At 37.4% G+C, this 144179-nt stretch overlaps 2 protein-coding genes across 3 annotated transcripts; both read right to left on the bottom strand.

The window, feature by feature from the left end:
- Positions 1-40612: 40612 nt before the first annotated feature.
- On the bottom strand, positions 40613-58576 carry LOC134636044 (solute carrier family 4 member 11-like). The gene is made up of 20 exons (XM_063485811.1): positions 58371-58576; positions 55339-55389; positions 54488-54580; positions 54090-54133; positions 53660-53879; positions 53469-53550; positions 53254-53377; positions 48805-49014; positions 47231-47315; positions 47023-47148; positions 46811-46924; positions 46041-46173; positions 45689-45762; positions 44903-45182; positions 43423-43529; positions 42951-43116; positions 42612-42785; positions 42085-42280; positions 41205-41374; positions 40613-40748 (listed from the first exon to the last, which is right to left on the bottom strand). The coding sequence occupies exons 1-20, from the start codon at positions 58405-58407 to the stop codon at positions 40682-40684; spliced, it is 2553 nt and encodes an 850-aa protein (XP_063341881.1). The 5' UTR covers positions 58408-58576; the 3' UTR covers positions 40613-40681.
- A 27806-nt stretch (positions 58577-86382) lies between these two features.
- On the bottom strand, positions 86383-142253 carry gfra4b (GDNF family receptor alpha 4b). Of its 2 annotated transcripts, XM_063485796.1 has the most exons (9): positions 141988-142253; positions 141821-141907; positions 104743-105018; positions 102396-102476; positions 98989-99334; positions 97670-97779; positions 96735-96869; positions 90616-90776; positions 86383-88470 (listed from the first exon to the last, which is right to left on the bottom strand). In XM_063485796.1, exons 2-9 carry the CDS (start codon positions 141861-141863, stop codon positions 88327-88329), a joined length of 1296 nt encoding a protein of 431 aa, XP_063341866.1. In that variant the 5' UTR covers positions 141864-141907; positions 141988-142253; the 3' UTR covers positions 86383-88326. The 2 variants fall into 2 exon arrangements, with proteins under 2 accessions (XP_063341866.1, XP_063341857.1); XM_063485787.1 differs by having other exon boundaries at positions 141821-142253.
- Between the last annotated feature and the right edge of the window lie 1926 nt (positions 142254-144179).

Raw genomic sequence — 144179 nt, 5'->3', positions numbered from 1 at the left:
TGTGTGGTAGACCAGGTGCTACAGGTATATGGCAGGACACTGTGATTAAATTTATTAGAGGAAATAACAGGGAACAGGAGAGGCTTTGTGGTCACAAAACAGTTGAATTGATTCAGGCAGCAGCTGGAAGGCTTAGATGCAGCTGGTGAAATAATTTTAACTTCAAGTATACTTTTGGACAGAAGTTTTTTGAATGTTCAGGGCAGTTTAATAACAACCAAGATATGCAATGATCAGGTTGTTTGCTCTCCGGGCTGGGCCGGTGTGCGGTGGGGTTCTCCTACAGAGACAATGCCATTTATATACACTCAACAGCCACAGGGAATGGGAGAAAAAAGGTAATTTAAGTGACTTTAAACATGGCAACGCTGTTGTTACAAGATGGACTGGTCTGTATATTTCTGAACCAGGGTTTTCTTGGAACCATCTCTACAGTTCACTCAGAACTGGCCTAAAAAGAGAAAATATCTAGCAGTTCTCCATATTGCTGATATCAGAGGTCAAAGGAGAATGGGCAGACTGCTTCAAGCTAATAGCAAGGCAACAATAACTCAATGAACCTTGTGTTAAAGCCCAAGCATGCAGAAGAGTATCTCTGAAAGTGCAACGTGTCACTTCTTGAACATTATACTTAAATGGCCTGCAGAGCCACTGGATTTAAAATTGAGCACCTTTGGGGTTGGGCAATTCGTATCATGGATGTGCAACAAATATATCTGCAGCAACTGTATAATACCGTCATGTCAAAATGTAAAAATTAATAACGCCTACCCACGCAATTCAGAGTTAAGACTGTATTAGAATTTCAAGTCTTTGTTTGTCAATGTAGTGAAAATCAGATTTGGGGCATTTATTAATATATTATCTGTGGAGTTGAGATCAAAATCTGTAAATTGGCTTTGTTCTGCTTTTAGTCAGACTAAGGTCAAAGTGAATTAAATCTTTTCAGGAAAGTTAATACAAAAAGTATAGAACAAGAATCCTATTGAAGTCAAAAGCCTATTTAGAGATAAAAGGCACTTTTGGCATTTTTTTCAAAAGGGATTGTGTTTCACTCCCTGCATGGGAACATATTTCTTAAAGACTCCCATACTCTACACTTGGCTCAGACATGTAAAAAGGAACAAAATGATTCTTTGTCTCAAGAGAGTTTCTTTATACTTCTCCTGTTTTCGAGATTAAAAAGAAATAATTGTGTAGTAGTGTTATGAAAAAATGTGATACCATTGCTTAATGCCTCTGATATTTAAAAAGCAAAACAAAACATGGCAACAGATAACAAATGAAGTTCCAGTACAAAGTCTGTAGACTTGAATTGACAGATGTTTCAGTTTTGTAGTCATTAATCAGAAGTTACTGAAAATGTCAACATTTCTGTTAAATCTTTGTGATGGGTCATTGTATGCTTTCCTATCATATAAATGTGAAGGTATTTTCCAAGCAGCAATCTTAAAGGAGAAGAACAACTGCCTGGGCTGCCAGCTGGACACCTACAGGAATGAAGTGGAGCGGCTCAAACAGGAACAAGATAATAATACCTAATCAGTCAGGAGTGGAGAGAAGAGCACTCACAACAGCTTAGCTTCCTACAGCTGACTCTGAACGGTATGCAGAAACATTATTTGTAGCACATGAATATCATACATCAGGCTGAATGTTTTGGAGGAGGAGGAAAGACATTACCTCAAACTGATGCATTTTATTATTTTTGTTTAGACAACAACATTAATGAGATGAGCTTACCTGTTAGTTAAGATAAACTATAAAGGAACAAACGAGAATAAGTTTTGTCAGTGTACTTTTTTTCATAGCAGCCAGTTTGACATGCCAGAGTAGGAGAACAGTTGTTGCTAATCAGATTAATTAAGGCTCATTAGCACCTAGGTTTACCTAAATCAATTCAAAATGTGCTGTGTGAAAAATAATTTAGCTTCCTACCAGAGTATTTATGCCATTACCTCTGCTCTACAGCTGCTACAGCAAGGGTGCCAAATGTACGGCACACGGGCCAAAACCAGCCCGCTAGCGGATTCAATCCGGCCCGATGGATGAATTTTCAAAGTAAAAAAAAAAAATCATAATTTATTTATTCACATTTATTCATTTATTCACATTCCCATTTATTCACAGAGATAAATGGGAAACCTGTGTGCTTGGTGTGTAATCAACAAGTGTCTGTGCTCAAGGAATATAATATTCAGCAGCATTACGAGACTAATCGTGGTGGAAAATACAACATTTTACAAGGACAACTGAGGAGAGAGAAGATAAATGAATTGGCGGTGGGTCTGAGGAAAGACCAGTCAATTTTCACCCGGAGCCAAGAGGTCAGTGAAGCAGCAGTAAAAGCCACCTACGTAATTGTTAACAAAATAGCATTAGAATCAAAGCCGTATACTGACAGTTAGTTCGTTAAAAGATGCATGATGAAAGCTGCAGAACTCATGTGTCCTGAGAAAAGACAAGCAATTGCCAACATTAGCCTGATGAGAAATACTATGGCAGAGGGATATCAGAACTATCGGCTGATTTAGACAGCCAGTTGAAACACAAAGTCAAGTCATTTCTTGTATTTTCTGTTGTAATTGATGATATATATTCGTGGAGTTGATGAGACATTGACCGTCACTGAAAAGTTCCTTGAGCTGGTGCTTATGACCGACACCAAAACAGCGGAGGACATTTTTGGCTCTGTGGCGCTGGATAAAGGCAGGGTGGGCTGGTCCCGTGCCCTCAGCCTGGTTACAGATGGTGTGCCATCAATGATCAGAAGAAAAGCAGGTGTTGTTACAAGTCGCTAATAACAGAGATAGTTTCTGGACATTTCACTGTGTTTTCCAGGCAGCACTATGTTGCAAGTCGTTAAAAATGGATCACGTCATGAAGGCGTTTGTCCGAGCTGTTAATTTGAATCATTGTCAGTTTGAGTGCCTTCTCAGTGACAATCACGTTACTAATACCCTGCCATACCACACTGAAGTAAGATGGTTAAGCAGAGGTGCTGTGCTGAGGCATTTCTTTGATCTATGTGAGGAAATCGGGCAATTCATGGAGAAAAAAAAAAAAAGGAAATCCACTAATGGAATTACAGTGTCAGGAATGGCTGCAGGATCTTGCATTTCTGGTGGATATTACAGAGCACTTGAATATTCTAAACAAAATGTTGCAAGGCCGCAAAAAAGTTGTCCCATAGTTTTATGACAGCATATGTGCATTCAAATTAAAGCTGACTTTATGGGAGACACAGCTGTCAAATGGTGACCCTGCATATTTTCCTTGCCTAAGAAAGCTATGTGCAACAGACATTAGAATAGAATAGAGAATAGAATAATCCTTTAATTGTCCCACAAGGGGAAATTTGGTTGTATTAATTACATCAAACAGTATAAAGACAATATTGCAGGATTGCTGTGTTAGTTTGAGAAACTGTTTCAGATCTTTGGTGAACTCGAGACAGAATTTGCAGTTTTTCGCTCACCCTTCACACTCAAAGCTTCTGATGTGCCCATCCACATCCAACTAGAGCTAATTGATTTGCAATGTGATACAGAAAGACAAGTTTGCCTCAGTAGGTTTGGACACATTTTACCAATATCTTTTGCCAGGGTACCCCAAATTAACAGCACTGGCTGCAAAAAATTTGTGCATGTTTGAGACAACCTACCTTTGTGAACAAGGTTTCTCAATAAAACAAAACTGCGCTCAAGGCTCACACATAAGCACTTACATGACATTCTGACACTGGCTGCTAGTCAGGACATGACACCTGATATTGATGCACTTGTGCAGACCAAAAGATGCCAAGTTTCAGAAGCAAAAACAAAGTATTCCAGAAATGACCAACTCCAACTTTAAATTGTTGCTTCAGACACAGATTACACTTAAAGAACACAGCTCTGTGAAAATGAATTCTTGCTGTATAAACAATTAAAAAATATTCAATTTAATGCAAGTCAACCGCTTTTCTACAAAAGAGTTTTGTTTGGTGGAATCCTATTACTCATACAATGCTATAAATTTTAAAGTACAATACTATATTTTTCAGTTTCAAATGCCTTTTACTTAAAGTTTTGTTTGTATTTGAGCAAACACTTGGCTTAATTTGAGGTTGTTATAAGTTTTGCAAAAATACATTTAATCAAATATGAAGATGTTCTAATGCATTTCTTTGCATGAAAACAAAGGGAAAAAACATGGACTTATTATTTATAGGTAATTATGCTATAATTGTACTGCTCCAGCCCACTTGATATCCAATTAGGCTGTATGTGGTCCCTCAGCCAAAATGAGTTTGACACCCCTGTGCTACAGTATTTTTTAGTAATCTGTATTTATTTTACTCTTTTTTAATATATAACTTCTTTATTTATATAGTTCATTTTATTTTTATCTTATGTGCAATTTGGGTTTTCTATGTGCACTATTGAGGGGGCTCTGAGCCTAAGAATTTCAGTGCCAGTAGTGATGTGCCATTGTTACCTATATATGACAAATAAAACTTAAACTTTATTGCAATTTAAGATAAGTCTTCAAATAATGCCCTTTCTTTCTGTCATGTTTTTCTTTTCTTTTCCTTTTTTTTTTTACTTTCTGGATAACAAGAAGATCAAAACATTAGCACCTTTCCAATGGTGCCAGTAGTCCTTTGCCCTCTTATGTTCAGCATTATTGCAACCTATGTGAGCTAAGGGCAAATTTCTTTAAAGCATTGCTTTCTTGCACTTCTGTTTGTAACCCCTTGGGCACTGAGTGGACTTTTTATGTATATCAGTGCAGGTTTAGTTCATCACAGTTGATAATAATCGGTGATTTAATCAAACATCAAATCAGCCTGTACTTCACTGATCCAAGAAATTACATATCTTCAGCTCTCTGGCATTGCAGAAAGCCTTGAATGTGCACAAGCCGATGCAAATCTTTTCAAAGAAATCGGTGTTTACAAACTGTGTCACATTGACAGTTTTCATGAGTGACTTTCTGGATGACACTGAGAAAAAGACAATTTCACTTTCAGGCTACTGGTGTTGTTCATGTTGGGTCACAGTGACTATCATGACTTAGTGCAGACCTTCCCAAAGTGTGGGGCCCGCCCCCTAGGGGGGGCGCAGAGCCATTGCAAGGGGGGCGCGGTATGAAAAGCGAAAAAAAAAAAAACCAAGGCTTGGACACTGCTAGCACGGGGCGCCCACACAAACGCAAAGCAGGAGATGAAGCATCGCTGAATATGTTTCCAAACCAACTTCATTCTAAGCCAAAGACTAGAAAATATGGTGAAGCATATCTGCCCTTTGGTTTCACCTGAACAAGTGCCAAGGTAAGTCTCCTTGGCAATAATTGGTTTTCCCTGCGTCGGGAGCACGCGCTTGGCTCTCCAAATCACGGATCAAATCCCGGACAAACAGTATCCCACCGTTGTTTATGTTTTTGAACCCATTTTGCACAGAGAGGCATTTTTTGAAAAATGTATTGATAGCAAAGTTGAATATTATTACACAAGAAAAAAACTACACATAAAATAATCACAGCGTGACGCCTCTGCCTTTCTAAATGGAGAGACAGTAACTGCCTGTGTGTATGTAAGCGTGTAAAACCTGAAGATAGTCAGATTAACAGTAACAGTATTTTGTCTCTATCTGCCATTCTGCAATTCATCTCATGTAAACAATAACGTGGCGCACAGCGTGACGTGAAAAAAGGCACATACCTTTGACGTTGCGTGACGAACTCTGTATTCCGCGTCCACACGTAAACGCAAAAAATGAGTTTTTTAAAAATTTCGGTGATTCGAAACACCGTTTACGTGTGGATGAAACAGCTGCGTTTTCAAAAATACCCGTGTAGGTGCGGACGTAGCATAAAAGAGTTGGTAGTTTATTTTATTACTACCTGTAATTTATTGCAGATTACTCGTATTTGCTTAATTGTTTACTAAATGTTTGAGGTGTGAAATAAACCGCAATGGAGCAAAATATGGGTGTGTGTGGTTGGAGGATGTGTTTGTGCGTGTGCGCGTGCACGCGCGAGAAGGCGGGGGGGGGGGGGGGGGGGGGGGGGGCGAACATTTTTCTTGTTAAACAAAGGGGGGCCCAGCAACAAAAGTTTGGGAACCACTGACTTAGTGGAACAATGGAAGAATGGCCCTACTGGTAGTTTTTTGCCAAAATGTTTGATTTAAAAAAAAAAAAAAAAAAAAAAAGCTATGAGATTTCAGAACTGTTCACTTCAGCATATTTACTCTACACTGTAAAATGTAATATTGTGTTTAATTAAAAATATTAAATAGGCTGAACTCAATTTTTATCAATTTGTTATCAGAACTCGATTTAAATACGTTACCAGTACTTTTTATGCAAAAACGCTGATAAACTCCATTTATTTGAGTTGTCTTAACTTAGAAAAACTAAGTAAGCTGGAAGTTTTGCTTCTCTTTGCGGAAGGATGAAAGATGTGTTTTGAAAATGCCACGTGACTACCGTCCTCCTCCCTCCCGGATCAGTCCGCATGTTCATGGCGCCAGCATTTGTTATGGAATATATTGAGCAAACCTGGAGATATTATTGTTGTCATTGCTGTGGATCTTTACTGACTTGGTGAGTAAATGTTTACTCTTATTCGAACTGATTTTGTGGCTTCTCTTAGTTTAGCACCAGGTTTATAATCTTGCTAGCTAGTTAGTGTTAGCCTAGCGTTGCTGCTGCTGCTGGGCTCATGTTACTTAAAAATTAACACCACAGCCTTAAAAACCTTACATAAAACTATGTCTGTGAAATTTTCTGTTGATTGTTTGAAATAAAAAAGTGAGATAAGAGTCCAGACAAAATTCTTCGGGAGGTGCAGCCGTTAGGGGTGGGGTGGGGTGTGGGGGGTATTTTCAATCCATAGCCATAACTAACTAACTAACTAAATATATATATCATGTTTAACCTGAGTAGTAAAAGACCGCAGGGGGGTTGAAAACAATATGCCAGGAGTTAGCTGTGCTCGCGGACTCTATCAAGCCTTGACCTCATAACAGAGCTCTCCGAAAACGTGGAAGCACTTCTGCAAATATGTGATATTTTGATAAATTAAGTAGATATTTGAGCATTACTCAGCTACATTCTCGCCTGAAAATATCTCAAAAGGTTATTTTGTGACCCAGAAAGGGTAGTCTGGGGAAAATGAGGATCGCATTTGTCGGCCACGGTTGTCGGAGCCTGTGCGTACTTGTAAGCGCGGCAATGGCGGAGGAGCGCCGCTGAAAAACTTATTACTTTTTCTGGGTCACAAAATAAACTTTTAAGATATTTTCAGGCGAGAATGTAGCTGTGTAAAGTTCAAATATCTGCTCGATTTATCAAGACATCACATATTTGCAAAAATGCTTCGACGTTTCCGGAGACGTCCATTTATTGTTCATGCTTTGTGGCAGCTTTTGAACATCTGTGGCATCTATTAATGTCACATCTAGCCGTTATTTAACAACATAAGCAAACTCTATGTTACAATGATTGCACAGCCATTAAGGATCAAATCAGTTTCTGAAAAATGTTCTGTTTTTTCTCCCTCTGCTTTCTTCTTACTGTCTTTGAGGCTCGGGACCAGCACTCCTGCTGCTGGACAGAAAGACATCAACTCAGTGGTAAGTATTTTGGTTTTCCAATATATTAGCAACTGTCAGTGACATATATATTAATCAGGCTGAACTTTAATCATACTTTAGATCAGCCTGTTTTACTTATTGTTTTATTTGTGCTTTGGTTTGGGGAAGTTGTTTCTTTACTGATCTTTTCCTGTCTTCTGTTATTAGACTTGAGATATGACTGCACTATGCTGTTGCTGGTGACTCCAGTTAATTCTACAAGACATGCTGTGTAAGTAAACAAACAACAACAGTTTGGTCTGCATTTCTTGAAAGATCACATCCCCCAAACTTAGTTTAGAGGGTCTACACTGTATATAGTGAAGTCTGCAAGTTTTCTAAAAGCAAAATGTGTTTTGTGCCCAAAATCATTTTGCACATCATTAGAATGAAAGTTATTGCCCATGTTTGCATAGCCCTTTTTAAAATGATGCTTTCATGACATTATTGTGTGTTGCGTGGTGGTCACGGCTATCCAGACTGACAAGTGGGACATTGAATGTCACCTCTCCGGTGGGGAGGGAGCCTGAGATTGTTTAAATTGGAGTCTGTTTTATACCAAAAGCAGAAAAAAATGTTTTAAGAAAGCAATTAAGTTCATGTTCCAAAAAATATGATTGTTTGCTTGCAGGACACCAGGAGAGATGAGTCCTCCGTCACAGATGGTGTGGTCAGTGAAGATGGTCGCCTGCAGGTTCAAGCTCATTGCATCTCCAACCCACATCCACTGCCACTGTGCTTAAGGGAAGTTAAAGACTTTCTTCTGCACTTACATTTGGATCACCTCGATCCATGACAGTCATTCAGGCAGTAATGCCTGGACTGGAAACAAGCATCCTTAAAATAATACAACATTCCAGCTCATGTGTTGGAATGAAAAACAAATGTGTTGTTTAAATTAGAGACTGCACTTGTGACAGAACAACAAATATTTTATTGTGATTATATAAGTAAGTACAAAACAAACTTGTGGTAGACCTAAACTTATTTTCAGAATAATTACATCTGAGACTTTGTTTCATTGTAAGATTATAACAGTGATGGCAATATAATTGTTTGTTGTTCAGCAGAACAGTGTCCAGTATGTTGGCTGTTGTACTTTGTTGTGTTTGAAAATAAAAGTTGGGCTCATTTTAACATCATTACAAAAAGTGTTGTTAATTATTTTTAATCATATTCAGGTTACCACAAATTGTTTTTTCATCTAGTTGAACTTGAAATGTTTGTCAGTAGGTAAACAATTAGTATTGTCAGAAAGTCAGAAATATCAAGTTATTCTTAATACTGCAGACTTGCAATGTATAAGTTGTCCTAACAGTCATCTTAAGTAAGCTTTACTTAGTTTTTTTGAGGCAACGAGTTTCCATAATTTTTTTGAGTTCTGGGAACTAACAAGGCTGTACAGTGTACTCAAAATGAGTAAGTTGCCCTAACTTGGTCATCTTACGTAAACTTGATCCAATTTTTTTGAGTTCTGGGAACAAATGAGCTTGTACAGAGTACTCAAAATAAATAAGTTGTCCTAACTTAGTCATTTTTAGCTAAGCTTTACTCAATTTTTTTGAGGCAAAGAGTTTCCATAATTTTTTTGAGTTCTGGGAACTAATTAGATTTTACAGTGTATAGTAGTGGCAGCAGTAATAAAGTTCACTTCTTAAATCTTTCTGTCTAGTTAAAGTTTAAATTCGATTGGAGTGGAATTTTCAAATTGGAGAGGAAAACACTGCCATAGGGTTAATGTCACATTAAGTCAGTGGTTCCCAAACTTTTTTTGCTGGGCCCCCCTTTGTTTTACAATAAAAATGTTCGCGCCCCCCCCTTCTCGCGCGTGCACGCGCACACGCACAAACACATCCTCCAACCGCACACACCCATATTTTGCTCCATTGCGGTTTATTTCACACCTCAAACATTTAGTAAACAATTAAGCAAATGCGAGTAATCTGCAATAAATTACAGGTAGTAATAAAATAAACTACTAACTCTTTTACGCTACGTCCGCACCTACACGGGTATTTTTGAAAACGCAGCTGTTTCATCCACACGTAAACGGCGTTTCGAATCACCGAAATTTTTAAAAAACTCATTTTTTGCGTTTACGTGTGGACGCGGAATACAGAGTTCGTCACGCAACGTCAAAGGTATGTGCCTTTTTTCACGTCACGCTGTGCGCCACGTTATTGTTTACATGAGATGAATTGCAGAATGGCAGATAGAGACAAAATACTGTTACTGTTAATCTGACTATCTTCAGGTTTTACACACTTACATACACACACGCAGTTACTGTCTCTCCATTTAGAAAGGCAGAGGCGTCACGCTGTGATTATTTTATGTGTAGTTGTTTTTTTCTTGTGTAATAATATTCAACTTTGCTATCAATACATTTTTCAAAAAATGCCTCTCTGTGCAAAATGGGTTCAAAAACATAAACAACGGTGGGATACTGTTTGCCCGGGATTTGAACCGGGGAACAAATTGTGGCAGGATCAGCCTGATATTATTTGTATCCCGCTGTAACTTTACTGTCTAAAGAGCTAACATCTCCAAAATGTCAGGAGTAGTTAGTCATTACAACAAGTGTTTGTGAACTAAAAATCAAGAATGTGGGATACTGTTTGTCCGTGATTTGGAGAGCCAAGCGCGTGCTCCCGACGCAGGGAAAACCAATTATTGCCAAGGAGACTTACCTTGGCACTTGTTCAGGTGAAACCAAAGGGCAGATATGCTTCACCATATTTTCTAGTCTTTGGCTTAGAATGAAGTTGGTTTGGAAACATATTAAGCGATGCTTCATCTCCTGCTTTGCGTTTGTGTGGGCGCCCCGTGCTAGCAGTGTCCAAGCCTTGGTTTTTTTTTGTTTTTTGTTTTTTTTGTTTTTTTTTTCGCTTTTCATACCGCGCCCCCCTTGCAATGGCTCTGCACCCCCCCTAGGGGGCGGGCCCCACACTTTGGGAAGGTCTGCATTAAGGTCACGATTTAAGCCACACAGTCTGTAAAAACAAAAGGCACCTGGAACATTTTGCTCAACAATAAGAAGAAGATTTCAGCGAACCTCTGCTTTGCTGGAATCCTTATTTTAGTGTCTCGGCGAAGTTAAGGCCTGGATGGCCTCAAATCTTCTTAATTTTAATGAGGAAAAAACTGAAGTGATCATCTTTGGACCAAGCTATAATTCTAGTACCCCAGATCTTGACCTGTGCAGTTTAGCACCTTTTGTTAAACCACATGCAAAAATTTGGGGGTTATACTGAATAGTAAGTTTACCTTTGAGAAACAAATTAACTCTGTTGTACAGCGGTCCTTTTTTTTTTTTTTTTTTTTAAATTGAGGCTCTTATCCAAAGTGAGATCCTTTTTATCTTTTAAAAACCTAGAATGGGCAATTCACGCTTTTATCTTATCTCAACTGGACTACTGCAATGTAGGTGTTAGCCAGTCTTGTCTAGCACGGCTCCAGCTGGTCCAGAATGCTGCAGCTCGTTTCCTGACACGTTCAAAGAGACACCAGCGTATTGCCCTGGTGCTCGCCTCACTTCACTGGCTCCCAGTCCACTTTAGAATTAAATACAAAATTTTGTTGATGACTTATAAACCGCTGAACGGTCAGGCTCCAGAATATCTGTCTGACTTACTGCAGCCATATATACCCCCTAGAGCTCTAAGATCAAGTGATCTCTTGGCCACTTCTAAATCCAGGCTGGTTCACAGTGGTGACCGGGCATTTGCGGTTGTGGTGCCGAAAATGTAATCTCCACATTAGAAAGGCCCCAACCATCAGTCTTTTCAAATCCCATCTTAAAACACATTTTTACTCATTGGCTTTCAACACCGCATGAGAATTACCTATCCTATCCTATCTATCCACTTAGTCATCTGTTACCAGTTATTTATTATTGAGGTTATTTGTTACTGTGTAATTTTTTTTTTTTTAATCTTTGTACAGCACTTTGGCCAACATTTTGTTGTTATTAAATGTGCTATATAAATAAAGTAAAGTAAAAGTAAAGAAGCTGGAAACAGAAAAACTCCCTCCACACATGTGCAGATATTTTGACTTATTTTTGTTCCTGCAAAAGTGTTTCCAAACTGTACAGATGGAACAAAGCTAACAAGGGAGTGAAGGAAATGTCCATCAAATCTGACCATGTCCACATAAGTACTTACAATATTTCAGCCAGATTGAAAGGGTGTCAGTGAGCAGGGCGTTTGAGTCTATTCACAATTGTTTAAAGCCGACTATTTTGTAAAATGAACATTCGTTGTATTTTTACTGAGTTGTATATAGCACTTGTATTCTATTTTTATCTTATTGCATATTTTATTCTATTTTATTCTACTGTATATAGTATTTTATTTTATTCTATTCTGTACAGTTGTGTACTGTATTTATTCTTATTTTATTTTATTCTAATTTTTGCTTCATAACTTTTGCACTGTCCACTTCCTGCTGTGACAAAACAAATTTCCCACATGTGGGACTAATAAAGGTTATCTTATCTTATCTTATCTTATTCTAACCTTTAGATGTTGATATTAAAAACCTTTGTTATTTAATCAACATTCAGAAAATGAACATGTATGTATGCGCATGTTTTAGAATTTCAGTTATTTTAATACAAAAAAATCTGTTCTTCCAATGGGAACATTTTCTGCTTTATGTTACTGACTCGCTTTTCTCTGCTGTTGTTTGTCTTTACCTCTCAATTATACATTTCAATACTACATACACACCTCTCATTGCATACATATCCATAACATATACTGTACACTCCATACTTTATTGCAAGCTGTCATAAGTAATTTTGCTTAAAGTGGTAAACACATTCAACAGTTTTCACCTGCTGACTGGATCTCTTTCTGCTTTAAAACACTGTGCTGTATTTAGCTGTTATGGTTGTGGTCAGTAGTTTACATACACTTATCATGGACACGACATCTTTAATAAGGCTGAGCTTGGGGCTTTGGGAAGTCTATTCCAGAAGCTTAATGTTAGCCTGCTTTATCCGTTTTAAACCTTTGAACTGAATTTGGGATCATTGTTTTGTTAGAGCAACAAACTGGGTCCAACTTTTAACTGTCTAGATGTTGATTTAAGGTGAAGCTGACAACGACTACTACTACTACTACTACTACTACTACTACTACAGCAACAACTGACAGCGAAAAATACACAGAATATGTTGCTACCATCACCATGCATGATGGTGGAGTTTTTTAGGTTTAAAAGAAAAACATATCCAAAAACATATCTTTTGTCATTCTAGTCGAATAACTCAATCTTTGCCTCGTCAAATGATAAAACTTTCCCCCAAAAAGTATTTGGCTTAAACATGTGGGTGGTGGTGAATTTCAGTTGAGCTTGAAGGTGTGAACAGTGTTCCAGCAGGTTTCAGTTCAGGTTACATCAAAAAGCAGGCTTTTTGATTTCTGGCCTATTTCTGAACAGCCTAATAAATTTCTTCTCATGTGAGGGTGACAGGTCTTCTTCCAGACCTCGGCAAAGTAGTGGCACATCAAGATAACATGTTGAACAGATGATCTTGAAATCTGCATTTCTCTAAAAATTGATCCAAGATAATGACCCAATGTAGGTAAATCTATAATTATCCATCTTCCTCTGCCTTTCCCATTGTATTGGTCAGTCTAATGAGTGCTGTCACAGAAATTCTTTCTGCACTAGCATAGAGAAATTACCAGTTGTAGTCATTTATGATCACTAATAAGTTAATATGGTTTGGCTCTGTCAGATTAACACATTGTAGAGTCTTCAGCACCACTTATTAGAAGATTTAAGGGAATCTAAGCAAATATTTGCATCTGTATACTTTTCATCCTGTGCTTGTGCATCCAATTCTTGTTTTTCGAAGTTATTAAAGATATATCCTGTATATCATTTTACCATGGAAAAAGAACAGTTCAAATAAATCATTAAAAACTCTAAATTGCTATGACATTCTTGCCCATATGTAAACTTCTGGCCACATTTGCAGTTGTTCTAATGTCAAGAATTTGAGCTCCTTGGAGCAAGTTATCAGTAGCTACCAGAGGAAATAAAAACACCATCACATTATAAAAGCCATAGCACATAAAGGCAACCAGTGTAAAAACCAACTGTATCTTTATTCTATAGCTACTACATTGTGATGTAACTGGAGATTGGACAATGGGGGGAAAATTGAAACACTTTTAGTTCAGTATCCTCCCCATACTCAGCTCTTAAGGTAGATTTTTCTACTATATTGCTTTAGCAAATCAGTCTTACTTTAACAAGCACACAATACTTAGCTATGCAGATTTGCAGAGAGGGAAGAATGAAACAATTTGTTGCGGTTGTTGTTTGATTGATTAACACCATTTGCCATTTCGACCAAATTTCTTTCTTTAAATGGTGAAAATGAAAAACAAAAAATCTTTGTGTCCTGAGAAGCATATTGAGAATCACATCTTAAGGGCATATTTAATAAAATATTACCTTTAGGAACATTTAATGAGCCACAGAAAACAGTTCCTCAGGCAGCAATCCACTTTTCATATCACCTGCTGTGTTGTCAAATAGCCCCAGCTTGCAGATACTTTTTCCAAAGTGAAGAGATGCCATGGAAAATATTGCTTGCAAGAAATAGGAGCTTTTCTCACTTTCCATCTAATTTGGCAAAGCGCTTTCTAATTATCTTTGTGAAATGTGTCAGCACCACATGAATGAAAACACGAGTTGACAATTCAAACCTTCTGCTTTTTTCCCAGTCAGAAATGCCGTTATTCTCTGGTTTTGAAAAGGCTGAAATATTCTGAGCAGATAAATATGTCCTGTCGGTCCCTTCATGATGCCACTCGAATGATGTGTAGGAGAGAATTGATGTTCACCTTGAAACCTAAAAGACATTTATACCGTGTTTATTTCAGCGTATTTCCAAGTACCTTTTGAGTGATACGTTGTAAAGGTAACTCTTATTTTCCAAAGGCTTTTTCACACATTGAGCAATGTGTACATCAGGCAACTGCCATATAATGATATTTTTTATCCTTCAGTTACAAAACCTTTGTCAGTTGGTACATTTAGCTAGTAAAAATCTCAAAAGTTAGAGTTTAAGATTATCTGAAAGATCTGGTGAGCATATTTGTCATTTTTCCTTGATGGTCATTTAGTAGTCATGGTAAAAAGCTAGCACACCCTATTATAATTCTGTGGTGCCCAAATGATCAGCCTACAACTGTTTTTGATAGGATATGAGCCGTTTATCTTTGGTTTTTGCCATATTTGGCGTTTGATCAAACATTTCCCCATTGTTCCTGATAATGTTCAGATGCAGTTTGGCAAAATGTGTGCTGCCGTGTTCATTTTTGGGGAAAAGAAAAAAAAAGAAAAACAAAAAAAAACCCTTTGTCCTGGCACCCCTTCTCAATAACACATACTTGTTCAGTCTTTTTATGATTGTACTGTCATGAACTTTAACATTTAGCATGCTAATTTAGGCATGATTTAGTCCAAGATAAAGTTCTTTGGTTCGACCTTGGTGAATTTGCAGGGATGTTCACTCCTGGGAATATTAACAGTCCTAAATGATTTCTAGTTGTAAATAATAATCTGTCTCACTTCAGACCTCAAATTAGTCAATAGCCTTATAACTCTTCCTTCCTCTAAAATCATTGCTCCTTCAAGCTTTTATAGAGGTGGTCATTTGCTGATGATCATTCAATTAAGTGCATCTGATTATCACCATCTGGCTGCTACTTACCCTCATAATTCCAATGAAGAAGTAATGGGTCCTTAAATTTTCACACAGTGCTTCTGCATTTTGGCCTAATTGTTGTTAAGGAAATAATGACACATTTTTTTGTTGTTCATTTAAGGATCCAGCCCCAAGTAAACACTAGAAGATGAATGGATGGACGGACAGGTTTAAGAATATCACATATTAGCTTCTGATTTTTAACTGTATGATCCAACTTAGAATTCAGGTCAGGACGCTATAAAATGAAAACAGAATTCGATATTCTGAAAATCAACCCAATACTTAATAAGAATATTGTGCAAAGACAACATGTTAAATATATATAATATATATAATCAAACTAATATCTATATTTGTTTTGTTGATCATTAATTTGTAATCACTAAATTAGCAGATTTATCAGCTTTTGATAAGGTAAAAGGGGGTTTATTTTTACCATAAAATGCAATATTATAAGGAAAAAAAATAAGAATATAACTGGATCTATAGGACAAGAAACACATTTTAATACTCTGTATGAATGAGGCCCTACACTTTCAGAGCAGCTGCCTTATTAAGCAGCACAATCACTCCTGGATGCTAGTGTACAGACCGGTACTCAATTTTCACCTCACTTGACACACTGCACAGCACTGTAGCTGATGAATTGGTCCGCATTGCAGTGAAAGAAGCTGATTAGAGGATCTTAGTTTGGATTTTTTTTTCCTTGATTCACCAGAGTTAAAATTGGACCCCCCCTCCCTTTTTTTTTAACCCTGCATGATATTAACTACTTCTCCCTTTCTTGCGAATGAAAGAAAATGTAAATATCACTGCTTATCTGCTCTTTTTCTTTATGTTTATCAATCAGAGAATAAGAGATGAGCTAAAGGAGAGCGAGGCAGAGAGAGAGAACAAGTGGCAACTAAGAAAAACTAATACATAACCTTAAGGCAGGACTACACACACTTAGGAAAAAAATTTGTTCGTGTTTGAGAGTGCTGAAATGGAAAAATCTCAAGAAAAAAATAAAAAACCTCATTTGTAGTCTAGTTATAAAGAAATTACTTCATAATGAGTTTCCCTGCATGATGAATATTGCATCTTGGGAAAATGATTCAACACACCACTGCCTACATTTTTGCGACGATTTTGGTGCATTTTAAGTAGTGTCTTTTAATTTGTCCCTGAATCAAGCCAGCACCATAAACGTGGGGATGGAAGTTTGCCCTACAGGCATGATACTGAATACTGATTAAGAGCTTTGGTATTGAATGTGACCTTACACACAGAAATTTGAAAATGACAGCAAGAATTTTAGATTCAAGCCAGATAATGATAAAGAAATCAGATTATAGTCCTGGTCAATTTGGGGACCTGTGTCATTGTTGTAGTCAGAGCCATTGTTAGTTATTTCTATGATTATGGAGCAGGTGCTTTTTCAGTATCTATTCTTAGCTCTACTACACAGTTATAGCCACCCCATGTTGCTGTTTGGAAGTCTTTACTATTAACGGCATGAAATATTTGGTTTGCCACAACAAATTAATTTATTAGAAGAGAATATAAATTACTGACCTGCTGCATTTACAGTAACCAGGTTATGATAGTGTATGTAAACACATTAAATCAAATAAAACTGCAAACAGTAATACTGATTACGTGCTTCATCCAACTGTGTAAATTTAAAAGCATTTGACTTTTGAGTGAGAGTAGCGGTAACCAATGAAAAAATTTTACTGCATGAAATGACCAATTCGAATAACAGTAAAATGTTAAAAGGGAATTACATTGTGTTATTGGAAGCAAAACTAAAGGTGGTTATATTTTGTACAGACTTATCTCTCTCAGTGTCAGACTAAAACCAAGAAACAGCCTGGAAATATTTCTGTTTGTGTGTGCGTGTGTGTGTGTGTTAGAAGGCACTTGAGGACACATAAAATCTACGAATAAACTTTTACCCCACAACGGAGATTTATTTTACAGATCTGAGGCAAAATATATTTGCATATCTTGGGAAAATGACCCCTTTGATATTGCTGTCATGCCTCCATTCACTTTTTGTAATGCTCTATTTTGATGTTACATCATAAAATAAGAGATGGAACAAAGTATTTCCTTCTCAGTTTTTGTACATCAACAGGAAGTTGGAGGGCTTTAGAAAAGCAAAAATCAGAAAAAAATGTTTTATTTCTAGGCCATGTTTGAAACTTGGTTGCAGTGTGAGTGAGTAACCATTAGAGTCATAGTGCATTTCATTCTATTGCTTTTAAATAGTTTTTGCATCAACCCTGCACAATAAAACCTCTTTTGGCATTGGTGCCATTTAAGCTCCATCCAGTCATTAGGCAACACGATCTCAGTGTTTTAATGGGTTCTCTTGTTTCCCAGTGTGCTTTGCACAGCTAAAGACTGCCATGACTGACAACTCCAAGACAGGTGCCACTGTGTCAACCAAGAACTGTTTACAGAGCTGAACTTTGAGCAATGTTTGGTTTCTGATTCTCTGTGTAGCTCTGATTCTACTGTGTAGAGTAAAGCTGTGTAGAATAAAGCCTTCATGTCAAACCTGAGGAAAGCCCTACGGTCTTTAGGGGACTCTTCAACCTTAAAACATTTATTAGAGACACCATTGAAAGGATTCAACTTAAAAAATTGGTTACGGATTATATTTTTAAACATGGAAACTAGTAATCTTAAAAGTATTTTTTTAAGTTTAACAATAGAAGTTAAGGTGGCACACAACTTTTAATGGGGCTGCTCAAGGCTGACAGGCAGAAACTTTGGTTTTAAAGAGAAAACCAAATATACATTTTTGGACAAATGTGAAGCACAGTTAATGTGTGCCATCCTAATAATTCTAAAGACATATTACTGCATTGACTAATACTAAAATTTTACCAAGATGTAATTTCACTGAAAACTACAGAAGTGAAGGTGTGAAGATGGTAACATCAAGGTAAGCTGGCACAAGAATGAGTTTGCAGTTCAATCAGCTATGTACCTGGCTAATTATAATACTAAAATAGTGCTGACAAATGTCTCCTGGTGGCCTACTTTTTCAGTTGCATGTCTTCTTCAGAGCTGCTAAATCTGTATAGTTGCTCTTCTTAGTACCCCTGAGTTGCCAAGGTTAAGAGCATGACTCCCACCCGCCACTATTCATAAGATGTTTCATTACCTTTTCTTCCAAGCTGTACACTCACCAGGGATTTTAGATACCTTGCATGTACCATGTTGGGCACCATTTTTGCATTCAGTACTGCATTAATTCTTTGTGGCACAGATTCAACAAGGGGCTAAAAAACACTTCTGAAATTATGGTAGTTGCTGTAGATTCTTTGGCTGTATACCCAGTCCCAATAACAAATTTTTCTTCAGTTACTTTTGTCTTACTATCACCTTGAAAGAGTGTAGCCATTCTCCTCTGACCTCTAGCATCAACAAGGAATATTTTTCCAGGGAACTGGGGCTTACTGGATATTTTCTCTTTCTCTAAAGCCTCTGTGAACCCTAGAGATGGTTATGTGGGAGAATCCCAGTAGATTATCAGTGTCTGAAACACATGCCAGCCTGTCTGGCACTAATCTTCAAAGTCACCTAAATGACCTTCCTTTCCCATTCTGATGTTTTGTTTGAACTTCAGCAGGCCATCTAGATGTGCAGATGCATAAATTCATTGAGTTTCTGGCCTATGATTGGCTGATTAGAAATTCGCATTAACAAGCATTTAAACAGGTGTACCTAACAAAGTGTCTGGTATATTATATTGTATAATGCTATATTTTATTAGTGCCTGACTGTTTTTTTCCTTTAGAGTTATTAGAATTCCATGTTTCTCTAGGTTAATATAAAAAAAATGCAAAATCTACTCAATAAATGTAATTAATTATTGTTACCATATTTAAACAGAAGCTGTTCTTGCTCATTTACTTTTAATCTGGCAATTCCCACCTCCCTTTTCCGAACATACTTCTCGCTCATCCATAAAAATGTCCACATAAGCAGCTAACATTGTTTTCTATATGTCATTTAGCCTGTTTATTTTGCAGCTAATTACACAGACATACTCAAAATGTCTCTTTTTGTGACACTGGGTCTCAGCACATAATAGATTTGTGTGTACTTTCTGCTTTTTGGTCTTCTGAACCAAGTCTATATAATAACTTCAGAAAAGCATTTCTCCAGTGTTGTTCTCAATGATTCCAAGCAGGTAACAGGCCTTAATGCCAGCTATTCCTAGACTCTTTCATGAAGCAGTCCAGCTGCAAGTTTTTAATGTTACTGGAGCAAATATCAGTGCAGTGTTTCTTCTTCTTTTATCATGCTTCACCAGGTCAGTGTTCTTCCTTGACTGACCTTTGTGAGCTTTGCCAGTAGATGTAAAAGAAACATGAAAAAAAAGTACATTCACCTGGTAATCATGATGGCAGGGTATAAAAATTGCATTCACTGAGCTAGTGCAAGCACAATGTTAATTTAAGCTATGAATAATTTGCACTCACTGCCCTGCATGTTTTAATTTTTAAATAATCCAGTGACATGTTGCTGCGACCTATTTTTCCCATGTTTTTTTCCCCCCACTGGAGACAAAACCTGCGAGATATATATGTTTAGGAGACGCTGTCAAAAAGGGGAAAAAAAAATATACCCTCTTGCTTTTCCATGACTACTTTTCCAGTGACTGACAAGTATCAACATGAACAGTGTCACCAGATATGTTGTGTTTCACATGGCACTTGTCAAGCCACAGCTTCATCACACTCTCCCAGCCCTCTTTGGTGCACTGGGAACACTGCCCTTGAGAAACACTCTAATACACATTTACAGCACAAACCCGTTACTGTGTTGCAGCAGTACCTGAGCATTCAACACAAGCATCACACTCCAATCAGCCTCCACCAGCAATTTTTCTCACAGCAAACAATCAATCATTTTCCCTTACTGTCCCCTTAAATATGTTTCAGCCACCACCTCTAAAAAGGTTAAAGTGCTTGTCATCCTCCTGATCTGTCTCAGCCATTGGAAATGTTACAGCTGCTCGAATGGGGATGATGACTTTGAAGAGCTGTCCCTACTTAACATATTTCAAGCAATTAAGCATATCCAACAGCCAGTGAACAGCATTTTTTAATAGAATTGCAAATAACCCCTCAAGCTGAGTTTCCATAATCATTAGTTAAAATGGTTACATTTACATTGTGTTCGAGTACTTGTAATCACAGGCTGAGTGAGAAATTGTCCAGGCCAATATTACTGCATATCATAAATGTACTACATATACAGTTGCTAGCCAGTAAGTGATGGAAATTTGTTGTACAGAAAATTACTTGTCAGCAAGACAATGGATCTTTACCTGCCTCTTCATCAGAACTCTGCCAAGAATAAAATCCAGGATTTTTTATTAAAAGTCTACATATTCCTCCGGCTGAATGCTGGATATTAATGTTACATACATATATAGTTGAACATTGAAGTTTTCTTACCCGCTTTTGAACATCACAAGTAAGGGTTTCTTGACTTTGCCTCAGGGAGATCACCACTTTTGCACTGGATAAATTTCAAACCATTAACTTGTTAAACTATTACTTCAAAGTTCCTGATCTCTATTTCTGCTGTCATGGCACTGGATCACAGTGGCTTAAGCAGCTTAACTTGATCAAACTTAATATATAACTTAGCAGAATATTCATTATTATAATGCTCCATTTCTATTTAGAAAAAACATTTAAATTGCAAAAACAAATGTATGAGAACGTAGCCAGTGACTGAAATTGAGCATGTGCTACTGAAATGGTAAAGATGATTTTCTGAATGAAATGTCCCCTTTATAAACCTATTAATTCATAAGGTTTGACAACTGAACTTTATTCAATTATTTCTTTTTTATTTTATTCTTGTGAAACATTGGATGCATAAAATACATTAAGGTTCATGCTAGCAGTGTCCATCAAATCAGCTCCCTTTATCAGAGTTGGCAAAAGCACACACATTCTGTACTTAAGCAGAAGTACAAATACTACAGTTAAAAAATACTCCAGTAAAAGTTGAAGTACTGATTCAACTTCTTTGCTCAAAGTTAAAAAAAAAAAAAAAAAAAAAAAAGTACCAGCTTTGAAATGTATTCAAAGTAAGAAAGTAAACGGTAGGTCTTTGCATGTTGTTTCTATTTTTGTGCAAAGCTAACTAGGGCTGCCACGATTAGTCGACTAGTCACGATTACGTCGACTATCAAAATCGTCGACGACTGATTTAATAGTCGACGCGTCGTTTGAAGCTTTGTAAGATCACAAAAGACGCAGGAATAAGTAGTAGGATTTAAGAGTGTAATAATGGACTGAAACAGAAGATGGCAGCACTGCATGTACAAGGATGCCAGCTGCCGTTAAACCCCGAAGAAGAAGTAGCTCTGTCCCAGAATTCATAGCGCAGCCCAGCTCAGTTTCCAACAATGGCGGCAGCTAGTTAGTTTTAATATTACTCTTATTATTCTTTCTGGGTCACAAAATAAACGTTTAACATGTTTTCAGGCGAGAATGTAACTGTGTAAACCTCAAATATCTGCTCAGTTTATCAAGACACCACATATTTTCAAAAGCGCTCCGACGTTTTCGGAGACGTCTGTTAACCACTAGCTCGATAGCTAGCCGGGGGAAAGGCTCACTAGAGCCCGTGAGAACAGCGGACTCCCGGCAAATGGTTTTCAAACCCACCGCCGTCTTTCGCTACTCAGGTTAAACATACATAAGTCACTTAGATAACTTAAAATGTTACTGTTTGGCTTTTTTTTTTAGTATTTTATTTGTTCCTGAGTAAATCGGTTTGCCTGAGATTAAAGTTATAGTTTTTACACAGCTGAATAAACGTCAAGCAGACAACTGGTTATCAGAAGTGTGAGATGCTCGAGAATATACTCCGGTGTGCCGTTATATTTTAGATAGCAAGGAGTTTATTAAACTGCACCGAAACAATCTGCAAATTTCATTAAAATTTAATAAACTATCATCTTGTCTTTATTTTTAGTTAGCACATACTTTAAACACTTAAAGCTGTAAGCTAATGATAGTTATATAAGAGCAGATGCATGCTGGTGCAATAAGCTGTACGTTTTACGTTCAATGGATGCATGACCTGATTAGTCGACTAATCGCAAAAATAATCGGTGACTAGTCGACTATCAAAATAATCGTTTGTGGCAGCCCTAAAGCTAACTGAACCTTCATCTTTAGCAGGCTTGATTACTGTAACAGCATCTTTACAGGTCTACCTAAAAAATCAGTCAGACAACTACAGCTCATTCAGAACTCTGCTGCTCGAGTCCTCACTAAGACCAAAAAAGTGGACCACATCAGTCCAGCTCTGAGGTCTTTACACTGGCTGCCTGTCCGTCAGAGGATAGACTTTAAAGTTCTGATGCTGGTCTATAAAGCTCTGAATGGTTTAGGACCAAAATATATCAGTGACCTCCTGACCCAGTATGAACCTTCCAGATCCCTCAGGTCATCTGGATCCGGATTTTTATCAGTTCCCAGAGTCAGAAGAAAACACAGAGAAGCTGCATTCAGCTTTTATGCTCCATATATCTGGAACAAACTCCCAGAGAGCCTCAGATCAGCTGAAACACTCAGTTTATTTAAATCCAGGTTGAAGACTCACCTATTCTCAGCTGCATTTGAATAAAACACCAAATCCACACTTTTAAGCTTAAATTTCTAAACTTAAATTTTAACTACTGATTTTATCTACTGTTCTGATTTTATCTACTGTTTTTTTAATCAATTCTAATCATGCTTTTTATTTGTTTTTGTTTTTAATGTCCCTGTAAAGCACTTTGAATCACCTTGTTGTTGAATTGTGCTATATAAATAAACTTGTCTTGCCTTGCCTTGCACAATATTAATATAATGATAAAGTAATATCAGTAGATTGAATACAAACTTTGGTCCAACTTGTTTTGATTATAATCAACTTGAATCTGAATTAAAAGAAGGAAAATTAAAAATATATATTTTGTTTTCTGTTGCCTACATTGTAGAGGGTGACTTTGTCTCTAAACAGGAACATGTGTAAAGTCGGGGATTAGCCATTTAAAACCAGAAATATGAAATGACTGCCAGAAATCTTTAATTTTTTGATAATGAAGTGTTTGTTTAACCTTGACAAAATATATAAAAATATATCAAATTTTAATTTGCATAGATTAGTTTTAATTTGTAACATATTTGCTACATAATCCATATTTTTGCAATTTAGTCATTAAAAAAAATGTGTCATGCAATTTATATCATTCTTTGAGGGTAAAAAAGTCACACGGATGATGTAGAAGTCTCAAAAACTCACAAAAACACATGTATCAAATACAATACACTTTGCTTTAAAGGGTTAAAATGGGATTCAGCAGGTGGGTGAACCCTAAAATTGGTTGTAATGACTCCGTGTGGGGTAAGGAATTACAAGTCACAATAATTTCTACTGAGAGCTTCAGTAGATTTTCTTAGTGTACAGGCTGTGATCAGCTGACATGCTGCTCTTTGTGGATGTACACAACTGAATTCAACCAGATGTCAGCAGATGTTTCATGAGTTGTCCTAACCGATCTCCATCCTCTACACCAGGGGTGTCAAACTCAATTGCACAGGGGGCCAAAACTCAAGGCACACTTTAGGTAGCGGGCCAAACAAGATAAACATTTATTGAACACACTAAAACAATGTTTTTTAAACATAAATATGAATAAAAACAGACAGGAATATCATTCCAGATTAAATAAACTTAAAAAAAATAAACTTTAACTTTAAATATTTTGCTCTTTATAAAACTATATCCTGTCAAAATTATGCAAGTTAGAAATATGAACATGCTGCCAAAAACCCCAGAAAAAAATAAATGAAAGCATACACAAGGTTCGAGCTGCTTCAGGAATGGAACTAATAAACTGTGCGGGCCATTCAGTGTCGTACTTTCCCTTCAGTGTATCATTACACTGCAGCTCCATCTGAATCTGCACAGGTGCAGTTCAGCAAAGTCCGCTGACTTGGTTCAACATTACTTGGCAACAGGGAAAGTGAGGCAGGTTGCACTGGTGCATTTGTGACAGCTTCACTTGAAATGCCTTCACCGCATCATGCATGCCATGTCCATGAACTGACAGATTTCCTTGCTGAGCTCAAAAACTCTATTGAGAATTTTTATCCCAACTCAGCCAACGGACCTCTGTATGATAAGGAATGTCGGCAAACTCTGAATCTATTTCCCACATAAAAGACTGAAATTGACGGTGATTTAAACTTTTAGCTCAGATAAAATTTACGGCTTGCGTTACGGTGATCATTACATGCTCCATTTTTAGGAATTTACCACAGCCTTTCCTGGTGTATGATGCAGTGATATGCTGTTAACTCACCGGTACAGTTCTCCTCCTGCATCTTTACTCGCATCCTGCTGACTAGTCCGCTTTTTTCACCGCACAACACCGGCCCTCCATCTGTTGTAAGTCCAACAAGTTTGTCCCAGGGCAGTTTCATGTCGGTTACACTTTGACATACGTTTTAAAAAATGTCTTTTCCTGTCGTTGTCCCGTGCATCGATTTAATGTTCAATATTTCCTCTCCATGGATGAAGATGGCCAGCTGTGCAATGTCCATCATGTCTATACTTTCATCCACAGCAAGAGAGTATGCAATAAAGTTTTTGCTTCTTTCACACAACTGTGTTCTTAAATCAGTGGCCATCTCACAAACCCGATCAGCAATCGTATTTCTCCTCAGGCTCACATTTGCCAAAATCTGCGTTTTGTCTGGACACAAGACGTTGCACAGCTTCATCATGCAGCTCTTCAGAGTGGTACCGGGCTGATTTGGCTATCTCCTCTGCTACAATAAAATTTGCTTTCACGACAGCTTCACTTTGTGATTTTGCTCTGGTGAAAAAAGTCTGCTAAAATGTCAGATTCTTCTTTAGACTTCTACTTTCTGTAGTTTCTGCTCTGCATTTAGGTTTTTCAGCTTACGTTTTGTCTCGTAGTGCCATCTTGAATTAAAATCCTTAATTACAGCCACATTAGCTCCACTAATAAGACACACGGGTTTACCGGTAATGTCTGTAAACATATATTCAGTCACCCACTGGCGCTGAAAGGCTCTGCTTTCAGAATCAACTTTTCTCTCCACCATTGTGAGCGACTAGCTTCGCAATAACAGAAGTTTGACTTGATTGATGCGGGAATGTTCCCAGTTAGCCTAGCGTTCAGCAAGGAGGCTGCAGCGCTGCATTATGGGATCTGTAGTTTGTTTATTATTAGCGCCTCACCTCACCGGGCCATGCATAACAATAATAATACATCTATATAAAATGATCTCGCGGGCCAGATATAAATGTACGCCGGGCCGGATGTGGCCCGCGGGCCTTGACTTTGACACATGTGCATTAGATGGTAAATTACACCTAAACTGGGAAAGTATTCATTCAGTGTGGGTATTTATACAGGACTGTACTGCATAGTTATTCTCTTACATACTACTTATCTGTTTATTGATGTAGTTACAATATCAGCCCCATCGTCTTCCATCATCTTTCATCTTACACCTGTCAGCTTTGTTGGCATGTTATCACCACTTTCAGCAATGAAAAATAATTTACTTTAATCATTTTAAACAGTGTCAGTGTTTCATCTTCCACATCAGATTTATCTTAAATGCATTTAGAAAGTATTCTTAGAGTGATTATGTTTTGTGTTGTAAATGAAAGTGGACTTTCCCCAGAAGAAGGTGGAGTGGAAGACCAATATAATAGCTAATTATTTTAGTGGCTATTCTGAGACATGCAGTCATATATTCACATTACTCACGAAACCATTTCACTTTTTATTTGATGACTTTGTGCCAGAACCTTGAAAAGAAAAGTCAATTTAAAACTGGACCTTGTACTTGCTGTTCTTGCTGCTGCTGAAACCACTTGTGTGTATGTGTGTATGCCAGTGTGACTCAGAGAGGGCTGGAGAGTAAGTTTTGGTGTGTCTGATTGCATTAGTGTGTGGCTTGTTTTTCATTGACGTTTCCTCTTATTTTTCTAATTTACCCTAGCTGGAGACGCTAAAGTGGGATGACAGAAAGAGTGAACAGAGTGCTAATCAAGTCAGGATAAGACGGGGTGAAAAAAAATAAAAAACCTACCCTGACAAAATGTTTGTTTTGCCCCTTTTTTCTACTTATTTCTCCTCTCCTTTCTTCTCCTCTCCTCCCTTTACTCCTCCACGGAAATGACATATCATTACAGGCCAATCTTCACAGGGACTGTACTTGTCACTGAATAAATCATCCAGACACAACTGGGTTAGAAAAGGAGGCCTGTGCCCCAGCATGAAAAGATGCATGTACAGTAAATGTGCACACTCAAATACATGCATGCAGAAACTGTCATGGTAGACGAGAACTTGAAGTCAAGACTACTGTGACCTGATTAGAGCAGATCTTGCAATCATTTTAGACAGTTCAATCAAAATATATGTCATTGTCAATCATGCAAGCAAACACCTTGATTTTCTTTCCTATCCTCGGTTCTTTATGCAAGGGTGTCAAAGGCTGATCAAGGCTTGATCTGTAGCGTTAGCACTTTGTGTTGTTTTGCTTTGCCCCTTTGTCACAACTCTAGATGGCGGCTTAATTCTTCTACTGCCTCATGTCTATTTCAGGAAGAATTCATTTGTTTTCTCAGTGGAAAAAAAACACGTTTTCATTGTGATGCAGCTGAACTTCAGCCTTAGTTGGGAGACTGTTAGTACCTGGTGCTTTGTCTACGCTGTATTTTTCAGTAGCATGAGTATTTAATTGAAGTGCTGAAATTTTAACGGCTTCATGCGAGCATCAGTGAGTCAGTCAGTGAATTCCACTACTGAAAAATGAATTCATGAATTGTTGAATACATCATATCTCCCAGACACTGCACCCGAATCACTTTACCTCCAGCCCCACCATCAAGTCAAAATTTCACCACTTTTTCCAGTTCTCACAGTGTCCATAGTCTACATGGTAATGAATATTTGAAAAAAAAAATGAAATAACGAAAGATAAACTCGAGGTATTTCTCTCAATGTCGCATTTATTCTTTAGTAGGATATGGCTGCAAGAATTAACAGTAGTACGTGGTATATGTTCACTTTAAAACCAATGGATCAGCACAATTACTTTAACTCCTTTCGACCTGGGCATAGTAAGTAAACTAGCTTTCAAAGGCAGAAAATATAAAATCTCAGAGATGGAAACTCCTTGTGAATCAGTTTTAGAACTACAGCTCTTTATACATTAACATCATTTTTTAAAACTGCTCCTTGGACATAATTGGGCCACTTTCTGTTGTTTTGTTGTTCAGCTTATGAATAAATCTACTTGCTGTACTTGACTTGTTCTCCATCTCCCCTGCAACATCCATGTTTTGCCTGCCACCGAGAAAAGAAAGCATCTAAAGATCTTCACAATCCACCTACTAGCTTAAGCCTGCTGTTCATTTCCACCACCTCAGTTTCTATAACCATCTTCACCATTTTATTCAGTAAATTACGTTTTGATTTGTTCTTTACTGTTTTGAATTTGTGATCAACTATTTTTATACCTCCATATAGTCTTTGACAACAACGCAAGTTGATTTTTTACCTTTTAAAACACATTGATGATTTATATTTAAATTAATTGTTTTCTTAACGATATTCATACAATGTTTACATCTCACACAACTGAAACCAAATTCCACAAACCTCTTTATCTGTTGGTACATTAATTACAGACAAATTAGATGGTAGCAGGACCTCAAATAAATGATTTCTTTGAAGATCTTATAATTACGATTCCCTATTACATAGTATAGACAGATTTGAATCAAATATAGGTCCTGTGCTTTACTTGTTTAATCCTAATTTCTATTTAAATGTATTACTGGTTCAAAACTAGCTGTTTCTGTTTTCAGTTTCATTTTGTGCATAAGACTAAAGTTGGAGTTAAGGGGCTCATATTTTACTGTTTACTCCATATATTTTCTACAGTTTATACATGTGAATGTCTAAATGTGTTATTTCCTTGTGAACTTAAGGGGTTTTGAACCTGAAGTTGTTTGGGGACACTAAAATGATAATATACATTTCTCTTATATTAGGTGATGGTGCAACCCTGTAGTTCATTGTCTGAAATAACATCTTTCAGCTCTAGTCTTTAAAGGCCACTTTCCTTTAAGACAATTTTCTTTTGAACCCAGCAACCAACAAAAACAGAAGATCAAATCTTGCTCTGTGCCTGAGATGATCATAATAAGAAAAAATCACTGACAAGTGGGGTCAAGAGGAGGAAAAACAGCCTCAAAAATTGTGGTTATAATTTATGGTTTAGATTAGATTTAAAAAATTTTACTTTTTTGGCATTACATCGTGCTCCCTTTGTCCATTCATCGCATAACAATTTCATGCACTAACAATACTACGTCTAACACGGATGGATTTTCCAGATTTGCTTAGGTCACTTTGAGCTAATGGCTACGCATAATTACAACAGTATTACACCAATATAAGAGAAAGATATGAAGAGAGAAAGAGGACCATTTAGTCATTAGATTACATAGCACAGTGTGACTTTATGATAATGGGGAATATGCCCATTTGTCTCCCGAGTGAATAATAAACCAAATTATTTATAGACGTAAACAAAGCCTTGTTCTATTTTGAGGTGTGTTTTCTGGTGTGCTCCATTTTCACATGTTAATTGTCAAGTACATCCACTGGCCCAGAGCATGAAACATAAAGCTTGCTGTGTCTTGTTGGGGAAGAAAAAGGAAATGCAAATTATGCTGGATTTCACTGAGTGTCGTATCTGTCTATTTGGAGCCAGATTTACTGCTCTTATGTGCATCCACTGTGTCATAGTAAAGTGACTGTGTGATTGGCTTACAGGTAGTTAGGTAGCCAATGGTGCTTGTCCTCTGTTCAAGCCCACTCTGGCTGTTTGCTGAGGCAGAGATGAGCCACAGTTAAAGATCCTGGCACTTTTCTATGTCAGATTCACTCTTCTTTACATCTTGTTTGGTAAAGTGAACACTGGAGGAAAACAGGATACTCAGCTCTGAGGGAAAATGTTTCATCAAAAAACAAAGGGTTGAATCTCTTTGCCTTTTCATACCCTTCACGCAGTGACTGTAGATGAACAACAGTTTCATAATCTTTGAACTGTTGCCTTCAAGAAAATGAGAAGCAAAAATATACAAGATGAAAGGGCTTTGTTTGAGTTGTTGAGTTGCAAAGGCCTTTTCAGGGCAAAACTGAGTTAAATTAAAATCATCTTTTAAGAGTGCCAAAGTGTTGAGCAGATGTGTAACTGTGTGATGTTAACGCTTCATCATGTCATCAAATCCCATACATTTTCAGGAATACGATTATTACTGAAAAGAAGCTTAACATGTCTGCAAATATGATTGTTGAGATACATATGTAGTGATTAAACAAACTGGAAGGTTGGTAAATATAATGCTTTGATTGTGCTCAGGTTTTGTTGTAAGAGTGTAGTTTTTACTTCAAGTTAATGTGTTTCAAACATAGATACTAGAACCAGAATGACCCTATATAAAAGACTAAATAAGACTTATGGCAGATAATATCTTATTATCCACCATTTTTGCAGTATTAGTTCTGAACTTGCTGCATTCTTTGTTAAGTTTTTTTTCTCAACAGTCTCTATCCGAACCCCCAACAATGCAATGCCCTGCAGACCAGACCACCAATAACCTTGTTGGCACAAAAGCAACCACAATTCACAAAATAATGTAAGGTACTCTCTGTCGCAAAAAATACTTATAAATTCAAATACAAAACTAGATCTTGGTTTATCTCCTGTCTCTGATCATCTCATGATTATGTTTAAATCCTTGTTGCCCTGTTCCACTTCCTCCCCATCCCAGCCTCACTCAGTGCATAAACCCAGGAAGACTTTTCTCAAACACATTCACACTCACTCACACCTCAGCTGCCCTTTCTTCCTGTACCGACACTCTTTAATGCCTCTTACTATGGCACTGGGGACTATGTAGCCCCCTTAAAATTAAAAAGACTTAAGAAAAGCACCTGGTTAAATGACTCCACCTGCTCCCTAAGACAAGCATACAGACGGGCTAAGTGGAAATGGAAGTAGGACAAAGTCCAAGTGTCAAGAGAGGTGACTGTGAAGAGGTGTGACGAAAGCCAAGGAAGATTATTAAATAATGAAATAATTAATTAATGTGGATGCCAACAGACCTAAAATAGTGTTCTTTGCTATAAACCTGCTTGAAGTGGATTTATTCAGTGCTGGGCCTGCTCTGTACATCTCTACTGAATCATGTGAGCATTTCCTGAACTTCTTCACCGACAAAATAGAAAATATAAGAGCTAGCATCTCTCTCCCTGGTTCTGGGTTTGTAGAGGTTCATCCTTCAACTTTCCATTACCATAAGCAGTTCCAGCCTATACCCATATGGAAAAGAAATAGAAAAAACTTATAAAAGACTTGCATCAGATTTGGCCTACTTCATATAGTGAATCATATAAGGCTTATATGATTTACTCATAAAAGTGGCCACTTTCATATATTGTTTTAGTAAGTATCCAAAACATACAAGTTTCATTTATATAATTTTTCAAGGGATCTTATATCTGTTTTCACTCTTGTATGCTTTTCATACAAGTTTCATACAAGACAGATACAAACTTCATAAGATTTATATATATCTTTTCCATATGGGTAACATCCTCACATATGAACCCTTCTTATTGACCCCTAGACATCTTTCCAGTGCAATGTTTGAAGGAAGCTTTTTCTGCTCTACTCTTGAATGCCTTTACAGAGAGCACAGAATCTGCTCTTGTAAGGGTGTGTAATGATATCCTTCTCAACCCAGTTCATATACAGTTTAGTCCTACTAGAACTCAGTGTGATTTTCAACACAACTGAATGTGACACCCTCATAAGAAACCAAGTGGATGAAACTGATCTTAAGAGCCCAGCGATGAAGTGCTTTAACTCTTATTTAAGAGAAAGAAGCTTTTCGCTCAAAGTATGAAATTGCTCATTTTCCCCTGTTCGCATTAAATGTGGCGTCCTCTGAGGCTCCACTTCAGGACATCTTCTGTTTTCATTATACATGCTTCCCCCAACTTAGTTTTTGAGAAATACACAGTAACATGTAATATTACTACTGTGCTGATTATGCAACACTTTTCATATTGTAGCTTCTTCTCATTTGCCAACCATTAATTTCAGAATTAATTTAGATTTTTCTGAGGACTTTTAAAGCCCGTTCTGGGTTTACATCAAAATATATCTCAGATCCTCTGACACCAGTTGTACATGAGGTCCTCAGCCAAGGGTTTTTTGGTCATCCCACAATCTCAGCTGAGGACTGGCGAGTGACTGGTATTGGTCCACTTTTAATAATTTCCCTGTGCCTAGACTTCAAGGTGCTTGCATGTTGTTTTTTATAATGTTTTATCATCGCTATGATTTTTCATCTCTCCGCCCAAAGGACAAGGCTAAAAACAAATATTGGATGCCCGTGATTTTAGGGGCCCTCGGGGATGGTTCTGGCAGTGAAATCACACCATGGACCCAGAAACACCTCTAGAAGTCACTGCCTGTGAACACAGTTCACAAATGCAGGTTAAAGCTATGTCATGAAAAGAACAGGCCATATGTGAACAGCATCTAGCCATCTTCTATGGCCAGAGCTCATTTAAAATGATGATGCTGTTTTCCTTGACGTGTACTTTTGGCTATATTACCCTGTTAATGCATCTATTCCTTAAATGTATTCTCCTTTTCCACTTTAACTACATTGACTGCACAGGGTCAGCTCCTGCTGTGTTTAAAAGTGCTATGCAAAAAGAGTTGCTTGAATTAAAAGAGTGACTTAAAATTTAAAAAAACATATTTTTAAGGAACTAAGCTTTAAGTTTCTCTTATATAACCTTTAGCTTCTCAGCTGTTTTGCTTCAGGAGTACAAGTTAGTGAACACATTGAGGTCAGATCATCATAAGCGTTAACATCAATATCTCAGCTGGGTGTTCGTGAGTTTCGTGTTTCTTCAGTCGGCATTTTCGGTGCTTTAACTTCTAGCAGTGGTGGAGGATTATCTCTCTCCAGGTCCCATCAGACTGCCAAGAACAGATGGTTTGGTTGAGCTTTTGGAGAGTTTCTGTAGCACACAGCTTTGATGAGTGACAACGGCATCAATGCTGTCATTGAAAACCGCCTCTAATCTGGAGTCTCAATACACAAGAGGCTCTTAACAGTGCCGGGAGTCAGAGAAAAAGCCACTCGATGCATCTTTGCATGTTTTTCACTCAGAGAAGAGGAGGAAGAATAATGCAAACTGATTTCCTGAATATTTCCAAATCGTCTCAACACATGTTTGATGGAAATTATAAGACTACCGGTTTTCCACTAGGTATGCTTTTGCATTTGACAGTTTAATTAACATGTTTGCATGACTAATTTGTTTATCTTTAGGGATCATTTCAACCTTCGTGCACCTCCACCTATTTTGGGTCCAGCATAGAATACATCTGTTCCTACCTGCAATGTTTGGACACCAAGGTAACACAGGCACATGTCCTAGACATAGTGACATAGATTAAATTTCCCTGCAGGGCTGACATATGGGCTTGCTGTATGCCAGGGTCCTGCTGTGCCATTTTAGACTCCTGGCACACAAACAAGCCTCAAGCACTGATAAAACCCATCATTTACTCTAACATTTTTACAGCCTTTATTTATCTGAGAAAACTGGCATTTTTATCAGTTCCTAATAAGCCAGTTTTTAAGCTTGCTACTGTGCAAGGCGTAGAATATGAACAGTTATTTCAATCACTGGATAATTTTCTGCATGGAACAGCTAGCAAAGTAACAAAGTCAAATAGTTCAAATGGCATTTAAATTATTTCCTCTTTTTCTGCACTTAAAAAACGATATTTGGGGAAATAAACTACTTTACTATGTTTAGTTAAGTTAATCCACAAGCTTCATACATGGTTTTTATTTATCTACTTTTTTTAGTGCTGATGCAACCTAAAGCAACGGTCAACATCCTGCTTCTCAACTTTCTAGGGGTTTTTTGCGTCAAGTATGACTCCAAATGTATTAATTAATCATTTTCTTTCCTTCAGTATTGCCTCTCTGTGTCAGTCATTTTCAGTTACCACCTTCTGATTTTATCACATATCCAACTCTCGCACAGTTTATTGATAAATATATTCATGCTCAGCGTCTGTCTGCTGCTGCCTGCTGCTTCCAGTTAAAGCTGTTAGTCAGCCTGATTTCTCTGAATAGTGTGACATGTTTGAGTTGATTTCTGGTTTATAACCAAAATGACAGGTTGTTTTTTTTTATATAATCGTCCTTCCAGGAAAGATGAAAGTCTAGCTCTCAAGCTTCATATTTTAAATTCAGACAAGAGAGTGATATTGATTTTGTCACCTCTCTAATGTGTTGTTTTAAAGTAGTAAACTATTGTTTTAATTATGAGTGACATGTGGGTTTTGTTTGTGTTTGCTGATGACTGTTTGCTTGTCTGAGTTTTTGGTACAGTCTGTTTGCCCATGTATATGTTGCTACAGCGATGACTCAGTGCATCAAGCTGCCGACTGCCTGGACTCCTTAACAACACGTCCAGTGCTCTCTACCAATCTACTAGCTCCACACACAGAAACACACAGAGTTCTACTGCCTGTAATGATACTCCAGCTCTAACTCCATGATGGACCTTAATGCATCCTGACATCTGCACCAGGCTTGAACAACCTAGTTATTAATGCAAGACACTATAAGGTTGTCTACAGCAGTTCATGCAGTGGATTTCTGTGTCTTCTGTCACCTCATCTGCTCTGATCCTCCCTGACCTACAGAGTGTAAATCCTGTCATGCAGCTCATATTGTTCTGATGCTTGCTGTGTTCACAACATTTAAGTGAAGGTGTGAGAAATGAGTGTGAGCGTAATGAAAATGAAGAGCAGAGGTGTGAAAAATGGAGGTGTGAGTATGTGTTAGAATGTCGCTGCTAATTTGCGTGTGAAAGTAGTTTTTGTGGCATCTTACTATTGGTGTTTTATTTTTCAGTAGCAGCCAATCAATAAGGTGCACAAATATGGCACACACACACCCTCAAAGCTTAACTCAGAGTCAACAGGCTAAATAAATAAATTATTAAAACCTATTTTCATCCTCTATTTTTGCTGGGATAATCCACACCCCACCTGTAGAGGATCTCCAACATTGGAGCTCACCTTGAAGCATTTCTTCAGGGTGATCGTATGGGAGAAGAATAATCTTTGGATGCTTGTGGAGTAACCTTTCATGTCATGATCACTGTTATTTCAGCTACTTTCCTGCCCTGTAATCATCAATTTTGAACATCTCTAATGGAGACACATATTTTACATATGATATGTTTATGTTAGAGCCAACCAAATGTGCCATTGTCTCAATGTTCAACTCAGAGACAATGCATAAAAAAGTTTTACAGTCTCACATAAACTAGGACGCCCTAGCTTCCTCTTGATCCTGTTTCCATCTAATGAGTTGAGTGAATGATTGTTTAGAAATAGACCTAACAGAAGGAAGCCTGTCTATTCTTAGAGGAACAAACATTTCAAACCATTTTGTTTTAGACAAGTGTGAAAGGATTAAACTAGAAGCATCACTGGAATATATTGCACTACTTTGAGTTTGCAGTTTATTCACCTTCCTTCTGTCTGCTTTTTTTTTTTCAACAGACTCTTAGGACACACTTATCCATTAAAACAATATTAGCCACTACCTTTATCTAAGTTCAACAGAAAATCCTGTTAGGATCCTATTATACACATCTGTAGTCTGCTTGGAGTCTGCTCAAAGGTGCTGGAGGTCACTTGGCGTCTATAGCCATTATATTTAACGTTATAGACAGAGCTTGAAATTTGATTTACATCAACACCAATGCAAAGTTAATCTGTTCTTTTTTTGTCTTTTTTTGTAAAAACCCTTCTTCTTGCAGATAGGATTGAAGAATTGTGCAGATATGAATAGTAACAGATGGCTTCATAACTGACTGACAATCAGATTCTCACAGATGCAGACTTCTTTTACTTTACATTTTGCCACAACTTTGGTTTTAACTCTGAAGCAGATAAGTGTTACTTGACAATCAGATTAAGATAATATTATTACATTTTATGGCATCTGTTTTGAAAGAAGCAAGTCTGGAAGTTACGTCTACTTCTTTCACTCTTTTGTCTCTCTCTTATAATGTTTCCGGTGTGATTTTCTCAATCTGTGGGACCAAGCTTCATAAGAATAATGATCATTGTGTTACTAGCACCCTTTTGTGCCTATAGCAGCATTTAGATGTTTCAAAGACACCCTGCATCTTGGTAATTAATAGCAAGATGCCACTGGTTATGTGCATGTGTGTACAGATTAACCCCAGGGAGGAAGAGGCTCTTCTTTCTCAGCTTCCCTGCCCTTTCAGCGAGAAGCTGCTTGGTGTCTGAGTCAGTCTGGTGAAACACTGGAATTTCTGAAGGTTTTGCCGCATCAAGAACAGGAGACAACAGGGAGACAATGCAGCACAGACACTTGGAGAATACTTGAAATATGAAGGAAAGTCAGACTTACCCTAGACAAGGGCACAAATTATTTAGTACAGCTCTCAAATAAGGGAGAACTGTCTTGCCCAGGCACAGTGGCACACCGACAAATCTACAGGTTTCTGTAATGGGGAAAGTTATTGGCAGCTTCTTTATGACGACCAAGCGGTGGATATTTCCCTCTCTCTCTTTTATTGTCCCTTTTATTTACTCATGAGAATCAAATCTCTTCAAAAAGCCAATCTTAGTCGAGCAGCATAATTGGATTTATTATTTTTTTTACTTACTTTTTTACTTTTTTTTGCTTACTGTATTGATCGACCTGGACTAAAGGACTATCCAAGAAGGTCATCAGGTTCCCCTTTCAACCTCTGTATTCTCCGGTTTCCATTGTCTTCATTTTGTACATTCATAAAAATAAAATTCTAACATTTCCTTCTAGTTTTTGTAAGCTTTTAAAAGGGAACATAAGATGAATGCCAATTTGTGTTATTTTTGACTCTCTCTTGAATTTCTTTCCTACAGTGTCACTTCCCAAATGGACAAATTGCAAAGAAGAATCATATTGGTGCTGCTCATATTAAACTCAAGCGGACAGGTGTCAACTGTCAGTTTGAATAGGATCAAACTATGAATTTTCTTATTGTTGAAACAAGGAATACGTATTATTTGAAAATTCACACATTTTCAAATCCTTCATATTTTGCTGTGGAAACAGGTGAGTGCAAATGGTTGCCTGTCTCTATGTTTTAGCCCCGCAACAGACTGGCAACCTGTCCAGGTTGTACCCTACCTCTCGCCCTATGGTAGCTGAGATAGGCTCCAGCCCCCCTGCAACTCTGATAAGGGTAAACCAAAGAGAATGGATGGATGGAATATAACTTAGAACATAGCTACAACCCTTATCTTTTCTGTTGCATCCATATTCATATTCTCAGCCCAAATTTAATAACTGTTTCCATAGCTTGCTGTTTGCTTGGTGTTTGCTGCTTTATTGCTGCACCATTTTAAAAGAGGCTTTTGGTTTATTTTGCTTTTTCCCTGCAAGCACATGTCCATTCATACCATTCAGTACACAGGGCTAATACAGAAAACAGGCATGATTAAGCAGTCAATGTCTTAACGGTGCAATAAACAGCATAAGCTGCAAAATGGGTCTAAAATTAGTAAAATAGTCTGTTTGCAGCCAAAGGTGGCTTCATGGGAAGCAAATGTAGCTAAAACCTGACAAAACATCTAAAGGTGGTGATTCTTCTGCTTATTCTTTATATCTGTCTATTCTTAAGTTTACCATCCACATTTATTTTACTGGTTGATAAATTTATTTTCTGTAACATACAGATGAGATACATCTACTATCTACAAGGCCTGAGCTTAAACCTTCCCAAAAGGCAAACCTCTACCGCCATCTGTTGGAGAAATTTATTATTCTTAGCTTTATAACTGTCAGTTCTCATCTCTCTGAAGGAAGGCACTGCACTCATGTGAAATAGCATTTGAGACTTTGGCTGTTTTGCTATGGCTGTTCTTGCATGCCTAGTTTTGCTTTAGGAGTATTAAACACGTGTGATATAATAAAAATGTTAACACCAACACTAAACACCAAATGCCTGTAAAATATCATGCAATACATGTTATAGATCTTTATGGAATTTAATAAAAAGCTCTTTTTCACATCTAAATGCTGGAGTGGTTCTTGTGAAATCTGGCTTCAGTGTTTTTGAACAGAAACTCACTAGTGTGAACTCACACCTTCACGGTTAGAATTTCTTTTTCACACAGGCTTGTCAGCTTACACAGAAGTTATCACATCCCTTATCATAGCATCAGCATCACATTTTAAACTGAAGCATGTCTTTTTTGCACAACTCTATACATAAATTCAAATGAAAGGATTAACAAAATATGAAATATTTTAATAAAAGACTATGGTTACTTGTTCACTTGACCTTCTGAACCCAAGTTTCAAAGCTGATGCTGGATTTTTGAGGCTTAATGGTAAACAGTTGGACTGATTCGGATGAAAGGATTACTAGACCATGATGGCATTCTACTGAGACTATCAAAGGCTTTCATTCTGAACTGCATCTAAACATCCTGATGACATTGTTTCTCAACTACCTCCTTCCTGTTGAGGGATGAGCTCTTGAGAAGACCACAATGGATGAAAATAATGAAAAGGAGTTTGTTTGACCTTTTCACAAGGACCCACTCTGTACATCCTAAGAGTAACATGCTACCTGCCATTGAAACAACAGCTCATAGGGCCATTCTCCAAGACCCAAAGTATATAGTGGATTACTCTCCATACCCATGGGATGTCTATAGCTAAAACTGTCAGAAAGGAAAGTGTGTTTGTCTCTTTGAGAGAGACTGGATTTTACACTGGATTTTAAAATATATGTAGTTGTTGAAAATATGTTACTATTTGTGCTGGCTACACCCCTCTTACACCCTTAGGAACACAGGTAGCTCATGTACAGATACTGTTACTGTGTTTTTCTGTTTGATTGTATTTCACACAAATAGTTTATTTGTTCTGCTTCAAATATGTATACTGTGATGACCTTCCAAGAGTGGTGAGTGGTGTCAAACTAACATTTGAATCAAACTACGGTTCAGTAGGTGCAAAGAAAACTGAATATTCAACTGCTAAAAAGGTTTCAGATAAATTCACCAACCAAGGTTAAATAATGCCTCTTTCTTACGGACATTAACCAAATATTATTGGGCATATAGAAAAAGGACTGTTCAAACAAATAATTAAAAGCCCCAAATTGCCATTGTAATTTGGGAAAATATACTAGTTGTCCACAACAATAAAAGTTCCCAGTATGATATGTTGGTCTGTTGATGGACTCATCCATAAGAATATTGTACAGTCTATATACAACTGGCTTTGGTCAATCGAAAAACACATTTCAATGACCTGATGGGGTATGTGTTCCAAACCTGTGCAGTGTCACTTGTGTCTGTAATGTCTGCAAATGAGAACTCAAGACACTGGCTGCAAAGAAAATCCCGCCAATATTCCGTTCTTTCATTGGCAATACTGGTTCCCTCCAAGTAACTATACAAAGTGTTGTTTTGGTCTGTGGGCACAAGTGTTGAAAGCCTCTAACATGGCAATTTTAGGTTCCCCTAGCACTTTATAATACGGCCTGCAACTAAGAGTGATTTTCCCTAGAATTAAATAGAATTTCCATGTATTTTACCTGGTAATACCATGTAATAAAACAAACATGTACATACAAGTGATACACTAAACTACTGGAAAGAAGAAAAAAAAAACTACACTGTAAGTAATTTTAAGTAGTGCATAAGTAATTTTTAGCAGCGTGTAACTAGGTATTTTACAGGGAAAAAAAATAAAATAATTATAAGTTGTGTTTAAGTAGTTTTAAGCAGTTCAAAAATAATCTTTAGTAGTATGTAATTAATTGTAAGTAGTGCATAACTGCCAGATAGTTTACAGAAAAGAGGCATAAATTATAATGTAATTAATTTTAATTAGTCTGCAATTTCCAGGTATTTTTGTGGAAATAACAGTTAAAATTTCTTCATTTTATATGGTAAATATGCGTTATCCTTAGTAGCATGGGCCACATTGTGTAGCTAACCTTGGTTTTTTTACACATTTATTGTGCACTATATTGGTTCGCATCTCAAATGTTGTAAGTTTCAATTGTTCTTTTATGTTAGACATAAAAATGTGATAAGGACTATTCTTTCTTTTCTACTTATAAGAGAAAATACACAGTAGCAAACACTGCAGGGCAAAGGTCCACCAAAGGTCCACAATCATGGAGCCAAGTCAAACTTTTTTTTTCCTTACACAAACATTTAAAAGGACTATAAGTAAAGTACAAAAAATGATCAATGTGAATGACCAGAGAGTCCAATAGAATTATGTGTTTTTTATTATTTATATGTAAACCCAAAATTGAACACAACAGAAGTAACAATAAACTATTCTTATAACCCGTGAATACTTTAATTTGTATGTTTTTATTTGTAGTTCAGTTCTTTGCTTTCTTTTTGTTCTTCTTGTCTTTGGCTTTTCTTCTTTGTTCTTTCTTTTCTTTTTTCCTTTTTTTCTGATGATTTTTCATTTGAGGAGGAGGTGGAAGCTTCTCTAGTCCTCCAGTCTGATACTTCTGCAATTTTTTGCTGTTCTGTTTTTGTTTTGTCTAATTAAAAGTAGTGAAAAGTACACTGCGGTTTTTCAACAATAAAAGTTGAGCAGTTTAACATTTTAAATCTATGGTTTCCTTTTCCACTAAAACACCCGGACATTATGCACTACTTAAAATTACCTATTGTATAATGATTCCTTCTTGTCTCTATAATTGTGAAATATTACCCCCTTAACAAAACTATTCTATATGATTTTATTCTATAATACCACTGTGATTTAAGATAAAAATTGAAAGTGAAATTCCACTTAATTCTAAAGGGATTACACTCATTGTCAAGGGCTACTCGAAACACTTATCTGTGCATGAAAACCTCTGTTAAAGTTAAAGTGTTACATACAACAAATATGCAGTGATTTTCCATAGTAAAGTCAGCTACATTTAAGTTACATTTGCAATGAACAATAAAAAAGCAAATGATGGTTATAAATGATAGTGAAATCTTGCAGTCCAAATAATTTTATTTCATCAGATAATTAATTCCTGGAGAAACTGAATCTTGTCATGAAATTGCTTTAAAGTTCTACATGTATTGTGAATCCAGGATGTCCAGATACTTGGCCTCAATCATTCTTGGAAGCAAGCTCGTCCTGAGAGAAAACACATTAAAAATGTGTGTATTATTTACAAGGAAACAACAAATCTTCAAGTATTTAGGGAAAGAACATCACCTCGTGTGTGTGTGTGTGTGTGTGTGGGGGGGGGGGGGGGGGGGGGGGGTTCAGTGGGAAGAGTGTCTTTCTACACGTAGAATGTATATAATAAAAATAACTGTAGACACAGCGGTCCCCTTTTTCTTTCTTTTTTTAATGTGAGAAAGTAAAGGCTTAATACTACTTTTTCCATATAAAACATTTAATTTTGTTTTGTTTTGTTTTTAAGAAGGTCGTGTTGTACTGAATTTGTTCTAACACTAACTGGTACTAATTGCAAAAATGGGACCATAAAATTGTGTTTCCTGAGGTCATTGCCAATGAGCTGCAGATAAGGATGCATGCAGATTTTCATGTTCCCACTCTGCCCCCTGTTGGCCTGGGTTATCTCACCTGACAGGGACCAGCAGGATCATCAGCAAGGGGAAAACCATCTTCATGTAGGGCAGAGGATACATCCCGAATGCACACAGAATGATCAGCTGGATTATCTGCAGCCCCGTGAAGTAGTGGACCTTCCTCTGAGGCACACGGCGAATGTAGTGAGTGGGAGGATAGGAGGTCTAGACAGAGACAGAATAAGATATGATTAACTATGTTTTAAGTGAGATTAACTATAATACCCCTCTCAAGCCAAGATTTGTATATAATAGCACACCTGTTGCTGCAGCATAAATTACCATTTGAGAAGAAAAGGTATGCTAAATACTCCTGTAAGCTCTGGAATTGTCGTGCAACATTTGCATTTTTTTCAGAAGTGCATTGCTTTGTATTTTACAGAAATGTTGTTATTTTAGTCAAACTCATTGCTATGCAAAAATGCGCCATGTTATTGTACTATATTTTGTCTATTTAAACCAGACCATGATAAACTCTTATGACAAAAATAACTTTGTTTTCCAAAAACTCATTAAAAACAAGTTGTTCTTGTTATGATAGGCCATGGTGTGTACCAACTTATCATATGAAAGTTCTGTGATATAACAAGAGTGGGACCAGTCATGTGATAACAAGAGATGTTTGTTTCACCTTTTTTTCTTCCAGAAGAGCGATGTTTTTTTTTCTGCTGGATTTTAGTTCACTCTTCTACTTTTTTATTTGTTAGTTAGTTATTCGTTTTGTTTTTTACACTACTACTGGTTATCATTTGTAAAGCTCAATCAATACGAAGGAAACAAAGAGACAATAAAATAGAATGAGGAACATGATTGGCACTTATTAGCAACCAGATCAGTAAATCAAACCACACTCTTCTTATCTGCTTCATATTCACCTGTTCCTTTAGCAGGAGGGTCATGCGGTCCACCATTTGATTTCCGTCAAGTGAAGTGGCTGCGATGTAAAGGAAGAGGCCATAGAGGACAGGCTTGGGAATCCACTGCAGAGGAATGGGCAGCATGAACACGGACAGGCCGATCAAGATGTTGGCCACCAGTGAGGTCAGACGTGTTTCCTTCACACTAACAATGCTATTAGGAGAAAAAGAGAGGAATGAGTTATTTGAGCAACCCAGAACAATCTTTATATCTTTTAATTCATAAGATCAGCTTTTGAATCCAACATGAAAGGATAGAAATTAAATGGATCACTGACGTATTAAACAATTTATGGGCAACTATGCACACTACATCTGCTGCAGACATAAGCCAGAGTTTCTTTAAACTACATAACCATTTTGTTATTTTGCTTAGTTTTGAACTGACACTCTGTTGCAAAGGTTTCAAACTGAGTGTTAAAAGCATTCATAAAAGCTGATGCTTTCCATGAGCTCAGAGCACACCTTGTTTTAACTTTACTCACGTCGTGTAGAGGTGTCCGTTCTCTACTTGCTGTTCTACTTTGGCAAGCTGACGGGCATGCAGAGAGGAATGTGGGAAAGCAGCGTGCATCCATGGCAACCCCAGACAGGACATGAGGATGTTAATAAAGCCAGTCAGCATTAAGTCCCAGTGGAATGCTGTGCCTTTTAGCAACCTGGTATAGATGTTCACACACATAAGCTTAAAGTGGTTTGTCAGTAAAGGCACAGCAGTTCACGCATCAATACCAAATACTGTAAAGGTAACATTTAAATCACAGGTTCTGCTGTGTGTCGTTCTTCTCATAGCTTAGAATTCAAACATAAAGTGGGGTTCGTACTTGTGTTCCGGCACATGTGTCAGTGAAATGACGATGTTCTGGTCAATAAAGATGAGCAAAGCAAGTAGAAACCCCAGACCAACTGCACTCAGTGCATTCATTCCTGACAGCTTTTCAAATGGAGGGAACTTGAAGATCGGACCATCGTGTACACTGAACACGGGAACTAATAGAAGCAAAGAATTTAGAGAAAACTTGTTACAAACATACAATGAAAACAAAAAATAAATAAATGCTTGAACACTAACCTTTCTGCTAGTAGCCTCTGTTTTAAAAGCAATGCTTAAATTCTGTGTCTATCTCTCACACACACAAAATCCCCAGACTGGGTTTAAAGTTCACTTGAAGCAAATGTTTTCCCCTTTCAACAGAGGATTTATGAACAGTGAAAAATGTTATGTGCCAGGGTTGTGACTTTAAGCCTCAAGAGTACTCTTCTATCATTTCTTTCATTTGAAAGATCCATACTCACGCTGTATGTCAATGAAAAGGTAGGAGCCAGTGAAGGAGAGTATCAGCACAGACACAGGCAAAGCACAGTCAGACACCACCTCTCTGATTTTGGCATTCAGATACGGGCTGTTGGGAAAATAGCGATAAATATTTCAGCGTTTTGCAACTCTGGTGTAATGACTTCTACAAGTAGTTTTACAGCACTATTTACTGCAGTTACTCTTTGTGTTTGGAAAATAATTCATGTCAAGTGCTGAAAGCTGCCACTGAGGAAAAAGAACAATGAAACCCCAGGAGTCAGATACAGAAATGCATGATAACAGAGTCACATATATCTAACTCACGCATTCCAGTAATATCACTGCAGGGTGAAATTCATTGCACATGATTTGTAACCTTGCAATCCAGTCTTGGGATGCACTTTTTGTCCTTGTTTTGTAGGTTATGTGAACCTATTTGCAGCTAGCATGAGGGGAAGTGGAAGTAACTATCACAAATCTTCTCATTTGCTTCAGCTTATTTGGGTGAAGGTCATGGGGGCAGCAGTCTAAGCAGAGATGCCCAAACCACTCCCCAGCAACCTCCTCAAGCTCTTCTAGGGACATCCTGGCTGGATGTCTCATAAATTACATGGCTTCTTTTGAATTGGATAAAGGTAACTAGCTATTTATCTACTACATTATACAACTGCAATATCCTTTGTTAATTTAAACCCAGGCTTAATAAAATCACTACTAGGTAAAAACAGCAAATAGTCTTGTTACACATAGTGGAGTAAAGCTCCTGATAACTTTAATATTTCATCTCAGTATTGCACACATAAGTGCTGCACATGAGTAAATGCATTTTCTGTCATCGCTTATAACAGAGTTTAAATTTGTTCTGCAGATTTTTAAAATTCTGAATATAAAATGGACGACAGTTAAAACACAGCTTTCATGTTATTAGTTAAAGAATAACATTGTTATACTGCAATACATCCTACTACTTTAAATACCAAGTGTTAAAAATGTGGCAGTGCTTTCCATTTTATGTCTCATACAGCATCTCTGGTTGTATCACATCATATATCTTTCACATTTGATTGTTCCATCTTTCTATTATTGCAGTTCAGCTGACTAAAATATTCAAGACATGACATTTTTATGGCTTCACTACTCCAGATGGAAAAGAGTCTGCTTTGGGCAGCATTTGAAACAGAGTATTTCCCCTGATGTATTTGGTATGTTTTGAAATATTGTTTTCTCTTGCGTGTAAAGTGTACTGAAGCACAGTTTGCTTTTCATACGCTCAAATTTCAATGTGGAACTTGTACTTTTAATGTGGTATTTGTACCTGATGACACTTTATTGCTCTTTTATAAAGATGACAGATGCGTTCCCAGGAGAAAAAAAACTAGAGTTGCGCCTCTGCTTACTACATATATTTTGATACGATAAAATAAGCTATAAAATGGTTCAGATATCCATAATGTGAAACAATAAGTGAACAAACATTACCTCCTCTTGATGAGGTAGAGTGTATAACCCAGCCACAATGTCCCCAACATGAGCAGGAGACAGAGGATGGGTCTTTCTCTTGTGCATAACACCAAAGACTCAGGCAGGAAGATTGACTCATGCCCCTCTGCATGTCCTGACATCATCCCGGTCTCATTGTGATGCTCCAGTGGGGTGTCTGTCTTGTTTTTTGCACTGTCTAGAATCTCATTAATCTGCTGAAGCACCAGTGTTTTGTTTGTGGTCGTGAGAATGGGCCCGTGGTAATAATGGTGAAAAACTAGAAAGTGGAGTAGAAAGATGGAAGAAGAAGAAGAAAAAAGGGATGTCACTAAGGACAAACTAGAACACAAGATATACCTGTATGTGATCTTAGTGGAAAACATCCCACAGTCACAGGAACTTATTATAAAGTCTGTAGCAGGAAATGTAACATAGAGCATACAGTTACAGTTAGTTTTTTACAAATGTAACAGATGGTTAACGTAATAACCTTTAAGTCATTCTCTGCATATTTACAGTTATTCAAGCATTGCTCAATTTGGAGTCGATTGGCAGAAAATTACAAGAGCCTGAGGCTCAGAAGAAAAAATCTTAAGAATCCAACAAATGTTTAGCCATTTTTTTTCCTGACTTGTTACAGAAACTTATGGAAAAAATTATTGTGAACTATTATTTTTGTGTTAATATTATATATGTCCTCATAGAATACTGTTCTGTTTCTACTATTTGCTTGTTTTTCCTAAAAAGATTTTATTGTGGTAGTCTGACATTAGTTGGACTCACTTTTGATTGTGCCTTTCACCGCATCTCCAACAAATGCAATTGAGATGAACAATGCAATCACTTCTTCTGTTGAGCTGGAAGAAAAGAGACGCAAAAGAAGTATGGTGCGATCATTCATGTTGTATCAAAAGTGTGTTTTTTTTTTCCAAACCACAGACAAAACATTAACTTCAGTGGAAAATTATGGCTAAAATGGCACGAGAGAATGAAAGAAAATTACCGATTAAAGCTGAAAACAACAAGTAATAACAGATTAGCTTTTATCGGTTCACTTCAGTGTTTAGATACAAGTAGTGGCCTTCTGTCTGTGATATTTAATAGTAACAAATATTGTTTGTGAGTGTGTATTTACCGTTTGAAGAGTTTCATCAGCAGGCTGACATTGAATAAGCCTCCGAGGATGAGGAACAAGCTGTTCCATAAACCGATGCAGGCGTAGAAAGCATCAAAGTCGAGGTCGTAGTCATCACAAATACCCCTGATGACTGCAAATTATACAATAACACACACACAAACTCATAAAAGTCAATTAATTTCAAGAGTGTTCCACTATTTAAGTGTCAACATATTGCTTAGCGAGTTGTTGTAATTAATACCTGCATTTTTAAGGGTCAATTCTCAGATCTGACTATTGTTTGTAGTATTAATTATATGCAAGGCAGGTGATGTATGAAGCAGATTATCAGGAGTCTTTTTTTATATAACAACAGCTGTCTGTGGTGACTGGAGATGGTGTTTAAAAAAACCAAATCATGAAATAAAAACCTAAAAATTTAATTCAAAAGAGATTCAAGAGGTCTGCAGAGATTAGTCAAGTCTCTGTGGGTGGATCCTTGCAAACCAACATTTAAGCCAAAAGATGTGATAATGAGTTACATGAAGTCATTTCAGACTGCCTTCGTTTCTTTATCGCTGTGGCCCAGTAATGACTTTATTTAATTGCTTTTGCTGCCTAATGTTAGCCATCAGGCTTGACTCTGACCTCATTTGCTGCACCTAATCTCACCATGTAAACTTCAAAGCAAACTAATTTTATGAGTTATTTGTTATTTAATAAATGTTACTTTTTCAAAAATCTTACCTCTATAGTCTGATATATAAATCGTAGCAAGCAATACATACCGCTTATGAAGATGGCCAGTGGTGCAGTAGTCAGCGGAATGACAAGCGGTGAGCCAGCAAACAAAGCATAGATCACTCCTCCAATGCTCTGGCCAACAATGGTCTTCTGAACATCTTTTATTGAATGAAACAGATACATATTTTTCATTAAAGCTGTTGAACATAGTGCTTCATACTGTGTGCCAAATTAAGAGTAAAGAAAAATCCCATACCTATTTCTCCTCTTGTGCTTTCGTCATTCAGTGAACCAAAGGCAATGGCAGGCAGTAGAATTGCAATGTAGAGGAAAATCGCAGTGGTGGTGTACTTCAAGAGAGAGCGGTCATTTCCAATTATACCTGTTTGAATTATACAAAATGTTACTAAAGTTATACCAGTAACAAATCCACAAAACAGAAATGTGAAAGAAATTGTTATTACCATCTGTGAAGTCTGAGGGGTACAAAGGCAGTCTGCGGCGGAAGTCATCATAAACACCCTTACCAAATCTGAAGAAATCTATGCACTGCGAAGACAGTAGAACATAGTCAGGCCCACTGAAGCTGTGACAATATAATATGACATAATATAATGCTATATATTACAATAGAATGCATAATGTATCAGAAATGTGACTGTGATATGCTTTTGAACTAAACCAGAAACATGCAGTCATTTACTGTACTGTACAAAAGTCTGAACTATGCTGGTACACTGTGGCCATGATTTATACATCATTAAAAGTACGGGCAGCATAAATGCCATAGACTTTGTTCACGCATGTTGCTTTAGGTATCAGTGAGAAGATAAACAAAGACACTGGAAAGCTATTTTGAGTAATGTATCTGTCAGTTTGAAGACTTATTAGAAGGGAAAAAACTACCCAGTGGACATAAAAATGTTTTTGCTATGACTTTATCATTACAACCACACGTACAGTAAATATTATAAATCCAAAAAATAATCTACCAGGAGTTTGCACTTATGTGTGAAATGTTTATTTGGCTAGAAGAGGGTTTGGCCTTCATGTAAAATGACCCTGGATCCTTTACTGTGTGGTGCAGTTGTTTCAACATTCGCGGATTATTAAAAATAATCTGAGGATACAAGTGTAGTGTCTCAAATCCAAAACACACACTTAAAAAACAAACAACAACAAGAGAAAAAGTGTATTAAACTAACTGTTGATAGCATTTGCTTCCATGAAGCCAGATTCTGAATTAGACACAGACATTTTGGAAGTAAAACTGGATTTCTTCTCTTCTTATATTCTTGGTGTTTTAGAAAAGACCCTTTTTACTCCTTTAAAAAAAACAATGACGTGAAAGCGATCACAAACATAAACTTCCATTACCAACTTCTGTCACAGAACACAAAAATGTATTTTAAAAAAATAATTACATTCACATTTGTGCTTTGAATTTATCTTTGTGACTTTTGTATTTAAAAATGATCCAAGTGGAGACATTTAGCTGATATACGATATAAAACTGAGGTGCTGGCATCCATAATGTTTATTTTCATATTGTACTATTCTAGGATTGCAGGTTAGGCTTAAAGATTGGCTTGGCAGCAGCAAGCCTATACTTAAATGCTGTTTTGAAAGCAGTCAGAACATCAGGTGTAACCACAACCTGTTGTAAACTTAAGTCTTTTACAACCTATTACATGTTTTTTCACTTAACAGTACTTCGGTGTTTCCTTTCTCCCACCTCGTGCTGAACAAACACATTTCATCTTAATTAGAAACTGGACTTAATGACATGCTTTATCATTACATGGACGTGCACACATTCAGCTGACATTTCCATCAAAGACTTGGCTGCTTTTTCAGTCTTTATTGGGCATTCTGGCTCAACTACTTTATATTACTGCAGCACATATGCCTGAATAACAGGGAAACGGGGTGGTCTCCACATCTGAAAACAACCTAACATTCAGTAGAGAAATTTGTTTATAAAAGTGACTAGTTAGCTAGATTTACACATATGTTTCTGTTGGTTACTTATTTTTACCTGGAGAGGTTTGCCCCTGCGTGGATCTGAGTCCTCCACTTCCTCTATGACCGGTTTATCACTGATTACAGAGAGCTGTTGTCGGTGGTTGACAAGCTCCTGTTTGAACTCCTCTTCGGTCTTTGTCTCCAGAAGCTTCTGTCTGAAGGAAATGTCAGAGAACATTGTTGCAAATGTTCTACCCACCTCAATGGCTGTCTTGGTGCTTTTCTAAAAAACACAACAACAAAGTTGATGTTATGTCATTCTCTGCATTCTCTGATTCACAGCAAAAAGCCTTCGACGGGATCGAATGGCCATTCTTATTTGAAGTTTTGAAAAAGTTTGGCATTGGAAACAGATTTTTTAAATGGATTCAATTGATATACTCCAACCCTCAAGCAGAGATTTTAACCAATGGCCTTTTTTTCCGCACCATTCAGATTATATCGTGGAACTAGACAAGGGTGCCCCTTGTCACCTCTTTTGTTCACCTTGGCAATTGAGCCTCTTGCAAAGGCAATTCGGAATCATAAAAACATATCAGGAATTAAAGTAGGCAATGTTGACCACCGTTTTGCCCTATATACAGATGATGTGATCCTGTTCTGCACTAATTTAAACAAATCAATACCATCCATATTAAGTCTCATTAATACATTTAGTACATTTTCGGGTTATAAAATAAATTTTGATAAATCCGAAATATTATTTTTGAATTAAAATGAACGACAAAATCCTCCAATCAATACTCCCTTTCTGCTATCTGAACATGGGTTTACTTATCTGGGTGTGAAATTAGCTCCCTCAATTGAAAATATTCTGGCATCCAATTATAATTCCTTAACAACGTCAGTTACTACACTTCTAAATAGATGCATGAAACTACCTATATCTTTAATTGGTCGTATTAATATACTAAAAATGTCAATTTTGCCAAAATATCTTTACCTTTTTCAATCAATACCTCTCTCTGCACCAAACTTTTTCTTTTTAGATTTGCAAAAACTATTCCGAAACTTTATTTGGAATAACAGAAGACCAAGACTCAGAATGTCATTACTATACCTTCCTTATGAAAGAGGGGGTTTGCAACTTCCAAATTTAAAGTGGCACTTCTGGGCTGCTCAAATCAGAGCGGCAATGTTTTATTTTGTTAATGAGCAGACTCCAGTGTGGGTTTCTATGGAGTCTACAGAAATCAAAATTCCCCCTAACTTATATCTTTACTCAGCCGACAGGAAGACACTAAATAAGCAAACTAAGAACCCCTAAAAAACACTATAATGATCTGGTTTGAAACACATAACTACTTGGGAGAAATGTTACAACTGTCTAGGTTTACTCCGATATTTGGAAATAACAGCTTTCCTCCTGGTAGGGCGGATGCAGGCTTTAAATTTTGGTTCGATCAAGGTATAAGAAAAGTGTTTGATATATTTAGGAATAATACTCTTATGTCTTTTGAACAACTTAGAAGTACCTTTTCTATTCCTGTCAAACATTTTTTTAATTTCTTCAATTAAGAAATTTTATCTTAACCACACAAGGTAACAGCTTAGAAATCCCCACCTCCTCTCTAGAGAATACAGTTATAAATCATCTAAATGTGAGAGGCCAAGTTTCTGCATTGTACAAATTATTTATGGAAAATTCCAAAGAATCAACACAGTCTATTTTAGAGGCATGGAGGAATGATTTGCAAATGGATATATCTGATGATGAGTGGTATAAATCATGCTCCTTGGCCCACAGTCAGACAATTAATGTGCAATCTAAACTACTTTAATATAAATGTTTAACAAGACAATATCTTACTCTGTCAAAAATGCATCATTTTAACTCAAACATCTCAGACACCTGTATTAAGTGTGGAGTGGACAGGGGCACTTTATTTCACTGTATATGGGAGTGTCCACATGTGAAAATCTTTTGGGAAAAGGTAATAAATCTGTTAAGTCAAATCATTGGTGATGTGATTCCACTTCATCCTAAAATGTGTATTTTAAATATATACCCAAATAATTTTGTACCTGCTGCAAACAATAGAGCTCTGTTAACGATTAGACTTTTGGAAGCCAAGTGCTGTATTGCTATGTGTTGGAAAAATCAAAAAATATGTGAACTATCTCAGTGGCTTAATGGACTGACATCTATACTATCTATGGAGAAAATAACTTATGCATTAAGAAATAAACTGGACAAGTTTGGGGCTATATGGTCAAAATTCTACAACTTTTTTGGAGAACTGCAACTGCACTGTGGACTTAACGGCCTGAAGCACTAACTTGATTTGTATATCTGCCCTTCCCTTCTGTTATGGTTTGCTTTGTTTTTGTTTCTATTACTATGTTGTTTTTGTTGTTGTTGTGGGCTTTTTGTTTTTATTTATTTATTTATTTATTTTGTTTTGTTTTTATTTTTTATGTCCATGGTGTATCATGTAAAACCGGTTAAAACCAATAAATAAATGTTAAAACAAAACAAAACAAAAACAACAAAGTTTGGCTTTGTTAGTTTCTGTCAATTTAAATGATAATTTAGGTGATGTTATTATGTTGTATTGTTATGTTAATTATCACATGTGATTTTTTTGTATTTAATAATATAGCAAAAACACTGAAATACTTAGTAGGGGTTCTTTTAAATTTGACTTGTGAGGATAATGTATTACACGTTTTTTAAATATTCAGTGTCATTTTTGTTTAGTGTTTCAGAAACAGTGGGATTAGGGGACAAATGATTTTGGTTGTTAGGGCCCCTCCCTGAGCCTGGTTCTGCTGGAGGTTTCTTACAGTTAACTGTTTGGATAAATTATGACAACCTCAATCAGGATTTTTATTCATCTTTATCATGGAAAAAAGCTCTTTGAACTTCATTTTTTAAAAACATGTACACAGTTTGTTACATGTCCACTTCGGTGGACAACATACATTTTGACTTATGAATTTGGTATGGAGTGCCACATCAGTGTCCAATATAGTGGTTTATGTGCAAGTACACCATCAACACTGACACAAATACAAGAAATACAAATACTTTGAATGGCTGTCCACTGTAGTGACCACTGTGCGTTAAAAGGGAGCTTTTCCTTCCAACTGTTGCCAAATCGCTTGCTCATACAGGGTCATATGATTGTTGGGGTTTTCTCTATTGTAGGGTCTACATTATAGTATAAAGCACTTTGGGTGACTATTGTTGTGATTTGGCGCTATCTAAATAAAATAGAATAGATCTTTATTGTCACTGTTACAAGAACAATGAAACACAGTTTGACATCTCTCCATTAGAAGCATGTAGATTTTTTTTTTTACATTAAAAGTCCTTTAAAATTGAATTGAATTGTGTTGTTTATTCACTTGACTCTTTTTTGGTTTGTAATAAGTCAGGAAAACTGAAGAGTTAAGTTAAACATCATGGAAAGCCAGTGAATACTGACCCAAAAAATAATCAATAAACAGACTGTCAAAATAGATAATCGATTATTATTATAAATGTGGACTTAGCTGATTTATGTCCAAGCCTGAATATTTAGTTAATACCAAACACAACATTCCTCAAATGGCCTTTTGAGGTTGGCAAAAAAGTTAAATGACCAGCTTTAAAGCAGAAACCAACATGTCTATGTGTAATTACTAATTAGTAAGAATGAAAATGATACAAGAGTCAATTTTATATTTGTTTTATTAGGGGTGCGGCCTCTTTGAGTGACAGGCAAATGTCCACAACTGTAACTGTCACTTCCTAGATGTTCTAGGCATAACATCAACTGATTCATGTTGATGAACTGGACCTCTCAAATTTGGCCTCCTAAGCTGTTTATTGGGCATAACTAGCACGCATCTGTGTCTGTGTGCTGCACTGATGGAGTGAAAGTATGGATGAACTTTACCAATCAAGCTTGCTGGGCAACATCTCTAGCCACGTGTTTAGGACGTTTTTGAATTTTGAAGCATTATCTACTGTATTACCGTAAAAACTTCATGTATAGGATCACAAGTCAAATCTAATAAATACCATTTACCAAAATCCCTCCTGAAATTATACTATGTTACAAATTCTCTTTTCAGTTTCATCTTAGAGTTGAGACATATAACTCATCCAAATATGGTATATTGTCTCTCTGTCTCTATGTGTTAACCCTGCGTCAGACTGCCAACCTATCCAGGGTGTACCCTGCCTCTCGCCTTATGGTAGCTGGGATAGGCTCCAGCTCCACTGCAACCCTGATAGGATAAGATAAGAGGATGGACAGAGGCCAAAACGACAAACTCAAGGCTTCCAAACAGCAGCCCGTAAGCCAATATGTGACGTAACAGTGGCTACATCAGGCTTTTACATGCAGTCTATGCAACTGAATATTATGGACAGTCATCAGCAAACAGTAATTGCTTGCAACAAGTAAGCTATCGACAAATTAAGAAAAAATTAAGATGATATTCAGAATATGAGTGGAGAATTTGACCTTACTGTTCTAGGTGGAGCGAGGATAAGGACGACGTAGCGAGCTTCACAACAGTTGACACCCCAGTTTTGTGGTCTCTCCAGGCGGGTGATGCAGACATGACGTCTCTGCAGATTCCTCACATTCGAGCTGAATTCAAAGAAACGTATTATTTGAAATCAGTTAACCAATAAGAGACATGAACTAAACCTCAGACAGCTTTAACTGGAGATGAACTCACAGAATACAAAGCCAGGACTGCTGGTAATGAATGCCAGTAGAAGTTGCCGTCACACCCTGAATGGTTTCTGACAGAAGATGAACTGTGGAAACATAATCCAATAAACAGCAAAATCAGACTAAATGCTCATTTTTTAGTTGTCTTTAATGTAATCAAGTGATTTAGACTTCTTTGGTAACATGCTCATTCACCATTGATCTCTTTCCTTCCTGCGTCTGTGAACAGTGAGTTCATGATCTCATCCACATCCCAACTCTCACGGCCTTCGACCACAACATAAGTTAACATTTGCCTTAGCACCTCATCCAGAGTGGCAGCTTTTTCATCCAGAAGGATGCTTGCCTGGGCCAGAAAGCCATCCAGGTCTCTGTGGGCGCGGACTTCCTCCTCGAAGTTCATGGGCTTAACATACTGGTGGGAAGCAAGAACAAAAGCTATTTAAATCATGGATGCAAGTGAATGAAATGAGGGTATCGTTTTCTGCCTGCTGTAAGTTGCTGATGCTCTCTCAGTTACATTAAAGAAAATATTTTAATTTGCTTTTGCTGCTGCAGTGTGGTTTAAATAAGAAAAAAGTAAGTAATGGTATAAAAAAAATTCATACAAAAAAGTAAATCTTACTTTTCTTGTTGTGTTTAAAAGCCCAAATCCAGGTCCTTCAGGATCTTCAGCAAAAGAAACACAAAACATTACTTTTATATGCAAAGACTGTCTTAGTATCACCAAACTGTTGCTCTAATACAGTCTTTTCTTTCATATTTCTAAAGGTTTCCTTCCTTCACTCCGGATTTTGAACAATGTTTCATTTGAATCAAAGCTGCCACACATGATTTGATAATGGTGGAGGCTGAAGTCAAATGTGATCTCAAATCCTAGACAAGTAAACAAGACAAGACTAAATAATTCCATCTGCTGTATTACTATAGTATCTTTACATTACAATGCAAAATGCTGTGATTTGGCGCTATGTAAATTAAATCGAATTGAACTGAATGAAGGCAAATTAAAGAAAGAAAGACCTGAAGGACTAATCTGGATCTCATTGTCATAAATGTGGTCCTTGTTGGTAGTAGGTGAATCCTCCACATAGTCCTGCTCCCCATCCCTCAGTTCTGTGAACAAATAATAAATGAGTGCAACAAAGTCCCAGAGTACATACATTACATATAACTGAGGAGTTATATCTCATAAACAGCATAATCCAATAATATTCAATAAATAAATTTTCACTTTACAATTGTTTGACTTGTAAAGGTCATCATACAACCCTGTTTATTAAGATAAATCACACTAAGATAAAACCTCTTCTTTGCATCAAGGTTAAGATGCTATGCTAGCCACATTAACAATGCCTCCAGTAAGGGAGAATTTATTTTGCCCTCCCACCACTCTACCATCTGTTGACAAGAGGGAGAGAGAGAGAGAGACTGCCAATAAAACCAGACATGCAGCAATATAACAACAGCAGCCTCTCGTAAATTCCTTCATTGTATAGAAGATAAATATGGCTTCTCAGTTGCTAGTTTTATGGGGGAAGAAAAAATGGCCTCAGAATTAGACAATTAACCCTTCACGGGCAAAGCTTTGAGCTATGATTATTCACTCTTCCCATCATTGACTCAGAGATCATCTGTCTTGTTATTTATTCATTAATTAACACACAGTGAACAGACTGGCTGTGCCCACCAGCATGTGAAATGGGTCATCAGTGAGCAGAGAGAAGAACAGACATCTGCATAAATAATAGTGATACAATAAATTTAGACGCGTACGATCCCCACCGTCCTGAGGGAAAAATAATCTTTGTTACTGTGCAGATCACTTGAACTTCATAAAAGAGCAAAAGTCTGCTGTAAAAAGCAATACGCACCCATCTCTTGGAAAAAGTAGCCATTCTTAGGCCTCTCTGTGGATGGAGCCGCTGTGGATTGAAGGAACAAATATGATGTTTACAAAATGTCCTGCTCAACTTCAAGCGCAGTCTTTTATATTAAAGATTTTCATCACTGTTTGTATTGTCTGTCATCCAGTTCTTTAAGTGCAGTATGGAAAAGTTAGAATCATATCACTATAAGGACAGAATAAACTATTTTGAATCACTAATATTTTTTCAGATAATGAAGTTTATGTAAGTGCACAATAACTGGAGTGTTAATATATAGTGTTAGTGTTAATATGTTTCTTTGTTACACATCAAGCACATTTTTCAGAAGCTGCTACTGGCTAACATAAATTGTTGTTAATAGAATCTCTAAGGATATCACTTTCATTTTAGGATGCATCTCAAGATTTCATCTTTTTTTCTCTGCACATGCTTATGCATTCTGCATACACATTTTACAAATTCCTATTAGAAAGCGAGCACACACGTCTAAGCACAGTTACTTCCAGATTTTCCAAAATAATGTGATGCTGTTATGAAAATTAAGGAGCTTATGTCAAGTTATGGTAATGCTGTGGAGAGAGAGGGAAAAAAAACCAAGAACCTGGCAATCTTAAAAGAGATCTGTGAAGTCTCGGTTACAGAACAAATCTAGTGCCAGCTGTGTCTGATGTTTGTATTGGCGGTCATGTATCTGTGAGACACTGCTGCAGCTGTACAGATGAGTTTTCATTGCCTGAAGCACTGTTTGGCTCTAGGGGCTTGCGAGCAAGGCTATATCTCAAAGCAGATTAGATAGAACATTCCCAGGCCTCCTCCTCTTCACAGGAGTCCACACAGACTACACAGCCGTCTGTGCCAGGACAGTGTGTGGATGTGACCTCTGAAACTGCCTCATGAAAACATGAATGTCAGGTTTATTGTAAATATGCTAAACTATTCCTTATCAATATTGTGAACAAAAGGAGTAATGGCATCACTTTCTGATTAGTCCCTACTGAAAGCTGAGGTGAGGACATAAATGACATTTGGGGAAGAAAAAATAAGGGAAAAAATGGCTGAATTGTCAGTGACAGAAATGCTTGTCTATTATTACTTCTTGCTTATCATCTATTATGGCTAGCGGCCCCCACAAAAAAATGACCATTATGCCTTATAAGCAGGATATCACTGCCATCAGCATAGTAGTATGCTGGTGTTGGCATTTGGCTCAAAATAAAATTGTGTTTAAGTACAATTAAGAGTGCTAATGCATCTTGTTTTGTATCCTTGTATCAATCGCTGGTTTATCTGAATTTTTTTCAGTATGTTTTTCTCACTATGTTTGAATCTAAAATTGTATTTTACAGTTTTTGAAGTCTGATGTGCCAAATCACCCCTCTGTTGTTGCACATTGTTTGCTATCTGTTATTGGTCTATCTCATGAACCAAATCTGTAAGTCTTAAAGCATAACATATGATTTATTCTTACAGACAGCCACACAGCCATCTGTAGACTGTAAGCAGGCTATGTCCTTGTGAAAAAGGAAACAGGAGAATCCTTGTTGGGTCTCTGGAAACAAGTATGCTGAGCTGCAAATCTGAGAACTCTGTGCTGAAATGCACAAGGTCAAACTATGAAAGCAGAAGGGCCATGGTGTTCACATGTAAGGACTTATAATAGCTTGTCTATCAAATAAGAAGGTCAGCTAATGATATACTCCTATGCACCATTCAATAAAATACACTGAAAATACCTGCTGCTAAAGCAAAATCTTATCGAGACTTTGACCATGGTGGGTGCATGGTCCTGTACCATGAACAGTGTGTACACTGTGGTTCACAATGCAGACATATGCTTTGTTATAATATAAATAACAGGAAGGAGGAACTACCGCTCATTCCACATCAACACCTCAAAGGGTACCGATAAGGATAACCTAATGTTTGTTTATCCAGCACAGTGAATGTGCTGCATAAACAAACATTAGAAACCAACAGTGCAGTTACAGTTACATAATTTATACCAACCTAAGTATCTGACTGAAAGGAGGTTTTGCTCACTTCAAAATAATTTTATTTATTGTGGTACTAATCTTAAAAGAGCAACTTGATGTTCATTACAAGGAGGTTCTGCTGAATTATAGAAAACCTGGAAGCCTTTAGGTAATAATCTAAAGTCAAGTATCAGGGGTGTTATTGAGGTTGACATTGAAATGATCACCAACGCCAACCACAGAACGAAGGGCTGAGAATGGAAAACCTTGAGATTTGCCAGATTAGAACATTAGACATTTTTCTACCGGATAATCTTCTTAATCCTTGACCTGAGAAAACTCAAGTAGGAATTAACATATTAATGGCAATGATGAAAGTAAGTTCCAGGTCACAATGAGAATTGTCCCATTTTAGATATTGGTACCTTTAATGTTAGACATATTTTGGCTTGTAATAAACACTTACTAATTAATAATAATTAATAATAATCACTAATAATCAGGTCAGCCAGTGGAATTGGGTTACCATTAACATGAGCCTATACAATTCAGTAGATTTCTTTTCAAATGTTGTTATATAGGACCCGTTTTCAACAATAGTCATCTTAGGGCACCTGATGATGTAAAGACTCTGCAAGATTAGAGAGAAAACCTATTTTGTAAAGAAAAGCCAAATTTCAGTAAGAAATAATATATAACTTGGATAATTTTCTTGAACTGTTCCTGGTGACACAACAAAGTTAAAACTGGTGCTGGAAATATTTTTGCAGGTCTGTTATTAAAGCACTGCATGGCAGATGAGTGTATCATTTATTGCCATACTGTAAATATTGACCCATATGCTTTGCTTTTCACTTTCTGGGCAATGAAAGCATCTTTCTCCTATTCTGTAGTTTTACTGTTAACAACAAGAAGACATTAAAAATGTAACCACAAGTGAAAAGAATAAGGAAAGAAACATTCACACATACGCTCTAAAAAGGCTTTGTCTGCATGTTTGACACATTTCACTTCCTCACCTCACTCCACTCCTGTAAAACTTACCAGAGGGCACAAAAGTAAGGACCTTTTTGTCTTCCATGTTTCTCCAGGGATTTTTTAAATTTTAGGTCATTTGTTTTCCAAAGGTCAACCCATAATCTTTTATCTTTGCTCTGCTCGTCAGCATTTACTAGTCATCCTCCACATCTTTTATACACACACCCATACATACATACTGAGGTAGTTACCTCCCTGCACCTCCTCCGAGAGCACACGAGTTTGGAAGAGGGAGAGGGAGGGCAGAAAGGGAAAGCATGAGGGTGAGAGAGGTGCTCGTTTCTGCTGGGTCCTTGTGCCTATGAAATGGACTATATTCCAAGTAATTTTTAAAAAGGCAATTTTAGGGTTTTGGTATGTTATTTTCATAGGTAACTCTATGAGCATCGTGTGTAAGCTCTAACGTTTTAGAGCTTACACACGATAAACAATAAACAATAAACAATTCAAAAGTTATCAAATATCATGTTTCTTTTTGTAAATGTCATATAAATACAAAAAAAACAATGGGTACATTTAGATTGTACACAAACTGGTTCTGACAGATCAGTCAAGGACAAAGTGAGCAAATGTTCACTATAACAGGCTGAAACATTTAAACAGACCAGTAAAATATAAATATCGCATTTGCAGTCGAGGTAATGAAATACATGTTCCGTACATCTGTTATTGAATGCCATAGTCTCAGAAGAAATTCAAATTGCCATTGTTTACCGACTGGACACTGTTTTATTCCTCACTGGCACACCGTATTTCTTTCCACAACACCTGCTCAAATTATTCCTTATAATTCAATGCACATCCAAGAACATCAAGACACTAAAAAAAATGACCAGTGTTAAAACTATTGATCCATAACATTAAAAAATATGCTCAAGATTCTTTAGTTACACTATAAGAATCACTTTAATTACTTTAAGGTAGATTCTGAGGGGAACTTTTACTTGTTTACACTTTATTGTGGATCTACATCTTTATTTACACATACTGCTGGGAAACCCTCTTAACTGCTACAAACAGACCTGGCAAAGCTGTGAAAAAGAGCCCGTTTTAAGGTTTAAGTAACAATATTATAAACTTACGATATAAAATAACAGTACAGTATATTATATATTATTACAGTATAAAATAACTCCACTTATGATCTTCATTCTCACAGATAGGTGTGACAGTTATTTAAGTGCATGTCTTACATGCTGGTTATGAAATAAAGATACTTGATGGGAAGTTTAGAAATAAAATCTAATGATGCAAAAGTAGTGTCTTGACACCAAAAGATATAATTCTGTAATTTACTTAATATTTGAAAATATAAAATAGAATAGAATACCTTAGTCTGACATTGTACAGGTGCAGAATTTGGAATAATAAGAGTGAATATTTAGTTAATATTTATATAAGTTGCATTTATAGTATGTATTTGCAATGAAAGTTTCCAAAATCATAAATAACTTTTGTATTGAGATGTATATTTTGTAATGAGCTGTATAGATTAGATGTTTTCTGAGAATAGAAATAACATACACAATAATCATGATGATGAAGTCAAAACAGCAATATTCAAAGCAAAAGCAGTAAAAATGGAAGACAGACAATGAGACTGTATATAATATTTGACCTGTTTTGTTTAACATTCATATAGGAGGTAAGGTTGACTAGCAGCAGCTTGTTCATTTGACTGAATGAAGCTGTACTGATGGAGGCACTCTGTGATGACTATCACTTGTTTGTTGTGTTCTTGCTTGAATTTGGCTTCAGTCTAATGTTCAGTTTAAGAAGAAGAAGTGATTCCCTCATTTGCCTTGAGATGGCAGCAGAGTCTGGTGTTAAAGCAGCATGGCAGCAGCAAGGCTGGGATTCTGTCGGGGATTTTATAATAGCAAACTGAATTTTGCATGTTGTAAAGGACTGAGACTCTCAGAAGTGGCTAAAAGAGGGTACTCCTCATTCATTCTCAAGTGTTAATGTCTAACCTGACCACTAAAGTCATACTGTTGTTTTTTACAAGCTAATTTGCAAATGGTTACAAACTACCTTTAATTAATTTGAATTTCTATGTGGAAATAAATGATTATTGTTTGCTTGTTTTTTTTTTTAAGCTCAAAGGCCAGAAACCTTGATCATAAGTAGATGTTTAATCTTTTATTGTGTTCTGCGCTGTTTTAACTTTGAACTGTGCTGTATTATGTTGTTAATTTGCAGCACCATGAATCTGCCGCTGTAGTGTGAGTATGAAACAACGGTTCTAAATAAAATTGCCTTGCCTTTATCAATCAGTTGTCAATTATCTCTATCAGCTATGCACTGAATAAAAATTTTCACACATGCCATATTTGCAAAATAAAATATGCAAAACAAAGTGATATTATTGAGATTTTATCAATTCAAATAAGCATCACCATCAGAACACAGAGAAAAAAATCCTTATTTCCAGTTCATAAGGTCTACTCAGAAGACTCTTTGCATCTTACCTAAATAACTGATCCTCAACACTTTACACTTCTGCTCAAGGAAGAAAGAGCTGCATAGCGGACCTTTCATCACCACATTAACAGTCACTAACAAAGCACCCAGGAAAGCTATGAAATACTGCATTAATAAACTAATGTTCTGTGGTCAAGGGGTTCATCGCAAGTAAACGAGTTTGGCTTACTCTAGTGTGAAACATTAATCAAACCCCACAAGCACCCTGAGGGATATAACTGTGGGGAAACATACAAATACAAACACATAAGCATTGTTCAATGAAAAACAGTGTTTATAACAGAAATAAGCACAATGCTTCATCATGATAAATATTTGAACAGCATATGCAGAAATGCCTGTTGTGAACAGTAGTTCCAGCAGTTTCATAATGCAGTACTGGATGACCTATGAGAGTTGATAATATTTTACTGACTTAAAGCTATAAATGTATAACTGAAGGCATGAAAAACCAGCAGCAATAGTCAAACATTAAATATAGACTCACATGTGGACACACATGTGGAGTGTGTTTATGCATATTGAACTGTCTTGGAAATTTTCCTTCGTGCTGATTCTGCAACACCTACCACACGTATGAAGCACTATTTGCAGTCTCTTGTTGTATTGTTCCTGTTGACCTTTAATCAATACTTATGGTTTTAAAGATAAAAATGTGTTATTATCACATGCTTATTATCACCATTGACATAACAAAGTCATACATACATTTACATATTTACAATAATGAGTGTCTGGGACCAAAAAACCTTTATCATTCCAAACAGGCAAAATGAATAAGTGGTGTTTCATCACATACTATGTTAGGTTGAAATAATATTTCTAAATAAGTGGATTCTGTTTAAAATGTTGGGTATGCTAATTTCAAAATTTCTCACTGATCAAATTATAATGACAGCCAGAATATAGTATCTGCTAAGGTTAAATTATTACACGTGAAAATAAGAAACTTTACCAAGTATGTCCTATCATCTGGTGCTCCAGAAGCAAAGAGTACTAGTACAAGTACTAAACACACATAAACTTTTTTTTTTAACTCTGATCCACATACAGTCTGATGATCATTACCTTCTGCAAACTGATTCACGATGACTCCTGACATCTCCCGTTCTTCCTTTTTGCTCTTCATTTAGTTCTTGTGATGCAGGAAAAGGTAATGATATTGCAAAGAAAAGTTAAGGAGAACTGGAAGATGTTGCTGTTTTTTAAGACCTGCAGCTTGAATGGTCTTGCAAGCAGGTCCACAGGTAGAAGGGAGTTGGGTCACTACAAATAACACCTTAATGCCCTCTCTGCCAATCAGAGAGGAGTTGGTTCTAAGTGCATGAGATAATGTGGAAGGCGGAATATTTAATGAAACTACTTTTAATGCAAACTGGGACTCTTTGCCATCTTAACATGACTGCTTTGTAAAAGTTTTACTGCTATGTTAAACAGTGACTTCAAACTATTCTTCCCCCAGTGAAGTGTTTATATATATGATTCACTACATCACAGGCATTCAAACCAAGGATTTCTAATTCTGCATTCATTAGCACTATTTAAAGGTTACTATTATTGTAGATATCGGCATGTGTAAATTCATGTTTTTCTATTCAGAATTTTAGTAATCCAAGAAAACAGTTATTGCATATGTTAAGTATACATATAAATTCCGTATAAATTATTTTGTGTCAAATGCTACTCACTGTTGTGAACTAATTAAAGCAGTTACTGGGGAGATAGTCTCTGTAGCCCATATTATCCAAATTCAGAGTAGTGTATATCTAGTCTAGTGCAAGTTTTCAGCAGTTCTCAGTGGCCACACTTTGGGAGCTGCTTAATCAAGCAGTGGAGACGGACAAGGCACAATAATCCAAAGTTGCAAACAAAAGGACCAAATGAGCAAATATCCTTGACTTCACCTCTTACAAGGAGCCCTTCTCCTAAACCAATGGAGCTAAATTTAGTGCAGTCATCTACCTTCATGTGTAATTTTTAACTTATTGTGTGAGCTTCTTCAAACAAACCTCATATCCATAAAACAGAGTGCTAACTACATTTTTTCCACATTATCTTAATTTTTCAAGTCTTTTTCTTACCTCCTCTGACCACTTTCAGTGTGGGGGGACAAAAGTTTAAGCGTATAAAGAGCACACAAAAAAATCTCTTCCAAAGTTGCTTGAACTTACTAACACTATTCAAATTGCTTCAGGAAAGCATTTTCACAGCAAGTTATCCAATTACTCGCCTGCTGCTCATGGCTGAGTCATTACAAATTATCCAGAATGATTTGATTGCAGTAGGATAGTGCTATTTATATCAAAACTGCCTGAATAAAACAACAACAACAACAAAAAAGTTCAAGGAAGTCTAAAGTGCATGTCTGCCAACATGCCTACATACATGTACATGTAAAACTATAAAATGAAAAAAATAACCTTTTCTTATGTAGAAATATTTTAGAATTGTAGTAGCAATACAGCCAGGTATCACAACTTAGTCAGAGTCTGACTGGTACTTATAGCACACATTCATACTGCACTGTTTTCTATGCTTTTAAGCATTTTCTAACTATCATGAAAACACAACTTTTTCATCATCTTTTATTCATCACTATCTTGCTCAAGGATACTCAGATATGTAGGCTGGATGAGCCAGGGTTCAAATCATCCACCTGCTTTACTAAGAGAGCAGAGTGTTTGAGCTATCTCTCATTAATTTGAAATAGGTATAATGATACATGGAAATACAAGAAATGAAGTATAAGTATAGGGCTAAAACTGAGACTGTACTATTCCAACAGGTATGTGTAGGTTCTCAATCATCCAGGTCATAGTAGTCTAAGGAGCTTCAAAAGAAAGCGACTGGACTTCTTTAAAATTCTTGAAGATGTTTTACCTCTCATTCAAGAAGTTTCTTCAGTTAAAAAAAAGGGAGTTGTCCCTTAAGAGGGTCAATGACCAACCATTGATCATGTGCCTCATCACATGAACCAAGGTGTGAAAAAGGGCGGGGTCCATTATCAGCAGAGGTTTCAAGTCGAACCATTGTGAGACCTTGTCTAAAACTTCAGTCTAATGAACCTGATGCAAGATGTGAGTAGGGGTTAAGGGCACCTGGGAAGGGGCCTCAAAACTGCATTCTGCGTGGCTGACAGTTGGTGTCTTAAGCCATGACCTCTGTTCAAAGATGGTCATTCACAGTGGGCATAAATGGCCTCTTTCACCCCTCGTTTTAACCATCTGTCTTCTCTGTCCAAAATGTGAACACTGGCATCTTTAAAAGAGTTACCTTTGTCCTTTAGATGCAGATGTACAGCTGAGTCTTGTCCTGCCAAGGTGGCTCTGCTATGTTGTGCCATGCTTTACGGAGTGGCTGTTTGGTTTCTCCAATGTACGGGTCTGAGCACTCCTCACTGCACTGTGTTTTGAAATTTTGTCCTTGGGCTTAAAGGCAAAGACAGAGTATTTCAAAATATATTTTGATGAAGTAATACATTTGTTTCTGTTATGAAGTTACTTGCACAGCTCGACTGTCATGACATGTCATCTTATGTATTATCAGCTGTCACCGGACAGAAAACGTTCCCTCTAAAGCCAGAAGAGAAAGAAAAGGAATACATACATCTAAAGATAGCTCTTAAAATATGTTGTTATCCCAGCTGGGTCTTCATTGAATCACCAAAGCTAGACAGGAAACAAGGTCAGACACCAACTTGGGAGAAACAGAATGACAAACGAAACAACATTGTGATCCCTTATGTAGCAGGTTTATCAAAGAAACACAGGAGAATTTTCTCCAAGCAGTCCAAGAAGTGCAGTCATTTTCTTTCCTTAGACTACTATTCCAACAAGCCTGAAAGCCTATGATTGGTATGATCATCTTAGTTTTCCAACACAACTTGAACTGTCTAAGGCAAGCTTCCTTGCTTCCTTCCTAAGAAGTTGAGCTTAGTAGTAAGCATTTTGAAGGACAGTCCAAAGCTCATCTTTGGGTGTTGGGTGCCTTTCATTTTGGTCTTTGGACCAAAAGAGAGGTTTGTCTACCAAGTGGAAGGTCACTGGATTGGTTCTCCAGCTTCATGTCAAAGTATCCTTGGGCAAAATACTAAACTCTGCGCTGCTCCATTGTAGTGTGAACATGTCAATGAATGTTGGGTATACAAGGTATAGAAAAAACATGCTTGAATGGTCATGTGTGGTTTGTTAAATGAGGGTTGTAGTAAAAAGTGCTTTCAAGAGTCAGAGTGGAAAGCTGCTAAATAAGTACCAGTCCATTTATCAAGACAACCCTATACTGCTTCAGTAATCTTGTGGGGAGGCCAATCCATGACTAATAGTGTTTCATTGGAGTTGAAAAGGGTGCAGAGAGAGCTGAGGGGACTGATAAGGAATGGGAAGGACAGCTACAGGCAGAAGATGGAGAACCAGCTTCAGCAAAATAACGTTGGTGAAGTCTGGAGAGGCCTCAGAACCATCTCAGGCCACAAACATCAGAACTCTCTGCCTGGGAGGGATGTGAGGTGGGCAAATGAACTGAATCATTTCTTCAACAGATTTGATTCAGCCATGAGGCAGTCTCCAACATCGGCTGCAGACTCACCCACCCCCACTGCTGCTGTTCCACCTCTGACACCTCAGACACTTCACACCTCCTCTATTCACCCTGCTCACTCCTCCCCACCCCCAACAACAGCATCCAATACACAATCAACACAAGGCTCCAGCCTGTCTCTCTCAACCACCCAGGTTAGGAGGGAACTGAGGAGGATTAAAGCCAAGAAGGCAGCGGGTCCAGATGGCATCAGCTCGAGGGTCGTCAGGTCCTGCGCAGACCAACTGTGTGGTGTGATGGAGCACCTCTTCAACCTGAGCCTGAGGCTGGGAAGAGTCCCACAGCTCTGGAAAACCTCCTGTGTTGTACCAGTGCCAAAGACTTCACGCCCCAAGGACCTCAACAGCTACAGGCCGGTGGCTCTGACATCCCACCTGATGAAGACCCTGGAGCGGCTGGTCCTGGCTCAGCTTCGGCGCCTTGTGAGCTCATCACTGGATCCACTTCAGTTTGCCTACCAGCCTGGCATTGGAGCGGATGATGCCGTCATTCACCTCCTACATCGCTCCCTCGCTCACCTGGAGACCGCTGGAAGCACTGTGAGAATCATGTTCTTTGATTTCTCCAGTGCCTTCAACACTATTCTTCCCTCGGTTCTGAAGGACAAGCTGGAGAACTCTGGAGTGGACCATCACCTCACTACCTGGATTCTGGACTACCTCACCGACCGACCACAGTATGTGAGGACTCAGGGCTGTGTGTCGGACAGGGTCGTCTGCAGTACGGGGGCCCCACAGGGAACGGTTCTGGCTCCGTTCCTCTTCACCATCTACACTGCAGACTTCTCCCACAACTCCACCCAGTGCTTCCTGCAGAAGTTCTCTGATGACTCTGCTATAGTCGGCCTCATCACTGATGGGGACGACAAGGAGTACAGAGGACTGACTCAGGACTTTGTGGACTGGTGCCAGCTGAACTACCTCCAGATCAATGCCAGTAAAACAAAGGAGCTGGTGGTAGACTTCCGCAGGCACAAACATCCTCCACTGCAACCACTGAACATCCAAGGTATGGACATTGAGGCTGTGGACAGCTACAGGTACCTTGGTGTTCATCTGAACAGCAAACTGGACTGGACTCATAACTCAGACGCCCTCTACAGGAAAGGGCAGAGCAGACTGTACCTGCTGCGGAGACTCAGGTCTTTTGGAGTGGAGGGCCGACTCCTGAAGACCTTCTATGATTCTGTGGTGGCCTCAGCCATCTTTTATGGTGTGGTCTGCTGGGGCGGCAGCATCTCTTCTGGGGACAGGAAGAGACTGAACAGGCTGATCTGCAGGGCCAGCTCTGTTCTAGGATGCCCTCTGGACCCAGTGGAGGTTGTGAGTGACAGGAGAATGGTGGCTAAGCTGTCATCCCTGTTGGACAACATCTCCCACCCCATGCATGAGACTGTGACAGCACTGAGCAGCTCCTTCAGTGGGAGACTGCGGCACCCACGGTGTGGGACGGAGAGATTTCGCAGGTCTTTCCTCCCCACTGCTGTCAGACTGCACAACAAAGACTCCAACTGATCAACACACACATTCACACATGTGCAATAATCTTTTCTGGTATCGTTGTATTTTTACTGAGTTGTATATAGCACTTGTATTCTATTTTTATCTTATTGCATATTTTATTCTATTTTATTCTACTGTATATAGTATTTTATTTTATTCTATTCTGTACAGTTGTATACTGTATTTATTCTTATTTTATTTTATTCTAATTTTTGCTTCATAACTTTTGCACTGTCCACTTCCTGCTGTGACAAAACAAATTTCCCACATGTGGGACTAATAAAGGTTATCTTATCTTATCTTATCTTATTGTATGTTTTTCTATCCAAATGTGCTTTTACTGCATTGACAACATATTTGGGATAATTTTCATGCTGAAAAAGTTCAGTTGTTGCCAATTAGATGCTTGCAGATGATACTGTATGGTGGATTTAAAAAATGACTTTTGTGTATTCATAGCTCATAGCTTTTTTCATCCCTTTATCCATTTTTAAGGACACACTGCTCACCATGGTGACATATGCCAAATTTCAGGTTTTTCCCTTTGGGCATCACTATGTTGATGCAAAAACAGCATTTTATGTTGGTCAAACTGTGGTATCGTTGGCATTTTCCTAAGCCTAAAGAAATGGGAAAAAAGATTTGTGCTTTATGACAGTGCCCTTAAGATGCAACTTTTAAAACTGTGTTATGTTGAGTTGTATGTTATATTTAGACACAACACTGGTTCATTTCTTGAGTTAGGACTTAACAAACAAACAAAAAAAGCTCCTTAAATGATCAAGTAAAAGGACTGGGCAGAAATTCATGTTCAATGTTCAAAGACAAACTGGAAAACTATTGCTCAAGAGCACTTTAAAAAATTCCAAGTCTGGATCCTTGGAAGCAAAATATTAAGAAATCAGGAGTGGGTCTAGACTTTTTGTCATGACGTGCTGTGTGGCAGGAGGATGTAGGACCCACATGCAGGACTTGGAGACTGAATGATAAAACTGGAAACACTGACATGAGAAATGGACTTTCAAAGTGAAACAGGAAACACGACAGGCACAGATTTGACACTGAACTAAACCTACACCAAACACGAGGGCACAAGAACAAAACCTAAAACTAAACTCTTAACCAGAATTAAACTGAAACATAGGACAATAATAATAATAATCAAAACAGCACAACTAGAGAATCAGAATATAAGTCATATCACAGAATAATACCAAAATACAAGAAACTAAAAATGCTCGGTCAAAATGACCCAGAACTGTGCCACTTTTGCTTATACGTTTACAGTATGTTACAATATTTGTCTAAAATCTGGGCAATCCATTACCTTATGTACATTTTTAAAGAAATGAAATACAATAAAGCAACAGAAATTTTCATTTAGAAATGTATGTGGAGCATTTTAATATGTCCTCACAGCTGATAACAAATAAGCTGACATGTCATGACAGTAGAGCTATGCAAATAACTTGATCACAGAGACACAATTATTACTTCATATTTTGCAATATGTCTTTGCCTTTCAGTCCCTCCACTTTCCTTTACCTTTGCCACTTGCTGGAATCCCAAATAAACAGCCCACCAGCCTCTGGCACGTTTATTTAATTCCTTTCTTTGTTATTTATTATTTGCATTTGAACTGCAAATAAAATTCAAGGCAATAAATTCTATGTTTTAATAAGGTCAATGAGTAATTCTGTTAATCAATCTAAATTTTCAGTTATATACTATGGTGTCATCATGTTGCCTAACAACCATTTAACAACAGACGAAAATCACAGACCAAACAACTAAAAATAAAGCATGGGCATATACTAGTACTTGTAAAACATTAGAACTCCGCCATTCTTTTCATAGCAAGTCTTTATTGGCTTGCTGCACATGTAGAGATCAGGTTAATGTGCAAGTGCGAGATAAGGTAGCCACAAATCTACCAGATAGATAGATAGATAGATAGATAGATAGATAGATAGATAGATAGATAGATAGATAGATAGATAGATAGAACAGTGATAAAAAACACAGAAAAGTACAAATAAATTAGTACAAGTAAGGCTGACATTGTGCAAGAGAGAAGTGCAAATTACATTAATCAATAATATGTAAACTATAAATTTTAATAAAAACAGCTGCATGAAGGTATAATATAAAGTATGTTTAGGATCTTATGCCTGACAGGTGTGTTGACCTGTCACAAAATGAAGAGTTATTATACAGTTTTATAGAGAATGGTAGGAATGATTTCCTGAAACGTTCTTTATGGCAGCTCTATGGCAGTCTGAGGGTGAAAGAGCTCTGCTGTCTCAGAAGTGTGAGTGGAGCGGTTGTCCAAGATGCAAAGCAGTTTGTTCAGTGAAATTCTGACCAATTCTGTTGATTAGTGCTTATCTCCACCCAGTGTCCCAATTATTTCTCCAGATGTAATTAAGGGGCTACCAAAAAAGTCCATATCAAAAAATTAGATTGGCTTGGGTGTAGAGCTGGGCGATAAAACGATAACGATATGTATTGCGAAATAACTTTTTCTCGATAGAAAAATTAAACTATTGCGATAGACCTCATCTCTCTCTTGCTCTCTTAAAAAAAAAGAAAAGAACAGCCAATCCAAATTAAGTAGCGCAGAGCCGAACCAATCACAGCCGCAGCGTCACGTCACGTGACTTGTTACGTACAGCACAAGTGCCAAGCCGCGCATGTGTGGTTTGGGAAGCAGTCAGCCGCTAGTAATGGAGGAAATGAGTGTTTCGTAGTGATGTGTCGGTCGCGAACGAAATGGCTCTTAGAGCCAGATTTTTGACGTGAACGACGCGAGCCGGCTCCTTATCGCGAGCCGTGGGGTTTTTTTCTTTCTTTCTCTCACCCTCTCTCTCGCACTTTTTTTCCGCTTCACTCCGCAGGTGAGCCTTGCGCTTTGCGCTGGGAAGAGGGGGGAGGGGCGGTAGTTACACTCGCAGTAGCACAGGAACAGAGCGGGAGGGAGAGACAGAGAAAGAGAGCCAGGGACAACAACGTCACATTAGAAAGGTATAGTAATCATCCACAACTATTTTCAGTTGCGGATGATAAAGGATTCAGAAAGTTCAGAAAGCTATACAACAAGGAGAGATTGAAAATTTCCTTTTAGTTCTCAGTTTATTTGATATTGACAAAAGTTAATCAATTTTGTCTGTTCTTCTGTAAAACAAACTTAAGATTTATTTTTAGAATTAACATTTTGTTTCTAAGTGGAATTGACAAATTAGTAGTCTGTTTTGTTTGTTCTATTTTGAAACTTAAACGCTTTAGCGGCTGCCTTTTGTGTAGTTTGCAATATTTGCCTTTATTTATCTGAAAAAGTCTCATGTTCCTTAAGTACATCTACCCTGTTGAACTTATTATGGGAAATAAATATTAAAATCAAGACAAGCTGCTGATTATTTCACATTTTACTTGTGAGCAACGGCACATTTAAATCTTACAAATATAGTTATTTGGCTTATATCGTGATATATATCGTTATCGCCTGAAATGAAAAAAACATATCGTGATATGAAAAAATCTTATATCGCCCAGCTCTAGTTGGGTGTGTATACAACTATTGTGTAAAATTTTAATCTCTTTTATTGACTTTTAGTAACACTTATGGCAACAGATAAAGTTAGCTCATCATGCAGGAGGGCAGAAATAAAATCTAATAAAATTGTTTGGTCATGGAAAATGCTTAGCTTAAAGGTGAGACAAAAATACAAAAACACATATGAAAAGACTTTCACACGTGGATTTGTTCATGTATGAAATACACTCATGGGTGGAGCAGTACAGAGTGGACGTGAACATCATTTGTTTTTAACAATTGTCAGTGTTTCACAGAAGTCTCATGACATTGTGCTGCACAAAGTAAGTTAATCTGTATCTAAGTGTTCCAGGATAAGTGTTGGATTACTCATGTACAAAATGTTCCCTCTAACATATTCTACCTACTACATTTTAAATTAAACAATTACTTTAGATTGTTATTTGATTCTTATTGCATCTTCACATGTTCACAGAGTATGAGGCTGCAAAAAAAAAAAAAAAAAAAACATTCCTAGATTTATGCTTTGAATCACTGGTATAAAATCCCAACATGGAGATTTCTAAAACCTATTTATACTGAAAAATGAACAGCAAACGCACAATTTGGAAAAACCATAAAATAAGCATTAAAAAAATATACAAAATTTTTATTTTTTTGATTCATTAAAACATTTGCTCGGTTTCAACCTCTGAGGCCAGTAACGGATAAGTGGCAGCTGTCAGGATCATGAGTTTTGCCTTTAGGTTCGCCTGACCAGTGCTGGGGAGTAACGGAATACATGTACCGCCGTTACGTATTTAAAATACAAAATATGAGTAACTGTATTCCGTTACAGTTACCGTTTAAAAAGGTGGTATTTAGAATACAGTTACTTTGTTGAAATAAATGGATTACATGGCGGAATTTTCCTGTTTCATATTGTCGCGGGTCAGGACTGTTTGAGTTTTGTTTGACAGCTACGTTCTGCTGTTCCAGGCGGCAGCGTTATGGTTGCCGTGGTTACAGGGTGACGCTCTCTCTCTGCGACTGTGTGTTTCCTGGGTGAGAGAGCGCCTTTTTGTTGTTGTTGTGCTAAGCTAATAGGCAGAATGCTACAGGCATAGCCCTAAAGAATGTAGCCTCATGGGCAGTGTAGTCCGTGCTGCAGGGAGAATGGACTGCCATACCCGTTATGTGTCTGTGAGCGTGAGGAGGGAGAAAAAGGAGAGCGGAAAAGTACGAGTTATCATCGAGCAGAAACGGGAGCTGGAAGCATGTAAATATAATAATAACCACTGCAGCCAAGAAGAGTGCCTGACGAGCCCAGTTGTAAGTAAGCTATTAAGACTCGGCTGTACACTGTGTTTGTGTTTTCCTCAGAAACAATAAGTCCCGTTGGAGCAGCCTTTCAACGCCTCTCTCTGTCTCAAACTTGACCCAGACAACAAAGTAAAGCTATTTTTCGGCTACGAGCCCGACACGGAACCCACCGTATTAGCCAGAGGTCCCTTTACTATGGTTCGGAGCCGCGGACCTTCAGTAATAGTAATAAATCACACAGCAATAGTACATTCATGTAGTTGTAAAAAGCATGATAATATATTGTGGCGAGCTCAGAGAAGGAGGAGACAGAGGTTTCGTTTGGTCTTGCTTCCCGCCGTCTTAGCCAGGGAGCACAGCCATTTATTTCTCTCTGCCGAGAACACTGCCGCGAACACACGCTCAGTGCGGCAACAGCACAACAACAACAACCCACAGGGCGCCCTCTGACCCCGGAAGGCCACACCGTCGCAGCGAGAGGGCGTCACCTGTCACCATGGCAACATGACAACAGAACATAAATGTCAATAACAAATCCCCGAACAGCCCTGGCCCGCTACAATATTAAGTAATCCAAAGTATTCAGAATACGTTACTCTCATTGAGTAACGCAACGGAATACGTTACAAAATACATTTTGGGGCATGTAATCTGTAATCTGTAGTGGAATACATTTTAAAAGTAACCTTCCCAACACTGCGCCTGACTGACCAGTAAGCTGGATGAAGTTTACCAACAGCAATACCTACGCAGAGACAGACGACTGGAGTTTTGAGTGCTGCATCGCAGTATAAAATTATATTTAGCTTGTCCCTGCTGGAATCAAAATGTCTTTTTTATGTTCTCCATCATCAGGTAAGACAGAGGCTACTGCTGTTGCCTGTAAATTGCTGAAGATATAGGATTCTTTGCACTTACTTGTTGGTTAGTCTGACGTTATAAGACTGGCTGACATTGCAGCATAGGAGTCAGTTCTTTGACTGTTTGTTTGTTTGTTTTTAATATAATTAAATTTATTTAGTTAACTAGTTTTTCAGAGGGTTCAATACCAAAAGTAAGACCTAGAGATACATGTTGTCCGCTGTAACCCAAGCTTGATTGTTTGATCTAAGCTGTTATATGTTGGGTTGAGACACTTATTTTAGCAAAAACGTCCGCAAATCCATTGTTTGGGTACTTGAGCAGGTAGCAGGTCTGGGTTGTTCTGTTTGTGAAGAGATATTACTGCTGTGGTAGGATTGATAATATCTGTAGGACCTAAAGTCTTATTTGTGTTTATATTTTGGTGAATATTTTGTGTGGATAATCCTGCCGGTTGGTTGATAAAACAATGCGCTTTCATGGCTCTCAGATCAATCGTCAATTAGCGTCAGTGGCAAAGCTAAAACCTGGATCTAGCATAAATTAGTCCGTTATTTTGGAAGCCACAAAGAGTGCATGCACTATATCAGTTAGCAGTGCTTTAAAATGCAAAGCGAAAGTTCACATAGCTACCTGAAATCTGTTTTCATTGTTGCTTGGTTCATGCCTGAAATGTGATAAGGAAGACTGGTATGAAGAGGTCATAAGGGCTTTGGAGTTAATGAGCAAACAATTAGGTAATCAGTGACCTTGTTTTCTGTTGACCCTGGCAGAGGTGTAAGCTATCTATAATAACCATGGTGAGACGTGAACTGCAAGCTTTACAAAAAGGGGAGACATGATAATACAGATAGGTAACATATTTTTCTGCTTCAATGCCTCAACAGACCTTTGGCATTGAGGCAGCGCTAATAAGGTGACAGGGATAGGTTGCATCAAGGTAGCACATGAAGAAGTTCTGCCAGCTTTGCAACGTAAGAGTGTTTTTGCACATAACACACAGAAGAAAATATATAATTTCCCTGTCGGCTTTTCAATAACACCTTTGCATCAAGGTCTCGGTTCATAAGTCTCTGTCAGGAAAAGCACAACTGGCATAATTGTGTGAAAGCATACATATTTAAATAGACTGCAGCTTAAAAGTATTTCCATTATCAAGTAACTTTGTTTTGTTATTCTATTTGATATATTTTGTCATAATCCTTTGCTGTGTCTGTATCCTTCTATTTTCAGTATGACAAATGTTAAACTATGTGTTAGGAAAGCTTAATAAATGGCATTTGCATTTGCCATTTTCAAATGGCATTCCTCGCTGGTCTGTGTGAAACTTGACTTTTCTATATAAGTATGTTTGAGCACCTGTGTAGACTCTCAGGCTGTTTCTCTGGGGGTTGCCATGACTGCAGAGCCTTAATTATTGCAGATTGCTTTAAGATGCTCTGAAATATCAGAGCTACAAAGAGGCAGCTGTGTGAGAATATCGCTCTTAGATAGTATATACAACAAGCTTCATTTCATTGACTCCAGCACTGATGAGACTGTGTTCTTAACATTAAGAGTGATGGAGTCTTTGTGTTTCAAAGTCTGGAGAAGCGGGAGTTGTATTACTCGTTAAACCCATTAGAGGGCAGTATAAACCCAGCTGAGTCTCTCAAAAATTAAAAACCACTGATAATATTTTCTTGTTTTTCAGTTTTGATATAAGGAATTAATTAATGTTATACAGAAAATAACAGCGATGAGATTAAATATTCCTGTGAGGTTTACAAAGCATAATCTTTTGTAAGTGTTGTTGATCATGTCAGCTCCAGGACTGATTGCTTTTGTGTTTTGATTGTTAATTGCATCTTTCCTAGTGGTTTCTATTCTTTACATACCCCCACTTACACTGTAGTTGTGCTATGGTCAGTATTCATTATAGAGTATCTTTAAAAGAGAGATTTAAAAAAACAAAAACAAATAAGGGTCACAATTAGAATGATTGCAACAATTACTGGTTCAACTATTAAGTAGATTCATAAAAAAAATACTATTTTGATAAATGATAACACTTTTTTATATCAACAAGGCTCTTGGAGATTTTGGATTTTGTGTGTAGAAAAGGCTTGTTGTAACATTCACTCCTTGTTAAGGGAAAGATGGAGAATGCACGCTTGGGTTTTATAAAGGCTGACTAGATCAGGCAATGAACTACCAATGGACAGGTGCTGACTTGGCTTACATCTGGAGCTAAAGATGTTGAAAGGTTACTCAGCAATATGTGTACATCTGCAGAAAAAGAAGAGACAGAGAACATGCCAGCCTCTAGCCCATATCGTTGCCCATGCAGAGACTTTTCTTCAGGCCAAATAGCTGCTCGGTTTAATCTGACTGGCTTCACAACAATGATAGTGACTGAGTGAGGGCATGGCTGGTATCAGAAGTGGATGTGAACTGACATCCTCATACACTCAACCCACCAGACTGTTGCCTTCAGAATGTCTCATTTAGCAGTAGAGCAGAAATACAGATAGAAATGCTCAGAAAGATTACTGTCAGTGCGCTGGTTCAGCGTCAAGATTTTGAATCAGCCAAAATATGTTTTTTGGCCTAATTTGAATGTGTGTCTATCTGCAACTTTTGCTAACAAATAATATGCATAATCATTTGTGAGTATAGTGTGTAATGACACCTTTATGTTTGCTCTGGAAAATCTCACGTTTGGGATCATTTATCTAATTTCAAACCCTTTTTTTCTGGAAGTTCTTGCTTTGCCATTCAAGAGTCATTTGTTGAAAATGTAGTGAGGGGTTTTTTTTACCACTGGGTCATCCAATTAATTGCACTGGAGGCTATGCTTCTGTTGCTTCTGCTCCTTTCAAACCGAAAACACACTTTCCTCCAATTAAATCCCATGGGAATAGAAATAACCATGGGTGAAGAGTTTCATTTAATTATTGCACTTCAACTTGACTTGGGCTATCTATTTATAGGGCCTTTCTGAATGTACCTATTACATTTACATGAAGAGCTGCACTGAAACTGGAACTGAACGGGAACCTTTTGCAAACGTGTGTTGACTGTGTTTTCAAAAGAAAAACAACATCATGTTTTTATTCAGTCGTTCGCTTTTAACAAACACTATTTCCCATAAGCCCTAGACATTTGCCATCTAAAGATCACAACTACACATGAGAGGCAAGTCAGGAAAGGAAAGGTATGGTTCACTGCTAGTTCAACCATTTCTAAAACCACAGTAGCACAGAGAGGACAGGGAGGAGCAAATATTTTTGAGGGTTGCTGGACCCCAGAGATTAAAACTAAGAGGCTAAAAGTTGGAGAATTTTGGTGAGGTGGGGGTGGATGAAACTAAGATCAAATGAAGCAGTGTACATTTGTCTTTCACATGGGCCATTGATTTTTTTTTTCATAAAAAAGTAATCATTGTTAAAATCAAACATTTCCATTTTTAGCTCATCTGGACAAAAGATTCGACTTTTTGTTAAACTTGCACACAGTGATGACCTAATTATGCTCAAGGTCAAAGTCAATACCATATGGGGTATTTTCACTTCTCCTTCTAGAGTACTGTTTGGATTTTAGTGAAACAAGATTCATTTTCCTGGGTATGAATGTTTCCGAGCTCCCTTGAAATGGATTTTAATTCTCATACTCCAACCAGTGACAACAAAATGTATAATATCTTCTTTCTGTAATTTACACAACATAGTAATCTGTGAATTGTGATGAATCACAAGTCGGGTGGGCTACTACATCACTGATGTTGTGGTTTATTGCAAGTAGAAGCTGATTTGTCTTTGAAAGTGTTGAAGTCTGTCCCTGAGGAATTATTGTAATTTCAAAGCATAAAACAGGACATAGTGAATGAAACTGCAAATCCTATACTAGTTGTGATTTAGAAACTAAAGAGGAATAACACTGTTACCTCTTTTGCGTTTCACTGCTTTAATCACAAGGTTAATATAGAAAGGGGAGTTTAACCCAATAAGGATGTAGTTATTGAGCATGTGAATAACCATTTTCAAGCAAGGATGAACCTGTGAACAGACTATCATAATGAGCAGACCCAGGTGAAAGTGGTGATTCTGATTGATTAAATATTGTTTCCACTTAAGTGACAAAGAGCGAGATATAAACAAGGACAAGCATTAAAAAACAAGTATAAATATTTTTAGTCTTTATAGTTTTATTAAATGAGGCTTGGCATGAGTAATAAATGGTGTAAGTTAACCAAAGGTCAATAAGTTCTTGATATTGTACACAGTAATTCTGTACTTCTGAATTCCTCAGCTGCACAGGCTGCAATATTGACTCACTGCAGGCTATTTGATAACAGCATGAAAAACACTTTAATGATAAAAACAACTTCATCCATTATACAAAAACCCCAACATATTACATTTTAATTTATTTCTTTATTTGTTTTTTATTAGTATTTTATATTTGATTATTGTTATGATAAACCCTATTGATGTATGGCTTCTAGAATGCTGACTGAAATGCCTTTTTAATTGTCACAGATTTTTGATTTTCTGTTCTTATGCAATAATTTCTTTATGTGAAACAGCTGTCATATACAAATTATAGGGCTTCAATGTCGTCATGGCGATGGGGTATGATTTAAGCTGAGGGATGATTAGGAATAGCATTTCTGAAATGCCAAAAGGGGTAAAAGTGCAAAGCTGCCATCTGGCTTATCTGTAGTTTGCCCCTATTCTGTATCATAGCATCAGGGGTATAGATTTCATTTCACAGCGAGGCTGTGTAAGGGGATACTTTTTGACTTTACTATTGGAGAATCAATAGGCAATATGACAGTCTGAGCCTTTGTTGGAGCTGTTACTGCATATTTAGATAAAAGTAACACTGTGGTTTTTATACTGAGCAGAATAATTAAAGAAGCTAGCAGAGAGCTAGCAGAGGTCAATATTACTCCATTGCCTTTATGATATTTTGAGATGATTGTTGATGATTGTCTGGAGTACAGGTGCCTGCAACGTATGCTATTGTGTTCCATCAAAATATTATTGACAACTCGCCACTTTCACTGTGTGATTTTTTTTTTTCATTCCAGCTCATTGTTTGGTTCTGTGGTCTGCTTTCCAGGCAAATTAAATGTCTATTTTTAGCAGAAAATGTCTCATAGGCCTGCGTACATTACATGCTCAGCTCCAGACAGCAGAAGAATTAGGTTACCATCCAGCTAGCAGACAAAGTGTTGTGATAACTCAAGACCCAAATATTTCCACATCAGCTGGTGGAGCCTGGACTTGAATTTATTTATAATTTATAATTTATTGAAAGACATCTTCAAATAAATATCAGTGGCGGTCTATGTATAGTGTAAATTTACTGAATATTGGTCCCATGCAGAGCCTACAAACAGCTTTGGAGAGCCACATGCTGTAACTGTTTACTGTCAACAAAAACAACCCGTCTGACCAAACAAGTTCTCTTGTTCATGCTTATGAAGGTGTTTGTCCTTGACCTTAATTGACAAAATAGTGTTAAATACAATGAAAACTGTCATAACCAAGCATGTCATCCAATCTCAAAAATCCTAAAAATTAAGAGGCTGCAATCACAACAGGATTACATCACTCTCAATATTCAATAGTCAATACCAAAACAAAAGGATTAACCCATGTAATCAATCAGTGATGTTAAACTTGTTAAACATATTTTATTAACATGATACAGATTCAAATGGATGGTTGTTGAGTAGCCCACGTTACTATGAAGTATAAAATTAAACACATTATGTTACTGTAGCTTAAACATATATAGGTTAGCAAACATTTTAGCATATGGAACATAGCTGACTTGGGCGGATAGCAAGAATAGCAATAGCAACAGAATAGCAATCCCATGTCTCTGAAACAAAATCTAATCTGTATTTCAGGATAACATAAAAAGAATAAGGATTTACCTTTATTTTTTTTAATTCTGGTCTTTAGTTGCCTTACGAGGAAAACATTTTAAGCATGTAATAATCTTTTCCTAGTCATCTTTTGCATATTGTTGTTATGTGACGGCTGTGTGCAGGCAGGAAAAGGACCCAAAGTGCAAACACTCGGAGACAAAAGGTGAACTTAAATACAGCTTTAATGCTGAACTCCAAAAAAGTAACAGAACTGAGACTCCAAGGTAAACTTACGCAGACAGAACACACAGCAAGATAAGGGTGGATAAGGGTAGATCACGACCCGGACACAGAGAAACACAGGGCTTAAATACACAGAGAGAGCAATCAGGGAATGGGAAACAGGAGGGAAACACAGCTGGGGCAACTCAGGCCTAACGAGACAAAGGAAGCAAAACCAGACACATTAACATAAGACATGGACCTTCAACGTAAAACAGGAAACAACAAGAGACGCAGACTTGACACGGGGATACAGCAGACAGGGGAGACAGCAACTATAGATCACAGACAGAAAACCAGAACACTAAAACTCTAACAAAACCCACATAGAAAACCTAAACTAAGAATAAACCTATAACCCATAATATAATGAAATAAACAAAATCAAAGAACCAAAACCACAAAACACTGGGTCGATGACCCAGGCACCTTAACAATTGTCTTTTTAAAATCATTACCACTACTAGTAAGTTTCTGGAAGAATTGAAGCCTGGATAAATATCGTACTAAAAAACAAACAAACACGTTTTTATAATTTTGGTATCTAAACTTATCTAACATTTGGGTTCTGGTGACATTTCTAGTGAGTCGCCATTTGTTCTTTTCTACTTTCTCTTTTCTTTTGTCTTTTTTTGGTGTTGTTTCTTTTTTGTGAGGATGGGGATGTATCTGTTTTGTCTGTTTTATGTATTTTTGGGGGGTGGGGGGTAATTTTTTAAAGTGTTTTAAATATGTTCATTTCATTTCGAAGTAAATGAAAAGATCTCTTTCTGTTATTTAGCTGGCACTCACTAATAAAAACAAGAAAGGTTAAAAAAAATGTAACCAGCTTCACCTGAAATACTGAGACAGTAACTGTGAAATTGCCTCAGGAGAAGAAGCATTTGTTCAGAAAATGGCCTCCACGGGGAGAATTTTAAGTATGTAGGAATCTAGTGAGCTCCCATGAGAACTCAGTTGGACCCATAGGATTAAAGGCCATTGAAGGATTGGTGAATACTGGGCAGTCATTACTGTCCAGCTGCTCTCCCTCTGATGCTGTTCTGCTCCAGGACCTGAATGCAGCTAATACAGTGCAGCTGCTGGCAACTGTAACACATTAAAACATAGTGAACCTTTAAGTGTAAACGCTTACATGCATCTATAACCCCATAAGATATATCCATACATCTAAAGGTACACTGAATTCCCTTCTATCAGAAAACATGGTAGAAATCGAAGCAAAAATTACATTTACTAGACTTCTTTGTAGTTGTCCATGCATTCTCACATGGACACATTTAATTACACAAAAAACAGATGTCTGCAGACATACACCTACAGGCTTTACACACATAGCCATGAATAAGCAGGCTTGTATTGAAGCGCAGATACGAGTGGATGAAAGTGAATATACACATGGAATTGGAGGAGCTGTGCAACACTGTTTTTTAACCTATGAAGACATGTTTTTCACATTTTACATTATAAATGTAATTCAATTAGTTTTGGTTTCATGTCACAATTATATAAGATCCCTGCCCACGCCTTATCATCACAAATTATGCTCAGGGCTCCTTCTACTTGATACTGATTGGTCTGTAGACGAAAGCTGAATTTGCCATTTTGTTGTTCTTCGCCTTGTCATCTATTGGCATTTGACTACATGCTACTGTGTGTACTGTTTGTATGATGCAGTATAATAAACCTATCCGTAGTTATGTGTCCATGGTCTGGAGAGATTTAAGACCTGTAATTTTGGTTTGGAACGTGAATGCTTGCTTGCTGTCAAAGCAGTTCATGCTGCAGCTACTTTTCCTCATCTGTGCACTCTTTGCCCAGACTTGTCAAAGTCAGCCTAAGGACATTTTTAAAAAAGAAACACCCTCAAAAAGAATAGATAAACTCTTTTTCTTTTACTTTTTAAGTTTTACTTATTTTTTATGAAGACACAGTCCCTCATAAAATCATCTCAATCAGAATAACTAAATCTTTATGAATAGAATGACATCTGGCAGATGCTCCAGCACAAACCTAACCCTGAATTGGACTGGTGGAAGAAAACCTGTGTATTTTTCATATCATGGTAATAAAATATAAAAGTGTCTGTTCATTGTCATACAGTCTGGCTGGCAAATGTCACAGTCCAGTATAATAATGACCTGCATTAGATTTTCTTGTTGTGACTCTTGCAGTGATGCTTTTCAGACCGATTAGTAATACTGAGTCCGACTCATTAAAAATCTGAACACAATATACAGGGGGCATAGGGGGCGCAGTGAGGAGATTCTGGGGTTGTACTTGCTTGAGGCTTTTTTGTCTGGTGTTTTTACATTTGCTGTTTCCTTCAGGTGCTCTAGTTTTTTCAAACAGATGAAAGACAAGCATGTTGGTTAGAAATTAGCAGTAGGTGTGGATGTGACTGCAGCTGGTCACATGTCTGGTTTGTTAAGGAAATAACCACTCATGTGGATAGGTATGCACACTCATAGAAATAAGTTTTAATCATCGTCTATGGAGTGAAAACTGGCAAATCTATACCCCCCGTCAGTTTGCCCACTGATAATATCAGTAAAGACAAGTGTACACAAAACAATCTTTAAGCATTGCGCTAGTCTACCAAATTTAGTTTTATATTTTAAAAAAAACAAACACATTATTTTTAATTGGATAGTGAAGCAGTGAAGAGAGATAGGACTGTGGGCAGAGAGAGAGAGGGGAAAGACACACAGCAGAGCCATGGGCTGGACTTTGACCCCGGCCACTGCACTGCACATGTGGCATGTGGTCGCCTGCTTACCATTGAGCTAAAGTGGTGCCCTGAAATCACACAGTTTGCTTGAAATTTATTATGAATATTTTGCATTTGAAATGTATTTCCTTGTATGAACCAGAGAGTTTTAAAAAGTATTTTAATGGTAGATTTATAGCGGAAAAAATATTGTGTTTCGGCAGTGAACCTGCAGAATAGTATATTTTGTGAGTGTTGTGATTTTGTTACATTTATCTGTGGAAGTAAAATTACAGAAACTAACAAGTCATTATACCTTTGAAAGGCTAAATGGAAAAAAATGTCATGATAATGTCGTGAGCCATTAATATATTTTTCTTCTGTGTTTACAGCAATTAGTTGCAGGTAGCAGTCTCACTTTACCTTGGAAACAGAAGACAAACACACCAGAAAATAACACGGTAACCTCATGGAGTTTGAAAATACTGCAAGTGAAACTTTGTGTTGATTTGATGCAGGTAAAATGATCCACTGGTAAATGGCAAGAGGTTTTAACACCCTAGGGCAGAATTTGATTGTTGTTATTGATTGCTGTTCGATTCAGAGCCACCACTGGGTGGAAACTGCAGTGTACGGAGGGGCAAGGGCAAAAGGGGTGAATGAATCCAAGTGATAGTCCCAAACACATGAAAGTTACAGAAAAATACAGATATATTAGAAAGGAATGAGGTTAGATGTAGAGGGAAAAACATCATATTTCTTCTTTTGTTTTGTGCTTCAGGATCATTTTACCTGCCCAATTTATAAGGCAGATTTTCGATCTAGCGAAGCTAACCTGAATACCACAAATTGGGTTACTGACCCAAATGCTAAATCATATTTAATCTGAAAAAAAAAATCTTCAAACCAGGATAGTGAACAAAATATATTGTCTTAACAGGCAGTGAGAGTGATATGTTAGTTTCCAACAGGCACTGTATAGCACAAGTGGGGTCCTGGAAATGTGTTAAGTGAGCAGCAAATGGATTTTAGCACATACTACAAATGTATCAAGTTGCTATAATTAGTAATAATGAATATGATATGAATTCCTTGGTGTAAAAAGGTAACAATTAATTTGCAAGTAATTCATTATCACTTTTATGTCCTAAATTAAAAGTATGAACATTAATTTAAATACTTAAGTAAACTATAGAGGTTCTAGAGCGGAGCTTATTTAAGATAAAGTCATTGTGTTTTTCAATAAGTTGTCTGTCCAGATATCAGATAATCCATCTCATTGTCATGAATGTCCACTGATAATATCAGTGAAGACAAGTGTAGGCAAAAGATCTTTAAGCTCTGCCTTGTGCCACTCTACAGCTGAAATATTATATTTAGTTTTATGTTTAAAAAAAAATAACATTATTGAGGGGAAAGACACACAGCAAAGGGTCACAGGCTGGACTTGTGACCCAGGCCTCTGCACTCTGACCATATGGCATGTGGCCACCTGCTTTTTCTAAGCTTTTCGTGAACTTTAACATTTAACATGCTATACAGGCCTGTATAGTTTGAGATGTAGCTCTTTGCTCTTGGGTTTTATCTGCAGTTTCTCTGAGCATTTGCTGGAATGCCCAGTCCTGGGAGGACTATGGTCACACTTGCTGATTAATCAGTTGATCAAATCCATTTTATTAGCAGCCCTTGTCTGCTGTTTACCCTCTTAATTCCTATGGAAGCAGGAAGGGTGGACATAGGTTTTCATATAACTGAATAGAGTCCTGTTGAAGGACACAATCTACCCAGTGTATCCTGGCATCTCATCCCATGGACATGGCTCACATGGAAGGCATCCGAGAATGATGCCCAAACCACCTCAGTTTGCTCAGTCAGACTCAGTGTCTCCTGCCTCCCTTGGAATGATGTACGACTTCTGTCAGAGGTGAGAGGACATCCCAGTCTGCCAAGCACTATCATTTGAAAGCCTGTGACCTCTCAGTCTTTTTCTCTGCTATCTGATTCCAATTCAGGTCTAATGTTACAATTAAGAAAAACAGCCATCAGCCCGTTACCTAAGGTCTCCTAGTGCCAAGTACACTTAAACACTTTTTGTCATTGACAAGCTGCAGACAGGCCATTGTTCCCATAGTTCGCAGCGTCCCACCCGAGGATACAGATGGCCACTTGTAGATTTGAATGCTTTAATATAAAACACTGCTTTGAACACTAAACATCCAAAGCAATGTTTTCTTGGGAAAGGACCTTTACTTTTATGCTAAATGATTTAAATTATAGTTAATCTCTGTTATACTACACACTACAGCACTCTACTATAACGTTCTGGTTTCAGTTAGCCAACTTGTAGTGTTTGTGGGATTGACTTTCAGCCACTTTCCAGCAAGCCTTGGTTGCATGGACATAGAAAACACTATGTGTAAAGTAAAAGTGGGCTGCATCTGTCAAAATACATTGAATATCTTTTATTAGTTTTTTTTAAAATCCATCTTTATATGTAAAAATAAACGAATAAAAAAATAAAAGTGTCCAATAAAAAGTTTTCAGTTATTCACTGCCTACACAGAAAGGTCTTGTCTGTGGGATCATAGATTGTGTTTAAGTCAATGTAGGACTGCTTTATATTTATGGAAACCGCCATCTTTTTGACTGCAAAACAAGCTATGCTATATGGAACAATGTTATTAGCAAAACCTTCTTGTGACAAACTCAGCAAGAGTAAACATGCAAGCTCTATGCATGTGGAGGTGTGCATTTGACATTTCCAGAGCTCCATTAAACTTTCTTTAGGATTTTTTTTAATTGCCTTGTAGATATTAAAGGACCAATATTACAAGAAGTAAAGTTCCAGTTTGACAAATTGCATTATGGGTCATCAGGGATAAGAGATGATTCTAAACTAGGTTTGTTTTTTCCACAACGCTGCACAGTGAAAATGAAAATGCATCACTCATGGGGTAATGAGTCTGGTATAAATCAGCTGAGCAGTTCTGATATAATCACAGCAATCTGTTTATCATCCACATTAATTTTAAAATGAGCATTGTTCCTCACTGCCATGCATTATGTTGGAGGTCACTCCACTGACTTCATTATACATTCCTACGGTGTAACTGCACAATGATGCAAACAAGTGTTGTATTCTTCATTTAGTTCTGATAAAGAGCTTTGTAGGCTCCACATTTTCTATCATAAGTGGGGACTCTCATCTGCAGTCATAACTCTGAGTCTTGTACAAATTGGATTTACCTGATTATTTTTTCTCCTTGTTAACTTTCCAGCCTATCGTTCTTTTATCTCTGCTTTAAGTGAAAACTGCTATGTTTATTTTTAATTATTTAAAATAACACGGACATAGAAGACATAGAAAAGGACAAAGAGCTGTAGAAAAAAGGCAAACATGACATTGTACAGCAGTTCTACTATGTGTGACTGTTTTTTAAATTGTATTTAATCAGAAAGTAAAGTTCTTCAGATTAGGAATCTCTGTTGAAATGGTGTTCTGGGTCAATATTGACATATAGGTTTTGCAAACCATAATGTTAATCTTTAATATCTTTGGGAATTTTTATGTTATTAATTAGAAAAAAGTAGCACATTAGGGATAACTAAACTTGTAACTTTGTATCATTTTAAGAGTAATAATCATTTATTATTCAAAACAACACAAAGAAAGTTTAATAGTCAAATAAGTAGTTAGTCTCATTTTTGTGTGTTGCCACACAATTTTAATACAATATGTGTTGCCATTAAGATGTTTTCAAATTATCAGACAAAAAGGGATATTTTTGAGCCAAAATGGCCAATAGACTGGAATTTTAATATTATATATAACTATTACTTTTCTACTTCTTTTGAGCACTTGAATCATTTTCTTCAATCATCTGTCTCACCCAAAGATAGAACGAGACTAAGGGAGCCAGAGGTCCAACCACCAAGCTTCTGATTGGCAGAACTATCCTAGTCATAGTATAACAAATCCTCAAAATAACAAGTAGACCATATGTGAGGCATATACAGTTTAATAAAAGCTACCATACTACCTACGTGTGTGTGTGTGTACCCAGTCTTGATTGCAATGTTTGCAAAGGTAATTTAGTCCACTGCTATTTTTAGCCTCGCTAACAAAATGAGTAGCTAGTCAGGGGATGACTATGAACTTTGATTCTGTCTTGGACTTACTACCACATATAACTGCAAAAATAATATTTGCATTATCAACACCTACACTTTGAATTTGACGCTTGATAATCATCAGCTTGAGCTAATGATTATCAAGCTCCATTTTTGTCTGCAAGCAGAGTTACACCATAGCAAGTTCAGTCGAATGACCTTTATTTCAACTTTACAATTAACTCCATTTATAGTTATTTATATATTTGAAGTTGCCTTATTTTTTTTTTTGAAGAGGTTTGGCAACAGGCACAATGAATATTTCTAATCTTCCTAATTTTTTTCTTTCTTTTTTACATAAATAGCTGGATTAGGCCTACAACAGTTTATTGGTTGATATTAGCAATTTGCTTAACCAATATCTATCAGCATTTATATGTGTCTGAAAAAAAATTGACTGATTTATATCAGAACATCATGAAATATTGGCATTGCTTTCTGTCTTAAAAATTAGTTTGTCTCTAATTTAGATGTAAATGATCCTTACTTCCATTCAAAGATTAAACTCATAAGTATTAGTAAAAAGCACACTGAATTTTATCATGGCAGTGTTTGGAAATGTTTCATTTTGCACACAATTATGAGCAAACACACATTCATTTAGCCGGCTGTATGCAGTAAATCAACAAAACCCCAAAACGTGTTGGCATTTGTTATATTCCATAAATGTATGCAAATTTAATGCATTTTGCAATTTTTACAATGCTAACAACAAGATAATTCAGCATTTTATGTCACAGCTTATTTATTGAATACCGATAATTTTCTGTTTAAACCAAATGCAAAATGTAAATACTGGTAAAGGACGAATGTTTATAGTTACTATCCGCAGAAATCAGCAAATCAGCCAGATTTTACTTTTACTGCTGAGCATTACAGCAGTTCCAGTTTTCAAAGCTATACAGGATTCTCAGAAAAAAAAAGGATCACTCATGATAGTCATTTCACGGCAATTCGTGTGTGTGTTTACTCTGTTGAGCCTCTTATGAATAAGGGCTTTCCTTTAAAAAATATGTTTTGCAACATGTTCAGCTATGATGGTATAGTAAATTAGTGAATTTTGTATTTTCTTATTTAGTCTTTGGCAGTAACATGTAGCACTAGTTGTATCTACTGTTGGTAATAGCTAGTAAGTGCAGCAAAAATCAATACAGTTTTCAGATAATTAACTTATTTAAGTATGTATAATTAATATATTGAATGCCTTTAAAATTAGTTTCAAATAGCCGTTAAGGAATTCGAAGCAAGTAAGCAAGATATAAGTGCAGCATCTCCAATATGAAGCAATTTATCAGCTTAAGACAGATCAGACTTTGTCAAAAGGGCTGAATTATTATGTAAATCCTGTTATATTCTTACTTCAAATAATCACTTGATAGTACCTCGTAGGTTTTATGACTGTTAGTTTAGCTGTCAGTGGTTCTCAAACTCTGGTGAGTGTAAAAAATATGGAGTGAAATTGTAACTTAATAGTGTTAACTTCAACAGCACAAAACATTGCTAATTTAATTAGAAAAGGTTGAATAATAGCAAAATGTATTCATAATGATCGGAGAACTTTTATTTGCTACTCCTCTGGTTGGCATGTTCCCAGAACAGGAAATACTGAATCATTCATTACTGTCAAATCTCTAACAGGCTCCCTACTGGTGTTGGTGACACCACAATAAGTAAAACCATTCCCTTTGTTCTCTGGCACAAAAATTCAGAGCTCTGTATAGAAATGGTCACTTACACAATGAGAAACAAAGGGCCATTGCACTCACAAACACAAAGCACAGCAGCTACAGGTAAAGAGTCTCAACTTCTCTGGTTATTTCCTTTCAAGTCCCAGAAGTCACCTTCGCTGATAAAGACCAAGGACTTATATTTCCTATCAACAGCTTCTGAGGTTTTAGCGATAAAAAGTGAAATGTTGCTAGGGAGTTTGAGAAAGGGACAGTTTTAATGGAAAAGATGATGATGATGTCAAGGTTTTTCTTATGTTCTCTTATTCGCCACATCTCTTCTTGATAGTTGTGCTAGACATTTTTGGAATCAGTGCATTAGTCCAGGATGTCTGAGTGAAATGCAGCTCTGTTGTCTCTTGGTCGCTCGACAATTCCAGTATTGGTCAGGTATAATGGTCCTCTTTCACTCAGTTGAAGAGACTGGTATTATTGCCCCATCTTCTCCAGCAGCTTTCTGAACACTTTATCCACAGAGCACATACAAAGTTTTCTCCAGTCATTTTTCAGAACCATATTTAAACAAGAGCCTCTGTTTATAATACAAATCTTCACAGTACATACTTCATGTCTAAATATCATACACATTTGTTATATTATAACTGAATAGAGATACACAGAGATAGCTGAAAACTTAGCTAGTCCACAGAAGCAGCACCTTGACTTCATTTCAGCTTGATCGCAATAATATACAAATGCACAGACAGGCATCTGTCTGTAAAAGGCTCCCACACTCAGAATGAGAACTCTGACAGGTGGAACCGGACTATTTAGACAGAAAAATAGAAGAACAGAATCACTGTACAAATTTAGAGGGAGGAATAACGCCACATGGTCCACTTCCTCTGAACTGCACAGGTCCTCCCATTTGCTTGGTACTAGGAGAATCCTTGGCATGCCCCCCTGTACTCTTTAGCGTTCATTGACAAGGATTTGAAGGAGTAGCAACAGAAGGCTGAAGACAGCTTGAAGCATTAGACTGTGAGGTGAGGCAGCGTTTAGGAGACTGTTAGATGACATGGTGGAGTGGCCCACAAGTAATTCATTTCCCAAGACCTGGAAGGAGACAGGGAAGTTAGTCTTTTCATCTTTTCATGACTTCTAATCTCTTTAATTGTTGTAAACGCTTTGAGTTTCATGTGTCATTACTGCTCATATAAAAGCAGATTAGTGATTAGGTGCCAAACACAGATATGAACTAATGTCCTTGTGTCATCTCTTGTCAAATGCCAAATTTATCTCTTACACCTTTGAAATTTCTCTTTTCATTATCAGTAAAATTAAAATACTTGTTCAGGATTCATTTTGGACTTTGTGGGAGCTACACAAACATTTCAAAGAATGTGGTTCATACCTGATGTGTTCATTTGATTTTTTTCCCCACCTCCTGGTCTAGTCGGTATTGGAACCTGCTATTCAGCAGTCTTCTGCAGCTTCTGTACTATATCTCTACCTAAAGTACATCTCAATATAAACTATTCAGTAACCAGTTTGCCTTAAATCTATCTTGTTCCACTCCCATTGAATGTTTACATATTTATTTTCTTATTTCACAACAAGACACTCAAAGTAAAGTTTTTAGGTATCATCATTGTATACAAAAGCTATGCAGTGAAGCAATGTAGCCCAAATTTGCACTTCCCAATGCAAATACAGGCAGCAACTTGGGTGAAAAATGTGTTTAAAGCTGCACCGTGAAAAACCCCATCAGCTGGGACTCTCCTACAGACAGTGGTGTGTGTGTGTGTGTGTGTGTGTGTGTGTGTGTGTGTGTGTGTGTGTGTGCAAGGCGTAGATAAAAGTGCTGCATAACTGTGTGGCTAAATTAGACTTGTAGTAAGAAAGCAGTCTGAGTGCTCAAACAGACACGCTGTAAGTACCAGTCCATTCTCTCCTGCTGCTACCAATAATCACAAATGGAGGACAAACTTAATGATACCTTTAAACTTTGCTTTTACATAGAGAAAGGGAGAAAAGGATTCAGCCTAAAGACAAGTGAGCAAAAATGTAGAGCTTAATGGTACATAAGTTGTGAAAAAAATCTTTCTATAACTAGAATCTATCTATTATTGTACCTGTTTAGAGGTTTGTAATGTGACTATATTCACAAAAGTAATAAAAAGGACAATTTAGCTTTGCTTTTGGTTCACCGTAAGGACTGAAGTAAAGCTAAAGTGGAAGTGCTTCCACTGCTGAAATGCAGTGAGTAGTTAGAAGACCCTCACACACACAATTGTGTTTTGAAATGGTTTCTGTGTCAGATTAGGTGATCCTAGTCAAAAATTAATATATTAATTATATTGTAATATATTATACTTAATGTCCTCCCCAAGAAAAATGGCTGGCTGCAGTGCTACATTGGACCTTGAACATGCATAGCCTGCTGTACATGGATGTGCCAAAGACTAGCTGCAGTGGTCCATTGAATATTTCTGTGTGCAACTTACATTTTTATGAATAAAATTTAACCTAGGCGCCACGGATCATCACTTGGCAATGAAAACAGTATTTTTTAATACTTCTCATTCTGAATAAAGAGAGTGAACTTGCTATTGTGTAGTATGTGTATGCAGAAATTAAAATGCACTACATATTTATTTGCATTGAAATGAATTAACAAAAAGGTCAACCTTATTTCGAGACTTCCTAATCAGCACCCCATGTCAGCTTGGTTAGGGGATTATCTGGCTAGTATTGTGTTGCCTAATGCAAGTATTAGCTGCGGTATTAGTTATAAAAGTGTCCCATGACGGTCCTATATAAGGGTGAATTCAAATGTCTTGATGCATGTTCAATCATCCAGGTAAGTAAATCTCCAAAAGTTGATTCTGTTCATCTGGACATAGCGTTTTGTGGGAGAAACGTTTCGTCACTCATCCAACTGACATCTTCAGACTGACAAGTGACGAATACTGATGAACAGAATCAACTTTTGGAGGTGAATTAAAATGTTTACACCTTAAAAAAATGGTCATATTGGCACGATTTATGACAAATTCCATTTGGAATACGGAAAATGAGCAGCTGAAACAATAGCACAGACAGCAACAAATCTCAATGTCATTGTCTCAGTCCTGTACAAAATAATTTCAGAAGCCTACAATGTTGCACATCTGAGAAATGCTTTTGCCAGAAATGGTTCACTTCTAAACGTGGGATTTTGTAGAGGTGCAAGACAAGAATGACGAGAAAACTGCACACCTGTGTTGGTATTATTGTATCCAGAATGTTCCTCATAGTTTCTATGGTTCCGGGTGGAGAGGTGGTGCTGCTGTTTTCTCTTCTGCCTTGGCTGGTTGTGCTGTACTGGCTGTGAGTCGGCTGTTGGTCTGATTCCCTTCCAAACATCATGAACGCATTACCTGAAACATTAGATATAGCAGTAAAAAATGTTACTATTCCTCAGCAGCACCAGCTTGGTGTTTTCATTGAGTTACATTCATGTCTTATTTAGTCATGACAGATGCCTCCTGTTCTGCGTTGTAAATCTTGCATAAGAGGTTCTCCTAGGCCAGGGCCAGTTTGGATTTGGACAGCATAGGAGAAAAGGAAAAAAGAAAGGCGAAAATACTCAGTATTCTCTTCAAGTATCCAAACTGCACCTGCCTCTCCACATCGACCTCATTAACACTTAGACCGTTTGCACTGGCCAAATAACTGTGAGACGTCTCTGTATCTTTTCTAGGCAGGGGGCCCGAGGAAAGACTGGCCAAAGATTCACCTCGCTACACATACCAAAGATATTCTCAATGTGTACAGGTTCTGTGATAGATATATGCTTGCTAGGGTCAGTAATAAGGACATTCATTATTCACACTCCAGAGCAGAGGTCATAAAAATATGAAGGAAAGAGAGGAAGTTTAAAAATTTGCATGGAAAACAAAGAGACTAGAGAAACACATAATGCAAATACATGTATGGCAATGGTGACTAATTTATGTTGTGTCAGCTGAGAATGTCTGAGAGTTACAGTTGTTTATGTTTTTAAAAAAGGATTATATACATTATATATATTATATATATAGACATTTCAACAAATATCAGGAAGTTCTGCAAGGAAATCTGTAGCATCCTTGTTACATGGCTACAGATAATTAAAGAGTGTGTCAGTGTACTTTAGTACAAAGCAAGTTTAACAGCTTCAAGCACTTTGGTTAGCAACACTATAAAAATAAAGTTTGGCCTATGTTATCCTATAAAGGTAAACAACAAAATGCTCACTATGTAAGTCAACAAACGTATCAGCATTGTTTCCCTCATTAAATAACAGGAGAACCTGGCAGATGTACAGATGTGTGTAAAATACCTTTAAATTTAACAATGAAGAGTAAGTTAAAAGAATAAATATAAAACCATATTTCAAATGCAGCCTATACTTGCTAATTTGATAGTATAGATAGTATAGTACAAGTACAAATAGGTGCTCTGTTTTAATGATCGGATATCAAGGTCTAAAGAACAATAACATTATTTTAAAATTTCTAGTAGCCCAAGAGAAACAAACAAACATAAAAAAGGATAAATGTTGTGTCTAAGAATTTGTATTTCTTGCTCACCTCTGAACAAAAAAAAGAGTTTAGAAAAGGAGTGGGTAATTAATTTTTTCAAGGGGCCACATGAGAAATTGGGACTGTCCCAGTGTCTCATATGGAACCTCGGGAAAATTAATTGTCCTTTCCTGCTTTAGATACTTGTAAAAACCTCTTTCTACCTACCCACCAAGGTCTGAGGGATCTTCCAAGAATGGTGTGATTATTTTCCAGAGAACTGATTGGTCAGGAGACAGTTATTTTGCACATTTATCTCTTTTTTGATCACTTTAACACACCTGGGGAATTAAAAATTTTCCAAAATCTTCAACAGCATTTATTTCCTTTCAGTTCTTTAAATAGGCTAATAATTACAGGGTTGCTTACATATAATTCAGTTAGAAGTGACTGTCTGAAAGAGCAGGTGGAATTACCAAGGAAACCACATAAAGTGCAAATGATCATGCAAAATTTAATAAAGTGTTTTGTTTCATTCATAAATGAAAGAATGAACCAGAGGGAGTGAGAAAGAGCACACTCTGAATTTTACAAAGAGATCCTTGATTTAAATACATCTCTCTCTGTGCCAGTGATGAAGTATGCTGGAAAACATTTTTCTCACTGAATCCCAACAGCTCCATCCTATCATTATGCCTGCCATGGAGCTTAATTTGGTTTTCATATCAAGCCCCTTGAATGTCCTGTATTACAGGTTATCAGTGAAAATTATACTGATTAGAAAATGCAATTTTTGTGTTTTATCTTACAAATGAAATTACACTGCTCAACCAGGAGTAAAGTGGAAGGATGTGAAACCACAGAAATCAGAGCGAGCCAGCAATTTGGGAGAACAGGATTTGTTTCAGCTCTACAGTTGCAGGCTTTGTCTTTTTAAACCTGTGCCAGATGCAGTTCAATTTCACATAAAGTAATGTACTATATAGTGAATATAATATGAAATATAAATTAGCAAAATTGTTAATATCCCCAGTAAGTCTCCCTGAAGTTTAACCCCTAACTTCATTCTGTAAACACTGAGTGGGTGGATGGAGCAGGGTGTACTTGTTTGTATATGTGTACCTGCATGCATGTCCATTTCCATCTTTCTGCTCCTGAATTTCCTGCACAAGTTCCCAACAGTGTTACATTTCAAGCACTTACACCTGTCATCCTGTACATCCTGCACATTTTACCCTCTTTTTTGGGAACTACTCAAATCGACTGCAAGTCAGTGGTGGAACGCAGCACTTTGCATGTGTTACTGTGTATCCATCAAGACAGTGAAAAGATTTTGAACTCAGAAATTGTAGAAGAGAAGCGAATTTGGAAGATAATGAATGCTAGGCCTTTTTCTTTTATTGGATAGGACAGTGTAAACTCTAGTTAGAAGGGTGGGGACAGAGTGTATGTGTGTGGGGGGTAACCCATAGTAAATGGTCTGGGGCAGAGTCAAACTCAGGCCCCTGCAGTAGCGTTAAGCCTTCAGTAAATGGGCTACCTGCTCAACCATCTGCGTAACTTTGTGCTGAACATTGGGGGGGGGGTCTAAGAGAGTGAAAACACAGTCTCTTAGACACCGTGTTTTCAGTTCAAAGTCTTCGGTGAGGAAGTGCACTGTGAAACTCATATATGGTTCCGTTGTAAGACTTGACCATAGGTCTGTAGTGCTTGCGTAGTTTTCAGCTTGGCTCAGTTCAAACATGATGGTCTTGCGGCATGCTTCGTACATTTGTGGAATAGCGACATGGGAAAAGTAGTTTCGTGAGGGGATGCGGTATCTCTGGTCCACTTTATGTATCAGACTGGTGAAGCCCTCTCTGCTAACTGTATTTATAGACATCATGTCTTTAGCCAAAAAATGTGTAATGGCCTCTGTTATTTCTTTGTACCACTTCGACGTTTTCTCATAAAGAGTTCCACTTGAAAAACTCTGATACAGAGATGGCTGTTGGACTGCTGTGCTCTTTGTCTTAACATTAGCAACCTTTGTTTGGCTAGCCCTATCTTTCTGGAACTTTTCCAACAGTTCTCTGTGGTTGTATTGAAGATGATGGTGGAGATTATTCGTGTTTCCTCTGGTGGTTGCCACGAGTGTTCGGCAAGTTTTGCAGAGTACCTGTGTTTGGAGAACGTCATCTTTATCAAATCCAAAGTACCTCCAAATAAGCGAGGTACTATTTTTTTTTTAGCCACGAGTTCATAGTCAGTAGCGTTCTCGTCATGCGTCTCGCTCTCAGCCACTACAACTCTGACTCGTTGCTGCAGCGTTGTTCGCTCCCCACCTACGTAGGAGGCGGGCCTCTAATCCATATGACTGGTTAATGCCGTGAAGGGTTCTAGTCGACTGGTCAAATGTGTAAAGGGGTTTCTTCGATTGGTCTTTAAAGCACATGTGTAAACATTTTAAGGTACCCAATTATCGCAGTTTACGCCGCCTTTTGCGATGGGCCCATCGCACAGGCTGATATCACGATGATGTGATGTGTCAAAAATGTTAAATTTTGTTTTGTTTGCAGACGATACAAATTTTTATTGTTCCGGAGAAAACTTGAAAGAATTGGCTAAAATTATTGTTATTGAAATGAAAAAAATTAAAAAATGGTTTGATGTAAATAAGTTATCGCTGAATTTGGAAAAAACAAAGTTTATGATATTCGGAAACCGTGTAAAGGAGGAAGAGATAGTATTATCTATAGAGGGAGTATCAATTGAAAGAGTTACAGAATTGCGTTTTCTGGGTGTAATAGTGGATGACAAGTTAACATGGAAATCTCATATTGAACATGTTAAAAAAAAGTTGGCTAAAAGTATTTATATCATGGGTAATCTAAGATATATATTAGATTACAAGACAATGAGAATAATATATTTCTCATTGTTTCTACCCTATCTGAGTTATTGTGTTGAAGTATGGGGGAATACATACGTGACTAATATGAAACCATTATATTTATTACAGAAGAGAGCGCTTCGAATTATGCATAATGTTAAATATAGAGAACACACTAATAGTTTGTTTATAAAATTGAAATTATTAAAACTAGAAGATATAGTGAAATTACAGACATTAATTATTATGTTTAGGGCAAAAAATAAAACACTACCTCTTAAGTTACAAAGTTTATTTGTATTGTGTTCAGAAAATGGGGACGGCAGAAGGAAGTTTTATTTTAAGCATCGGTTTGCTCGAACCACACAAAGGCAAATGTGTCCAACAGTCATAGGCATAAGAAACTGGAACTCTCTCAATGATCATCTTAAGTGTTGTACAAATGTTTCTCAATTTAAAATCTGCTATAAGAATAAAATGATAAACCAGTATGAAGAAGTTGAAAATAACAGAATTTAATTGTAGAAAAATTATCCTTTTAGTTTGATATTTAGTGGTATTGCTCATTGTTGAGTATATTGTTCTGTTTGGTTTGTTTTGTTTTGTTATGTGCAGAATATTGTCAGAGTGTAATTTTGGTTGCCTACTTGAATTGTCACAGATAGGGGGCAGGTGTCATAAGAATTTATTCTTCTTCCTGCTCCTTTTCATGCATGGAAACAGTGTTACTTTAATTGAAAGGAAGGTTGTGTATGGGAAATGAATTACTGCTGTACCATGTGTGAAACAGAAAAATAAATAATAATAATAATAATAATAATAATAACAATAAATTTTCGATTTATTGTGCAGGCCTAGTCATAACCCCCCTGGAAATTACGCCCCTGTGCTCAACCATTTAAGGTATAGCAACGCATAAGACAAGGATGAGCTTGACCATAATTTATGCCCAGAACAAGCCCAACACCAGCAAGGAGAGAAAACTGTTGAAATTGATTGGCCTTCTTGCCCAAGGAATGAGCGACCCCGCAGAACTGCCAGCATGGTGCAACCACGACCAGGACCTCAAATCTGATTAAGAACTTTTCATCCCAGATGCCACTAGAAATTCATCACTATCAAGAAATGTTCCCTGTTCTAAATTCTGTTCTAGATCCAGTGAAAACAAATATATAAGAGCTGCAATGTGTGACAAAACAAAATGGGCAGGCAGTCACAGTATACATTCATCAAGTGTAGGAAATACATATGCAAGACACAGCAAAATAGTCCCTCATGTGTCGTATAGATCGGCAGACATGGGCTATTTATTTTCCAGAGTGGCATAAATCTGGTCCGTTTCACAGAAGTAAACAGTTAGTTACCAGAAAACCTTCCTTCATTTATATTTGTTCAAGATAAACATATTTCTTTCTGCCTACAGTATATCTTGATTATGATTGATTTTTCTTTTTTATTACATTTTGTCACAAGTATCACTTCTGTACATACATGTGTTTTAACAGTGGTAAATTCTAAATATTAACCATACATGTGGTCTCCAGTGCTTGCAATTGAGAAAAAGTAAACATCCATAAACTGTTATAGTTGTACCCCACGTCTCGCCCTGTGGCGGCTGGGATATGCTTCAGCGCCAGCAAGTCCCTGACATGGATAAGCGGAAGAGAATGGATGGATGGTTGTGGTTGTATTGATTTAATAACACAATAAATGTTGGCAGAGTAACAAAAATATTGACGTTACACAAGGGTTAACACTAGCAAGGGTTAATCTATAAACCAAAACTTACAAAAAGACGCATTAACCCTTTCTTTTGAACCACATATCACCAGTTAAACAGGCTGCCAACAGCATAGTCTAATGATTTATTCCCAAATATCTCTAAATGAACACAATCCTACAACAAAAACCTGAGTCTGTGCACTACTTTGTTGACATTAGAGTAAAAAGGTAGCACTCACTGAGACAGATGTTGTCTGTGAAATATCCCAGGAAATTCTCACACTCTTCTCTCTGGCTCCCACTGGCTGAGCATGAGCACCACGGGGCTACGCTGGACGTGGAGTTGTCAACATAGTTGGGAGTTATTGTACTTCCTGCAGAGAGACAGCGCCAGGCGTCAATCAATATTAAATGTGCATTGCTTTTGAGTTGTTACACTGTAATCATGATGCATTATTTTCTGAAGCCTTAATGGACTCTGCATTCCCTATACACTGACCTGATGTAAAAGCATGGTAATATTATAACACCACAGGTTAGATTAGCTGCAGTCACATTATATAATAGAGTGATGCTGAAAAATGCTCCAATTTTCTCTTTTTTAGGTCACAGAAGTCTCTGGCATTGAGATTGTTTTCTGTTTCCCCCCGCGCCCCCCAACATAGTGTTGGTGGGATTTCAAGTACTTTAATAAATACAAGACAAGAATGAAAATGCCAAGTGTGTGTTTGTGCTGAGGGGCACCATTTGAGATTCTTGAAATGCATTAGGTTAGCTCCTCTTTCCAGTGCATGGAAAAGAAATGTCTGCTCTACCTGCTCTTTTTCTTTTGCCACCTGTTATAAAACAGATTAAACCTCACTCTGTATAAAGAGCTTCAGTTTTTTCTGTAATGAGAGATTTTTATACTTATACCATCTTATACCAAGCTGAACTTTGTCTTTTCGTTCTCCCACTCAATCTTAACCTGTTCTGTATTTATTAATTTAGCTTCTAGCTAGCTTTCGCTCATTCCGGTGCATATAAGGCTGCACAGTTTTCTCTTTCCTTCTCTCTCCCAACATATGCCACACAACGTCACTTACATACTGTCTTTTTCCTCCTACAGGTGTTGATTTTATTTTTTCGACTGTGTGTTTTCGCTCTCCGTGTTACATTTCAGATGTTTACCTACCTATAAGCCCTGTGTAGGCGAGGAGGCAGGCTCCATAGTTCTCTTGCTTGCAGCCACTGGCAGATGTTTTGGACGGTTCGCAGTCATACTGAAACTGTGCCAGACGAGACCTATAAAAACACAAAATGCATACTAGTTAGGAAGAACACAACAGAACTCTATATTTTTATCTAAAAGGTTTGCTGATTCCATTTTTACATATAATTTCTTACTCTAAGTAACTTAAGTTATAACTCAGTCATTTAATTAAGAGTTTGCTGCTCCAACATTAAAGAAATATTGCAGGCCATGGTGAAGAGTGAAAGCACTGAGCTGTAATGTGAAAGTGATAGAAAGAGTAATATATTTCATCCCCCAGACCTGGGATCATTAGTAAAGCCCTCTGAGTCTAATGGGGCTGTGGAAAAATAATGGCCATGACCAGAGATAGCAATGAGTGATAACTCTGATCCATCTGGCTCTTTATCTGTGCTAAATATTTAATGTGTTATTCCAACAGGCTCTCTGGGGTGTTCTAACCACTGGTGGTACAAAGCTTTAGGGTAAAACAGCAGGCCATTTTGTTGATTGAGTGGCTGTTTATTTAGTTTCAAAGAGCCATACTATTGAACAGCACTGGCCTAAATATGTATGGAGAATACATGTAAAATCTATATCCAAGAAAAACAAGAGAAACTAGAGTATTTAGCAATATCAAAGCTGGAGTAAACAATTATCTTAGTGCCGTGTGTTGCTGTATCAAAATAAGATGGCATAGTGATAAATGCTTTCCAACAAATAAACTTTTACTTATGCAGGTTGCCGAAGAAGGCTGCATTTAGAAACTTTTATTTTTTTCTCCTTCTGGGAGAAAATGCCATCTGCAATTGATTAACTAGTTGGTAATACCCTCGCTCTTACTTTGAAAGATTAGTTTTTGCTGTTCAGTCCTTTCCGTTTCCTGCTTTCTCACCAACTACCTTCTCCAGAGGGAAACTCTAACTTCAGTAGTTGGTGATGTTAGTCTTGTTCTGCCCTGGGAAATTTACTTCAAGCTTGAATTACCCTCTAGCCAGAACCTGTAGCAGGTGAAAAACTGGTTTTGACTCCAAAGCAGAACAAGAAGTACAACCGTGACCTCACTGGAGAGGTGTCTGATTATATCTGCTGGTTATTTCCCAAAAACTGAAAAATCTGTTGAAAAATAATATTTGTAAGGAGAAACCAATAACATGTTGATATTATATAAATAATTTACGGATCCTTTATGTTTTGATGCATGCATTTGTCAAGTGGAGTCTGTTATTAGTCTATTATTACGTATTTACTTCTGTTCCCACCTGCACACATAGTCAGCTTTACAGATCCTCATCTGTGCAATGCAGTTGGGTTTATCCACCGTTTCATATGAGCAGCTGGGTACAATGGTCTGCCTTCGACGCTCTGCACAGGCTGTGTCCGTACATGGGCAGAAGAGCAGCTCATGTGTATAATCAGCAGGAACACGGTCAAAGAACCTGCGCAGGGCCTTATTGCATTTGGGCCGGTTGCACAGGCCTGACTTGGCAGTGGGTTTGATACAAGCCGAGACATATTCTGTGCGGAGCTTCTGGCACAAGTCGTCCACATTGCAAGCCTTGGCTGCATCCAGGCAGCGATTCACAGTTGTCATGCCAACATCAGAGTCTGTGGACGGAAGTAAGGTTAGTGACAAGGTTTCAACAGAAAACTAATCGAGAGGTTTGGTGTGTATGTGAATGAGCACATAAGCATGTACTAGTTTACCAATTTATCCTGATGAGATGTAATTTCCTGTTGTTAAAACATCAGATAGGGAGTTTGGAATTGAACATCAGGTTTAAGGAGGAGGGGTGTGTGTAAACAAAAATTGGGGGACTTGTTTTTGACTATCAGAAAAACAAAAGGAGCATCAGACGAAGAGTCTGGCCTTCAGTGCTTTGAACATAGCACAATGTCATAATTTTGAATGATTGATTGATTGCTTTATTTCAACTCTATATTTAACACCCCTCTATGACCTTATACTGGAGAAAAAAAATAATATTTTTTTAAAGTGTTTCATATTTGGTAGAGCGCAGTGGTTAGCACTATTGCCTCACATCAGAAGGTCCTGAAGGTGCGAATCGAGCCAGGGCCTTTCTGTGTGAGGTTTGAATGTTCTCTCTGTGTTTGTGTGGATTCTCCCCAGGTGCTCTCACAGTCCAAAGACATGCAGCTAGTAGGGTTAGGTTAACTAGTCATTCTAAATTGCTCATAGATATGAATGAGAGTGTGAATGGTTGTCTGTCACTCTGTTAGCCCTGTGACAGACTGGAGAACTGTCCAGGGTCTACCCTGCCTCTGGCCCTATCATAACTGAGATGGGCTCCTTTAATCTGAATATCGTGAATCTTTGAATTTAATTTGCCTTTTAAATTTTACCCCGTCCCCCAGCCCAACAGAAAAATTATGAACACTCAATTGTTCCTTTTTTTCTCATTTGAATTCCACAGGGTCGCAGAATTTAAACATTATGACAGTAAGAAAAGAAAATTGTGTTTTCACAAAACCCAGTACGACGTGCAATTCTTGTTACTTTTCTGCAGAATGTACACCAGTTATAATGAACTTTTACATGTATTTACCCACACCTCCACAAGGTAGGTTAAATAAGGTATTACCAGAGAACAGTAAAGAATTTTAATGTATTATTATAGAGTCCTTAACTTACGACATAAAGCGCCTTGGAGCAATTGTTTTACTGATTTGGTGCTTAAAAAAAACCTGAATTAAATGCAAAGTGATTTCTGAGTTGCCATGTCCTTTGCTTTAGACAAGACTGAAATGCTTGTCAACAGCTAAAATACTTCACTATCAGACTTTTAACTACTTACTTTTTATCTTTTACTTTACAAGATCTCGTCTTCCATTTCTTATTTCATGGTGACTGCAAGTCTTCAGTCGTATGTAACATCAAATAGCACAGGTACACAAACTTATTGTAACAAGTTATCTTTTGCATCAGAACACTATTGTTATACTAATGTAATATTGAATTAAAGGTTTCGGCATCTAAAATTAAGAGTCTATGAGGTAAAATTTTAGATGTCATGACTAATTATAAATTAACATGAAACATAACATGTTTCATTATATTATAGGTAAAATATATCAAAATCATTAGGAGTTTTTTTTTTGTTTTTTTTAAACTAAGGATGTGTTAGATTATAATGCCCTGCATATAATTTACTGTTCACTTATACTTCCTTTTTTTTCTTACTGTGTGGAACTGTGGGGCATGACCCTCAAAACAATAATAAATCCAATAGCTATGTTACAAAAAAGAGTAATACGGGTCATTAACAAGTCTGGATATTATGATCACACTGAGCCATTGTTTCTCAGGTTCGATATGATGAAACTGGTTGAAATTAAATGCAAACAAATGAAATTTGTTGTGTTGTTTTTAAACAATGCAAATTAAGTTCAAGCTAAATCTAAGGTACTCTCAAACTGCGTATGAAGGTTTTTCTCGGTGTGGGAGATTAAGTTTGACTTGAGAGATTTTTTTTCTATTTTATTATAATAAAGCAAAGAAAGATATTCAACAAAGATTTATTTCTGTTGTTGGGATTAAATTGTGGAATGATGTTGATATGTGCATAAAAATGTGCAATTCATTATTCTGTTTGTTGATGTTATTTCTTTCTACTTGGAAGGTAGGGTACTGTTAATGATAAAAATATAGGCCGGGCATAAATATAAGGACTACTGAGCCTGTTCAGTGATTTATTAGTATTATAGATATGGATCTTATTGTTCGATTAGGATCTATTCTTATTATTGAATAGTGTTATTTTTTTTGTTTGTAATATATGATGACTGAATTAATAAATATATATCAAATATCAAATATATATGTGTAGGTCTGCCACTGAAATGAGCAGCACAGTGATTGCAGCTTTTGTTACTTTGTGACAATTTGTGAATGAGCCTTTGGGATTTATGTTGCCTGGGAAATGTGGAAGCGAGCTGACCTCTGTGAGTTGTGTACTTCAGAGATGAGTGATAAGCTTGTTTACATATATATATTTTTAAAGCTGGCAGGTCCTCTGGTCAAACTAGATGAAGACAGCAGTGCAGTTTATGAAATGACAAGGTAGTCAACGGAGATCAGTCAGCAATATTTTAATAACTGATTTATTTTTAGTTCTTTTTTTAGGCTAAATGCTAAATATTTGGCCCCAGTTTTTAACATAAACATTTGCTACTTGTGTTCATTATATATGAATTTGGTTTTGTTGTGTTGGTTCCAGTCCCATTCCCAGCAGATTAATATAGTGTATAGCCAAAACATGGCTTTGGCTCTTGATAACAATGACCACATCAGTATCAAAACCTGATTTCAGCTGTTCTTAAATAAAACTTTGCCTCATTTGATAAGGGATATTTAGTTCAGTCTGTTGTCATTCAGTGTTATATTAAGCTAGTGTGTTCTTTTCATAGGCCAGATTTGGAATAGTCATTTATTTTAAGACAGTAGTATAAAAAAATGCCTCCATTAGTATGCTTTGACGTTCATGGATTATGTTATTTCAGCTGAGTCTGAGATGTGAATGTTTATATTGGGCATGTTTACAGTGAAAAGGCTTTGGCGTAATGTTGTATACTTAATAGAACACAAACATCTTCAAAGGGTAAAGGGGTTTACAATATGGTGAAAGTTAATGAAGGTTGGTGAACTTGCCAGCAGAAATGGAGGCCAAGCGGACATAGTTGTAATCCCTCTCCACTGTCTCATAAGGGTAACTCTCCACCAGGTTGAGTCCTGGGGAAAAAAACAACAACACACAGTTAGGAATAAAGGCTTCAGTAGGCACTACAGTTTATCTAAATCTAAAGAAACACAAATAATGGCATGTAGTCATTTTTATTTAGTCACTGAGACTCCAGTTCACTCAGTCATAAATTATACACACATTCCCTCAGCTTATTATTCATTTGTCAGGGTTATTGTGTTATTTTCAACCCAATCGCCAATGCTGGCATTTACGTTTCTGTAGCCACATGTATAATCTAAACATTTCTCAACCTAAAAAGTGTTTCATATCTATATTTATATCGACATTGCGGTATTTTTAAACACTCATGGTGCTCTTGGTTTTCAGAAAATAGAATGGGGGTAAGTATAATAACATCTATGAACATAAATAACATAAATTATATACTTTATTGTACACCACATATTGCGAGCATGTGGAATCCCCCAGTAATCCAGTCCTCTTATATAGGCTTGCTTACAGCCTCTGGCCACAATTTAATTTTCCGCCACACACTTCCTGTAGACCTTTTCATGAAATATGAACACTATTAGCATTCTTAACGGTGCCTCAAAATAACTGATTCTTGATTAATTGTTTAGGTTGACACTGAGAACAGTTCACTTTATTTACAAATTTATGGAATCTATCTATTATCAGTAACAAAGTATTCCTTTGGGGAGCCATGAGAAAACTGGAACCAGCCTTTCAGTAGGAGAGTGCTCCTCTCTCTGTTATCCTCCTCAGCCTGTTGCTTCTTGCTTTGATTTTCTGCTGTGCCATGTTGTTTGATGAACAGCGCAACTGATATATGAGCCTCTATTGGCCTTTCACAGATAAATAAGCATTGGTGTGTATGTTATCCAATATGTCTGTTTTTTTCTTTTTACTGAATATAATGTTGATAAATTGCATTTCATTTAAAATTTATCTCTCATAGGTTACCCAGCAGAGTGCCTTCGACTTTATTGCTTGCTGTACCTTTCAGCACTGCCCACACCACATACGATATTATCACAGCAAAGCGGACGGTGGTGAAAAGTCATGCAGTGTCTTTGTAGTAAGTTGCCAATTAGGTTGCGAAAACATTGCTTTAAAGTTAATAAATATCTCATTATTTTCCCTTTACTTCAATGTAACTTTAACATGATCTGTGTTTATCCGGTATAACAATCCTGTGACCCGAGCTCTGCTTCACAACGCATTTTAAATTTCACCTAGCTATTCCAAATATGTTAAGTATTGAAACTAAGCATTAACGTAAATTGTTGTTGTTGTTTTTTAAGTAACAATGTAACAAATGATAAAATACTATTGAGTAGAATGAATTATAAGGTGGAGAAAAACCAAATGTAAGGTCCATATGAGGGCATAGGGTGTCAAGAGGGTAGCAGAGTATTGGCTGGTGTATGATTACTAATTTTTTTTTTTTAACGCTCTGGATCTGCATATGCACCCATACAAACAGTATTGGTCAGGCTCTAATCTGACACATATACATTCCTGCTATCCATTTTAGCCAAAGATAATCTGTTCAAAACCTGTTCTTTTATTCTGTACATTCTTTTGTATTTATCAATGGACTTTCAGCACTCTCATGTACATATATACATCAGTGCTGACAGTGTTTATTATCATTAGTCGTGACTTCTGATCACCACCTCCTGGGAGACACTGTCTCTGCCTGAGAATGGTAGACAACCGAAAAAACAACAGCAAAAAAAGAAAATTTAAAAAATATAGAAAAAAAATGAAATGGCTGAAATGCTTTAGTGATATTCTATAAGCTAAGCTAACCGGTCTGGCTGCTAATTTATCTATAAATTACATATGACTTTGAATGCTTGACAATTTTCTTAATTATTTCTTTGCTTCACCATAATGTTGTGTTTTTAAAAAGCCAAGAACCAATTGTTTCTGCAGGTGGTAAGAATATGCTTTCATGCCACAGAAACTAAATTCTGGCCATACGTAGGTCTATAAACAAGGGCATGTACACAGCCTGGGTGGCTTCCAAACATAAATGTATTTCATTGCTCCACATAGGTAATGTATGCTAAAAACATGCTACCTGACAAACAGGCAAATGGTTGTTACGCCCAACCTTCATTTTATTCCATCAAAATGGCAAAGCCACCAGTTTACACGCTGTAAAATGTATACATATAACTAGAAACACATTTTGGTTCAGATAGATTGAGATTACAAGTGTGTGTGTGTGTGTGTGTGTGTGTGTGTGTGTGTGTGTGTGTGTGTGTGTGTGTAACTACAGACCATGTATGATAGACTGGTGCAGACTCCAGTAGATGCTTAGACAGTTCTTCTCCTTCTTCATTCCTCGTTTACATTGGCAGCCATGTAAAGGACTGGACAGCAGAGCAGACACTGCACTGGCACACTGGCTCCTGGCACCCGGGCCCAGTTTCATGCTGCCATTGCCTGCCACACACTGGCGCAAAGTACGGAGACGTGGACTACAAGTCTCATCACTCGAGCACGAGTCTCCGGCCACCAAGCAGTCTCTGCTGGCATGTACAACCTCTAACAGAGCTGTTTCAGGAAAAAATGAGAGAAATGTAGAAACATGAGGGGATTGGAAAAAGCAGTTAATGTGTAAGATCATGAGATGAAAAAAAGACCCACGCTAAAAATGCAGACCAATAGTGCATAAGAAGAAAGGGGAAGGAAAAAATTGAATACACTTTGAATAAATTGTAAAGTGTTCTGAAAAGTACAGAATTTTAAAACAGCTGGGGATTTTATTGTGAAATCCTGACAATGTAATGGTTGAGGTGAGATCATTATACCTGTCTTCTCAGACTACCTGTTGAAAATTTAGTTGTTGTAGTTGAAGTTTTTCTTTACTTTGTTGATTCAGAAGTTGGAATGCATAATACATCTCAAGTGAGAGATAAGATTAGATGACATCAAAGAGAACAGTCCACTGTTTTGAGGGTGCAGGACAATGAACGAGTTTACTCTGTTTTGTATATTTCATGTTTGTGTGGTAACATATTGACCATTTCATTCTAAAACCAAGTGAAATATAACTATTACTCCGTTTGTTTCCATAGCTTCCATTAATATTTTAACAGAAATGCCTAAAATGACCACTGCAAAATTACAGTGAACAAATCCCCTGCAACTGTTGATGGAAAACCCCCAAGTGCAAACAAGGTCACTCTTTGCTCTTGCCATTATGAATTTTTATTCCATTGCGGTTTCTTGTTTGTAAAACTTCCCCAAAACCTAGAAAAATGAGCTTTGCTTCTCATGGTTGGGTCTATGAGCCAAATAGGGCAGCGGAACATTTTTGGACAATATGCAGTTGGCCACATGATAAAAGAGAAGACACAATAGTAAAAAACCAACTGAAGTTTGATGAGAGATTACTTCCAGACAGCAGTCAGTTGATATTGAACTTAAAATCACCTAATGAATCAGCATGTTTCAGACCTGACTAAATTACCTATAATAGATGAAGACTTTTTTAAGCTTTGAGTTATAATAATTTAATATAAACCTAGAAATGGACATGATATGTCGACACATCAAAGAGGAGAAAAGGAGTCTTGATAGTTAAAAGCATGCAGAATTAATGAATTAATACGTCTTTGTGTCCAGAAATGAAAAAATAGACTATTGCACAAAGTATATCAGCTCTTTTTGTTGAGGTTCAGTATTTCTTTCACACAGAGTTTCTCTTTACGTCGGAAAACTACGAACTGAAGAACTGAGCACACCTACTCTGAAAACACTGTTGTTATATGTTCATATTACTTTATAGGTTTGTTCAAATTCAGTGGATAACTGGATGACATGTATTTGGACTATTCAGTACCTTGCAAATGGCCCTGCAGGCTACAGCATTTGCTGCTTTATTGAGAAGAGAACAGCTTCAAGGATGAAGATATGAAAAATAATGTCTCTGCATATTAAATGTGCATGTATTTTATTCAGTTACTGTGGGAAACCTCTTGAATGGCAGACCTATACAGATGCTAATTCATGTCCTTAACAATTCATTGCCAGACCTTGTCCCGAGTAGCTTGGACTCCTACAGTTGTACTGCATGACTCAAGCTCATTCTATTCAATATGCCGGGGTTCTTGAATCTCCAATGAGTGTCATTTACAGAACATGTTAAGAACGTTAATGAGTAAGAGGCACACACACATTCATCTGTTGCTTTGGTGAAGAAAGCCTTTTAATTAAGGTTTAGAATAAAGTGAAATAACCTCCAAGCAAAAGGCTTTTTTCTTTCTTCTACAGCCCAACTGGGCTCTGTTGTTTGTTTTTACATTCTGTCCACTTTTGTCAGATTTCTCAGAATATGTTTTTGTCTATTTAAGTCATAAATCCCTTTAAGTGCTGCCATTTCTAAGGATGCTCCTTGTGTACATTTGTATCTTAGGGAAATTCTGTAAACATATTCCTTAGCATGGCCTGCAGTAAACCAATTGTATCTTTTTATTCAAACAGTGAAAAATCATACCACCTTCATTTCACATGAAATCTTTACCCCATCAGCTAAAACCACATTTTTCCATTTCATGCTGTTTTCATCTGCTTACACAGTGGGTATTTCTGGGGCAACATTCTCTCAGCCACTGTTTTGATCTCTAAAACATATATGCATACTCAGGAACAATGTATTAAAAAACAAATAATTTTCCATTCAGTCAGCACTATGCTATCAATTACATCTCCTTCCAAAGCTGGAGCTTTACTCAAACCCCACAGGTGTACTGCGTCTCACTCACATCAGGAGTTATGCATACGCTCATATTCTATTCATCACATACCAGCTAAGCACATCCAGTGCAGACATGTGGATACTGGGTTGGGGAAAAGTTGCAGCCAATGCCAGTGTCCTGGAAGGCCAGATGGTCAGTTGCAAATTTATCCCAAGCCTTTCTTTACAGCTATGTCTGTCAGTTTGTGCTGCCTGGGCAGAAGCTGGAATAGACACCATACATCATGAATGCAAATTAGCCACTTGATTTGACATTTCCAATAAGCCTGTCTCAGTGTACCAGTAGGGTTAGCCAATTAACCATGTCAGTAATCAATGCGTTCCAAGGCTCAGTTAAGTCCTCAGTTTCCCTGCCACATAAATCACAGGCAGATTAGCTGATCAGTTACCCTCGTGCGCCAGCTTAATGGTCCACTTCAAGAGAGATAAAATGGAAAATGAAACTTAATGAAGTCAGCTGGAATGTTACCGTCACTCCTATGTATCTATAAAGTTGTGAAGCTGTGGGCTAAAATGGCAACACACTGGTGCACGTAATGAGTGTCTTTTTTTCCAGTGCTTTTAGAATTTGTAAATTATCTTGGAGAGCTGGATTAAAACTAGCAGCCTCACATTAAAGTGATTATACGACTGCTTAGCCAAGGGTGTTAGCCAACGTGATACAAGCCATTGTAGTGCAACTGCTCATTTAACACAATTATGGCTCTATTTTTGCTCTATTTTGCAGCGCTAAACCTGTACTGAGACAAATGGAGTTTGGTTCACGTGGGGCTTTTTTTCTTCATATGCAGCTCTTGAGTCATTTTCTGCCACCAAACAATTGTGGTTAGGCCAAGGCACTTGCAGAGCTCCCATAATACACGGGCAAATACTGTAATTTGTAATTAATAATTTATTTTACCATTTTATTTTTTTCAATCTACTGCAGAGTGGCATGTGCACTGAAATACAGTTTATTTCTGCAACTGATGAAGATTCTTGCCTATAATCCAATCCACTAAAGTGTGATCCAGTTACAAAGAAATGTCAATACTGATGTTGTGTTTGATAAGTGAGCAGTCTTTCTATGCAGTTAATTCAACACCTGTAGTCATCACAGAGCAGCAGAGATTATATGATTTGCGAGAGGGGCTCTACTAATTCACATGGGTGGCAACGCAGCAATTTCATTGAATCACAAGGCTTTGTGTTACCATTGTTCAGGATTTAAAGATAAATAATGATAAATAATCTGGTGTACCTGTAGCACCACAAAATGATCCATCCTATGAATTAAGATTCTAATTATACTAGAATTTAGTCTTGATATGATACCTAAGAAAAGAATCAATAACCATTGCCATTTTCAATACCATGGAAGGAAAAATGACAATAAATTAATAAAATAATCTATATGTATTGTAGTTTATGTACTTATAAGTATATGTACAGTGTACAATAACAGTGCTATTTTAAGCTCTTTCACATAGTGTCAAAATAAAGTCAACATGATTATCATATATGTATGACATATTAAATTTTAAGTATTAAGTAAAAATTTTAAGATTTTTTTAAATAGCAAAAAGCATATATATTTCAAGGTTTTATGAGTGGTGCTGTGCAGCTCCTGACTTGACACAATGTTTTAATTCCTAATCCAATAATTTGCATGAATGCAAAGTCTTTAATACGTTGCTTAGAGATGGTGGAATACGTTGCTTAGAGATGGTGGTGACTCTCAAAGCAGAGCCAATGAGAACCGAATGAGAATTGATAAGGAATTGAATCAATGAGTAACAATGATAACAGAACCAGAATCTCTAAATTCTTATCAATTCCCATCCCTAGTAACCTATGACATAATTTAAAGCTTATCATACCTCACTAGTGCCTCCCTGGTAATATAGATATATTTTATGTTGCCACAGCGCAAAACTATTGAGACTGCTCAGTTTAGTATTGACAAATCTTCCAAAGCATGTCTGGCTACTTTTTAACCAAAGTTTTTTAATCATTCGGATCCATCAAGTCCATAAAAGGAATAATAACCTTATGGCCTAAATATAAGAAATCAGAGATATCATAAAATAGCGTACCTGAAACTATTGGAATGGGTATCAGGTAATGTGCAAACAGTGGGGGCACAGAAAGGAAAAAAAGTCCTAGGATTTAATTTGTTTCTATCTCAATTATCACCACATATAAAACCCAACAGCAAAGTAATTAACATATAATGCACCACACACCACACAAGCATGAATGTTGGCAATGGCATCGGCCACTTACGTAGGTTACATAGTAAACTCTACAAAGATTCAACACAGAGGTCTAAATCTGGGTAATTGCTAATAGTTAAACGGTGTTTGGGATTGCATCAAGAAGGCCATCTGGCATAAAAACACAAAAAGAAAAAAGAAATCCACCTCCAAACATGATGTGGAGCTTCCTGCTGTGATAGCATCTTGTGAATAAGGAAGCAACTGAAAGTAGCTTCTAGCACATTAGTACAGTTTTGTTTTTTTAACCAAACATGCATATTATCAAAAAACATTGTTAACGTTGTTTACCTTCAGAGTAGTCTCCAATAAGGGCAAACCTGCACCTGCCCTCTGCAAAAGCTTCAACAAAATTCATGCGTCACCTGCAGTTATTTTGTCGTTATTTCTAGACCCTACCTATTAATTGATGGGACTCAGTCACTATCAGTTAGCTGCATGTTGGGCAGTAATGACAAACGTTTGTAGGACAGATACAGTTGTTCAGAGATAATGCAAAAATATATATAATACATAACTGCAGAATGTTTTTTTGCCTTTGAGTGAATAAAAAAGTACATTTATAAACTTGTCTTTCTTTTAATCTCAGAAATAAACAGTGTTGGGAAGGTTACTTTTAAAATGTATTCCACTACAGATTACAGAATACATGCCCCGTTACTCAATGAGAGTAATATTCTGAATACTTTGGATTACTTAATATATTATCATGCTTTTTACAACTACATGAATGTACTATTGCTGTGTGATTTATTACTATTACTGAAGGTCCGCGGCTCCTAACCATAGTAAAGGGACCTCTGACTAATACGTGGGGTTCCTCAGGCTCGTAGCCGAAAAATAGCTTTACTTTGTTGTCTGGGTCAAGTTTGAGACAGAGAGAGGCGTTGAAAGGCTGCTCCAACGGAACTTATTGTTTCGGAGGAAAACACGAACACAGTGTACAGTCGAGTCTTAATAGCGTACTTACAACTGGCCTGGTCAGCCACTCTTCTTGCCTGCAGTGGTTATTATTATATTTACATGATTCCAGCTCCCGTTTCTGCTCGATGATAACTCCTACTTTTCCACTCTCCTTTTTCTCCCTCCTCGCGCTCACAGACACATAACGTGTATGGCAGTCCATTCTCCCTGCAGCACGGACTACACTGCCCATGAGGCTACATTCTTTAGGGCTATGCCTGTAGCATTCTGCCTATTAGCTTAGCACAACAACAACAACAAAAAGGCGCTCTCTCACCCAGGAAACACACAGCCGCAGAGAGAGCGTCACCCTGTAACCATGGCAACCGTAATGCTGCCGCCTGGAATAACAGAACAGCTGTCAAACAAAACCCAAACAGTCCTGACCCGCGACAATATGAAACAGGAAAATACCACCGTGTAATCCATTTATTTAAACAAAATAACTGTATTCTAAATACCACCGTTTTAAACGGTAACTGTAACGGAATACAGTTACTCATATTTTGTATTTTAAATACGTAATTGCGGTACATGTATTCCGTTACTCCCCAACACTGGAAATAAATTGAAGACGTCATGAACGGCTGTGTGGCAGGCAAGGCAGGACCCAATAGCAAGACACAGAAACAGAGGGATAAACTAAAAGAGGCAGCTTTATTGCTGTTACTTAGATGCTCAAACAGAAATACAAAAACCTAAACAAGGGAAAAAAAAACGGGAAACTAGAAACGAAGTGCTGGAAACTGGGGAACTGGAAAACCTGGAAGCTATGAGGGAAACATGGAACTCACAGAAGACACGGGAACACACACTATGGTGTGACAGAACAGTGAGAGATGCGGTTACACAGGAAGGAAGAGCAGAGAGGATACACCTGGGGAACACAAATGAACACAATTAAACTGATGAGAAAAAAAAAACAACCAAGAAGTAACACACAACGAGACCCAGATTAAGACACATGACACTGGGACCGGAGAGATAAAAGGACAAAACACAGAGAAGAACATGGGGAAGGAAACAATACAGGGGCCAAGGCAACAATCATTTTATCTAGACAAGACAACAAGTACAGACAACCACTGAGATAATTCAGAGAGAAACCAGAAAGACACTATTACAAATGCGTTTTAACACTTTAATTCACACATCAGAAGTCCTTAACATATAAAGTGTTCCACATGACATAATTTAATAACATTCAAATGAATATGAAATTTGCTCTTACTCTTTCTTGATCTACAAATGGTCACAATGAACTTCTTAAGTTTGGCATTTTACCTCTGAGAGAAAAGTGAACCTCAACTTCCTGTGAATGTGATCTAAGTCTTAATGTTCTGTAAAATTTGGCCGCCTTTTCAGTGATGGCATCTACGAGGTTATGATTTAAATGAATTGCTAAGTGAGCGTAAATTGTTCTTCCAGTGTATCAATATTCTTAGCAGAGATGTAGCCTGTGCCTTTCTATTATAACATGTTGCATAAGGCAACATTATTTCCATTCATAGCACAAAATTAGTAACTTCAGACATCAAAGCAGAGTAGATTGAATTTGGCAAAATGAGACCGCAAAATAGCATCTTCATTCAGAATAAAGCAAAGTCAGGCGCACTTATACTTCATGTTAGACATCAAACAAATAGCACATGAAGACCTAAATAGGCCTGTAATTTAGCTTCAAAGTTTTGAAAGCATTCTGACTTTCAGCAGAATACATCAGGTTATGAGCTACACACATATTTTTTTCCAGTTTAGAAATATTATCCATTCAGTTGATCCCATTCCAACAAGAGATATTTCCCACTTTTACTAAAGGAAAATGTTTAGCATCATATAAATTGTTTACTGAGAGCTTCAGTGCAAATATGCGACCATATTACCAGGAACAGGTACAATAGCAAGTCCAAGACACACACATGAAGGGGCTATTTTTGAGGTGAGCTCATTTGCCCAAACATAAGATTTATAGCACTTAAAGCACAGTTAAAAAGCACCACCAAAACTGGGCCTTAAGAACCAGGATTATAGGACGCTCTAGTGATGAAAGGACAACCAATGAAAGATGAAATAAATGCCTGACAGCAGGAGTAGCATGAAGGGCTACAGTGAAAGAGTTTATTATAATACAAAGACTGTCTCACTAGTTTAAATCAGTCAGCCAATAACCTACTCTCATTCTTTTATATTATTAGGATATTAGATTTTTTAGTATAGCAGGAGTTCAGGCAGACCACAGAATCAGAGCAAATGTTGCAGATGTTTTGTTTAAGCTGCTTTACTGTCCCCAGTTGCTTCACTTCTGCAAGCTACTTTGAAACCCACTTCTCGTCTGTGGTGAGATCTTGCTTGTGGTCTGTCTACAAATTTCCACGCATGTACATGTAAGGTAGTGGTGGGCGGATCGATCCAAATATCAATTGTATCGATACCAAATCGGTATCGGATTGGTACTAGCCTGGTGAGATCGATTCTTTACTTTAAGTTCTGCTCTTGTTTGCAATGCTGCACTTTCAGCAAAGACGAAACTGCCAGGTCGCCAGACTCGCCGCTCCTACTTGGTATCGGATCGATACCAAAATATGCAGTATCGCACACCATTGATTTAAGGCCACAGTGGTCCTAGAATAAACCAGTACTGCCAAATAGAAATTACTGCAGATAGTAATGAGAACCGGTGATTCTAAACTGGCCATAGGTGTGAATGTGAACTTAAATAGTTGTCGATCTCTCTCTTAGTTCGCTCTGTGATAAACTTATGACCTGCCCAGGGTGTACCCTGCCTCTAGCCCTATGAGCTATAGATAGGCTTTAAATGGCCCCCACCCCTCAACAACCTTAAACTGGATAAGCAGTTAAGAAAATTAATGGATGGGTGGATTTTCTCTGTAACGGCCATTTAAAGTATTTACATTCTGTATGGTAATTTTCCTTGGTAGCAGAATAGCTTGCCATTCCCCCACTGGGTTCAAATCACCTTCACACTCACAGGGGATTCATTTGAAACAACGCATGCATGTAATCAGCATTTTAGTTTGTAATTTAACTTGTGGCTATCAGCCTCACTGTTTACTGTTCACTTTCCCAGCTGTATCAGAGCTCTACTAAGATAACAGTAATTCTAACAAAATATTTCCTGCTGCAGCTGCATCACATTAAAAGCAGTCAACAGGAAGACTGAGTTGGCTCTTATTTTGATAGTGACAGAAATCGCACTGTGATATAAATGGAATATTAACATTCACCATGTGTTATTATCAAACTAAATTGTTCTCTTTAAATTTTCCATATGGATCATTTTAGAGAAACATGAAGGAGCAGTGATTGAACTGCACACTTCCAAATCCTCGCCATGGTAACAAACTCCTTAGTGTGCCTTACGGCCATGTGGTAAACTTTTCACGCAGTGTGCAGAGCGAAATCAGATTGCAGCTGCAATTGCAGAAGTATCTTATTTGAGACAGAGTGACAGAAGTCTGTTACAGCAAGCACTAAAAACCTGTATTCCTCTAAATGACGTCTCAGGTCCCTGAGATTGCATCAGGTCTTGGATAGAAACCATTTAGTTCCCTGATAACAATCTCTCTCCCCCAGCAACATGAACGACCCCGTCTTTAATCAATGCTTTCCCTCAGAGGAGTTTCAGCCCAAAAGGAGTGACTCCTTCTTCCTTTCACTTATCCAAAGATGCACAAAAACACTGCACTGAAACACTTGTGTGAATAACAAATATATACCACACTCATCCTTAAAAATATCAAAATTACATGTGTCTGCTACTCTGAATCAACTATAATCATCAATAAACCCTAATCCTTCTTTGTGATGCTGCATGTACTTACATCTTTACCAAAGCTCTTATTTTCAATATTCTTATTATAAATTACTGTTACTGGAAGCAGTAGCATTGATATGCTTACCAGACAAGTTTTCTTTTCAAATGTGTGTACTTAAGTCTTTTTTTTTTCCCCATTTTGCCAGTTGTATTCTTTAGAATTTTTCATCCCTACTATGCAGTTAGAGAAAAAAAAAAAACAAACAAACAAATTGATCCTATAATACAAGGGCTGCTGTGTGAAGGGAACAAATCCTAAACAAAAGATTATATTTGAATGCATGAAAGAGGCTGTTTGTTATTCATGGCTTGAATTCCTGATTCAGTTGAGCATCCGTGTCAGTTTGATCTAAGGGCTAGATGCAGTAAAAATGACTGGCACAGCTACAAAAGTATCCTAGCACTGATGTTTGTTTAGCTCTGTATGTGTGTGTAAATGTGAACTGCTATCCTTTTGAGAAAGTCGTATAAAACTTTGGTCTTGGATGAAAATATGTTATCAAGAGAAATGTGAGATTAAGGCGTTTGGGGTTTAAGGATACCTTAAGTAACTTATGACGCTAAAAGAATTATATAGCCCAAGTCACATGAGATCTGGCTGGATAAAGTGTGCCCATCGCCAAAGGGTAAATGTGGAGACATTTTGGAAGTATTTAATGTTCAAAAAGTCTGTTCTAAGAGTTATCTGGCTCACATTGCATACTGTCTGTTGCTTAAATACCAAGATCAGAGATTTTAAATGTATATGTTCATTCAAATTCTATGAATGTATGAAAAGTTTTGCAAAAAGCCACAAATGTCAACCTCGTAGTGTCACTATGTCAGCCAAGTACAAATAAAGGAAGAAGATTTTAAATATCAAGAGTTTTACTTTGTAGTTACATGAAGGTTTAAAAAAAAAGACAAAAACTAAGGATCACATTGGGGTGTTGAGGCTGAGAAGCAATTCTTGCTCTCCAGCCTGTATGTTCACATTTCACCTTTACTGTTAAAGACGGGCCATCACTTGTCGAGACCGACTGTATGAACAGGTCAGTTATTGTCCCTTCATGAAAAACAGAGGGACTTAATAAAGTAGTTGATCAACTGAACATTTAGTATTGCTGTCAGTAGATCCAGTAGATACATTTAAATAGATTTTATATGGTATATATAAATGTGAATACCACATGACTAAGAAGTAGAAGTGAAAAATGAAACGAGAGGTGGAATCTAAATCCATTATTTATTTAGATTGTCTCATCTTTAAAATGCTGTTCCTCCAGGAATGCAGATTTTTATTAAAAATAATAATAATAATGGATTGCATTTATATAGCGCTTTTCTAGACACTCAAAGCGCTTTACAATTCCACTATTCATTCACTCTCACATTCACACACTGGTGGAGGCAAGCTACAGTTGTAGCCACAGCTGCCCTGGGGCAGACTGACAGAAGCGAGGCTGCCATATCGCGCCATCGGCCCAGTAGGCAATAGGGTGAAGTGTCTTGCCCAAGGACACAACGACCAGGACAGAATCGAACCGGCAACCTTCCGGTTACAAGATGAGCTTCCCAACCCCCTGAACCACGGTCGCCCCCCAAACTGTGCTTGGTTAAATTTTCTTCCATTTTTTTCCTCCCTTGTTTGCTGTGAAGTACTTTCTATCCTTCTTTTGAGACAAGAGTTGTAAACTACATCATCATCGAATCATCATCATTACCTTTCTAAATCTTGATGATCACTGCTTGATGGTTAACAGGTGCTGTAAATCTACAGCCACGCCAATGAACAATCGAGAATCTAGAGTTTGCTCTGGTCTTTTATGGAGAATTTCATCAATGTGATCCTGCAGTTCTTGTTTAATGGATTGCAGGAGGAGACCAGCATACACATACACAATCTGCTTGGCTACTACTGACACAAGAAAGATTTTTGCCAAAGTCAGTCTTCCAGCAAATAGATCAAATTGGAAGACAACTCTAAAAATAAATAAATACATAAAAATTGTTGTTATTGTTACTGAAGTGACACAGAACGAACCTAGTCCACAAAAATCCTCACCTGGTATTCCTCATTTAGTTTCAAAAGTGTGTCTGAATCATCAGTGTGTCACCAGCAGACTGAAGTGGTCTAGAAGCCCTGGGGCAGGTGCCAAAATGCAAACCAGTGCAACACCTCCAATCTGCTGAAACAGCACAACTACTAATCCACAGCATGGTATGTTCTTATTAAACAATAAGATGGACTACAAAACACTTGCTGGGATTGGCTCACTGTTCTGGTACCTAATTATGTAACCTGGAAATAATGCCAGTCATTTTGGTGAGCCCAACAAGGATCAGGTCTTAATGAAGAAAAGAAAAGAAGAAAACAATACAGCTCCTGGATGACTGAGGTCATAGTTTACTTAGTTTAGGTCATAGTCACTCCATGACAAATGAATAATGCAAGCAATTGTTCTCCTTCTTTACTTTCATTGTTCTCAGTTTTTTACATTTACACACATGCTGTTATAGAGACAATAGTTCCAACTAATAATGCCGGAGTCAGGCGCCAATTTTACCATGTAGTCACAGGATGTCACAGGATTATTTGATTTCAAAAAGTCTCTCTGAAATCCCAACTGGTCTTAAACTTTCACTTGCGTGTGTGAAAACTTCAAGTTAGTGTGAAGGCCAAAATAGAAATCCATTAACACCTTTTAACTGATGGTCTGAGGAGCCATTGTATACTTTATTGAATAGTTTTAAATTGTGTTATAGCGAAAGATATTTTTGGGGGTTTTACAATAAATGCTTAGAGTACTTATTCATACTTCCTTTGCTGCAGAGCCTATATATTCCAGTCATAACCAGAGAGGCAGCTTCGAGTATTTACATGGAAGGAGGAGATGCAACTTTTTACTTTTAATGAGAGAGGAAATTATGAAATGCTTTCTTTTGATATGCAGAGCAATTTCCATCAGGCTGAGTTGGAAACGTTTACATTTAATACATTTTCCCAGATGTGAGAAAAATAATAGTTTATTTTTCTCACATCTGTGATTATTTAGTGGCAAGACTTAAGGAGCGAAGGTGTGTGCCAATTTGTGCCTCACTGTGAAGCCTTGTCAGGGTTCAGTCTCAATGTCACACAACAAAGACTGCTTTATCTCCACTTGGAAATGGTGACATTATGAGTGAGTCGACTATTGGTAAGTAATGGCTGCAATTAACTTATCAGAACATCGTCCTTTGCTTGCAGAGGGCGAGAGCGTGACGCATCATGTTTTTCTCCCAGTGTGAAAGTGTTGGCTGTCTGCAGCACTGAAGAAGAAACCAAGGCATACAAATGATGGGGCTTCTCAAATACAGAGGGCATACTACAAGATGGCTGGCAATTTTATCTGTTACATAATCAGACTGGAATGGTATATAAACAAACACCAGCCTTAAAAGCTTCGTTATGAATCATCTTCTCACTGTCAGTACAACTTGATTTTTTTTTATTATTTTTTTTTGCAGATTAAACACCTGTTCTAGAAGTGTTCATAGAGCAACATTTACAATATGTTTAATGCATGTGGTGGAGAAAAGAGCAGTACAACTCACTCTAAATTTTAAACAGCAATTAATTCCCTGTTTCATGTTGCATTATTTTATTATATAAAAACAAATAAAAATGTTCTAAAGCTTTATTTTGATGGCATCAAACCAAATGAGAAATGTGGTTAGGTTTTGATCAGCATTTGCTGATTGCTTTCTTTTAATGAGGAGGACATGTGAGAGGGGAGCAGGAGGAGCCCAGTAGACAAGCGAGACACCAAAAGCATGGAGAGGTGGGTATCAAATTGACAAGGCACAAAGTAACCGTTAATTAAGGTTTAAAAGGAGTCCTTGTCACACAATAGAATCAGAAACTATGAGATCAGGGCTGGAGAATTTTGAATCTGAACAAAGCATGGCAACTTTCTATCACATGACCCCCGTTAACTTCACTGCTCATTTCTGGTGGTTTTCTCTCCTACAATTGAACATAAAAATAACAGCTACACATTGCACAAGGCTAACCAGAACTTTTTGGTTGAGTTGCTCACATATCTTGAAAATTCTTCTATTAAGATTTCTAGTCTGGTCCTCGTCCTCAGCGCCTCACAATCCTAACAAGATACAGAGCAGCCTGGGCAAGTTACATGATGCAAAAAAGTTGTCTTTTGGAGATTAAGATTAATTAGTGATTTCAACTTTGTTGTCTTTTTTGTAGTGGTTTTAAGAAAATAGTAAAATAATCCTCTTAACAATTCCCTTCTTCTAATTTATCTTACATAACTTGCATGCCCTTTTGCGTTTACAAATTTTATTGTATTTTTTTGTTTTTACTTTTTAAAAAGAATGTCATGAACAATTTCCACTCCTCCTCCCTTTCTTGTAGGAAAGGCTGAGCTTAGCACCAATCTCACATCAACCTGTATCTTTAAAGTAGTCTCCACCGTATCCTGCACTTCACTTCACCGAATGGACTTCACGCTGGTAAATAACTCTGACAAGACAGGTCACTATTGCTTTAACAAACTCACATTTGGTTCAGTTCATTGTTAAATTTTCATTTGGTCAAATACTCCAGCCAGACACTAAGTATGATTTTCCCACATGTCACCATAAACCAAAGCATCATCTAAATGGGATACACAGCCTTTCAAACTAGCCGAAGGCTTCATAAGGCTTTGAAATGTTGCAGGAAATCAGTAATAAAAGCTGAGATTTCTTCAGTCCTGGCCGTTACTGACATCTGCCAATATCCCTTTAAAGGTCTAGTCTCATGACAAATTTTTCACTTCCAACACAATCAATGCAGTATTTAATGTGTAGCACTGCACAGTCAGGTTCAGTGACAGCATTAACCTTTCTAAAGTCAGTACAGAATCTATCAGAACCATCAACCTTATCTGCCAGCAGGCACGGAGAAGCCCAAATAGAGCTAGCTTGCTCAGCAATCCCATTTTCCAAATGTATTTAGCTTCTTTTTCCATCCCTTTGCACTTTTCCATAGGCATCCCATAAAATGCTGGCTTAATCGCTTGAGCATCCCCCACATTTATGTCATGCTCAATTAGTGTGGTGTGTGTAGTGTGTTAAGAGAGATGAGTGTTATTGAAACAGCTTCACAAGGTCTGACTGCTGAACATCTGACAGATAACCCAACTGGTTGTTTAAATGTTTTAGATACTCTGAATTTTTTTAATTTGCCTGTTAGAATGGGTCCAGATGGAATTTTAAAGTAATCAGCAGATAAAGCTCCCACTGTGACAAATGTTCCTAAAGTTTCCAACTTAGGAGTTTCTTAGCCCACCAATCACTGTTTACTTCAGAGTGAGGTGGCAGCATGATAGGACTTTAATAGTTTACTTCATACGACTGAACTTTCTTCCTCCTTTCTAGAGTATCAAATAGTGCCTGTCTGAGATACAGCTTTTAAAGTCTGCTAAACCCAGTCTGAAAAGGTGAGTTTGTCAAAGCAACAAAACTTGATCTTCTGATTCAAAATGTGGGCTTCAGCTTTCCTATCAAAAGGCTGTATGTTTTTTTGGTCTTGACCACCACTAAGCATCTTAGCAGTGGAGCAGGCAACAGGCAATATAAGATGGCACAACATTCTTCAATTCATCACCTAACTCAGTTAGCTAACCCCATACTGTGTGCCCAAATACTACTTCATTAGCATTGATGTTTGTGCTTTCTTGTTCCCTCATTGCAAGTATAACATAGACTTTAAAGTCTCGTCCAAATGTTCTAGGGCTCCTTGAGGCTACTTGACACCTGGTGTTTAAGCCTCAAGCTGTTTTATCATTCGTGTGAAATTGAGAGCTGCGAAATTGCTCTCTTGGTCAGTTTGGACCACAAAAAGTTGACATGAAGGAGTGCAAGTGAAATGCTCCAGAATAATGAGAACTTTTACATATTACAGTCATCATATAGTAATTCCTAGCATTGATGTTTGGTAATGGACCCACACAATACAAGATTAGACATTCAAATGGAGTGAAAGCATGATGGATTGAAATTTCTCAGTCTTAGTCCTACACTTTGCATGTGTCATAGCAGAAGAGTTGGTTGAGGATGCTGCCCAAGACATTCATTTGATTCCTAAGGTTCTTGTGAGGGTTGACCAAAATAAAAGATTTATGAACTCTCTTTCCAAAACTTCCAAAGCTAAATCATTACCCAGAAGGACAGGTGTTGGGGACAGGTACTGCCTTTCTTCAAATCAGATTGGAATAGAGATTGAAAGCATCAAAGGACATCCACAGAGGAACCAAACCTATGCCAAGCACAGAAGATTTAAGTTGTTAAGTGCAGGCTGAGAAAGGTAAAACACTCTCCACAATAAAGCACTAAGTGGTACCTTTTCCCTTCCATCTAAAGATACAAAACCATCTAAAAAGTGCATGAGTTACATGAACAGAATTAAATAGTGTGCTCTTTAAAGAAAGAAGATTAGTTTTATCAGATAAGTCTCAGCTTTGTACTCTTTGCATAAGCCCAGCTGACCACACACAGGGGGAGCCTGTACATTTGGAGGGAGGCCTGCTTATTGGACAGTTCTTTCTAGTGTCCCTTGTTTTGACAAGAGTAGCAGACTTTCTGACCTGGAACATTTCTCACAGCACTATGAGAAGCCTCATGAGACACACCTGGCCTAAATCTATAATTTTCAAAACATACTCATCGACCATAAGAGCAGCAGACTTATAATGCTACTGATATTAGTAAGAATAAGGCGTCTTAACCTTCTGCTCATTAATCTAAGTAGCAAGGTGAGAAGGCAGAGTGCTTGTAAACTCTTCAAAGGCAGTAAGGTCACATAAATCATCATATTTCTGTTTCAGAAGACGTGCACCACTGTATAAATTGATGCAAACATGCAAAAAACTGTCACCTTAACTGTAACAACACTAAGGACAGAGCTAAATGCTATGACCAGAAAATTGCACACATTGGAAAATCAAGGTTTAATGAATAAACCAGCATCTAGCTTCTAAAACATACTGAAAGAGTGTGACAAATGAATGTGGGTCTTTTTCATCAAATTTCATGGCTCAAGCCTTCCCTGACATTAAACCACAGAAACCACTAGATTGTGTTCTTCTCCCAACAGTCGGGGGCTCATCTGTTTTTCCCTCATTTCTCAATTCCAGTTTTAACTGTTTCACTTTTACACTCAACTTTCCCAATGCTGCCTCATCCATCAGCCATTCATGGTCTTATTCAAACTGTAACAGTTCTTAACTCTTATTTTATCCTTCCCTTTCTCCTTCTCAAATAACAAAGACCCATCAAATAATTTTGAAAACAATGTCACTGGAGCCAGGATTGCTAGCTTTTTGTTTAGTTATGTTGATACTTATAACACCTCAAAAATACTCTTTAATTCGGCCTTTTTGGGGAAATTTTTTCAGTTTTTTGACCAGTTCAAGTCTACTGCTGAATTAACCAAACCAGCATTTGTAACCTAAGCCAACGTTTTGTAAGACAATCTTTTCAGATACACAAAGATCAAAGCATTACTATGGTTAGTCCATATTTGCCAGTTACCTTGGACTATGTGGCTAGAAAGAATGGAGGAAGATCAGTCCAGAAGAAGAAAACAAGGCAATGTGAGGAACTAAACACACAATTATTCTCCATAACCTGGAGCGTTTTGGTTTAAACCCCCAATTTATGCACCCCCTAGTCGTCATGTGCACGCTGGCAGCTGGTATTGATGCACGTCTAAGCTTCCTGTATTAGGGAAGACAGAATGTTTCAGCCAATACTCCAAGCTGCTCCCAATCCTTCAACCCCATGGACAACTCAAAAAATAACAAAGATGCCTGAAAACAACAAAATTCAACACATTTTCCTTGTGGAATAATTGTTGGGGGATACAAAAATGCTCTAGTCAGACAGCAATAAATAAATAAAGATACCCAGTTACAACCACCCAAACACATCTCACTCCGCCCAAAAAAAAGAGAAAGAAAGAAATCTTCACTCCCAAAAAAGAAAGAAAGAAATCTTCACTCTGGGTCTCCCAAACCTTATTTTGCAAGTATAAACGTTTAAGGCTTTTCTAGATTTTATCAGTGGAGGTGCCCTTACCTCCTATGGTTAGCTAATTCAGGATGTAACTAAGAAGTTAGAGCCACACAGTAACAATTTTCACGAAGTCAATAATTCAAAGAAAGCTGAACAGAAAAAAAAATGGTGCTAACCTATGAGCTACATGTGGATATACTAGAGATAACTACAATATAATGCAACCAAAGCAAATGAGATCTGTTGGTTGTCTAAATGACAGCCTTCTGAAGGCTTCGAGGAAGGTGAAGTAATTTCCTTTATTAGGAGCCATTAATTAGGACCTAAAAAGAAGGACCCAAAAAAGCAGGCCCAACAACCAGTACCGTATTAATATAAGCCTAAGGCAATCACAGAGTGCCAAGCTACTGCTGATAAGTGGACCACCACTGTTTGAGAAATGGGCTGTGTGATATCCTGAAATGAGAGGACAGGGCAGAGTAAGAGCATCTTCTCTGGAAGTCATAAGAAAATATTTATAGAATACTAGCTGGATGACTCCATGCTGTGATTAAGTGTTAACACTGTCAGGTCTGATGTTGTGGCAAGGCCATAATACCTGGCAGCTGTGGTTGTCACTCAAGAATCATAACAGGATATGCGAGGGGCCATGCATTCCAGTACAATGATTGATGGGCACTTTTACTGATGAGACTCCTTAATAGCTCTGTGTCGTCTGTGTTGCTCAGACTCTCAGCATGCCTCCAGTCCTTGAGACCTGTCTGGCACTGTGTAGTGCAGCAGAAGCAGCCACACTGACAGGAGGTCATACATGAATCTTAAGATAGGGCTTTTCAGCTGATTGCCTTTACCTGCCTTGTCATGAACGGGTGGAACATTTTCAGTGGCATGATGTGATTCAAGATGTACAGAAATCCTGTAGGTTTATTCTATTTTTTAATTACATGGGTCTTGACACACTCTACTGGTGATATAAAACAATAATCCAGTCTCTTTCAGCTGTGCATCATTTAAATGTGTATCGTGGCCTTTACAAAATGCCATTTTATTACATCCCCATTTGATTTACATCTCCTCAGTAACTGAGTAATCGGTATCTTCACATATGCTCCAACCTCTTTGTGAAGTCTGCACTGGGAAATTATCATTCACCTAGAGACAACATTATGATGACAAAAAGTAAAATGTGGGTCAGCGTGACCAGATGTTAAGCTATTAGAGTAGAGTCTGGAGCAAAGGACTCTGTCAATCATGCAGGACTCATAGGTGGAAACCATTAATCTGCAGTATCTCAGTTACATGAGTTTTTGAGTTCCTGTGATTCACTGTTTAAAGCTTCAAATGACAGGTCACAAAGGGATCAGACAAACCAAAAGGCCTTTAGTCAACACAGACTTAAGCATAAAGATGCAACAAGGCTGGCAATGTCCACTGCTAAACAACAAACTTCTCAAACTTCTTCTTTAACTAGTGCTTCAACATGTGTTGAAATAGAGCTGTTCACACAGCTAGACTATGGACAGAGTTGAATTGTAAAGGACGTGTGAAAGTCATTCCTCAAGTATCTAAAACCTAGGCAGCTATTTGTCATCTTCAGAGCTGTCAATCATGCTTAACAACACTGTTAGTGATACTTGTGATTTACAGTCAGATGCTGAAGTCTTTCAAAATACTAGGAGTACACTCAAGATAGGATGACAGCAAAGCCTCAGCATTTTCCTCTCCTCATTAGCATGTCACAGGAGTGATTCATAACATACCATGCAGCCTTGCATGGTTCTAAAAGCTTTGACAGACTGCTAATCAACCAAGTAGTTATTTAAACATTACTGTGCATTTTAATTGGGCGTGCTTTGGGATTTCAGTATCATTTCATGCTTTTGATTTGATCGACTCTGACTGTGTGTAATATGAAATTATATTTAAGTAAATTTCTCTTCAGATCCTCAACACTGTTTTGTGTTTTTTTCTACAGATTTATCCTCTTATTTTTTCTGCAAACAGGAACACTGAGTGACTGAAGCAGCTATCTCTTATTCTAACAAAAAACCCATTAGGCATTTCTGTCACAGTTTATAGAACAAAAGCACTTTGTATGAGATGATTACAATTTTCTTTTCCAGTCACTTCAATTTAACTTCCAGTGGCAATAAACCATAACAATGTCCTAATTAATTTCAGCTCTGAAATTCATAGTTAGTCAAACAGACTGTCGGGATTATAGCTTGCAGGGCCAAACATGACTGAGGCTGAAGTATAATTGAAAAAGTGGCTTCATTAACTGTGTTTGCTGTATTTCTGTAAAGGCAACAAAAAAGAATCTAAGAAATGTTAAGAAACAGACTAACAAGCTGTGGAATATAGTGAGGCGTATACAGACCAAAAATATGGCATATTTTGGTGAAATACACTATAATCCAAATTCTTCTCTGACTTCACTAAAAAGCTTTCATGGATTCGTGGCGTTGCAGTTTGTCAGCATGGTTTACCTCCAGCATCTCAACAAAAACAGTTTTAAAAAGACAACATTGAATACTACCTATTTACAAAGGTGTTGAAAAGTGCATTTGGTGGTAAGATTAACCAGCAAACTGCATCTAACACCAAGTGCAACTGTCAAAAGTTTCATGGCAATCACATTGAAAATAAGGCTGACGCTGAATAGTTTCTTCTCTAAGAAGTGGATAGAGTGTAAGCTTTCATTTAAAAAAAAATCTCCATATAAGTGCTATACCGCATCATCCTTGAATGATACATTTTGGAGCCGTGTTCATTTGACTTGCACTCCTTCTGTGTCATACCCCATTTAGACTGGCACCTGGGTCAGCAGTTTATTTAGATACTTATTTTTAAAGCCTGAGAACCTATTTCAGATGCCCCTGGTCCTGAAAGTAAGATACAACATTAAATAACAGATTGAGTAGTCATCGTATGAAATATCTGGTTCTCGTGACAAAGCCTTCTAACATACAATGTAACACAAAAAGATGAATATGTCAACATATTCTGCTTTATGCAGGATTCATTGCTAGAAAACTGACAACATAAATAAAATCCATCTCAGATTGTATTAATTCAGCATCGAGCTGCTTTACTTTCTTTTGCAAAATCTGCCCTGTACCACATGACTCTGTGAGTCTGCTTTCACTTAATCACAGTCGCAGCTCATGAGTATTGGAGTTATTTTTCATGTCAAACTGAATCAAAGCACTAAATCAGCTGGTGGCAGTAATCATACATGAAGGTTGCATTATTCATTAGGCTCCCATGTTTCTATGAAGACAAAAAAATTTTAGAAATGTGGGAAAAATCCTTCCAGAATCAACCTCCCCCCCGTCCAAGATTAAATAGAACTGAGACATTGCTTTGTGGTTTCAGCGTATTTCAGTCTAATTTATAGTTTAGTCGTGAAGTCTATGGAACTATGTAACAGACGTCTCAGCCAACAGTGACAACCAGAGATTAAGTTATGACAGCTGTCTTTTCTGAATAGGTCGAGTGCGCATTGAAAGGACCCACATCATACATGCATTTCCAATATGAAAGGAGTTTCAGTGACTGAAGGAGGGAACACTGATGGAAGAGAAGACAAAAGAAACTGAATTAGCAGTTGGGAACAAAGAGAAATGAAGACTTCTGTGAATATAAAACTATTCACCAACATTAGGTTATATGGTTCAGTTATAGTGTGTGTGCTACATTACCATTTGTATGATAATCACATAGATTGCTTTTCTGCCTTTCCTTTGTCCCTGAATACCAAGACTGTCAAGGCTAGCTCATAGTGAATGCAATGTGTGCCACTTCCCAGCAGCTTGTTCAAGGTCTCCTAGTGTGTTAATTTGTTCAAAAATGTATGTATAGTCACATTAAAGAGATTTTCCACCTTAATAAAAAAAAATATCCCCACTGATAGATAAATATTTATAAAGACTGAAATGAAAATGGAAACAACGTGACCTGAAAATATTCACAGAAGAGATAAAGCACATCACGCCATAAGTTTTGGAATTACTTTTTTTTTTTCCTTTCTTTTCTTTTTTTAACTGTATTCAAAATGTTCCTTGTAAATGTCAAGCTGACTTTAGTGTCATTTTCCAAAAGGTTGCTCTGTTATAATTTCAATATATGAAATGCCATAAAGTAACATGCCCAAATTAGTTTTAACAAGAGACTTACACGTGTACTTACTTATGATTGTAATTAGTCAAAGAAGTTTAGTGTCTATGATTCTTGGGCTTAACAATATTTAGAGGGATATTAATCCTGAAACTACCTATTTTTTCACAAGGCAGGTTTGTGTCTTCAGGATTTTAAGAGAGCAACATAACCTTTTACATTATATTATGTTTTTTTAAAGCCCAAATAGTTAGAAGAGATTGTGCTGAAGTGACATTGCACTGTAGACTGTAGACGCTGGGGGTGCAGTCATCCAAGTTGTTGTCACTACTGCTACTGCTGAAGAGGAAATGGCCAGCAATACTTTCTCAGCATGTAAAAAAAGTACAAAGACAGTTCAAAATTAGTGTGTTTTTACTTAATCACGTAATGTCAATAAATCTAGATTTATTGTTAATGAAAACTTCATAGAAGCATTTTGGGAGAAAGAATATCATGTTTTAACCTCCTAGGACCTGGCGTCCACATATGTGGACATCACATTTTGGGTTTTCTAGACCAAAATACTAAAATTTTTCTCTACAAGAGCCTGATATCCACTTACGAGGACATTATACTACCACTGTTCTATTGAAATTTAAAACGAATGTTCTCATATGTGGATCTAATTTTTCTCAGAAACAAAAATCAGGTAAATAAAATAAATAAATAAATCACCTAATTCTTTGTTTTTACATTTATCAGGTCCCAATCAGCCCAAACAGCAAAGAGAAATTAAAAATGCATGCCATGAAAGAGTTCGGGTCTTAGGAGGTTAAAGAATATAAAGCTAATATATTTAAAACAGCACTTTATAAAGAAACCTGCAAATTAAAATGCTCCAAATGTCAGTTACTGTGGAAAAGGGGCTTAAATATATGGTCTTATTGCCACTCTCAGAGTTAGCCATAAATTAGTATAAAATACCCTTAAATGTAACTTTAAATAACTGCAGTAATACCTGCTCAACCGCTCATTACAAAAACAACAAGGAAGAAAGATGACTGATTGTGTCACATCTCACGGTTCTCCTGCTGCAGCAGAGCAGCAGTTTTTACTCATGACCATGACACACAGCTGTGGCTATGAGTGGGGTCCACACCTTGAATTAATTACAGTACAGATGCCTATATGCACTCTGTAACTCACTCTGTATGTATCCTGTAACATTACTTTTTTTATTGTCTCATCAAAAATATTACCAGCATTAAAAATTTCTTTTCCGTTGCAATTCATTGTGCACATAGCTTACACTGCCCAGAGAGCGTGTATCTACCTCTGAACAATCTGACTCTAAGAGTGTGCATTTGCCCACCCTCCTCACGCCAAAATTGGCCTGCAATCCCACTGCGCTTAATGATCCGAGCTCAAGTATGCTTCAGTTCGCGCCAGCATTTCGACTCTTCTCCTTGTTTTTGAAAAGCTCTCTTGGAGAGAACCATGAGGTCTGATTTTTTTTTTTTTCATGACTTATTTGGGGCAGTTTTTGGAAGGGGTGAAACCCTCCCCTCTCGCACGCCTTTTAAATCTGGTAATTACTTAATAGCTGATGAAACACTGGAATTCCACGCTTGGAGATCACGCAACATGATTACTGTGCCCGAATCCACTTGAATGACGCTTAGCCTCGTCTCTTCAAGTGTCCCGGGCCACAACACACAGCAATCATTCCTGTCAAATGAAATCAGCTTCTGGGGTTTATCTGTAGTGCAGATAAAATAGTGTGAGAACACTGTACATCATTACATAGCAAGTTGATAGTAGCATCTCCTGTTCACAGTGTAAACAGCAAAGAGATACATTAATTTCCCCTTTGACAGCTTTGGATGGCACTAAAACATGTTAGTGTTTCAAAGCCGTAGCACTTCCTGCTCACTGGGCCTCTCCACCTGCAAAATTCTGCATTTTAATGTGATGTTCTTATCCCTTTCACCCATGGTTTTTTAATAATATGAATTCCTTAGTAATTCTTTGCCATCTTGCTAACTGAGCTGCACACACCGGAGGATTGGATACCTTCCACTCGGATTAAAATTATAACGGTAAAGATCTGACTAAAGATCTGAGCGCTTTAAACAAGTCACCCCAAGGCTACCACGAGTACCTAACGGAGAGCGGATGCCACAGCACTCTGCTTCTGCTGACCACACTAGGAAGACGAGCAGCATGCATAAAATCCACATACATAAAATATATTCTTTTATTTTATTATTATTTTATGTAAGGTGTCTGAGGCAGAGGCATGTTTTAATGAGACTACCGGTATGGGAAATTAAACTAAGATTGGTATTTGAAGTTTCAGTGTGCTATGCTGTGCCAAAAAGAGGATTAATGATTCATTTATAGCATTCACATTGACAGACAGTGCAAAGTGCGTTTCGATTCTTTTTTTTTTTTTTTTGATTAAATAAAAATATAATGAATACATGGAATTTATGGCTCAATATTAAATGACAATTTGATTGTTTAATTAAGTTTATATTAACTTTAAACATGTATGTCTATCAATGATTATGTAACATTACGTTTGAACAAACTATTTTTGTTTATAAGCTGACAGACTTCACCAACTATTATGAAGCTATATTTATCATGACACTATACTACATAACTTCAAAACACACTGCAGCTTTCAAAGCATGGTTCTTATGTGTTATCATCACAGCAGCAGGGTTGGATCCCTCAGGAAGAGTGTGGCAGAGAGTCAATGGACCTAATGTGGAGTGATTCTTCTCCGGGGGCATTCACGTGGGAATGTGGCTCTGGTTTCACAGTTATCACTCACAGAGAGCTGTCAAATGCTTAGTGGCATTCACTTGATCCAATTAATTAGGACCTAATAAGCCATAGAGAGGAAAGGGATTTGGATCTACAGGGTGGTGACAGAATCAAAGGCCTTCAAATGAGGCCAACATCTCACCGTGGCTGTTAATGAGACATATGAAGCGGTCTACATATAAACATGTAGAAAAGCAAACCAGTCTCACTAATAATATAGAATAATTTCATGTTCAGATCAGAGGTTTGTGCTAAAACTAATGTGGAGGAAACCAAACAGTCCTAACAGAATATTTAATAACTTTTTTCCTGAGAAGTATTGAGCTTATGCTAACATGGTGATTTTCTATGCATGCAATTTACAATTTGTTAGCTGTGTCATACCCAGTGCCTGAAATAATTAATCAAGTAGTGGTAAACGGAGGTGGCATCCTCGGCTGCATGGAGCAGATGTTGTAAATCCAATGCAGCTCACGAGGACAGGTGCCCTCCAGCCGGTTCCTGTCTGCTGCTTTGGTAATGGTTTGTTTCCTTTCCTGGAACACTGGAGGAATTGAACAACACTCAATCTAACCTCTATCATCTGCTTATTATAAGGTTGTACAATAAAGCATGAGATGACTAATCACCTCAAGAGTATGCTCTGTGGGATAAAACGCATTGCGTCTGAGATATACATTGATTATTCAGACTCAACAATCAGTTTGCTCAAGAGTCCCTATTTTATCGAATAAATTCCAGTTAATCCAGTGGGGTTCTCAGAGGATAGTGACTGTGTCCTGCCGCCTGAGTATTACAAGGACACACATTGAAAAACCTTTTAAAGTAAATGCATCACATTTAGGATGTTTTTGAAACTTCAGCTTCAAGGATTCTATATCTGAGATATTTTCAAGATGTTTAGCTCTTATGTCAGTCTTTGTCTAATCTTATTTAGAAATGTGACGCTATGGGCCTAACATTCAAAGCATGGCAAAGCTGTCATCTGTTCACTTACTTGTGTGCTGGGTCACAGTGGGCTGGAGCAAGCGTATTTGCATTTATACCCACGGGAAATGTAGTTTCCAGTTCACTTGTCCTGGGTGTTTTGGGGTTGTGGAAGGAAATAGAAAAAGCTCACACCAAAATGAGAAAAAGAAACACTTTGTCCACTATTTGTACTCCTGAGCTGGTGGTGTTGACAACTATAATGTCAGTGTGAATGTGTATTTTTGAAGGATGAATGTGCGATCATTACCAGCACCTTTCAGGGGAGCCTCAATAAATAGATAGGGTTTCTCCTGCATGCAGATGTTTTTAGCATCTCACCAAGAGTCAAAGGTAAATGTATACTACTGTATTTTTCATCCAGTGGTGTTTCATGTACACAAGAACAGACATCTTTATTTGTCAGATATATGAAAACTATTGGAAAACTGATACATGTCTGTTTTAATAAATTAAGACTTACTGCCCTTATCGTTTGAGTGCACCTCTATTCCTGGAAATTCAGGTAAATCTTAATAGCTAACACATATACATATTTATATCGCTAGATAATTTAGTATTTTTTTGTGTGACCTTTAATATTGTCTTTGTTAGTATTGCATTGTAATCAGATGTTCGTCTCCCGGAAAGCTCCAGGGTAGGATCAGTACTTTTACTACAACTGTAACTTGAGTCATATGGATCGGACTGAGGACAGGACAGGCTCCGCAGATTGCTGGTAGGTTCTGATTTTATCGCTTTACTGCCATTTTCTCTATTTCATGTTTCTCAGTCAAGACAATAATTCAATTCATACTGTGCAAACGAGAATTTCCAGTCATTCCTTTTTATTGTGGTTACAATAAGGGCACAAACTGATTTTGCTGATTTGATTAACTGAAGAGATCCTCCTAGGCATAAAAGATGCTGAATTAATTTCAGTGAAAAACTGTTTGGTGTCGTAACTCAGCTGTTGTATGGTCTAGTCTGGGAACGCTGATAAGAAACAATTCCATTTGCTGGCTGAACTGTAGTGTAATTCACTTGCCTGCGCCTGTAAACAAACAATGAAACGGTAATTAATACTATAAAGTCTGATGCTGCACTTATTTTAATTGAATAATAGCAGTCATATAAGCCTACAATACATATGCGCGGCTACAGATATCAAATAGTCCCTTTGCTGAGCTCGTTCATCCTGCCTGTCACAAAACCTGTTTTTTAGGCAACAATGATACAAGGAAGCTACATCCATCATGTGTGATGAGCTCCTTTTCTGGCTTAGAGTTTGGTTTCTAAACTTTTTGCCACATATTTTAAATCTTCTGGGCCAATATAATAGGCCAGCAGTTGTGAAAAGAAGTTAATTTAGAGAAAGGGGAGCATACATATCAAAACTAAGACACTTTCTCTTGGCCTTTTCATAGTACGCGGATTTAAGCAGTAATTACTATTACTGCTGGATACAGTGTTCCACAAGTCTTTTCAAAAAACATGACCAGTGTATGACAGAGTAGCTTTTACCACAGCAAAATTGGAAAGGGGATAAGGGAATGAATTTCAGCAGCTGTCATTTCTGTTGAGAGGAAAAACACTGGATAGATTACTACTGCCTACACTCTTTGTGGTTATTAATGCCAGGAAGTCAAAGAAGAAACAGAGAAAACTCACTATATTATTCAGAAATAAATTCCAAAGCAGACTCAAGGTTATTTAATCAAAATAAGAGAGAACAATGTTATTAAGAAATCCACATCAGCTAATCTTATAATTTTTAAGAGGATTACACCACTCTGAATCTCATAAAAATTTATTTTTTTGATGACTCAGAGGTATTTAAGGCTAGCTTACAGACATTTAAATAAAATAAAACAAAACAACTACCGAAGACCAAAAAGTATGTCTTGGGTCTTTGTCCTGAGTATTCGCCTCCATATATCTTCGTGAAACTTCACTCACCCCAAATAGATCTAGCAGTGGCCCAGAAATACAAGAGGAAAGCAGAAAATGGAGCTTAAGCCCTCCATTTGAAACTGTGTCATAATGGGGCCATGCCTACTTGTCTGGAACAGTCCTTTTTCTCTCGATAACCGCTGACAGACTCTGAGTTAATGAGCCTCTGTTTGGCCCTTAGAGGCCACTGTATCTCTATAACCTCAGAGCCATCTTCTGAATTTCCTAACGGGTCTAATGCACCTTTTAGTCAGATCAGGTCTACGTATCGTTTTCACCTTGTGCCTCTAAACTTTGTAATCCTCAGCAGTTTTCAGCGTTCGTATTAAGCAGATTGAAGAAATCTATTTTGTGGCTGTATCACTGTTACTCAATTTAAAAAGTAATATTTTCTTTCACCTGAGTGTTTTTAGTGCTTCTTAGCCTCTCTTTTGAAAAGAGGTATAATAGAGTTTATCTTCTATAAGGATCAGACCTCATTGATTTACCAGTGACCACTGAGAGCACTGACTGTCAACTTTTAACAGTTGTGAAAGAAATATCCTATCCTAAATCCTGCCCTTCAATAGTTGTAATATTACAGTATATGTACATTTTGTAGAAATGACCTTTTACTGAAGTAAAAGTACAAATATTTTGCATTAAAATATACTTTAAACTATAAATTATTGAGTCAATAAAGAGTACACCATTTTAATGCTGCTGCTGGAGCTGATTCACTGAAGCAAAATCATACCATGATTTACAAGTTGATTTAATTCTGCTAAATATGATAGTCGGCAATTAAAGCTTTAAAAGGAGTACAAAGTAAATGAAAGAAAATAAAGCCTTCAAACTACGGCTGAATTTATTGTATCTTTATCTCAGGAGTGCAGCGGTTTCATAACTTGGCACTAAAACCCTCCAGTTTCTTCAGCAATAAAGTAATCCATTGACAGTTAACAGTGTATCTGCTTCTACACAGCAAAAACTAACTTTTGATAGTTAATTTGTCGAACTTTATTTTCAAATTGTTAACAAACATGGTGTAAAACAGCACTTATACTGATGCCACGGCGTAACTCACACTGTCAATCATTCCCAGGCGTAGAGTTTGTGGTGCCACTTCTTTGAAACTGACCAATCACATTAGGGCCCTTCTTTCTTTGCTCCACCCTTCAAACTATCAAAAGTCAGATAGATTTCATAGAATTGAGCTTCAAGAGCAGAGCTGCCTCTGCTGCAGTGCTTGCCAAGCAGATACTCTTACATGCATGATGGCTAGTTTGTGGGCTTGGCTCCAAGTTTGTGGGTTTTTTAAGTTACACATGAGAAATTTAACTGAACAAGTGGCAATAAATCCTTACACCCCTAAAATGGAATTATTTGCTTGTGATTACGTTTTAACACACACCAGTTTTTCCACAAATATAATTCCACATGGTTACAGCAACCAGACCACCAAGGCTTCCACCTTAGGCTGCCACCTGATCCACACTGGACTGGACCCCTACAGTCGTTGCAGGTGTTGGTTCTGCAGGAGGGTTGGCTCATGTGGCTCATTTGGGCTGTGCGTGACCGCACCCCATGGGCTAAGATCTGACCACCAGATGCTCACCTACGAGCCCCTCCCCCCAGGAGTGATGCTGGGATATTGGTTTAGTAATCCCAATTTGAGTGAGGTAACACGGTCTGTTGTTTTTTGCCACAGAGCTCTTGTGAAGCACGTCAGTTCTTCACCCAGCGCCAGTTTTTCTTAAGAGATCCTACCAGGAACAAATTGCCTCCATCGACATAAATCCTGGTTTCAGAGCTGGAGAGAGCAAGGTCTATCCACAGACTCGGATAAACAACCAAAGATGGATGCGTGGATGAATGGATAGTCTTCTATAGCTGTTTTAAACAGTGTGTTATTTTACTAAATCCTCACCAGTTCTTCACAAATTTACATCATACTAAAAGAAACTGCTTGCTCAACAAACATACCGGTCAAACAAAACAAAATGTAAGACTGATTTTCAAAAGCATTTATCCATGAGCTAGAATGTTCTTCCAACTTAAACCACAGTGATTTTCCTGCCCAGACCTTTGTTAGTGGTTTCTGTTGCATGATCCTGGACTGATATAACAAAGTCAGTTATAAAGCAGCCACTGCATCTCAGTTTGTAATTATGTATGGAGGGAAAGCCAGTCTTATTCTGGCACCTAGGAGCATAGCTCTCTGTTTTTGTACATTTTATTTGTACTTTAAAAACATTTTGCAACCAGATTTCTTTAAATATATAAAGAATTGTAAGTCTTGCTTAATGTGTGTAAAAACTGTTCCATGAGGTTTCCACACAGAGCTCAGACTGACTCAGATGGTAGATTAACAGTTTAAAAATTTAAATAAACTCTGTATATGTAGTGTTAGAAATAGGCATCCATCTATCCTAATTTTTCAGACCTGATACTGATGCAGATGCACATCCTGATTTTCCCAACGTGATGATGTTATCTGATCAACATTTGTATCAAACCCTGGGGCAACAGTTACCTCAACCAATCAGTGTTTGTAATCACAGAAAGCTGTGGTGCCAATGCTGACAGAAAAAAAGAGAAACAAGTAGTTAGCATTTGTGCTGTGTTGCTTGATTGGTAGTTACCTATACTAGGTATAGGCTAGGCTATAAAAATATTAACATCTATTTTACGTTTAGATTTTTTTTTAAAAAAAACTTGAGTCAGTAAGACAGCAAAGCCATGAAGAAAGCACTGGTTAGTTTTGACTGGTAGCTCCCTGGCTGGTTCGCCTAAACAAGCTGATGCTACCTTATTTTTTTAGTAAGCAAACTGAACTGAAAACATTACATCCAGATGAACAGAATCAACTTTTGGGGGCAAATGTCTACAGTTTCAATATCATTATAATCGTAAAGCTTCTTGTCCTTACATTCTTACTTTTACCATTCATTGGGCAACATGACACTCTGCATTTAGTATATATACTTACAATTTACAGAATTGGTATTCATTTGTAAGTAAGATAAAGAGAAAACACACACACACACACACACACACACACACACACACTTATATGTATGTATTTCTCTCTCTCTCTTTGTCTCTCTTCATACACATATAATGGAGCATATAAGTGACAGTTAAAGTGAAGATGAATTTAATCAACTGTAAGTGCAATAAAAACCTCCCAATAAGTGTTAAATCTTACATAAGAAAGCAGAGTGACAAAGAACTGGCTGTGTGAACACTGAACTTTTCACTTGTCAGCTGAATCCACCACTGTGTGGGGTCTGTTTCATCAGGTTTTATCTTTTAGAAAAAGTACCCCGTCCATTTCATATCACAACTGTAAAGAAGGAAAATCATGAATTTGAGAAGTTTTCTTTTAGCTTTGACTTTTATTTAAGTATGCTTTAATTATGGCTGTTTTCATAGCCCTGTTGAGCCGAGGGTCGTGGGGACAGGGTTTGAGTCGATTCTAGCACTGGGTGAGGTGAAGGATACACCCATGACAGGCTGTCAGTCTATCGCAGGGCTCACAAAAAATGAGAGAGAGTTATTCATGCTCACATTCACCTCTACAGCTAATTTCTAATCACCAGTTCACCTGGATGAATATTCTTTTATTCTCTTTTGGAAAAATAAATTTTTGTCCAAGATTTATTTTATAGAATGCAGAAAAACGAACGTAGTACCACCGAATTTACCCAGAGGTGTATAAAAGGTTTTCATCACATTATGGAGAGAAGTCTTAAAGATTTTTACAGCATCGTTAAAAGCTTTAAACATTTTTTTTCCTCTATTTGGATATACATTTCAGGATATGTACTCATTCACTAAATGTACTACACCTATAAAATTCAAATTTATTTATGTATTTGCAAATCACAACATAATTAATTCCAGTGCTCATTCTCCTTTTTATTGTGCACTGGTCTCCAGTATCACATAAGGATAAATATCTAATACTAGCAATCCTTTGTGATCACCAGCAAGTAGCTTAATGTTGTTTGTCTGTTGTTTAGTTGCTGGCTGGAAACCCAAATGCGATATCATTGTATTACGTGTAAAATCACGCTACTTCAGGCATTTTTGGGGGTGTCATGTTTTTACATATTTAAACTTATAAAAAACATGAAGAGTTAAAGCTGGGCTAGAGTGTTGTTTATGTGTAATTTAAATGCACTGTTAAACTTAGACTATTTAATGATGCTCTGTAGAAATGCAGGAAGAGACTGTAGAGCTGTCTGAGTTATCTGTGTGTTCATCACAAACAAAGTAAGAAAAACATTTCATATACAAAAGTGATTTGTTTCTGACCTGGTGTTAATATAAAAATTTTGCTTGCAGCAGCTTGAAACACCTAATAAAATCTCAATACACTAGGGAAAAACATAACCAAATGAGACATGACTGATTTGTGAAAACAGGAAAATGAGACCGCTAATGTTAGACAGGCATTGTATACTGTGTCTCCAAATTACCTGTTGTTGGTCATTTTCCTCTAATAGAATGTCTTCAATCACATAAATCTTAAAGTGTAAACACATTCGGTAATGAGGTACCAGTGATATAACTCGGGGCACTCGACTATAATAATGGATTAGGGCTTTAAACTCAGACTCATTTATTTTTTACCCACATACATCACTCCTAATCAATGGCATGTCTTTCACAATAACCCTCCCCCAGCTTGTCTCAGACTTTTAGACATTCCAACGGCGAGCGGCTCTTTTACTCTCAAACTTTATGTACTGTTTAAAGTTATCATAGTTTAATATTATAGGAAGATGATTATGTGAGAAATTAAATAATGTCCCCATTAAAGGTCGGAGCCATCAGACTGACTGACATCAGATGAATGGCAATGTGCCAGCTTAACAGCAGATTCTAAAACCTCAATAATTAAATACAAAGGCATTTAAAGGGCTCCTAGAATAGCAGGAGAAGAGAAGCAGCCCACAGGAAAAGTGTAACAGCCATTCTGTCTCTGAAGCTTTTAGCTTCCTGCTCTGCCAGCAAGTGACCGCTGCTCAAATGTACTGTATTGATAGATGGAAAACTCGTATGCTTTATAATTTTATATTCTGTAGACTATGATGTTCACTAGATGCAACACTAACTCTCGATGTCTAATAATCAAGAGCTTAGCAAAGGTGTATTTAGGGCAGATGCATTAAGTTAGTAATGCAACTTTCACTTCTGTCGAATTCCATAATTTTATTCTCCTTTATTTCCTCACCTACTGCACTATATTAAAAAGTACTTTGTGTACAAAATTATACTTTACGTCCTTTTTCTACTGGATAACCAAATGATTATCACTTTGGTACACCTCACTACTCCAACAAAGAACACTGGCAAGTGCTTAATATTAACATTTAAAAATAAACGGTAACAGTGAAATTATAATAACTATCTTGTGGTTTTGGTTAAACGGTCAGGCAGTGAAGAAAATGAAATAAAAGAGGACATAATTTTAAAGCTAACAGCTGCCACTAAGTTTCCTAAATGGTCTTTAGAACTGCAGGCAGTACAGTCAGCACTGTTGCCTCTCTGCAAGAGTGTCCTGGACTTGAAACTACTAGCTGGGAGGGAGAAGCTTGCGTGGGTTCTCCCAGGGTACTCTGGCTTCCTCCCATAGCCCAAAGACATGCACATTAGGTTAATTGGGAATTGTAAACTGACTGTGAGTGTGAATGGCTCTCTTGTGTGACAAACTGGTACCTGTGACCTGGCTTTCACCCTATAACAGCTGGGATCCAGCCCCACTGTGACACTGACATGAAAGAAAAGTGGAAGAATATTTATGGCTAGATGAATGGATGCTCAAAACCAGGGAAAAACTGAATATCGTTTTTATGGCATCGATACAATATACAAAACCTATAACATTAAGTACAATACCGCCAACTAAAACTAAACCAGTTTAAGATTCAAGATGTATAGTCAGCTTGAAATTCGTATTGCAGTTTATAGTGTTGCTGTATTACATTACGCTGGCAAGTAAATTTTTCATATTTAGTTTATTTTTATTGTTATGAGCTGGAAATGTGGAAAAGCCTGAAAATGTATACTCATTTTTGTTGATTACCTTTAAATAGAGTTAAGAATGGATACTTGGCTTTATAATGTGTGTGTGTGTTTAGCTTAATACCATCTGAATAGTTGATTTTCCCTTGCCTGGCCATTTTATTTCACTTCATTTGAATCACTGAACAAATCAGAGGTGTGGGTGGTGATGAGTTCTGGAACCAGGCTACATTTTCCCTACAATCAGTACTAAATTACACAGTGAAACAGACTATGTGTTCCAAGAAATACAGAAAGTGAAATTGTTCCTCTCTTGGATGTTATTTGGATACCAAGGGGCCACTAAGAGAAGTGCTATAAAGATTTCAGGCTCTCTGACATAAACTATTCTTGTCTCAATCAAAGAAGTCCATGTAAATGTCTGTGGAAGCTAAGCTGTTAATGAGCTAATTCTTTATAGAGTGATAAAATAACTGCTAGACATAACATAAAATTTGTTGAATTTCTAGCTGCAGTGAAACAATATCCCTTTAAATTGCATAAGGTGTTATATAATCTGTGTTTTAGCCAGAATGGGAATGGAGCCAGGGTTTTTAGCCCTTACGTGTCATTGATGTTAGGGTTCACATGCATCTTGTGTCCTACATGGGATTTCTTTGTTAAAGTGGCATTAAGAAGAAGCATGGGCTTTCATCACGTAGGATAGAAGAAAGCTTGTGATGGGTTGTCTCTTCGCCATGGGTACTACCTGCTTCAAATGAGATTCATGACAAATCCCCCTACGAGAGGCCGGCCAGTATGCTAGGTAATAGCATGCGTGGCAGTACTTATCTATCTCCATTAAAGACACAGGTCATATCCCACAATGTCAAACCCATTAAATCACAGAATATAGCATGATGGTAGGCTTAAACCGGGTGCTGAAGCAGCTGTGATTGAAGAAGGTGCTTTTAAATGATAGATTCTGTGCATTTTCTTCTTAAGATGAACTAAAACGCTGTAACAGGCTTTAATCAGGAAAAATGTTAGAAGAGAAATACATTTGCATTCTTGTCACCTGATATTGAGTTTTCACTGCAACTATTACTAGTCTGAGTGCCACTAGAGATCACTTCTGATGCTTTCACTCAGTTAGACCTACTAATATTAAATGCAATCACCTTGTCCTGCAATTGGGAGTTGCACCTTGATATGAAATCACTGTGATGTAACTGTGGCATACAATTTTCCATTTCAAGTTAATACTAAAAGAGAAGCTTATCTAACCTTTAAAAAGACTTGCACAGCACAATTGTGCTTAATTCTATATAATTTTGAGCTTCGGTGTGGACCCGTCACAGTGAACACCAGCGCACATTTATCACGCAAGATAAAATCAAAGCTCGGACAGTCAACTACTTGCCTCAGATTCATTTTAGCTTTCCATAACAGCGCAGGCAAGAGTGATTCACTCTGAACTCCATAAGTCCTCTGAATGCATAAACTGACCCTCTCCAAGATTAATGTCTTCCTCAATACTTACAGGTCTGAACTGAACATCATCACTGTTTGTGTCTCATCACAGACCAATCAACCAGATTTCGCCAGGTGCAGCTAATTAATGAAAAAGCACCAATGGAACTATTTGTAGTCATTTCCAGAGCTCTTTCAACCAAGCCAACAAGCATTATAAAGCTGCAACTAATTTATTATTATTATTATTATCATCATCGTTGAAAAATATGTCACTTATTTGTACTAAAAATCAAACAGCTTGTCAGATTTGTCTTGCCAAGTGTTTGAAAGGAAAAGGAAAAAAAACAAAGGAGAAAAACGCTTAGATTGTGATAACCTGAAAGCATGCATGTTCCCAGGGAAAATAGACTTAAGAGTTTAAAGCTGTCAACTAACTCTATCCAATTAATTGACTCATTATTTCAGCCCCTAAGGAAACACGTCTGGTTCTTATCAAGGGAACAATAAAAGTGAAATGACACACACACACAGGGCGCACTCCAGTACATATGCCTCAAAGTGCCCTACTATGTCCTAATATGATGTATTTCTGTGTAGTTCTTTGCTGGAACGAAAATCTTTCACCGTTCTAACTTGATTTCACAGCAAAGTGAGGCAACAAAACCAGAGGAATAATCTGACAATGCCAACCTCTAATGGCCCAATTCTCAGCTGAGAACTACGACTCCTGGTGTTCGGTTTAAGAGCACTTTCTTGCAAAATTGTGGTCATTTTGAGATCACTCTGTGTTGACTTGCAGGTATCTGGAATAGTTAGGAGAGCTTGGTAATGTGCGATTTTATTTTTCTGCCCACAAGGCTGACTAAATGAGTTGAGTCATCCAACCAGGCTGTATTTTCTGACCTTTTACAGTTGGATCTTGGCTAATTAATTTAAGCAGATGGCTAAGCAGACTTAGACAGACTTTCTTTTGAATAAAGACATGCTTTTTTATGAAAAATATTCAAATCTTAACATGAATATGCAGGTTTGTGAAATGAAATATAAATGGGGAGTTGCTACAAGGCATATGGTTATATCTCTGTCTTTTTCCAGTTATCCATTACCAGCCAGATCATGCCAAAATAAAGTGCTTTCATCAAAGGTCAATATGGAGAGAAAAGCTGACTCAAAAAGCAAACTGTTTTCCCATTCAGCATTTCTTACTGGCATCTTCTTTCATTTCTCTAATGAAGACCTCCAATGTGGATATTAATAATGAATAAAGGAGTTGGATACAGTGCTTTTTACTGTCTTTGTTAAGCAGGAAACCTGGTGCCAATTAAAATGGGCATGATGCTGTCTTGTGTTGCAGCCATCAGTGGGTATAATCATAATGGTTAAAACTGTGTCAGCAGGACTGAGATTGACACATTTGTGTATAATGACAAAGAGACACTGAGATCCAACAACAAGCTGCTCTTCTCTTTGAAGACAGTGGACTGTTACCACAAAAAAAAAAAGAAGAAAAAAAAAGAAAGAAAGAAAAATCAATATTCCAGCTCCATTCAATTACACAGAGAGCAGGTACCTCAGTGACACTCACAGCAATGACTGATGTACTGCAGCTGATGGGCACATTTAGAGGCTTTACTTGAAAAGAAAAAAGAAATTTTCCTATTTAAAGTTTGAAAATGTATATTTAAGGGTATTTTGACTGATAAAGCCATTTAACATTTTTTCATGATTTGAACACATGTCACGTGAATATGTATCATAGTGTATTTCGTATAAATGCAGAAGTTAAGCCAAAGATACTATAAACATCGATACCTGTAGTGGGAAAATGCACCTACACTAAAAGCATCCATGCACCGACACCTACGCTCACAAATAAGCACGTGCACGTAGGCATATCCGTTTTGTATAGCCGACCACACAGACTGAGGAATAACATTCTCGTTCTTGAGTTATTGTTGATTAATTAAATGCCATTTTACGGGAAGATTTGAAATACAGTTGTGATCATACAGTCATGCTAAAGGCTCAAAGAGGGGACGACCGATAAACTCCTTCCAACTTCATTTTATCAGCTTTTTGCAATCAAAACCCGAATCGTGATTGTTTTACTTTGTTTCCCGGGCGAGGACAGGTGACATTGGTTAATTGGTGCTCTAATAGAAAAGACAAGTTTTTACTCACCCAAAGTTATAAGATGAAAGAGATAAACTCCCCACAGATCCATCTCCGTTTGAAATTTGAATTTCTGGTTATGCGTCGGAGCTACACCTACAGCAGGATAATTACACGGTAAGAATGAAGTGCCCCTTTATGCATTTGGAGATCATTATTTGCGCAAAGAGAATAACCTCTTGAAAAATCCTCAAATCGTCTTTTTCTAGTTGTCCCTGTCTTTTTTGTCTTACAATCCCATCAGTTACTTCCAAGTCGCTGTTAGAGTCGCGCTTTTGCGCAAAGGCAGAGCCATGCGTAATATTGTGAGGGGAAGTTGTCCTGTGCGTTGTATGGTCCGGTATTGTCAGAGAGCCTTCTGTTGCACGTCGAGGTGGTCACACAGGTCCTTGAGTCCGCTGCTGGAGAGATGCAGAGTGCTGGGGAGAACCACTGCCAAAGACGCGGGGTGGGGAGGAGGGGGGACTGTTTGTGTAGGAAGGGACATTTTAAACCGCATGCTTACGTGGTCAGATCTTAGCGGTGGAAATGAGACGTTAATTCACAGAAACACTATAATGTCATGACTCAGAGGACCTACAGTGTGGCGAAAGTAGTTAACTGTGTCTTCACTTACTCTGTGATATGTTGGATAGAATTTATTGAGCATCTCATGTTTTCCTTATAGTTTCTGATTTTCTAACCTAAAAAATGCAGACTATTTCAAGCAGTTGACTCTATACTTTTAACTTTAATCGCTACCTGAATTCCATGAAACATTAAGAGATAAAGAGCTCCCTTTTTTATAATTCCTACTATTCACTCCCCTGTCTTTTCTCATCACCTCAAGGTCTAATACTTGCCATTCAAATTGCTTATATAATAAAAAGTATGAGATTTTGCAGCCAGAGTTAATAAAAAAGAAACTTAAAAAGAAAAGTAAATTGGTACTTTGAACTGAAATAGAGGAAAGTTTGAGCTCCCCAAATGTTGAATGCATATATTTTCTTGGGAGTGGGGGGGGGGGGGGTTAAAGAAGCCGAACAAAAGGTTAATAACAATACCGACTCTCAAAATGGACATTTGGGACATTCTCAACCAGAAGTCTGTTTGATTAGGTGTCTTTGTACAAGCTCTAACAGTTGAAATTCATGTAATAATATGCTAACCTAACGTCATTAATAGAAGATATTGATGAGACAGCTAATATAGACACATAAGATAAATACAAGACACCATCTGATGGCTGAAGACAGAAAATACTTTAAAACAGTTTTTCTAATCACAGGACAACACCTGGATACCAGTGTGAAAGTCACATGTTTCAAACAACACTGCAGTCTTATCAAGCTATAGTTTTCTCTTTTGTTTCACCGAAAACCTTTAATGCTTGCCCCCTACAGAGAGGTGGATGCAGTTCCCGGTCAGTACTGACAGCTAGACCTACAATGCTCAATTTTCAGAGCTGTTCACTGTTTTGAAACAGACAGTTATTGATTCTTTAGTGTTAAGAATTCAACTTTCGCACCATCTGTTCATTTTATGGTTCAGAGGCCCTTTTTGTTCGAAGAGAACATCAGTAGACCAGGATGTGCATTTAGAGTTTGTTGACTGACCACTTTAGTGCATCTCCAAAACGGCAGCAACAAATAGAGTTTCCAGATGATCCATGCAAACAAAGCTGGTGAGGAGCAGATAACAAGAGTCACAGTATTGGATCAGCCAGACTCAGTGTGTATGCTTTACTGTATATTTGTGCACGTGTTTGTGTCTATAAAGCAACCAAGGTCCAAAAGGATGATCCAGCTGTGTATGAAAGACAGAATGAAGACCTCGGAAGGGCCATTTCTGCCTGTTAGTATTATCTTTACTGCCTGTGGCTGCTGTGCTGTAGTGCTTCAATGGACTTACATGAGCCAGCAACATTAATTTAAGCATTTTCAGAGCCTTTTTATTTTTTGCTGAAGTCTCACATTGGAAAAACTGTAACTGTAAAATGTCTTTATGCCTCAACGATTGTAATTTTAGTTTCCTAACAAGTTTGCAGTGAGAATATCTGGAACAATACATTAACATTTCCATTGGGAGTCCTTAAACATGGGAAGATGGGCTCTGAAACTGCTTTCTGAATTTTTAAAGAGCAGCTCAGTGCCATGGGGATTTCTTCATACATATTTGCAATGTGCATCGGCATTTGTAATTCAAATTAACATTAAATTTGGAAGAATGAAAAAGCCAAGTAAATGGTTTTGGGAGAATTAGAGAGAAAATGTCTGTTTTCTCATAACCCATTAGTCTCCGGCTCCTTCCAAGTCTATCGTGGATTCAGAAAGGTCTATTTTATGCTCAAATTAGGGAATGCTGACCAAATGTGATCCTAATCCCCTCC

Source organism: Pelmatolapia mariae, linkage group LG2, assembly GCF_036321145.2.
Source record: "Pelmatolapia mariae isolate MD_Pm_ZW linkage group LG2, Pm_UMD_F_2, whole genome shotgun sequence".
Taxonomy (NCBI): Eukaryota; Metazoa; Chordata; class Actinopteri; order Cichliformes; family Cichlidae; genus Pelmatolapia; species Pelmatolapia mariae.
The sequence above is the reverse complement of the archived record's forward strand: the minus strand, read 5'-3'. Positions and strand labels throughout refer to the sequence as shown.

Bases quoted from the DNA above. Each gene is read 5' to 3' on its own strand.
- gfra4b (XM_063485787.1), bottom strand. From the start codon at position 141,863: ATGGATCTGTGGGGAGTTTATCTCTTTCATCTTATAACTTTGG. The intron at 102,477-104,742 runs GTCTGTAGTTAC...TTTTTTCCCCAG, and splicing joins GCACCAGTCTATCATACATG to GACTCAACCTGGTGGAGAGT. The intron at 88,471-90,615 runs GTGTGCAGTTTT...GTCTCCTTCCAG, and splicing joins ATACAATAATACCAACACAG to GTCTTGGGAAATGAATTACT.
- LOC134636044 (XM_063485811.1), bottom strand. From the start codon at position 58,407: ATGGAAGACAAAAAGGTCCTTACTTTTGTGCCCTCTG. The intron at 46,174-46,810 runs GTATGTATTGCT...TATAATTTGCAG, and splicing joins ACTGGCCATCTTCATAAGCG to TCATCAGGGGTATTTGTGAT. The intron at 42,281-42,611 runs GTGAGTAAAGTT...TTCTCCTAATAG, and splicing joins AACGGACACCTCTACACGAC to CATTGTTAGTGTGAAGGAAA.